At 43.0% G+C, this 144,179-nt stretch overlaps 3 protein-coding genes across 3 annotated transcripts; 2 read left to right on the plus strand and 1 right to left on the minus strand.

Annotated features, from left to right (window-relative positions):
• The first annotated feature begins 16,212 nt into the window (after nt 1–16,212).
• On the plus strand, nt 16,213–41,122 carry htr2cl1 (5-hydroxytryptamine (serotonin) receptor 2C, G protein-coupled-like 1). Its single transcript, XM_029667233.2, has 6 exons — nt 16,213–16,916; nt 17,125–17,320; nt 34,627–34,827; nt 37,314–37,477; nt 37,793–38,149; nt 38,389–41,122. The coding sequence occupies exons 1-6, from the start codon at nt 16,695–16,697 to the stop codon at nt 38,956–38,958; spliced, it is 1,710 nt and encodes a 569-aa protein (XP_029523093.2). The 5' UTR covers nt 16,213–16,694; the 3' UTR covers nt 38,959–41,122.
• A 5,871-nt stretch (nt 41,123–46,993) lies between these two features.
• On the plus strand, nt 46,994–113,299 carry zgc:109889 (uncharacterized protein LOC553542 homolog). Its single transcript, XM_029667235.2, is given in 12 exon segments — nt 46,994–47,202; nt 79,928–80,067; nt 81,043–81,177; nt 93,792–93,945; nt 94,560–94,677; nt 98,303–98,380; nt 98,910–99,088; nt 107,174–107,464; nt 107,727–107,835; nt 107,838–107,901; nt 107,904–108,113; nt 109,573–113,299. Coding segments are annotated over 11 exon segments (1,632 nt in total). The 5' UTR covers nt 46,994–47,202; nt 79,928–79,934; the 3' UTR covers nt 109,734–113,299.
• A 17,300-nt stretch (nt 113,300–130,599) lies between these two features.
• gpr185b (G protein-coupled receptor 185 b) lies at nt 130,600–132,029 on the minus strand. The gene is made up of 3 exons (XM_029667310.2): nt 131,832–132,029; nt 131,408–131,694; nt 130,600–131,185 (listed from the first exon to the last, which is right to left on the minus strand). The coding sequence occupies exons 1-3, from the start codon at nt 132,027–132,029 to the stop codon at nt 130,600–130,602; spliced, it is 1,071 nt and encodes a 356-aa protein (XP_029523170.1).
• Between the last annotated feature and the right edge of the window lie 12,150 nt (nt 132,030–144,179).

The raw sequence follows: 144,179 nt of genomic DNA on the forward strand, positions 1-144,179 counted from the left end.
GCCCTCACCTCCTCCCTGTAGGCCGTCTCGTCGTTGTTGGTAATCAAGCCTACCACTGTTGTGTCGTCCGCAAACTTGATGATTGAGTTGGAGGCGTGCGTGGCTACGCAGTCGTGGGTGAACAGGGAGTACAGGAGAGGGCTCAGAACGCACCCGTGTGGGGCCCCAGTGTTGAGGATCAGCGGGGTGGAGATGTTGTTGCCTACCCTCACCACCTGGGGGCGGCCCGTCAGGAAGTCCAGTACCCAGTTGCACAGGGCAGGGTCGAGAACCAGGGTCTCGAGCTTGATGACGAGCTTGGAGGGTACTATGGTGTTGAATGCCGAGCTGTAGTCGATGAACAGCATTCTCACATAGGTATTCCTCTTGTCCAGATGGGTTAGGGCAGTGTGCAGTGTGGTTGAGATTGCATCGTCTGTGGACCTATTTGGGCGGTAAGCAAATTGGAGTGGGTCTAGGGTGTCAGGTAGGGTGGAGGTGATATGGTCCTTGACTAGTCTCTCAAAGCACTTCATGATGACGGAAGTGAGTGCTACGGGGCGGTAGTCGTTTAGCTCAGTTACCTTAGCTTTCTTGGGAACAGGAACAATGGTGGCCCTCTTGAAGCATGTGGGAACAGCAGACTGGTATAGGGATTGATTGAATATGTTCGTAAACACACCGGCCAGCTGGTCTGCGCATGTTCTGAGGGCGCGGCTGGGGATGCCGTCTGGGCCTGCAGCCTTGCGAGGGTTAACACGTTTAAATGTCTTACTCACCTCGGCTGCAGTGAAGGAGAGTCCGCATGTTTTCGTTGCAGGCCGTGTCAGTGGCACTGTATTGTCCTCAAAGCGGACAAAAAAGTTATTTAGTCTGCCTGGGAGCAAGACATCCTGGTCCGTGACTGGGCTGGTTTTCTTCTTGTAGTCCGTGATTGACTGTAGACCCTGCCACATGCCTCTTGTGTCTGAGCCGTTGAATTGAGATTCTACTTTGTCTCTGTACTGACGCTTAGCTTGTTTGATAGCCTTGCGGAGGGAATAGCTGCACTGTTTGTATTCGGTCATGTTACCAGTCACCTTGCCCTGATTAAAAGCAGTGGTTCGCGCTTTCAGTTTCACGCGAATGCTGCTGTCAATCCACGGTTTCTGGTTAGGGAATGTTTTAATCGTTGCTATGGGAACGACATCTTCAACGCACGTTCTAATGAACTCGCACACCAAATCAGCGTATTCGTCAATATTGTTATCTGACGCAATACGAAACATATCCCAGTCCACGTGATGGAAGCAGTCTTGGAGTGTGGAGTCAGCTTGGTCGGACCAGCGTTGGACAGACCTCAGCGTGGGAGCTTCTTTTTTTAGTTTCTGTCTGTAGGCAGGGATCAACAAAATGGAGTCGTGGTCAGCTTTTCCGAAAGGGGGGCGGGGCGGGGCCTTATATGCGTCGCGGAAGTTAGAGTAACAATGATCCAAGGTTTTTCCACCCCTGGTTGCGCAATCGATATGCTGATAAAATTTAGGGAGTCTTGTTTTCAGATTAGCCTTGTTAAAATCCCCAGCTACAATGAATGCTGCCTCCGGATAAATGGATTCCAGTTTGCAAAGAGTCAAATAAAGTTCGTTCAGAGCCATCGATGTGTCTGCTTGGGGGGGGATATATACGGCTGTGATTATAATCGAAGAGAATTCTCTTGGTAGATAATGTGGTCGACATTTGATTGTGAGGAATTCTAAATCAGGTGAACAGAAGGATTTTAGTTCCTGTATGTTTCTTTCATCACACCATGTCTTGTTAGCCATAAGGCATACGCCCCCGCCCCTCTTCTTACCAGAAAGATGTTTGTTTCTGTCGGCGCGATGCGTGGAGAAACCCTCTGGCTGCACCGCCTCCGATAGCGTCTCTCCAGTGAGCCATGTTTCCGTGAAGCAAAGAACTTTACAGTCTCTGATGTCCCTCTGGAATGCTACCCTTGCTCGGATTTCATCAACCTTGTTGTCAAGAGACTGGACATTGGCGAGAAGAATGCTAGGGAGTGATGCACGATGTGTCCGTCTCCGGAGTCTGACCAGAAGACCGCCTCGTTTCCCTCTTTTTCGGAGTCGTTTTTTTGGGTCGGAGAGAGGGGAGAGGTCAAGCGTGTATCTCTTGGCTCCACAATGTCTGTGTGCCAGTTAGTGTGTCTCTGTGATCTTGTCAAGATAGGATGGATTTGATATATGCCTGTTGATATGGAGGATTGGTTTATGGTTCTGAGTATGAGAAAGGAGACAAAGCTGAACGATGAATTATGCCGATGCTGTCTTATCCTGTGTGTGTCTTTGCTATAAAGGACCTCAGTTGAAATGTGGAAGGGACTCTCAGAGAATTCATTGATAGACACTGAATTGATCTGAGAGTCACAGGGTTGTGATAGAGCTCATATAATTAAAGATGGACTTTGATAACTAACTCTGACTTGTGTGTGGTTTGATCTCATGATTTGGTAAATAGAGGACATTTCCACGACACCATCCACTTCCTTATGTCTGAAACACAGGCTTCCAGGGTAGGAAGTTTTGGGGCTTCACCATGTTTCATCAAAATGTACAGCTGTGTGTCGTCCGCATAGCATTGAAAGTTGACATTGTGTTTCCGAATCACATCACCAAGAAATATAATATTTAGTGAAAACCACAGTGGTCCTAAAACGGAACCTTGAGGAACACCAAAACTTACAATTGATTTGTCCGAGGACAAACCATACCCGTCGATCTAACAATGAAAGTCTATCTACTATCGTGTCCATGTGGCTTGCAATGTACTGGCATTACTCGCAGGCAACTACTGTTACGCATCAACGAGTACCGCAGTGCCATCCGAAGAAAGGACCTGAAATCACCAGTTGCTAGACATTTTCATGAGGCTAATCATGCTGTGACTGATCTTAAGTTCTGTTCCATTGACTGTTTTCTCAAGCCGCAAATGCCGCGATACGGATGATATCTTCTCCAGTGCGAAGCCCAATGGATCTTCCACTTCCTCTTTTCTAAATTTGTCTTGGCGGGTCTCAACCAACTGAAAGGTGCATCCATCACCTTTTTATTTGTATTTATTTATTTAACTAGGCAAGTCAGTTAAGAACAAATTCTTATTTACAATGACGGCCTGCCAAAAGGCAAAAGGCCTCCTGTGGGGATAAAGGCTGGGATTAAAAATACAAATAAATTAAAATATAGGACCAACCACACATCACAACAATAGAGAAAACACAACACTACACAGAAACCTAACACAACAAAATAGCATGGCAGCAATACATGACAACACAGCATGGTAGCAACACAACATGACAACACCGCATGGTAGCAACACAACATGCAGCAGCACAACATGGTAGCAGCACAAAACATGGTACACCCATAATTGGGCAGAGACAACAGCACAAAGGGCAAGAAGGTAGAGACAACAATAGGTCATGCAAAGCAGCCACAACTGTTGTCCACGATTGAGTCTTTGAATGAAGAGATTGAGATAAAAATGTCCAGTTTGAGTGTTTGTTGCAGCTCGTTCCGGTCACTAGCTACAGCGAACTTAAAAGACGAGTGACCCAAGGATGCTTGTGCTTTGGGGACCTTTAACAGAATGTGACTGGCAGAACGGGTGTTGTATGTGAATGGATGACGGCTGCAGTAGATATCTCAGATAGGGGGGAGTGAGGCCTAAGAGGGTTTTATAAATAAGCATCAACTAGTGGGTCTTCCGACGGTTATACAGAGATGACCAGTTTACAGAGGAGTATACAGTAGAGTGCAGTGATGTGTCCTATAAGGAGCATTGGTGGAAAATCTGATGGCCGAATGGTAAAGAATATCTAGTCGCTCGAGAGCACCCTTACCTGCCGATCTATAAATTATGTCTCCCTAATCTAGCATGGGTAGGATGGTCATCTGAATCAGGGTTAGTTTGGCAGCTGGGTGGAAGAGGAGCGATTACGATAGAGGAAACCAAATAATGGGTTATGCTTCCAAACACCTATTGAACTATTCATCTTTTTCTCTTATACAACCCCCTGTTCTGGAGTGTGAATTCATGACACTTTGTGGCACAAAAAGGGAAGGGGAAAGGATTGGGGAAAAGGAAGAAAAACCCTACACACAATACAACCTCCCCCCTATTCCACTACTTGGCCCTATCTGATCCTACACCAGGCTGACAGCCTGGGAGAATGGGACACTATTGTTCAACACAACTTCTAACTCTTCTGAAGTTCAATTTTGCCAACCTTACTGAAGCACATTAAATCCTATCACTCTCTATTGGCCTAGGTCTACTCACAGGGATCATTTTAGGATCCCTTGCCCTGTACCCATCTTCCTCTACTACTTTCTTCACTGCCTCAGCATATGACACCTTATGCCCTACCATGGAGTGCTGCTCTATTAACATACTGTATCATATGTGTCATAAAAATGTATAATTTCCTCACTACACACAAATACCAGCGTTTCTGCATCTCACCGGTAGAAACGGGCCAGCTACATTTCCTGGTTGTAAGCAAACCACAATGTCCAGAATTCATTAAGGTTTAAGGACGTGGAGGACCACCCCGTGGAGGTGTGCTCAATATCAAAATGTCTGTGTGCTAGCTGTGCCACCAGAGATTCTGGGTTCGAGCCCAGGATCTGTCACAGCCGGCCACGACCAGGAGGCCCATGGGGCGACGCACAATTGGCCCAGCGTCGTCCGGGTTAGGGAGGGTTTGGCCGGCAGGGATATCCTTGTCTCATCGCGGACTCGCGACTCCTGTGACGGGCCGGGCGCAGTGCACGCTGACCAGGTCGCCAGGTGTACGGTGTTTCCTCCGACACATTGGTGCGGCTGGCTTCCAAGTTGGAAGGGCATTGTGTCAAGAAACAGTGCGGCTAGGTTTAGTTGTGTTTCGGAGGACGCATGGCTCTCGACATTCGCCTCTCCCGAGTCCGTACGGGAGTTGCAGCGATGAGACAAGACTGTAACCACTACCAATTGGATACCACGAAATTGGAGTGAAAAAAGGGGGTAAAAAAAACGTCTGTGTTTGTAGCCAGCACTTTCAGACAGAGAGTCTCAATTGATGCGGTTTCCATGTTGTCGAACGTTGAAAATTATGTTATTCTATCGATTTTTTTTCAATTCAAAGAGGGAGCTAAACGATCAGCCAACATCAGCGCAGTGAAAAACAAGTCAAGCTGCGGTTATGTAGCTAATGCTAACTAGCTAACTAGCTAGCTAGCAAACTACATTTGTTTATCTAAACCAAAATCTAGTTAGCTAGCTTTCAGAATATGCTGGCTAGACATTCCGAAGCATATCGGTATAATTACACAGCTGCTATCTGGCGATGTGATTTGTAACTTTGCAAGCTAACGTCAGCTTTGTTAGGTTATGATAGTTAACCGTTTGCTAGCTAACTAACTATCACAGAGGCTGACTTGACAGTGTTCTATTTAGAGTCCAATCCCATTAACATCTGCAGAGGCATCAACATCAACCTCAGCACCAACTAATTTTTAAAAATTTTTTTTAAAAAAGGCAGACTAACTAAACGGAGCACAGAGATATATACACACAAAATCTTTCCCTCAGCCATTACATGCGAAAACGGTCAGAAAAGTTGGGGGACAGGGGCACAGTGAGTTGGGGGACAGGGGCACAGTAAGTCACCTTCTAAAATCGACTAAATCTTTCCATGATGAGCAAATACTGGAGCTAGGCATAAACATGATCTGTGTCTTGTTGTCATAGTTGGTGTGTTTACAAGTAGGCTACAACTTCTAGTGTAGTTTTCTCTGTATTATGGTGGCTTAGTTGATTAATCATACAAGGCTTAAAGTCTAAATTGGAGAAAAGGAGGTATTAGTAAGGAGGGGATAGTGTGAGTGACTGACTGGTGTCTGTTGGTGGTGGGTAGTGTGTGTGAAGGTTAGTATGCATGATCTATTGACATGAGGGTGGTGGGTGGGTGGATATAGTACGTAATTTGAGTGTGTATTGATGGGGACAAAGTAGTAAAATGTTGGCTAATCACTGACTACTGTGTGTCCTACAGTCTAATCCTGCTGCTGATGAAGATGACCTTGGCAGCAGCTTTAGTAGTACAGAGCCTGTAGACCCATTGGATGAAAGCTTTCAGCCTGGAATCTGCTCAATCTCAACATCATCTGACTTTGAAACAAGCCAGGACAACCAAAGGTATTTAGAAAAGCACAACACCCTCTTGAGAAAACAAAATCACAGAACACTAAACTGAACCGTCAACAAGACAAATGGCATGGGGGAGAGGGGCTGTTAGTATACTCTTCTAGCCTATTCACTCTATTGTTGGCAGTGCTTGTCTACTCAACAGCACAGCTGTAGGTGCTCATGTAGTGAAGTAATATGTTATATGTATGTGTAGCAGTATGATGTTGTTCCCCTAGATTGTGCACCAAGTTGCATACAAGAACCAGTTCGAATAGACCAGGTCAAGAGGGGATGTTAATAATAATAATAATTGAGTGTGTTTTTTTATTTAATTACAGCTAATGTTATTTTTTGGTGTATAAACACTTTTTCATATCTATATTGTACATACATGTGATTGTAAAAGTTTAGCATATTTTGGTTTGGTCCATCGCGGGCTATCTGTATTTCCGTACCCCCTTATTGTTCTCTTATGCCTGGCCTTCAACATGCTTCAGCATGTTCACTAGATTTGTATTTGTGTTTATTTCCATGTTTTGAAGGAATTTGTTTATTGCAATTTTTTTGTATTTGAATGCAGTAAATTACATTGTATTTTAGTGCTCTATTGAGCCATGGAAGACTCTCAAGTCCATAAGATGAGTTATGCTGGGGATTTTAGTTTGGGAAGAGGGAGGGGTGTCCTTGCATTTATACCAATTGTACAGTCAGCTCCTGGGAGTAGAGTATTTGCTAGTCCTGAGTTTACAAGCACTGGGAGGGGTAGGCTGTTTACTCCACCTGACCAGGGTATCCCACCTGTCTTTTGATGTACCATCATCCCCAGTCCTCAGTAATAATGGGACACCTCTGAGTCAGGTTAGTGACCTTATTAAGCAGATTGGTTCAGAGATAGGAGAATCTATCAGAGCGAGTTTACTGCAGCCTGGGGCTTCAAGTCTTTCGCCTGCCCATCCCCCTCACCAACCCCAGCAGTTTCCTCTGCCTGAGCAATTTGGGTCAACTTTTATTGCTGTGTCCGCGCTGAATCTGGTTGTGAAAGTCAGATGTTACTTCCAGCGCCGACAGAGATGGCCGCCTCGCTTCGCGTTCCTAGGAAACTATGCAGTATTTTGTTTTTTTTACGTGTTATTTCTTACAATGTTACCCCAGAAAATCTTAGGTTTTATTACATACAGTCGGGAGGAACTATTGGATATAAGAGCAATGTCAACTCACCAACATTACGACCAGGAATATGACTTTCCCGAAGCGGATCCTCTGTTTGGCCTACCACCCAGGACAATGGATCAGATCCCAGCCGGCGCCGTAGAAGGGGCAGATGGATCGGTCTTCCGGTCAGGCACCGTAGACGGGCACATCGCGCAACGCTCCCAAGCTTTAATTCGCCAATGTCCAGTCTCTTGACAACAAGGTAAGCGAAATCCGAGCAAGGGTAGCATTCCAGAGAGACATCAGAGACTGTAACGTTCTTTGTTTCACGGAAACATGGTTCACCCGAGGCACACTATCTAAGTCGGTACACCCACCTGGTTTCTTCACGCATCACGCCGACAGAAACAAGCATCTCTCTGGTAAGAAGAAGAGCGGGGGTGTATGCCTTATGATTAACAAGACGTGGTGTGATCATAACAACATACAGGAACTCAAGTCCTTCTGTTCACCTGACTTAGAATTCCTCACAATCAAATGCAGACTGCATTATCTACCAAGATAATTATCTTCAATCATAATCACATTAGTGTATATTCCCCCCCAAGCAGACACATTGACGGCACTGAAAGAACTTCATTCGACTCAAAGTAAACTGGAAACCACATATCCTGAGGCTGCATTTAATGTAGCTGGGGATTTTAATAAGGCTAATCTGAAAACAAGGCTCCCCAAATTCTATCAGCATATCGATTGTGCTACCAGGGCTGGCAAAACCCTAGATCACTGTTATTCTAACTTCCACAACACATATAAGGCCCTCCCCCTCCCTCCCTTCGGAAAAGCTGACCACGACTCCATTATGTTGCTCCCAGCCTATAGACAGAAACTAAAACAGGAAGCACCTGCGCTCAGGTCTGTTCAACGCTGGTCCGACCAATCAGATTCCACGCTTCGATCACGTGGACTGGGATATGTTCTGCATAACGTCGAACAACAACATTGACGAATACGCTGATTCGGTGAGCGAGTTTATTAGCAAGTGCATCAGTGATGTTGTACCCACAGCTACCTATGTAAGAATGCTGTTCATCGATTACAGCTCAGCATTTAACACCATAGTACCCTCCAAACTCGTCATTAACCTCGACCCCGCCCTGTGCAACTGGGTCGTGGACTTTCTGACGTGCCGCCCCCAGGTGGTGAGGGTAGGTAACAACATCTCCACTCCGCTGATCCTCAACACTGGGATCTCCACAAGGGTGTGTTCTCAGTCCTCTCCTGTACTCCCTGTTCACCCACTACTGCGTGGCCATGCATGCCTCCAACTCAATCATCAAGTTTGCAGACGACAGGCAGTGGCTCGGGTGGTTGTTGTCCTTGATGATCTTTGTGGTAGGCTTGATTACCAACAACGACGAGACGGCCTACAGGGAGGAGGTGAGGGCCCTCAGAGTGTGGTTTCAGGAAAATAACCTCACACTCAATGTCAACAAACGAAGGAGATGATCGTGGACTTCAGGAAACAGCAGAGGGAGAGCCCCCTATCTACATTGACGGGACAGTAGTGGAGAGGGGTTATTTATTATAAGTTCCTTGACAAACTGAAATGGTCCACCCACACAGACAACGTGGTGAAGAAGGAGCAGCAGGAGGCTGAAGAGATTCGGCTTGTCACCAAAAACACTCACAAACTTTTACACAATCGAGAGCATCCTTTCGGGCTGTATCACCGCCAGGTACGGCAGCTGCTCTGCCCATAACCGTAAGGCTCTCCAGAGGGTAGTGAGGTCTGCACAACACATCACTGGGGGCAAACTACCTGCCATTCAGGACAGCTACACCACCCGATGTCACAGGAAGGCCAAAAAGATAATCAAGGACAACACCCACCTGAGCCACTTTCTGTTCACCCCGCAATCATCCAGAAGGCGAGGTCAGTACAGGTGTATCAAAGCGGGGACCGAGAGACTGAAACACAGCTTCTATCTTAAGGCCATCAGACTGTTGAACAGCTATCACTAACATTGAGTGGCTGCTGCCAACATACTGACTCAACTCTAGCCACTTTAATAATGGAAAAATTGATGTAATCAATTTATCTCTAGCCACTTTATATAATGCTTACATACCCTACATTACTCATCTCATATGTATATACTGCACGATATACCATCTACTGCATCTTGCCATCTTGATGTAATTAAATGTATCACTAGCCACTTTAAACAATGCCACTTTATATAATGTTTTCATACCCTACATTACTCATCTCATATGTATATACTGTACTCTATACCATCTACCGCATCTTACCATCTTGATGTAATGTATCACTAGCCACTTTAAACAATGCCACTTTATATAATGTTTTCATACCCTACATTACTCATCTCATATGTATATACTGTACTCTATACATCTACTGCATCTTGCCTATGCCGTTCGGGCATCACTCATTCATATATTTGTATGTACATATTCGTATTCATTCCTTTACACTTGTGTGCATAAAGTTCTTGTTGTGAAATTGTTACGTTATATTACTTGTTAGATATTACTGCATGGTCGGCACTAGAAGCACAAGCATTTTGCTACACCTGCATTAACATATGCTAACCATGTGTATGTGACAAATACATTTGATAGTGCTCCACCTTCCTTTAGGGGTGATGGCTCAGATAAGTACTCTGTCCTGGAGTGGGAGGAGCTAATGGGAGTCTACCTAGAGAAAAGGGGTTACACTGGGTCTGTGCATGTTGGGGAGGGGATGTCTAGGCTCATGGGGAGGGCACGGGATGTGACCAAAGTCTGGATGCGTAACAACCCTGTTGACACAGATGTTAAGGCAGTGTTCAGTGTTCTCAAGCAACACTTTGGGGATACTGTCTGCTCAGGTATGCCATTAGCTGACTTCTACTCAATCAAACCATACGCTAATGAGGGTCCACTAGATTTCTGGATTAGGTTTAACAAAGCTTTAGAGGCAGCTGAACAGTACTTTGTAAGTGAGGGTAGAACCTTGCCCAATCAGTGCTCAGTGTTGGCAGTCATGTTTGTATGCAACTGTCCTGATAAAGAGTTGGCCCAAGTGTTCAAAAGCAAACCCCTTCGTGACTGGACAGCCAGTGAGGTACAGGATTGTTTGGATGAACTGTTAAGGGAGCATAAAGCATGTACAACACAACTTTCACAGCAGGTGGCTGCCGTCTTTGACTCCCCTCAGGAGGATGTGGATCCTGTGAGCAGACCTAATGTGTCATCTTTTTCCTCGATGTGGCCGTGAACCAGAACAGGCCCCACCTGTATCTGAGAGAACGTTTTGAGTATGTTAGAGAAGGCTCTTGTCAGCAATACTCAGTCTGTGAACAGAGGGCCCTGTAAACAGTTCCCCAAATGTCAGCGTGAGTGCGCTATCTCTGGATGCACTAATCACTGGACCAAAGCTCACTGTCAGATGCACCAGCTGTGTTTTAAGTGCTTCTCTCCTGGCCACATGAGCTTTGACTGTAGTGAGACTGGGCAGCGACAGAGCCCTGGATGTGGACAGACTGGCAGGTCTCAGGAAAACTACAAAGTCTCCATTCTGAGGAGAAGCAATGTGGGGCAGTCTAATTTTCCTCCACTGACGATGATATCCAATATCCGAGTCGGGAACCCAAGAACAACACAGTAATTTTTCAGAACACAGTGAGAATTATTCGGAATGACAGTTTGTTTTACACCACCGTGCTAGTACAAGATAAAGTTGAGCTGAAGGGGATGTTAGATAGTGGGTCCATGGCTACTACACTGCGCACAGATATTGTACCTCGGGTGAGGGAGGCAGGAGTGGTAGAGGGGAACTTTCTAGCTCCTTCAGACATCATCCTGGTGGGTTGTGGTGGGATCCAAACTAACCCAGTGGGCATATGTGACTTAAAAATACAGCTTTATGGCTTCAGTTATGTAGTCCCAGTGCTTATTGTAGATGGGCAGGTTGATGAACTCATTGTGGGTACTAACGTGTTGAAGTCTCTGATTAGACAGTTCAAATCGAATGACAGCTACAGGCGGGTGGTGGGTACGCCAGGTCCTTCTGGCCAGTGTGATGACAGCCACTTCCTGGAGAGATCTCTGATGACAGCCACTTCATGGAGAGATGGAGAGGAGACTCCATCCCAGATAAAGTGGGCACCATTAAGTTGAAGAGAGCAGTAACGCTCCAACCCACGAGTGAGCATCTGGTGTGGGGCCGCCTACCCCCAAAGACAAAACTCTCTGTTGGCAGTACTGTTGTTGTTGTGCCCAGCACGTCTCATTGTGTGAATCGACACATACTAGTAGGGAGAGTAGTTACGCCTCTGTGGGGGGATGGATGGGTCCCTGTGAAGATTGTGAATCCAACAACTTCGCCAGTTACCCTGAGACGAAATGCTAAAGTGGCGGATGTGTACCCTTGCATTGGAGGATTTTGATGATGTCAAGCAGCAAGCAGCTTACCAGAACGTGGCAAAAGTACAATGTGACAGCTCACATGGCAGTCTTACAGCTAAGAGTTCAGTTGGTGGCAGTGTAGTTAATGGCAACAGTACACTGAGCAATCTTGGACTTCAAGCCCTGTCTGTTGAAGAGTGTCCAGTTTCACAGTTCTGGAAAGGAAAACTTGTCAGTTTAATTGAGAAGTATGACACCGTGTTCTCTAGACATAGCCTGGATTGTGGAGAGGCAAAAGAGTTCTGCCGTCGCATACGGCTGACTGATGACCGCCCATTTCGATTACCTTATCGTAGACTTTCCCCAGCTCATTACCAAAAACTCAGGGAAACACTGGAAGGTATGGAGGAAAAGGAAATCGTCAGAAAATCCAGCAGTGAGTATGCCTCACCATTGGGGCTTGTATGGAAAAATAATGGGGACTTGTGTCTATGTATTGACTTTAGGTGGTTAAATGCCCGCACAGTCAAGGATGCTCATCCTCATTGCTGCACTGGGAGGTATAATGCCGTCTTCAGCACAATGGACTTGACGTCAGGGTACTACAATGTGTCACTGCATGAAGAGGATAAGAAGTACACTGCCCTTTCCTCTCCTTTAGGTCTGCACGAGTACAATCGTATGTCTACACAGGAAATGAAGCAGTTCTTGTTTTCTCAGTGACGTTAGAATATTGCCTACCTTTTCTTTTCTTTTTATATATGTAGTAATCTAAGCGTGTCTTGGAATGATTTGTGGGTTTGTCTCATATATTTGACAATTCATGTAACTTTGTGTGTAGTCCATCAACATAAAATGTATATGCCATTTGTTGTATACGGTTGAATTTTTCCTAATCCTTCACGGGATAGCTTTTCAACTGGTCGACCATTTGTGGGTCTAGAATTAAGGGACTACACTGGGTTACTCTGTCGCCCTGGGGGTGTGAAATGTTTTTTTCTTTCTTTGCTTTGTTACCTTCGAGATAATGTTTTTTGTTTTGTGCCTATAATCTAGTGTAAAACAGTGGGGGTGAATGTATGCACCAAGTTGCACACAAGGACCAGTTCGAATAGGCCAGGTCAAGAGGGGATGTTAATAATTTGATAATAATAATAATAATTCAGTGTGTAGCTAATATATATATATAAAAGTAAAAATATAAAAGTAGCCACCCTTTGCCCGATGACAGCTTTACACACTCTTGGCCCTATTCCACAAAGCTGTCATCAAGGCAAAGGGTGGCTTCTTTGAAGAATCTAAAATAGAAAATATATTTTGATTTGTTTAACACTGACTCCATACGTGTTATTTCATAGTTGTGATGTCTTCTCTATTATTCTACAATGTAGAACAGAGTAACAAATAAAGAAAAACCCTGGAATGAATGTGTGTCCAAACGTTTGACTGGTACTGTACATATAGATAACATCAGATTTATCCTCAGTGAACAAGTTTCAGATAGATACCAGACATGGATACTATAGTATTATTCTACTACACAGACAATAGTCAGTACTCTGAATACTGTAACAGAGAGATACATTTTGGCCCCTCAGAGGTGGAAGGGCTGACTAGTCCTTGGGCATTCTCCTTTGTTCTTTCCTTGTGTTCCTGGGCCTTTAGCCATGCAGATCTAGGTGACAGAGAGCACATACATTAAAGACAGAGCCTACACTCATACACAACAATACAAACACTCATACGCATCAATGCACGATGTATGTCTACAAGTAAAGCCTCCCTAAAACCTTTCACATCTTTGCTAACAGCCCAGCTCAATACCCCATTATTGACTCTGAATACACACCAGTCTATTGTAACCTTTTTTGTTGATAGATGAACACGGTTTAATGTATGGTTACACATCCTCATGATCAGTTTATGTCTTTCCGGGAGACTTGCAGTACCAACAAATCTTCTGCAAAGAGGTCAAAGCAGTGGGTGGTGAAGAAAGTGTTCTCTCAGATACCGCATGGCAAGCGGTACTGGAGCGCCAAGTCTAGGTCCAAGAGGCTTCTTAACTTCTTATGGTATAGGGGACGGTTGCGTCCCACTTGGGCAAAAAAACAGGGAAAACTTCATCACAATGCCAAAATAAAGTGTTGACTTCAACTTCCTGATCAATTCATTGTGATATTCATTCAATGTATTTTTCTCTGTCTCTTCACGCAAATGATGGGGATTTGGGCCTGTTCCCGGGAAAGCAGTATGTCTTTCACGTCGGGCTTGTCAGACTCGTAAAAGAAAAAAAGCTTCTGCCAGTTTGTGGTGAGTAAATGATGTTCTGAGGTCCAGAAGTTATTTTCAGTCATAAGAGATGGTTTCAGCAACATTATGTACAGAATAAGTAAAAATATAAGTTACAAACAATGCAAAAAACGAACCACAAAACACATTCGGTTAGGAGCATGTAAAACGTCAGCCATCTTCTCTTGCGCCATGATACATGAAGAAAGAGAGCTATGCACAAGCTTCGACCTACAGTACTCAAACCTCTAAATGCAAAAATGCCAGGAGAGTCAAGTCAAATGTCGTGAACTGTGAGCAAATTACAGAGCTTTCAATCCTGGAGAAAATGTGTTAGCTAGGAACTAACTCAACGGACCAAAGCGGGTTCCTGCCTTTGCTCAGACTGGTCCTGTGCCCTACACTGTTCAGACTGCAGAGGACGTCATCTGGAAAAGGCACACAGATCAGTCATTGTTGAGTAAAGCACCATTGACAACCACCAGTCGTCTGTAACTGGTCTGTAACTGTTACTGGGTGACACCCTGGTCCACTAGTCGTCACCTAGGGACTCACAGTCACCTTCTCATGACTGTTGTTCATAATGGGGAAATTTAAGTAGGTGGAGAGGAGATGTGGTGTATTAGGGTTGTGCCGCAGGGCATCATGAGTTGTATGTGTTGAGATTAGCATGTTCATATAAATGGATGAACTGAATTCCTGTCACCTTTCATTATTGAATTGTTATAAAGACATGGTTATGAAACCTACGAGACATAAGTGATCATCATTGAGTTACACCCCCAAGGTTGGCTCTGTCTGTCTCCCTGTCTATCTCCCTCTCTCTCCCCCTTTCTCTGTATCTTCCCCCCCTTTCCTTGTCTCTCCTGTTTAGTTTTGTTCTCTTCAAATCAAATAAAATTTAATTTGTCACACGAATACAACAAGTGTAGACCTTACAGTGAAAGGCTTACATACAAGCCCTTAACCAACAATGCAGTTAAGAAAATGTGTACTAAAGTAACACAAGATAATTACATAACAATGACGAGACTATTACAGGGGGTACCGGTACCGAGTCAATGTGCGGGGGTACAGGTTAGCCGAGGCAATTTGTAAAGTGACTATGCATAGATAATAAACAGTCAGTAGCAGTATTGTAAAAACAAAGGGGGGGGGGCTCAATGTAAGTAGTCCGGGTGGCCATTTGATTAATTGTTCAGCAGTCTCATGGCTTGGTGGTAGAAGCTATTAAGGAGCCTTTTAGTCCTAGACTTGGCGCTCCGGTACCGCTTGCCATGCGGTAGTAGTGAGAACAGTCTATGACTTGGGTGACTGGAGTCGTTGACACTTTTTTGGGCCTTCTTCTGACACCGCCTGTTATATAGATCCTGGATGTCAGGAAGCTTGGCCCAAGTGATGTACTGGGCCGTGCGCATTACCCTCTATAGTGCCTTACGGTCAAGCAATTGCCATACCAGGCGGTGATGCAACTGGTCAGGATGCTCTCTACGGTGCAGCTGTATAATTTTTTGAGGACCTGGGGACCCGTACCAAATCTTATCTATTTTATGTTTTATGTATTGCTGTTTTATAGCCCTGTTTAACTGCATTGCCTATAGCGCTCTCTTGGTCTGGGATGTATCATCTGAACCGTGTTATATAAACAAACTGTATCCCATTAATGTAGCCATTTCATTATTCTAAGCCTCACAAACTGCATTAGTTTTATATGTGGGATTACAGTGTTTGAGGCTGTAGGCTGTTTATCTTTTAAAAAATCTAATCAAATCAAAGTTTACTTGTACACAGATTAGTAGATGTTAAAGCAGGTGCAGTGAATTGCTTTTGTTTCTAGCTCCAGCAGTTCAGTAAATGTCTAACAGTACAATGGTAATACACAAATCATCCCACGAGAAAAAAAAGTAAAAAAGCAGAAACTAGAGATTACTACAATATCACAACATGCAATATCAGAAAGAGTAATGTCGGAATATAAATATGTGGTGTATATAGACAGTATGGACGATATACAAGTAGATACACACACACACATAAATACACAAACAGACATACACACACATACACTCAAATACACATAGATCTGTGCACACACTCATGTACACACAATGAGAGATTGAAAGAGAGAGAGTAAAACTTAATGTTTTTGTATTCCCTTTCTCTAGAGCTTTCTAAACATAGAAACATTGGGTCTTCTACTCTAAAGTTACCAAAAACATGAAACAATGGGCAACACTGACCAGCTCAGCTTGTCCTTCACATGGGACTTCTGAAGAAGAGCTTATCCTGGGGCGTTCTCCTTCTCCACTGTATAAGAGGAAACATAACCACCAATCAACTCTTCCTTTACTTTCAAGTGGACCTAAACCTGGAGTCGTAACTATCCATTTTGTGAACTTAACTAAACTGTAACTTGATTCCACTCTAACACTATTTTCACCCGGAACCCAGACTAAATCAATTCCAAGTCTCTAGACTTTCTAAGTGGACCTAAACTTGGACTACCCATTACAAGACAACACGTTTTTATCCCTAACCAAACCAATCCCAAGTCTGTTGATGTCGCATGGTCCTCTGGGTTGGTCCCTCTAGTGGTGACAGGGGAGTAGTGCAGGTCCAGCCAGGACCTCCAGGCCTCAGGAGACCCTCCCAGGATGGAAAGTCCAGGAGGGGTAGCCCTACTGAGCGGGTTCGGATCCTCCGCCAGGGACTCTCTGGAGGTAGGGGGCTGGATGGTCTTTCCAGGGGGGAACAACTCCACCTACCTTGGACTCAACCAGAGTCTACCCTGGGGGGTTGGGGCTGGAGGAGTAGACGGTAACCTGTCATTGGGGTCGTCGCAGGCGGAGGCGGTGATTCGAGCACCGACCATGAAGGTTAATGTGTTTTATTTATCTCTATTATTATTATTATTTATTTTTATGGATTTAATTGATGTTGCTACCAAATGTGCTATATATAGAGCAACAATCACTACAGTACCAGGTTAGCCATTTTGAGTGTACCCATGAGTTATATTCTATGGCTGTTCTAGTCATTCTCTATCTATGGTGCTATACAAATAAAGTTTGGTTGTATTTGAAGGAGAAGAACTGGCCGGCACTCCTCATCCTGGTCATCATCGTGCTGACGGTGTGTGGAAACATCCTGGTCATCCTAGCTGTCTCATTGGAGAAAAAGCTTCAGAATGCCACCAACTTCTTCCTGAGGTCTCTGGCCGTGGCCGACATTCTGGTGGGGATACTAGTGATGCCTGTATCCCTCATCAACATACTCTATGGTGAGTAGAACTACACTGTGCATAACTCCCCCTGGCCGTGGCTGGTGGGGATACTGGCCATACCATGTGGTATGTGTAAACAGTCTTGAGGTTGGCTCTGTGGTCTGTTTCTTAGACAGGGAGTGTATTTTTTTGTGGTTAGTGCTCTGTGTGGTCTGTTTAAACTTTATCTGTGTATCTAGGATTGTTGGTGCTATGTGGTCTGTGTAAACGCTCTCTGCATCTGTCTCTCTCTCTCTCTCTCTGTGTCTCTAGCTCTGTCTCTTTCTCTGTGAGACTATGAGTGCATTGAGAACCGTTAGTGGGCTGTGTTAGTGCTCTGTGTAAACTGAATCTCTGTCTTAGAGTACAATAGTATATCTTAGTTAGGAGTGGAGGCTGGTGACTTGAACATTTTAGGAGGATTAAAGACCCACAATATAGGCACGGAACACACGGAGATGACAAAGCGTGTTTCAAAACTCGTCAAAGGCAATTTTAACCTAAAGAATTTAATGAAGACATTTATATTACAATGTTATAGGGAATGGGAATGAAAGGGCTACTTACACAGTGTTGGGAATGGATCACAACAGTGATTGAATGGGGGTATGAGGCATGATTTGAGGTGTTCAGAGGCTTGACTTCAGTGCAGTACAGGTTCATCATGGATGGATGGTGTTGGGGAAGACCTCAACTCTTCCATTGAAGGAAAGACAGGATTTGACTGGGAAGACAAAAAATAACAACACAATACACAATATAGCTAGATAAAAGAGCTAAGAATGAGTCAGTCCAAGCAAGAAGTCAAATTATTTGTGTGCAATAATGTGGTTGTGTTTGTGTGTGTGTGATTGACTCTACATACAGTAATGAGAGAAAATTGATACGGCTTGGAGAGGAAACAGTGGATGAGTGGGCACATGAGACGTGGCTTCAGTGGAGTGGTTATCACCTCTAAATCAGGGAATAGGAAGGGACTTACAGTAGCTGTAAATATAAATAGCAGATGCATTCCTTAGCAGCTGCACTATCGTAGGTTAAACTCAGACATCTCAGAATTCACAAAGTCAAACAGTCTGAGCATCTCTCCCATTTGACACATCAAAGTAGCCAAAGAAACGTTCCTAAATAAAGCCCTGATCATCCACATAACTGACAATAACTGACAACTGCAAGGAGACTGGTGGAAACATAGGTCCCAGAGTGGTGGGCCAAGTTTTTCCTTATCTGTTAACCTGACCAGGAAAACTCTGGACCATATAAGGTATGACAGTGATTAATCCGTTGTAAAAAGATTTTACATGGGCTATGACTGGACCAGTTTTTCCTAATCAGGTTACATGGTTTTAAAAAGAAAACCCAACCGTACACTTGTTCATATGAATTATATTTAGACAAGATTAAGAGTGGGATTTCCTCTACCCGGACCCAGAGACAACAACTAATAGACAACAGAACAGGGCTGAGCTTGCTTTATGCATATTTGGGTCATGCAGGCCAATGCAACTGTAGGCCCAATAAAACATTAACTCACATCTATCATCACTATTATGTTGATTGATTAAATCCAGTTAAAAGTATAGGCAGCCTAGTCAGCCCAAGTTTGAATATAAACCCCATTTGATCACATTCACATTTTCTCCTGACACAAAAATATACTATAAATACATAACTTTACCAATTTGTTTACCCTGACCAGATGGACAGGGCGCATAGGCTGTATGCAACTGCTATTATTGGTAGCCTACAGTTCAGACTGAAAAATCGTCTCATTTTCATCCCATACAGCATGTCCGATCTCTAATGTTTAGGTGTAGGCTAGGATGCTGCGACATTCATGTAATCAGTTTTTGCTTGTGTCTGTCCGAAGTGATTATGTGTTATCTCCTTTGCTAAATTAATACAGACGGAAAGTGGAAAGCATACTTGAGCACGCTTGAAAAAATGTAGGTGCGTCAACCTCTCTCTTTAATCAAACTTTTAATGTATGATGCGATGGAAGCTATAAAATCATTCGGAATTAATTTCTACATTCCAGAAAAGCCAGTCGAAAGTTCCATATGTTCATCAAGTAAAGCACCGTAAAGTGCAATTACCTCTGCAAGCTCCTTATAGTTTCCCTTGTTAGCGGAACTTTCCTTCTCATCGTGTCCTCTAAAAGCCAAGTCTTGCACACTCAAAAATGCAGTGATGTCGATAAGCTGTTTGAGAACATCCCTGTTTCTTACTTTCTCTTTGTGTTGCGCGGTTTGAATACGCAGACATTCGGCCATTACATGATCGATGCGGCTTTTCCCAAGAAACTTGAATCTGATGTGGACATTTAAACAACAAAAAAAAAAATCCCTTTTCAGGACCCTGTCTTTCAAAGATAATTCGTGAAAATCCAAATAACTTCACAGATCTTCATTGTAAAGGGTTTAACCTCTCTGGGATAGGGGGACGCAAATGTCCCACTTGGCCAATTGCCAGATTCAAATAAAATACTATTGAATTCCAACTTTCATTAAATCACACATGCAAGATAGAAAATTAAAGCTACACTCGTTGTGAATCCAGCCAACATGTCAGATTTTAAAAAGGCTTTTCGGTCGAAAGCATAAGAAGCTATTTTCTGATGATAGCACAGCAGTAAACAAAGAGAGTAGCATATTTCAACCCTGCAGGTGCTACACAAAACAAAGAAACAAAATATAAAACATGCCTTACCTTTGATGAGCTTCTTTTGTTGGCACTCCAATATGTCCCATAAACATCACAAATGGTCCTTTTGTTCGATTAATTCTGTCAATATATATCCAAAATGTCCATTTATTTGGCGCGTTTGATCCAGAAAAAAACAGCTTCCAATTTGCGCAAAGTCACTACAAAATATCTCAAAAGTTGCCTGTAAACTTTGCCAAAACATTTCAAAATACTGTTGTAATACAACTTTAGGTATTTTTAAACGTTAATAATCGATCAAATTGTCTATCTGTTTTCAATAGAGGACGAGAGGAAACTAACGCTACTTTTCAAGTCTTGGCCAACTCTCAACAGCGTTACTGTCACACCCTGGTCGAAGTATTTTGTGTTTATCTTTATTTATTTGGTCAGGCCAGGGTGTGGCATGGGTTTGTGTATGTGGTGTGTATGTATTGGGATTGTAGCTAGTGGGGTGTTCTAATTAAGTCTATGCCTGTCTGAAGTGGTTCTCAATCAGAGGCAGGTGTTTAATGATTGTCTCTGATTGGGAACCATATTTAGGCAGCCATATTCTTTGAGTTTGTCGTGGGTGATTGTCAGTGTCTTGATGTCCTTGTTCTGTGTGTATGTGCACCAGTATTAGGGTGTTTCGGTTTTCGTTACTTTTATTGTTTTGTAGTGTTTAATATAGATTCGTGTTACGTTTCTTGAATAAACATGGATCGCAATCTACACGCTGCATTTTGGTCCGACTCTCCTTCACCACAAGAGAACCGTTACAGAATCACCCACCACAAACGGACCAAGCAGTGTGTCAACAGGCAGGAGCAGCCCAAAGAGGAGATGCGTAAGAAGGATTTCTGGACATGGGAGGAAATCCTCGACGGGAGAGGACCCTGGGCTAAACCAGGGGAGTGTAGCCGCCCAAAGGTGCAGCAGGAGAAGAGGCAACAGGAGCAGCCCAAAGAGGAGTACAGTATGGACTATACTTCTTGGGAGGAGATAGACAGGTGGGCGGTCGACCCAGGGAGAGTGCCGGAGCCCGCCTGGATTTCGATGGAGCAGTGCGCGGAAGGTTACAGGAGAATGAGGTTGGCGAAGCAAGCACGGCGGCGCGGATGGAAGCCCGAGAGTCAGCCCCAAAACATTTTTTTGGGGAGGCTCACAGGAAGTGGGGCTATGCCAGGTAGGAGACCTGCGCAAACTCCCTGTGCTTACCGGGGGGCTAGAGAGACCGGGCAGGCACCGTGTTATGCAGTGGTGCGCACGGTGTCCCCAGTGCGGGTGCATAGCCCGGTGCGGTATATTCCAGCTCCTCGTATCGGCCGGGCTAGAGTGGGCATCGAGCCAGGTAAGGTTGGGCAGGCTCGGTGCTCAAGAGCTCCAGTGCGCCTGCACGGTCCGGTCTATTCAGTACCACCTCCACACCCCAGCCCTCCGGTGGCAGCTCCCCGCACCAGGCTTCCTGTGCGTGTCCTCGGTCCAGTACCACCAGTACCAGCACCACACATCAGGCCTACAGTGCGCCTCGCCTCTCCAGCGCTGTCGGAGCCTTTCTCCTCTCCTGCGCTGCCGGAGTCTCCCGCCTGTTCAGCGCAGCCAGAGCCTTCCTCCTCTACAGCGCTGCCGGAGTCTCCCGCCTGTTCAGCGCAGCCAGAGCCTTCCTCCGCTACTGTGCTGCTGGAGTCTCCTGCCTGTTCAGCGCAGCCAGAGCTGCCAGCCTGCATGGAGCAGCCAGAGCTGCCAGTCTGCATGGAGCAGCCAGAGCTGTCAGTCTACATGGAGCAGCCAGAGCTGCCAGTCTGCATGAAGCAGCCAGAGCTGTCAGTCTGCATGAAGCAGCAAGAGCTGCCAGTCTGCATGAAGCAGCCAGAGCTGTCAGTCTGCATGAAGCAGCCAGAGCTGTCAGTCTGCATGGAGCAGCCAGAGCTGTCAGTCTGCAAGGAGCTGTCAGTCTGCAAGGAGCTGTGAGTCTACATGGAGCAGCCAGAGCTGCCAGTCTGCAAGGAGCTGCCAGTCTGCAAGGAGCTGCCAGTCTGCACGGAACTGTCAGTCTGCAAGGAGCTGTCAGTCTGCATGGAGCAGCCAGAGCTGTCAGTCTGCAAGGAGCTGCCAGTCTGCAAGGAGCTGTCAGTCTGCAAGGAGCTGTCAGTCTGTAAGGAGCTGCCAGTCTGCACGGAGCCGCCAGAGCTGCCAGTCTGTAAGAAGCCGCCAGAGCTGTCAGCCTACATGGAGCAGCCAGAGCCGCCAGTCAGCGTGGAGCAGCCAGAGCCGCCAGTCAGCATGGAGCAGCCAGATCTTTCAGTCTGCCACGATCCGCCAGTCAGCCAGACTCTTCCAGATCTGCCAGTCAGCCAGGATCCGCCAGTCAGTCAGACTCTTCCAGATCTGCCAGTCAACCAGACTCTTCCAGATCCGCCAGTCAACCAGACTCTTCTAGATCTGCCAGTCTGCCAGACTCTTCCAGATCCGCCAGTCAGCCAGACTCTTCCAGATCTGCCAGTCATCCAGACTCTTCCAGATCTGCCAGTCAACCAGACTCTTCCAGATCTGCTAGTCAACCAGACTCTTCCAGATCTGCCAGTCAACCAGACTCTTCCAGATCCGCCAGTCAACCAGACTCTTCCAGAGCCGCCAGTCAGCCGGGATCTGCCAGAACTGCCAGTCGGCCAGGATCTGCCAGTCGGCCAGGATCTGCCAGTCGGCCAGGATCCGCCAGTCAGCCAGGATCCGCCAGTCAGCCAGGATCCGCCAGTCAGCCGGGATCTGCCAGTCAGCCGGGATCTGCCAGTGAGCCGGGATCTGCCAGTCAGCCAGGATCTGCCGAAACCACCAGCCAGCCAGGATCTGGTAGATCCATCAACCTGCCTGAGCTTCCTCTCACTCCCGAGCTTCCTCTCACTCCCGAGCTTCCTCTCACTCCCGAGCTTCCTCTCACTCCCGAGCTTCCTCTCACTCCTGAGCTTCCTCTCACTCCCGAGCTTCCTCTCACTCCCGAGCTTCCCCTCAGTCCCGAGCTGCCCCTCAGTCCCGATCTGCTCCTCAGTCCAGTGGGGTTCTGGGTGAGGACTACTAGGCCATGGTCGGCGGCGAGGGTGGACTATCCAGGGACGCGAGGAGAGGGGACTAAGACATTGATTGAGTGGGGTCCACGTCCCGCGCCGGAGCCGCCACCATGGACAGACGCCCACCCGGACCCTCCCTATTGTTTTGAGGTGCGTTTGGGAGTCCGCACCTTAGGGGGGGGGGGGGTTCTGTCACGCCCTGGTCGAAGTATTTTGTGTTTATCTTTATTTATTTGGTCAGGCCAGGGTGTGGCATGGGTTTGTGTATGTGGTGTGTATGTATTGGGATTGTAGCTAGTGGGCTGTTCTAATTAAGTCTGTTTCGGTTTTCGTTACGTTTATTGTTTTGTAGTGTTTAATATAGATTCGTGTTACGTTTGTTGAATAAACATGGATCGCAATCTACACGCTGCATTTTGGTCCGACTCTCCTTCACCACAAGAGAACCGTTACAGTTACCCTTTTCCAGGATGGCCTTACTTCTTCGTTGCACAAAGGAATAACCTCAACCAAATTACAAAGACTGGTGACATCCAGTGGAAGCGGTAGGAACTTCAAACAAGTGCCTGGGAAATATCGTTTCCCCATGAGAACCCATTGAACTGGCTCAAAAATAAATAATTCTGAATGCTTAGTCCTCTGGGTTTTGCCTGCTACATAAGTTTTGTTATACCCACAGACATGATTCAAACAGTTTTAGAAACTTCAGAGTGTTGTCTATCCAAATCGACTAATAATATGCATATCTTATATTCCTGGCATGAGTAGCAGGAAGTTGAAAAACAAGAGTTTCTATTGGACCTATTCCAGGTATGTTTATTCCCATTTCATACTGTTTGCTTTGCTTCAGTTCAAGTTTTTCAACAGAATCGGCGCAATGAATACACCCCTGATCACAAGCAAACACAGTTTACTTTCATAGCAGCCACATACAAACAGCTCGTTGTATAGTGTATATAATTCCTTCTCGCATCTATCTATGTGCTCTCCTCCTCTCACCTTTTCCCTTTGCTTGTGGATTTCAGTTCACAACAAATCAGATGTCTGTCACCAGGCGAAAACCCCCCGCTACACACAGCCTACATCCTTGTCACATCATAGTCAACATAGCTACTAGAACTAACGTGTGTTTGAGTAGGCTAAACTAGCTAGCTACATTTGAAGCTAGCTAAGTAAATGAAAGTGAAGAAAGAAAATACTACTAAATATAGCTACAGTAGCTCTCTCTCTCTTGCTTCTCCTTAATTTTGTAAGAACTTATTTGTTCAAAACTGTTCAAATATTGCCTTTAACTACTTAGAACATTTCATGCTCTGCATTGCTAGCTAGCTGTAGCTTATGCTTTCAGTACTAGCTCTGATAGGTTGGAAGACGTCTTTTGGAAGTTGTCATAATTACTGTGTAACTCTATGGAAGTGGGTGAGAACCATTAACCTCCTAGGTTTTATATTGACATCAATGTACCCAGAGGAGGATGGAAGCTAGCTGTCCTCCAGGTACAACATGGTGCTACCCTACAAAGTGCCACTGAGGCCAGTGTATTCCTTTATTGCAAAACAGTGTGTCTTGATCAATTATTTGGTTACATGTGAATCTCTTTAGTATAGTTTTATCTAAAAATAACTTTCATGTTTCACTATAAAAAATCATGTTCTGAAATTCACTGAGGAGGATGGTCCTCCCCTTCCTCCCCTGAGGAGTCTCCACTGATATGCTCCCTGCTTTTGTTATGCCGTTTAGCAGAACGATTGATGTTCTTCATGTCACTGTACCTACCTTCCTTTCGCCCAAGGCTCAGACTTTCCAAAAAGCAGGCGAGGCCAGCAATACAGGTGGCTTGATGAATGGCTCCCTATAAACCAGCTATACTTTTTTATACCAATTGGTATTGAACGCCATCAATTTTTCATCCTTTATCATGAAACTGATTTCAGGCAGAAGTCGACCCTCTGCTTAAATTCACGTCTTTTCCAGGTACCCCAGAGAAAAGGTCCACAACATTTTTGGTAGCGTTGGCCATTCTGCACTTCTTGTGCTGAAAACTGCATGCTCGCACTGGTAGCTAGTTAGCTACTACTACTTGCTACTGAAGATAGCAAGGAAAATTGAAATAAATTGCACTTAACTGGACACAAAAATAAAGTTCTAAAACCAAGAAAACAAATTTTAATCTACCTCCTCCATCTCCTGTAATTTGAGGAAACATTTATGTTCAAATAGCTTCTTTTGTTAGCGGGTTGGGTAAACAAATCCAAACGCATGTTCAGGTCCAGCCGAACGTCGGACGAAAAGTTATATTACAGATGTAAAAACTTGGCAAACTAAGTATAGAATCCATCTTTAGGATGTTTTTATCATAAATATTCAATAATGTTCCAACCGGAGAATTCCTATGTCTGTAGAAAAGCAATGGAACGGGAGCTAACTCTCTCGTGACCGCGCCTCAGAGCCTGGCTCAATCAGCTCTCATTCGCCCCCACTTCACAGTAGAAGCCTCAAACAAAGTTCTAAAGACGGTTGACATCTAGTGGAAGCCTTAGGAAGTGCAATATGACCCCATTACACTGTACACTGAATGGCAAAGAGTTGAAAAAACTACAAACCTCAGATTTCCCACTTCCTGGTTGGATTTGTCTCAGGTTTTCGCCTGCCATATGAGTTCTGTTATACTCACAGACATCATTCAAACAGTTTTAGAAACTTCGGAGTGTTTTCTATCAAATACTAATAATTATATGCATATATTAGCATCTGGGACAGCAGGCAGTTTACCCCCTGTCACCAAGAAGTTAATGGCAACAATGGTAAAATACTATGACTTCATCCACTCCAAAATGCCATACCATTCCGCAGTACCTGGCAAAGCACTGCTGCAGGTATGACAACTTTTAAAGGAATAACCACTGTAGATACTCTTCTGCAGAGAGATCCTATTAAATTACAAGAAGGGTTATGTCATGAACCCTCAAAGTTCCAGAATGGTCTGAAAATGGCAGCCATTGTGTTCTGGGAGAAATCCAAACCATTCTACTCAACCTGGTCTCAGGGCAATTCGTATTATTCTGTAAGTTAGCCGAGTCACCTCATTTCGTAAGGTATGTATTATTTTGTGGATGTCTATCACCCATTTCATATGATATGTTACAAATTACAATTCGTATTATATGTTATGAAGTTGTAAAATGTACAATATGTTACAAATTCTAGCTAGGTGGCTAATGCTAGCATGCTTGTTAAGGTTAGGGTTAAGTATAGGAGTGGCACAGCAGTCTAAGGCACTGCATCTCAGTGCTAAAGGAGTTACTACAGACCCTGGTTCGATTCACAACCAGCTGTGATTGGGAGTTCCATAGGCGGCACCCAATTGGCCCAGCGTCGTACGGGGTAGGATGTCATTGTGAATAAGAATTTGTTCTTTACTGGCTTGTCTAGTTAAATAAAAAATAAAATAAAAGGGTTAGGGTTAGGGGAAGGATGAGGGGAAGGGTTAGCTAACATGCTAAGTAGTTAAAATATAGTAAGTAGTTGAAAAGTTGCTAATTAGCTAAAATGCTAAAGTTGTCTGTGATGAGATTCAAACTCGCAACCTTTGGTTTGCTAGAAGTTTGCTTTAAGCCTCCGACCAACCATCTTACTTTGGTTTTTGCCTTAATTAACCATCTGTTTTATGTAACCATCCTAAACATGACATATCATCCTATACTGAACAAAAATATAAACGCAACATGCAATAATTTCAACAATTTAACTGAGTTACAGTTCATATAAGGAAATGAGTCAATTGAAATAAATGAATTAGGCCCTAATCTATGGACTTCATATGACCGGGCAGGGGCGAAGCCATGGGTGGGCCTGGGAGGGCATAGGCCCATCCACTGGGAGCCAGTCCCAGCCAATCAGAATATGTTTTTCACCTCAAAAAAGGGCTTTATTATAGACAGAAATACTCCCCAGTTTCATCAGCTGTACATGTGGCTGATCTTAGTCAATCCCGCAGGTGAAGAAGCCAGATGTGAAGGTCCTGAGCTTCCGTAGTCTCCCTCAAAAGAGACATCTGTGACATTCTGTTGTGTGACAAACCTGCACAAGCTTGATGTAGTCATTGCATTTTAGAAAGACGGGACCAAATACTAAACTTGTGACTGCTTTATTAAATCTTTATGAATCTTTAGGCGTGTCAATAATTTTGACCTATACATTTTTTTGTATTACTTGTTCAACAAAATATTTCTCTGAGCAATTCTATTAGTATAAAATAAAAATAAAAACATTTTTTTTTTAGCATACAATATAGTTATGATTTATTTATTTTATACTGTCACTATTGCTCATCTTTATCGGGGATGTCAATCATTTTGTACCCCACTGTATATGCAATGTGCTTTATATGAAGAATCCAAGACGGCAACATCTATGCTATTGACCACGCCTGAGTCCATCAAAGCCAACTTAATGAGGCATGGTACTGGCAGTGAAACTCATTGCCATTTAGGAGCTCTCAATAGACCAGCTAAGGTCATTTTACCATTAAATTATTGTCTTCTAGGCCTATGTGGGAATACTAATTATGTGTAGCATGATCTAATGTAGCACTATGTCTATTTCTCATATGATGCACCGCTAAGTACATTCGATGAGGCAAAATGAGCTGTCATCTTGGTACATGGGAAATATGCAACCTATCTAATTAGCACAGCCAGGTGGCCTTGCTGACGCAGGAAGAGCTGTCATCTTGGAAAATGAGGATATTCTACCTATGCAACATAGCTACAGGACCACAGGGCTGACACAAACATGAAAAAAAAACGCATTTTTTATTTGTCACATGCGCCAAATACAACAGGTGTAGATCTTACAGTCAAATGCTTACTTACTAACAATGCAGTTTAAAAAAAATACATAAAATTAAACATACTTTAAAAAAATGAAAAATTAATAAAAGTAACAAATAAATAAGCAGCAGCAGTAAAATCACAATAGCGAGGATATATACAGGGGGTACCGGTACAGAGTCAATGTGGAGGATATATACAGGGGGTACCGGTACAGAGTCAATGTGGAGACTATATACAGGGGGTACCGGTACAGAGTCAATTTACGGGGACACCGGTTAGTCGAGGTAATTGAGGTAATAGTATGTACATGTAGGTATAGTTATTAAAGTGACTATGCATTGATAATAACAGAGAGTAGCAGTGCGTGTAAAATATGGGGGGAGGGGGGACAATGTGAATAGTCTGGGTAGCCATTTGATTAGATGTTCAGGAAGATTATGGTTTGGGGGTAAAAGCTGTTTAGAAACCTGTTGGACCTAGACTTGGTGGTCTTGTACAGCTTGCTGAACAGTCTATGACTAGGGTGGCTGGAGTCTTTGACAGTTTTTAGGGCCATCCTCTGACACCTCCAGGTATAGAGGTCCTGGATGGCAGGAAGCTTGGTCCCGGTGATGTAATGAGCCGTACACACTACCCTCTGTAGTGCCTTGCGGTCGGAGGCCGAGTATTTACCATACCAGGCAGTGATGAAACCAGTAAGGATGCTCTCAATGGTGCAGTTGTAGAAACTTTTCAGGATCTGAGGACCCATGCCAAATCTTTTCAGTCTCCTGAGGGGGAATAGGTTTTGTCGTGCCCTCTTCACAACTCAACTATCTTGGTGTGCTTGGACCATGAAAGTTTGTTGGTGATGTGAACACCAAGGAACCTGAAGCTCTCAACCTGCTCCACTACAGCCCCGTCGATGAGAATGGGGGCGTGCTCGGTCCTTCTTGTCCTGTAGTCCACAATAATCTCCTTTGTCTTGATGAAATTGAGGGAGAGGTTGTTGTCCTGGCATCACACGTTCAGGTCTCTGACCCCCTCCCTATAGGCAGCTTCATCATTGTCGGTGATCAGGCCTACCACTGTTGTGTCATCGGCAAACTGAATGATGGTGTTGGGGCCCCTTTGTTGAGGATCAGTGTGGCGGAAGTGTTGTTACCTACGCTTACCACCTGGGGAGGCCCGTCAGGAAGTCCAGACTCCTTAGCTTAGTGATGAGCGTTGAGGGCACTATGGTGTTGAACAATGAGCTGAAGTCAATGAATAGCATTCTCACATAGGTGTTCCTTTTGTCCAGGCGGGAAAGGGCATTGTGGAGTGCAATAGAGATTGCATCATCTGTGGATCTGTTGGGGTGGTATGCAAATTGGAGTGGGTCTAGAGTTTCTGGGATAATGGTGTTGATGTGAGCCATGACCAGCCTTTCGAAGCACTTCATGGCTACAGACTTGAGTGCTATAGGTCGGAAGTCATTTAGGCAGGTTACTTTAGTGTTCTTGGGCACATTGACTATGGTGGTCGGCTTGAAACATGTTGTTATTACAGACTCAGACAGGGAGAGGTTAAAAATGTCAGTGAAGACACTTTCCAGTTGGTCAGCTCTGATTTGGAGTACACGTCATGCTAATCCGTCTGGCCCTGTGGCCTTGTGAATGTTGACCTGTTTAAAACTCTGCGGAGAGCGTGAGCTAATGCTCTCATGCATGTTTCAGTGTTACTTGCCTCGAATCAAGCACCTGTCCACAACCTCAAACAGTCACACTCCAAACTCCACGATGGCCAAGACCAAAGAGCTGTAAAAGGACAACAGAATCACAATTGTAGACCTGCACCAGGCTGGGAAGACTGAATCTGCAATAGGTAAGCAGCTTCGTTTGAAAAAATCAACTGTGGGAGCCATTATTAGGAAATGGAGACATACAAGACCACTGATAATCTCCCTCAATCTGGGGCTCCACGCAAGATCTCACCCCGTGGGGTCAAAATGATCACAAGAACGGTGAGCAAAAATCCCAGAACCACACGGGGGGACCTAGTGAATGACCTGCAGAGAGCTGGGACCAAAGTAACAAAGCCTACCATCAGTAACACACTATGCCGCCAGGGACTCAAATCCTGCAGTGCCAGATGTGTCCCCCAGTACATGTCCAGGCCCGTCTGAAGTTTGCTAGAGAGTATTTGGATGATCCAGAAGAAGATTGGGAGAATGTCATATGGTCAGATGAAACCAAAATATAACTTTTTGGTAAAAACTCAACTCGTCGTGTTTGGAGGACAAAGAATGCTGAGTTGCATCCAAAGAACACCATACCTACTGTGAAGCATGGGGGTGGAAGCATCATGCTTTGGGGCTGTTTTTCTGCAAAGGGACCAGGACGACTGATCCGCGTAAAGAAAATAATGAATGGGGCCATGTATCGTGAGATTTTGAGTGAAAACCTCCTTCCATCAGCAAGGGCATTGAAGATGAAACTTGGCTGGGTCTTTCAGCATGACAATGATCCCAAACACACCACCCGGGCAATGAAGGAGTGGCTTCGTAAAAAGCATTTCAAGGTCCTGGAGTGGCCTAGCCAGTCTCCAGATCTCAACCCCCAAAGTATTGAGATAAACCTTTGTTATTGACCAAATACTTATTTTCCACCATAATTTGAAAATAAATTAATTAAAGATCCTCCAATGTGATTTTCTGGATTTTTTTTTCCTTCTCATTTTGTCTGTCATAGTTGAAGTGTACCTATGATGAAAATTACAGGCTTCTCTCATCTTTGTAGGTGGGAGAACTTGCACAATTGGTGGCTGACTAAATATTTTTTGCCCCACTGTATATATAAATATTATTTTTTTTCTCCCCAATTTCATGGTATCCAACTAGTAATTACAGTCTTGTCTCATCGCTGCAACTCCCGTACGGACTCGGGAGAGGTGAAGATCGAGAGGACGCCGTGCGTCCTCCGAAACACAACCCAGCCAAGCTGCACTGCTTCTTGACACAATGCCCACTTAACCCGGAAGCCAGCCGCACCAATGTGTCAGAGGAAATGCCGTGCACCTGGCGACTGTGTCAGTGTGCACTGCGCCCGGCCCAGCACAGGAGTCGCTGACCACTGCGCCACTCAGGAGGCCCACTTCTGACCCAGTAATGTTTAGCCGACGACAAATGCCATCCGAGTAGAAAAAGTTATCGGGCTGATCGACTGCTGGACAGCACATGAAGCGGCCAAGCACGATGGTGTTAGATGAGTCACGCTCAGATAAAATGACTAGCAGAGATGCTTTGCAAACACACAATGTACAAGCATACATTGTAACGCACATTAACTTGATTACTACTATCCAAATGCATAGAATGCTCTTAAAATATTGCCTAACCTTAATTAACTTATTGTGGCTAGTTCCACTAGCGGAACCCCTCGACAACATGCACAGAATTAGAGATATACTTCTCCTTAATGCAACCTCTGTGTCAGATTTCAAAAAACCTTTACGGAAAAAACAAACCATGCAATAATCTGAGTACAGTGCTCAGACAACAAAACAAGCCATACAGATTTCAGCCATGTTGTGTAGTCAACAGAAGTCAGAAATAGCATTATAAATATTCACTAACCTTTGATGATCTTCATCAGAATGCACTCCCAGGAATCCCAGTTCCACAAGAAATGTTTTGATTTGTTCGATAAAGTCCATCATTTATGTCCAAATACCTCTTTTTGTTTGCGCGTTCAGTTCACAAATCCAAACTCACGACGCGCGGGCAAGTCCAGGTAATAGTTCAGAAGAAAATTCATATTACAGTTCGTAGAAACATGTCAAACGAAGTATAGAATCAATCTTTAGGATGTTTTTATCATTAATCTTCAATAATGTTCCAACCGGAGAATTCCTTTGTCTTTAGAAATGCAATGGAACGCAAGCTAACTCTTACGTGAGTGCGCATGATCAGCTCATGCCACTCTGGCAGACCTCTGACTCATTCAGCTCCCATCCCCCCCTCCTTCACAGTAGAAGCATCAAACAAGGTTCTAAAGACCGTTGACATCTAGTGTAACCCGTAGGAAGTGCAATATGACCCCATAGACACTGTATATTGGATAGGCAGTGAGTTGAAAAACTAGAAACCTCAGATTTCCCACTTCCTGGTTGGATTTTTCTCAGGTTTTCGCCTGCCATGTGAGTTCTATTATACTCACAGACATCATTCAAGCAGTTTTAGAATCTTCAGAGTGTTTTCTATCCAAATCTACTAATAATATGGATATATTAGCGACTGGGCCTGAGTAGCAGGCAGTTTACTCTGGGCACGCTTTTCATCCAAAAGTGAAAATGCTGCCCCCTATCCCAAAAAGATTTTAACTTATGTTACAGCGAGAATGAAAGATGACAGAACTCATTCATAGATAACTGTAAGAATGCATGTTTTATCATGTAACGGGCAATCTGGGATGACCCAAGAACAGTAATCCTACCACTATTAAACTACTAGCTGGGGAGAAACTGCAGAAAGTGACCACTTAATGTAAAAGATAGCTATGGGATGACAGTAAAACCTGATAACCCATTTAGTAGGCTAAGATAAGATAGTACTTAGTAACTCCCCAAAAGGAAAATGCACCAGCCAATACATGCATCACAATAAATACACAACAAAACCACACAAGGACACACAGACACTAAAAGCAGCAGTCCTGTGAAATGCATTCGACACCTTGTAGAGTCCATGCCCTAACGAATTGATGCAAAAGAGGGGGGTGCAACTCAATATTAGGAAGGTGTTCCTGCTTTTTGTTCATTATCATGTAATCCCAATTATTCTTACCACCCCTGGTGTGTGTGTGACTCCCAGTTCTGCATAAAACGTAAATTATGTTGACAATATGACCCTCTGATTTTAAATATATTGGTTTAACATGCTGTAGTTTTTAATTCTGCACAGACTAATTAGCATATTATGATGTATTTAATTAACATAAAATAGTATACAACAATGTTTCACATTTTTACAAACTCTCAGTTTTACATAAAACTTGAAGATGTGTTAATAACATCACATTATGGGTTTACTATGTATTCATGACTCATTTGCATATGAAGTGCATACTTTGCATATATCATACTACTTTAATTTGAATAATATCTGTGTTCCACATCAGCGCTGAAAATGTCATATCTTCAGTGCCTTCGGAAAGTTTTCAGACCCCTTTTTCCACATTTTGATAGGTTACAGCCTTATTCTAAAATGGATTAAATATTTTTTTCCCTCATTAATCTACACACAATAACCTATAATGACAAAGCAAAAACAGGTTCAGAATATTGGGCTAATTAATATAAAGTATTCAGACCCTTTACTCAGTACTTTGTTGAAGCACATTTTGGCAGCGATTACAGCCTTGAGTCTTCTTGGGTATACAAGCTTGGCACACCTGTATTTGGGGAGTTTCTCTCATTCTTCTCTGCAGATCTTCTCAAGCTCGGTCAGGTTGGATTGGGAGTGTTGCTGCACAGCTATTTTCAGGTCTCTCCAGAGATGTTCGATCGGCTCTGGCTAGGCCACTCAAGGACATTCAGAGACTTGTCCAGAAGCCACTCCTATGTTGTCTTGGATGTGAGCTTAGGGTCATGGTCCTGTTGGAAGGTAAACCTCTGTGCCAGTCTGAGGTCCTGAGCGCTCTGGAGCAGGTTTTTACCAAGGATCTCTCTGTACTTTGCGTTGTTCATCTTTGCCTCGATCCTGACTAGTCTCCCAGTCCCTGCTGCTGAAAAACATCCCCACAGCATGATGCTACCACCACCTTGCTTCACCGTGCCACGTTTCCTCCAGACGTGATGCTTGGCATTCAGGCCAATGAGTTCAATCTTGGTTTCATCAGACGAGAGAATCTTGTTTCTCATGTTCTGAGAGTCTTTATGTGCCTTTTGGCAAACTCCAAGTGGGCTGTCATGTGCCTTTTACTGAGGAGTGCCTTCCATCTGGTCACTTTACTATAAAGGCCTGAATGGTGGTGCTACAGAGATGGTTATCCATCTGGAAGGTTCTCCCATCTCCACAGAGGAACTCTAGGTTATTGGGTTCCTCACTGGGTTCTTGGTCACCTCCCTGACCAAGGCTCTTCTCTCCGATTGCTCATTTTAGCTGGGCGGCCAGCTCTAGGAAGAGTCTTGTTGGTTCCAAACTTCTTCAATTTAAGAATGATGGAGTCCACTGTGTTCTTGGTGACCTTCAATGCTGCAGAAATGTTTTCGTACCATTCCCCAGATCTGTGCCTCAAACCAATCCTGTCTCTGAGCTCCAAGGACAATTTCTTCAACCTCATGGCTTGGTTTTTGCTCTGACATGTACTGTCAACTGTTGGTCCTTATATAGACAGGTGTATTTATTTCCAAATAATTTCCAATCAATTGAATTTACCACAGGTGAACTCCAATCAAGTTGTAGAAATTTCTCAAGTGTGATCAATGGAAACAGGATGCAACTGAGCTCAATTTCGAGTCTCATAGCAAAGTGTCTGAATACTTAAGTAAATAAGGTATTTCTGTTTTTAAATTTTTATACATTTGCAAACATTTCTAAAACCTGTTTTCACTTTATCATTATGGGGTATTGTGTTTAGGTTACTGAGAAATTTGTTTTTGTTTTAATCCATTTCAGAATAAAGCCATAAAGTAAAAACAAATGTGGAAAAAGTCAAAGGGTCTGAATATTTTCCAAAGGCACTGTATCTAACCTGACTTTCCCCATTTCCTCTTCCAGACTATGCTTGGCCCCTGCCCAGTGCATTGTGTCCTATCTGGATCTACCTGGATGTTCTCTTCTCTACAGCCAGTATAATGCACTTGTGTGCTATATCTCTGGATCGATACGTAGCCATAAGAAATCCTATAGAGCACAGCCGTTTCAACTCCAGAACTAAAGCTATGATGAAGATAGCAGCTGTATGGACTATATCAATAGGTAGGTGTGGGGATATATGGGTGCATGCGTCACACCCACACACACGCACACACACGCACAGAGTACTCCTTTAGGAAATGTTGATGAATAGAGGCAGAAGGAGACTTTGTTATTTCCTCTTTTTCTGCCTACTCATCTAGACCTCCTGGCTGTTTATCCCTCCATCTCTCTCTCCCTCCCTCTCGTTGTGAAGCATGGTGGTATACCAAAACTGTGTGAGACTGACACAGACATGATTCTCTCTCCATCTGTCTCTCTCTCTTTCGCTATTTAAGGATGGATAGATAAGTAACGTCAATGGGTCTGGTAGACAGCCAGATGACAGGGTGAAAGGTCAGGTTGTGTGTGTGCCTCAGTATCTCTGTCTCTGTGTGTGCTTGCGTGTGTGCGTGCATGTGTGTTAAACAGATGACATGGTCCGAGGAAGTCCAATCGCGAACTTCGAAGTATGATGGATGAACGTCTATTTTTTTATGCTATAATTCCGCGTGGTTACAGGGTTAATTCCGCGTGGTTACAGGCTTAAAACAGAAACAACTCAAAGGTTAACAGTTCAGGCATTAATTCTGAGTGGTTAAGGTTAGAGCTATGGTTTGGGCAAGGCTTAAAACAAAATAAATAAAAACAACACGCTTCTTCCATCATCCATCAAGTATTCTCAGGGCTTGCCAGGGAATTGTGGTTAGCAGCGATTACTGCCTCGAGTCTTCTTGGATATGATGCTATAAGCTTGGCACACCTGTATTTGGGGTAGTTTCTCCCATTCTTCTCTGCAGATCCTCTCAAGCTCTGTCAGGTTGGATGGGGAGCGTCGCTGCACAGCTATTTTCAGGTCTCTCCAGAGAAGTTCAATCAGGTTAAAGTCCGGGTTCTGGCTGGGTTACTCAAGGACTTTCAGAGACTTGTTCCGAAGACACTCCTACGTTGTCTTGGCTGTGTGCTTAGGGTCATTGTCCTGTTGGAAGGTGACCCTTCGCGGAAGTCTGAGGTTCTGAGTGCACTGGAGCAGGTTTTCATCAAGGATCTCGTCGTACTTTGCTCTGTTCATATTTCCCTTGATCCTGACTAGTTTCCCAGACCCTGCTGATGAAAAACATCCCCACAGCATAATGCTGCCACCACCTTGCTTCTCCGTAGGGATGGTGCCAGTTTTCTTCCAGACGTGTTGCTTGGCATTCAGGCCAAAGAGTTCAATCTTGGTTTCATCAGACCTGAGAATCTTGTTTCTCATGGTCTGAGAGTCCTTTTTTTCCTGCCTTTTGGCTAATTCCAAGCGGGCTGTAATGCGCCTTATGGCTTTCGTCTGGCCACTCTACCATAATGGCCTGATTGCTGGAGAGCTGCAGAGATGGTTGTCCTTCTGGAAGGTTCTCCCATGTCCACTGAGGAACTCATGGGCTCTGTCAGAGTGACCATCAGGCTCTTGGTCACCTCCCTGACCAAGGCCCGATTGCTCAGTTTGGCAGAGCGGCCATCTCTAGGAAGAGTCTTGGCCGTTCCAGACTTATTCCATTGAAAAATTAGGTTGTTGTGATCTTGGGGACCTTCAATGCTGCAGAACATGTTTGGTACACTTCCCCAGATCTGTGCCTCGACCCAATCCTGTCTCGGAGCTCTACAGACAATTCCTTCAACCTCATGGGTTGGTTTTTGTAACAGAACAAAATGCGGGAAAAGTCAAGGGGTCTGAGTACTTTCCAAATTCATGCAGTTTCTTGACTGTGTCAAAATCATTAATAATCACAGAAATGAAAGCTAAAATATACAATTTTTTGCATATATTGACGGACCTCATTGAAGACTAAATACAGCCCCAAGGGGAAAAATAAGTTTGACACCCCTGGATTAGAGGGATGCATGGAATTACTCTTTTATCTGTCTTTTATCTGTTAGTCTGTCTCTCCGTCTCTCTCTTTCTCGCTCTCTCTTTACCTTTTTGTCTCTCTCTCTATCCTTTTTCTATCTCTCTTTCTCTCACTTCTCTCTCAACCCTCTGTATTCTTCTTTCATCCTTCTCTCTACATTTCATTCAAGCTTATTAGGTCTGCACAACAAAAACAGTCTCGATCCCTCTCCTCCATCCCACTCCTCTTTATTTCCTTCTCTCATCCCTATTTCCTCTCTCTTTCTATTTTTTCATCCATACCTTTCCTAGTCATCGACCTCCACAACCAGGACCATTTCTTCATGTCTCTGCTCGCCACATCCTTCTATTTATCTCTCTCCTTCTCTAAGGAGTGTCCATGCCTATAACAGTAATCAGCATCCACAACAAGGACAACATCTTCATCTGTCTCTCCTTTTCTTTCTCTTATCCCTATCTTCTTTCTCTCCCCTCCCTCCTTCCCTACTTTGTCATCCCTCTCTTTCTTTCTCTCCCTATCCCGGTCATCAGCCTTTACAAGGACAATGTCTTTAACTGTCTCTCTCTAATCTCTCTCTTTTCTTCTCTAATTACTCTCTCTTTCTCTCTCTCCTTCTACTAGGAGTGTCAATGCCTATCCCGGTCATCGGCCTCCGTAACAAGGACAAGGTGTTTGTTGACGGAAGCTGTGTCCTCAACGAGGAGCACTTCATGCTGATTGGCTCGTTCGTGGCCTTCTTCATCCCATTGGTCATCATGGTGGTGTCCTACTACCTAACCGTACAGGTCTGTCAGAGAATGTTTTAATTGGCGTTATGACATTATGTCTTTTGATTGGCTAGCCATGTATTTTTCCCGCCTCTGATTTAATCTCATTGGTCTGTCAGAGAGGAAATATAACACAGGCCCAACTTTGTCGGCTACAAGCACTAAGATGGCGTTAGCATGTTTTGATTTGCTCCCTTTTTGATAGGAATGGAAATGTGTCTTTGGCTTAAAAGGCATGTGGCTCATACACATAGCAAACACAGACGTAAGACATAAGAACAGTAGGACAAAATAAGACCGCTGTAATATCACATCCTGTCTGTCTTTTTCCAGGTCCTCCAGCGCCAGGCAACCGTCTTCCTCTACGAGGGGAAGACTCCTTCCCATCAGCCACTACACCCGCCGCCCACGCCCTCATACCCCAGATCCCCGGCCCCAAACTTCCAAATCCCACCCATAAACATTGAGGCTCCTCCTCCTAGCAGACAAGGGAGTCTGAGCTGCCAGAAAGGAGCAGAGCATGTCCGGCAGGCCAGCCTCCTAAACACCTCCCCCTCAGAGGACATCAGCATAATTCCAAGTTCCGAGGTGGCATCCCAGCTGAGCTCGCCGGCGGGGCATGATCCACGGGACAGTATTGGGAGACGGGGGATGATGCAGGCCATCAAGAACGAGAGGCGAGCCTCCAAAGTGAGGACCAAATTTACACAACTATGATCTTCTTTTCTGTTCTCGTCTCCTTCGCTTCTCGTCTCTTCCATTTCATTATTTTCCATTCTGTTCTATTGCATTCCATAACCGTTTATACTCCACACTAATCTTGTTCTATGTTGTATATTCTACTCTGTTCTATGTTCTACGTTGTGAGGATTGTGTTCTCTAATCCAATCTGTTCTAATGTGTTCTATGTTCTCTGTCCTATTCTCTAGGTGCTGGGGATTGTGTTCTTCCTCTTCCTGATCATGTGGTGTCCTTTCTTCATCACCAATGTCACATACGTCCTCTGCCAGGGTTCATGCAATGAGCCGCTATTAGCCGAGCTCCTCAACGTCTTCGTATGGGTGGGATATATATCCTCTGGAGTTAACCCTTTAGTATATACCTTGTTTAATAAGACATATAGAAGGGCGTTTTCCAGCTATATACGTTGCCAGTATAACACAGGGCCAAACGCCGGAGTTAGTAATAAGTCGCTTGCAGTTACGATGATGCCGTGTCCGTCACATGCCATCGTGCCCATATTTGGACATAATGGTGGGAATGGGAAGATGGGAAGTGTGGACCGGAATAGTGACTGTCGGAATGGTGGTGGAGGGGACCGGGCAGATGGGAATGGGATGATCAGAGGGATGGAACCTGTCGACCCCACAGATGGCAGGATGGGGATGGAGATGGAATGTCCCGGGATAATGTCGGGATTAAAACCTGGAATGTCGGAGCTGAAGCTTTCCGTCGACAGCTTCTGCCACGCCCAGGTGGAGCGCACCAGCAGCGTCTGATTGGTTGATTGGTTAATTGAATTATGACAGCGCTGCGTCTCATTGGGTGACGATGGATGGACGGAATGGACATCTATTGTGATGCGTGCAAGAGAGGGGGACGATACTGGGTTTGTCTTATAGAGAGACAGTGGACACATCCACAGAGCACAGGGCCAAGGAAGGACCATAGAGATACTAGAAAGCCCATCTCTTATCTGTAGAATGGGAAGCCCTCAGTGACTGTCCATGTTAAAGGTGGCATTGTGGCACAAGAGCCTTCTATACAACTCTATGGGAAGGACTCATCTTGACCTGGATGTAATAGAAAAGTACTGCTTCAATCTAGAAACCCACAGAAGAAGAAGCCATGAACAAAGCTGAACAGAGAGAGACTCAAGACTTAAAATATACCCAAACTCAACTGTATTATGGATTTTAGTAACAGTTCAGCACCATGTTATAACTGGTTAGGACACTACATAAGAATATAACAGGTCTGAATTGAGCTCTTCAGGTGTGTATAAAAAGGCCAAAAATGGTTAATATAGGTAGACTAGTAATGTTGAATGGAGAGAGGAATGTAACTGAACACAATAGAGCCCCGGTGATAGTGTCATAGCTCCACCTTGTGGTGTCTGTATGAATGCATGAAATAAATCATTTCCAAGAGGGTCGGTGAATGAAGGGGTTGGAAACACTGTGTACAGTGGATCTCTCTCACACATCATAATGTATCACCTCACTCAGATTTACACAGCATTCTTTGAGAAGATCAGAAACAGTCAAGTTAAGGATGAACAGCAGTGCAGGTCCCGAAGGGCTGCAGTGTGCGCATGCTTTTGTCTCACACAGCCAACCTAACTTCACAAGAAGATAATCCCCCTTCTGTCATCTTTACAACCATAGCTATGACCATAACTCAACCATAACTATAGTCTATAACCCTATCATAGAACAAACCAAATGTACAGTATGTTAGTAATCCTTCAGGCCTATACAGTATATCCCACTCTGACCTACAACCCAAATTATTCCTACAACCGATAATCAAACGCTGCAACAACCACAACCAAAACACCAGAGCACCTGAATGAATGTATATATGACAACCTCTGACCCCTCTACACAGGTCAAAGTTCAAAGGTCAAAAACGTATCAATTCATTCACTATGATGTCAAGTTCTCTCTTACATAAGGAAGATTGAACAGAAGGTCTAAGCGATCGTCGCTAGTAATTTTGGAGCATTTATCAGACAAAAAATATAACGTCAATTTTGGGTTGAAAAGGTGGGTTGCTACAGGCCCATTGACGTGTTTGACATAAAGTCTGACAAAAACATTAAACTAAAAGAATGAAAAGTACTGCAGAGAGGACGGGCGCCTGATCCGAAATCAGTTTGCGTTCTGATTGAGGAGCGATGTCAAGAGGTATCCTAAACAATTAATTTGAAGCTGTATGTATATGTTAGCCATAACTGTGTGTGTGTAAAATATAGCTGTTTCTGGTCCAGGGCATTCGTTTTTCTTGCTAGCACTGAACTTTCCCTTGTCAGCGTTAGCAAGCCATGCTAGTGCTGGGTTTATGACATCTCTTAACTATGAGCATACAACTGGGAAAAATATAATTTAACCCCCCTCCAACTCGTAATTACTAGTGGGATACTCAATCTATCATCCCACATGCTGAGCTCTGTTGTCACCTACTAAGAAAATGACCTTGATAACAACATTTGTAGCAGTTAAATGCAAATAGAAAACATAATGTATTCTATTTATATGGTTTTTGAACACTGTCATTTGTTTACGAGCATGATAGCTGTACTTTTAGTTTATGGTTGACGCAGATTGTTTACCATTCACCAATCAGCATTCTCAATGAGTTCAAAGCATGTAAATGCACACAACTTGTTGCTCCCAGTTTACAGTACAAGTTGTATTTTCCAAGTTTTCCACTTGTCATAAACACAGCATAATGCCCTGGTCCATAGCTAAAGATATTTTGTGTTATTATTACATGACATTACAATCAATCAATCAATCAATCACCGGTTTTCATACCATTTACTTGTGAATGTTTGTCAATGACACTTCTCATGTTTTGACTATTTCAATCATCCACAAGACAGTGTTGTTTTTTTCTGTGTGATGCTGCTATTTATTTATTATTAAAACGTCATTCTAATCTGTGCACAAAGTCTCCCTTCTGCTTGATGGATGGGTGGATGATAGATGAAGGATGGATGGAGCCTACTGTTAAGCTTTCCTTATGTCAGCATCAAGGACAGCAACAGACAGATTTCAGATCAATCTAAGCTTAAACAACTGTTTGTGGCTTTGAACATTAGTTAAAGGATAATTATAGACCATGTGAATGCCATTATAAAATGTGTAGTGTCATTGAGTGAAGTCTCCCTTTTGAATTATTGTTTGTTTGATTGACGCCAGACTAAACTTGTTAGTGCCTTTGAAAGTTAGTTACAGTGTGTTTATTGTATGTGGGTCCCACAATATAGGCAGTGCGCGTTCTCATATAGGAGAAAAATGTTCATGCAAATGATTCATTATCGACGTGACAATGGGCTAGGAACAGAGGAGGCCTCTGCACTTCGCTTGAAGAGCCCGAAGAGAGCAGCATTGTTCCAATTCCAATCCTTTACAGTCCAGCCCTATGTTCCAAATATGAAGCATTAGCTCCACTCTGTGGCGATGTACAGGAACAACGGTATACTAAAGCAAGGGCAGGCATTTATGGGCGGGACTTAGGGGCCTGGCCCGCCCTCCGTTACCTCCTTGCCCCTCCAAATAAAATATTTAAATATTGATTTACTTGACATAGAAGCGCCCCGACAGAAAGAAGTGAGCGAAACACTATTTCTCAGTATGTTTAGACAATGTGTCTGATGCTGTCTGAAAAAATAGAGTATGGATTGTCATTACTGTCATTACTCATGTCTAAATAAAATTGTTCAAAATAATTCACCAGAGAGAATGTCTTAGCCACCGAGGATCATTCGCTTCTTTAAAAAAAATAGATGTTTCAAATCACAAGCACATAGTCCTATCCCTATTCGGGAAGCCCACAGTTTGGGGAGTGCATGTGGCAATAGCCCTAGTGATTATTGAGTTGCATCTGTCAGTAAATTTAACAAGATGAGACAAGAAGAAGGGAAGGGAGTGTGACTAATAGGGTTCAATGTTTTCCCAGTATTTTAGAACCCTCCATCCCCAGAATAAATCACTTTTCTCCCAGGTAACCCTGTAATTCCCGCCAAAATCAGATTGTCATTCTGAAGCAAATAAAGCATATAAATATGTCTGGATTTGATTAGAGCTTTGATCAGTGTGAAAATTCAAGCATGATGCTACATAAGCCTTACATTAAAGACATTTTATGATCCCAAACCCCCAAAATGCAAAATGATGGTGCTGTTATCCAACAGGCCTACATAGCCTTTTATATACAGTGCCTTCAGAAATTATTCAGACCCCTTGACTTTTTCCTCATTTTGTTACGTTACAGCCTTATTCTAAAATGGATTACATAATTTTGTTATCCTCAGCAATCTACCCCAAAATGACACAGCGAAAATAGGTTTTTAGAAATATTTTCAAATGTATTTTAAAAAATTCAAACAGAAATACCTTTACATATGTTTTCAGACCCTTTGCTATGAGAATCGAAATTGAGCTTAGGTGTATCCTGTTTCCATTGATCACCCTTGAGATGTATCTTGTAACTTGATTGGTGTCCACCTGTGGTAAGTTCAATTGATTGGACATGATTTGGAAAGGTACACACCTGTCTATATCAAATCAAATCAAATGTATTTATATAGCCCTTCGTACATCAGCTGATATCTCAAAGTGCTGTACAGAAACCCTAAAACCCCAAACAGCAAGCAATGGAAGTGTAGAAGCACGGTGGCTAGGAAAAACTCCCTAGAAAGGCCAAAACCTAGGAAGAAACCTAGAGGAACCAGGCTATGTGGGGTGGCCAGTCCTCTTCTGGCTGTGCCGGGTGGAGATTATAACAGAACATGGCCAAGATGTTAAAATGTTCATAAATGACCAGCATGGTCAAATAATAATAATCACAGGCAGAACAGTTGAAACTGGAGCAGCAGCACGGCCAGGTGGACTGGGGACAGCAAGGAGTCATCATGTCAGGTAGTTCTGAGGCATGGTCCGAGGGCTCAGGTCCTCCGAGAGAGAGAGAGAGAAAGAAAGAGAGAAAGAGAAAATTAGAGAGAGCATACTTAAATTCACACAGGACACCGGATAGGACAGGAGAAGTACTCCAGATATAACAAACTGACCATAGCCCCCCGACACATAAACTACTGCAGCATAAATACTGCAGCATAAATACCCACAGTTGATAGTGCATGTCAGAGCAAAAACAAAGCCATGAGGCCGAAGGACTTGTGTGTAGAGCTCTGAGAGAGAATTGTGTTGAGGCACAGATCTGGGGAAGGGCACCAAAAAAAATTGCAGCATTGAAGGTCCCCAAGAACACAGGGGCCTCCATCACTTTTAAATGGAAGAAGTTTGGAACCACCAAGACTCTTCCTAGAGCTGGCTGCCCGGCCAAACTGAGCAATCGGGGGAGAAGAGCCTTGGTCAGGGAGGTGACCAAAACCCGATGGTCACTGTGGCAGAGCTCCAGAGATCCTCTGGAGATGGGAGAACCTTCCAACAAAGGACAACCATCTCTGCAGCACTCCACCAATCAGGCCGTTATGGTAGAGTTGCCAGACGGAGGCCACTCCTCAGTAAAAGGCACATTACAGTCCATTTGGAGTTTTCCAAAAGGCACCTAAAGACTCTCAGACCATGAGAAACAAGATTCTTTGTTGTGATGAAACCAAGATTGAACTCTTTGGCCTGAATGCCAAGCATCACATCTGGAAGAAACCTGGCACCATCCCTACGGTGAAGCATGGTGGTGGCAGCCTCATGCCTTGGGGATGTTTTTCAGCGGCAGGAAAACTAGTCAGGATAGAGGCAAAGATGAACGGCGCAAAGTACAGAGAGATCCTTAATGAAAATCTGCTCCAGTGCGCTCAGGACCTCCGACTGGGGCGAAAGTTCACCTTCCAACAGGACAACCACCCTGAGCACACAGCCAAGACAACGCAGGAGTAGGCTCGGGACAAGTCTCTGAATGTCCTTGAATGGCCCAGCCAGAGCCCGGACTTGAACCCGATTGAACATCTCTGGTGAGATCTGAAAATACCTGTGCAGCAACTTTCCCCATCCAACCTGACAGAGCTTGAGAGGATCTGCAGAGAAGACTGGTAGAAACTCCCCAAATACAGGTGTGCCAAGTTTGTAGTGTCATACCCAAGAAGAATCAAGGCTGTTATCGCTGCCAAATGTGCATCAACAAAATACTGAGTAAAGGGTCTGAGTACTTAAGTAAATGTTATATTTTGTTTTGTTATGAGCAAAAATTCATTAAAAACCTTTTTTGCTTTGTCAATATGGGGTATTGTGTGTAGATTGATAAGGGAATTTAAAAAAAATCTGTTTTAGAATAAGGCTGTAACATAACAAAATGTGAAAAAAGTCAAGGTGCCTAAATACTTTAAATCTTGAACAGGAGTAGGCCAATCAATTTTGGACGCCATTTGAATGGAATTGATTTAGAGAGAAAGACCGTGAGAGAGCCCTCATGTGCAGGCTGATTTAAAGCAATTATATTCAAGTGATGTTTGCAGAGTTCACAACCTGCTACACCTGTGAGAAACCAGTTTTGTTATATTTCATAACCATAATTTATGAAATGTGTACATTTTTTCATGGTCTTTTGTTTGGAGTGCTCCCTGTGAGCAATGAGCATGTCTGGTTTCTCTATCCTGATAATGTTGAGGGTGCATGAACGCCTGAGCACGCATAGAAGTAAGCCTACCTACCTGGCCTGCTGCAAGCAAATGTAGGAAAGTGCCTATTTGGTCATGTCTGATTTCTGATTGTGTTGGCTCACCACATCCATCACTAATAAGCTGAACTTTTCAGTCATTTTTTCCTCACCTCACACAGTAAGTCAACAAAGTAATTTTTTTAAACATCCATTTGAAATTATAATAGTTCCTCACAATATTTGAAAAAGATCTTTCCAACACTCTCCCAGCCTCGATAATCACCACGCCTCGGTGTGAAAGAGCAAAATATCATGATCTGATTGTTCCATATGTCCGGTGGAGACGTTGTGAAATACATGACCATTTTTCCCCTTGCACAAAAACAGCTGTCTGTCCAGAGCTCACTGGCCTGGAAACTTAGGGCCTGGAATAGGCTAATTGACACAATGTTGCAAATTAGCTAGCAACAGCTTCAGGTCAGACCCAGTTGATTGATTTGATACAGTATTACACTTCATTAGTGATAGCTCAATTCATGACAGATACTGTAGAAAGGGAGGCAGACCAGCAGAGTAGAGAGATTCATGCCATTGAAAGAACCTACATTTTCATCAGGATATCTTCTAGGCCTTCTTTTTTTTATTTGCCTGTTTAGGCCTATGCATTTTACTTAGTTGACAACGGAAGTTATAGGCCTACTGCTGCAGTGGCCTATAGGCTATCACTGAATTCCACGCACTCATTTATTTAGCCGCCAATGGATCCCAGTGTATCAATGTGTCCATATGGCAGAGGCTGGTGCTCTTGCGTTAGCTGAATTTGTACTTTTAGATTTTATCATTTTAATTCAGATTTTCATGATTAACTATGACAATGATTTTGAGAAACAAAAACATTATTATTTAAATGAAACTGATAATGTGCAAGCAGATCGGTAGAAATGGTAGGATAATACTCAACAAATTGGATGCAGTCTATCACAGTGCCATCCGTTTTGTCACCAAAGCCCCATATACTACCCACCACTGCGACCTGTATGCTCTCGTTGGCTTGCCCTCGCTGCATACTCGTCGCCAAACCCACTGGCTCCAAGTCATCTACAAGTCTTTGCTAGGTTAAGCCCTGCCTTATCTCAGCTCACTGGTCACCATAGCAGCACCCACCCATAGCATGCGCTCCAGCAGGTATATCTCACTGGTCACCCCCAAAGCCAATTCTTCCTTTGGCCACCTCTCCTTCCAGTTCTCTGCTGCCAATGACTGGAACAAACTGCAAAAATCACTAAAGCTGGAGACTCTTACCTCCCTCACTAGCTTTAAGCACCAGTTGTCAGAGCAGCTCACAGATCACTGCACCTGTAAATAGCCCATCCAATCTACCTCATACTGTATTGATTTATTTATCTGCTCCTTTGCACCCCAGTATCTCTACTTGCACATTCATCTTCTGCACATTCTACCATTACAGTGTTTAATTGCTATATTGTAATTACTTCGCCACCATGGCCTATTTATTGCCTTTACCTCTCTTATCCTACTTCATTTGCACATGCTGTATATATATATTTTCTACTGTATTATTGATTGTATGTTTGCTTATTCCATGTGTAACTCTGTGTTGTTGTATGTGTCGAACTGCTTTGCTTTATCTTGGCCAGGTCGCAGTTGCAAATGAGAACTTGTTCTCAACTAGCCTACCTGGTGAAATAATTAAAAATAGTGCAGGGATTGGCAACCCTGGTCGTGGAGTGCTGCAAGCACTTCGTGTTTTTATTTATTTAACCGACCTGGAAGACCATGTGTGTTAAATTTAGGCAATCGTTGAACTGGTCAATTAGCTCAGTTGGTCAGGTGTGGTGCCTAGTTTGAACAAAATCCTGTACTCCAGGTACTCCAGGAACAGGGTTGCCTTCCCCTGCTATAGTTTGAGTATTCGGCTTGCTTTACATTCCTCGTAAATAGGCCTAAAGAGGAAGGGAGTAACACAAATATATGTATTGCACCTCGCGGTACAGTAAAACGTAACCGCGAGAGAAGCAGGGAGTGCTTGCTCATCTCTGTTAACTCGCTCGAGGCTATTAACAAGGGGTCGGTCGGTCCGTCAAGTCTCCGCTCATCTTGGTTTTCAATGACACGCATGCGCACTAAACAGGTCTCTGGAATCTGATGCAGCTCGCAGTACAGGCTGAGTCGCTGCCTTGGAAACGCCACACATGCGGAGCACGAACTGGGGACCCAGATTTCAGAGGCTTCTTCCTCCACTCTTCTCCATCCATTCCTCCCATCAGCAGTCAACTGGGCGGCTGTGCCACCACTGATATGGACCCGCGGAAATGCAGACAAGGCTGAAAAAGACAGAGTGAAAAAGAAGAAAATAACTTGAAGCGGCGCACAGGCAGGTAGGCTAAAACCTGGTGATTTAAAATCCGCTTTGCTTGTCGTAGCAGACGGTGTAGCAGTGGTCTAACAGTAAATGAGCAACAATAGGGAAATAGCACGTTTGTCGACATGCATTCGTAACATGGGTGTGTCATTCAGATTGCCTGCCTGCAAAAGTATTGCGCTGCAAGTATTTATCCGTGAGAAAATGTTAACATTTGTGGCCGATTCATCATACAATGAATTCAAAAAAGCAGATCGGAACCCGAAACCGACTATCATTTGATTGGCAGACATGTTCTGTTTCCCTATTGAATTGATTGTTATTTTACCGTTACAGTTCATAACACGGAACTGTTCAGATTCTTTCTTTCTGAATTGATGTATTATTGTGCGTGGTAACAAATATTGACGTTATACAGGCCGATATCCTAAGATATAGACTTTAGTTTAGGCTACTACAGTAGTACAGTGGATTTGACAGCCTGCCGCCCTGCCCGCACTCCTGTCCAAAACAACTGGCCATCGTTGAAGTCTTAGAACAGACTAGACTTGTATGCCCTGAATAAGTATTCAAGCACAGGTACTGGTTCGGTTAGAAGGTGCCAGTAGGGGCATAGGCTACACTAGTAGTGTATCACCAGCTTGGTTCAAGGGTTTAGTGTAACAGATTATTCTCGGTAGAGCCTGACTCCCTGTCAACAACCTTTACCAGACCGGCCACTGCTGTTGTTATCTCATATGCTGTCCAAATAAAGTTTCACAATGTGTCAAACGTTCTGTTGTAGAATGTTGTTTTTGTGGGTACCTTGTTGTTTTATTAATGTTTTTATTGTTGTGTAGACTAACTAGTGCTTTGTAACATTTAACCACTGTTTTGCTGGCGGCTTCTCATGAGCACAGCTTGAATGACCTTTTCAAGAGATTAGGGAGTTAAAGTTTATTTAGTGTAAACGGACGCCTGATTTGTGTAATTATAGGTTCATGATAATGACATTTGTGTGAGTGAAAGGGCTTCAAAACGGCTTGATATTATCTCATTAAATTGGTAGACATTTTGTAAACCTGCAGAGAGAACGCTTGAACATGAACTGGAACTCAAATATCTGAATTGTTAGAGGATATCCTTCACTATGAGCACAAGGTGTTGAAAATACACCTTTTTGTTTCAAAATATTTTGAAAAGGCTTATTTTCAACGTCTTGTGCTCACTAGGTTATCTTTGGTTACAGTATTAGCCTTGTAACAGTTGAAGACAGTTATTAAACAATTGACCCTTTGCTAAGCCCTACCCCAGAATTTTGGGAAACCAATCACAGCTCTCAAAGGGATAGCAACTATCGTCTAGTCCAACACCTCACCAGAGGTGGAACAACAGGTTCAACAATGGTGTGGCAAAGTTCATGTCTTTTAAGGAAAAACTCCAGGCCCCAGATCTCATGACCTGGTCAGGTAAAACTCTTGGTCCTATTCGTAGGCTATGACAAAAGTTTATTATTATAGATAGCTTCCCTATTCAGCTGTCCAATGACTAGGGTTTTTGTTGTTGGGTTGTGAATTGGAAACACTTCCTTTCACTCCCTCCTCTACTTTATCTTCCTCTGTATTCCCTGCTAAAGCCACTTTCTATCACTCTAAATTTCAAGCTTCTGCCTCTAACCCTAGGAATCTCTCTTCCACCTTCTTAATCCTCCAACCCCTCGTTGCCAGCGACTTTGTCAAACAAGTGTGACGACATCCACTCCTCATTCACACAGCCTATTGAGTCCACTGGTCCTACTCACCCAGAACTACCCTACGCCTTGACATATATCTCCCCTCTCTCTCCAGATGAAATTCTGCAACTAGTGAGGTCCAGCAGCCCGACAACTTTCCCGCTTGACCCCATCCCCTCCTCCCTTCTCCAGACCATCTCTGGAGAACTCACTTCCCTCATCAACTCATCCCCTCTGACTTTAGAATTGCCAGAGTCGTTCCCCTCCTCAAGAAACCAACGCACCCCTCTGATATAAAAAATGACTGACCGGTATCTCTTCTTTGTTTTCCAAAACGTGATGTCTCTGAACAACTCTAGCTATCTCTCTCAGGACAATCTTCTTGACCCTAACCAGTCAGGCTTCAAGACGGGTCACTCAACCGAGACTGCTCTCCTCTGTGTTACGGAGGCTCTCCCCACTGCCTAAGCTGACTCTCTCTCCTCTGTTCTTATCCTCCTAGCTCTATCAACTGCCTTCGACACCATGAACCATCAGATCCTCCTCTGCACCTTCTCAGGGCTGGGCTTCTCAGGCTCTGCACACTTTTTGATTGCATCCTACCTGGCAAACGAGTCCGACAAGGTGTTGTGGAGAGGATCTGTGTCTGTACCACGACTCTCACTACTGGTGTCCCCCAGATCTCGGTTCTAGTGAGGTCCTCTTTTTGTATAAACCAAGTCACTCGACTCTGTCATATCCTCACATGGTCTCTCCTATCATTGCTATGCGGATGACACTCGACTACATTTCTCCTCCCCCCCCTTCTGACACCCAGGTGGCGACACACATCTCTGCGTGCCTGGCAGATATCTCAGCTTGGATGTCGGCCCACCACCTCAAGCTTGACCTCAACAAGACGGCGCTGTTCTTCCTCCCGAGGAAGGCCTGCCCTCTCCAAGACCTCTCCATCACGGTTGACAACTCCACAGTGACAACTCCACAGTGTCCCCTTCCCTGAGTGCAAGGAACCTTGGCATGACACTCTGCAAAAATCAAAGCAGTCTCTCGCTCACATAGGAAGTGGCGCAGTTCCTAACCCAGGCACTTGTCATCACCCGTCTGGACTACTGCAACTCACTGTTGGCTGGGCTCCCTGCTTGTGCCATCAAACCCCTGCAACTTATCCAGAACACTGTAGCCTGGTGTTCAACCTTCCCAAGTTCTGCAATGTCACTGCGCTCCTCTGCACATTCTACTGGTTTCCAGTCGAAGCTCGCAACCACTACAAGACCATGGTACTTGCCTACGGAGCAGCAAGAGGAACTGCCCCTGTTTTTGCTGACTTTCCTGTAGTATTCGCTATGTTTTTGTGGACTGTAGTATTTACAGTTTACTATAGTACAAATACTGTAGTAAAAAAGACTGGTATATATTATATACATTACTGTAGCGATTTTTCAGAATGTAGTATTCTGTTGTGTTTTTTTTTGTGTGTTGTATTTGACAATAAAATTGGGGAAACCTAATAGAGAAATGCCAAAATAGCACATTTTCCATAACCTAAAGGTTATGGACTGGGTTATGAATGGAGAGTTTAGAGCAATTGCTTTTTTCTATAACCTGTATAGAACACAATATATGGTCTATACTTGGCATGTAGGTTTCTTACTTATGAGTGCCACAAATTGGTATATGGGGGAGGGGAATGGGCAGGGCATATGCAAATTAATACTGTAGTATTTACTATAAGTAACATTGTTTTTGTGAACTGTAGAGTTTTTTTCTGACATTTCTGTAGTATTTCGTTCAGTGTTCTACAGTATACTATAACATTCTATACTAAGTACTACATATGATTGAGGGATACTACAGTGTATAGTATACTTTAATTTACTACAGAATTCTATAGTAAGTACTGTAGTATTCTATAGTAAAATGTAGTATTATGTGGATCAGCTCAGGTATTGTACTCTGAAGTTCATAGTCAATGCAATTACAATGGGGGGGAGTCAATGCATTTTCAGTAGGGGGTACATGTTAGCACAGGGTGCACATATGGTCAAGAGGCCCATTTTCTGGGGACTGGGTTTCCCAGCTACAGTAAGTTGAAAACAACTTACTGTTTGGGTGTAGGGTTTCACGTTTTGGGGAATATTCAGTGGAAACTTTCCATGGGAATACATTGTAATTAATGTAAACATGTGCAAATTAATAATAATGCCATGTAGATGTTTTTTTGCGTTGAATATATTTACCATATCATATGAAGACAACCTTCTACATTATCATAAGTAAACATAATTGCAAATGATTCAATCCTTCCAATATAAATAAATAAATAATTTAGTTATGAATTGAACTTTAATTAAATGAGGTGACTCTTCACATGGGATGATTTCACTGAACAACAAAAGAAAGGGAACATGGAATGATCCCCAGTGATCCATCGCATCTCCCCAAAACGTTTTCAACATACATCTGTGAAATGATAGTCTAGAAACTAAAGCTTTGGTTGTATTCCTTTCAGGCTTCCTCAATGTCCACCTCTTGAACATCAGACTCTGAGGCCTCATCCCCACTCACTTTCTAACCTTGTTGAAAAAGCCTCAAATTTGCCCAGATGGTCACCAATTTTTCAACCCTTGTATTGGTCAGCCTGTTGCTTGCTTTGGTGTGTGTGTTCCCAAACAAGGACCAGTAGCGCACTGAGGCGGCTGATGTTGGTTGGATTTGGAGGATGATGGAGGCAACAGGGGAAAGAGCCTCATATCCACAAAGTCCCTTTTACCAGGTGGCTGATGAGATATGTTGACTGCCATATTGCATCTCCATCCCAACATCCTTGCTTGGAAGCATACTTCGCCAGACTGCCAAGAACCTTTCCCTCATCCAGGTCAAGGTGGTGAGACACTGTAGTGATGACACCATAGGCCTTGTTGATCTCTGCAGCGAACCGGATGCTCTTGCCAGCATATTTTGAGTCCAGCATGTACGCTGCGGTGTGTATGGGCTTCAGGCAGAGGTCTTCATGCTTTTTGATGTATTTCAGAACTGCAGTTTCCTCTGCTTTGGAGCAACAGTGAAGTGGGCAGGGCAGTACAGATTTATTCTCTTAAATCTGCAAGCAGAGTCTGAACATCAGACAGGATGGCATTGTCTCCCTCAATCCGTGCAATGGCTACTTCTATAGGTTTCAGGAAACTTACCACTCTCTACATCTAGGAGGATCCTCTTGATGGAGCTGTCCATATCGGCAGACTGTCATATGGCCATTTCTTGGAGAGACTCCTTCCCCTTCGGGAGACTGTCAAACATGATGACATCACCACCCCAACGGGTGCTGCTGGGCAGCTTCAATGTGGTGCTATTATTCTTCTCACTTTGCATGGTGAGGTAGATTGCTGCTATAACTTGATGACCCTTCACATACCTAACCATTTCCTTAGCTCTCTTGTAGGGTGTGTCCATTGTTTTCAGTGTCATGATGTATTTGATGAGCAGATTCAATGCATGAGCAGCGCAGCCAATGGGTGTGATGTGAGGGTAGGACTCCACTTTAGACCAAGCAGCCTTCATGTTCGCAGCATTCTCTGTCACCAGTGCAAATACCTTCAGTGGTCTAAGGTCATTGATGACTGCCTTCAGCTCATCTGCAATGTAGAGACAAGTGTGTCTGTTGTCCCTTGTGTCTGTGCTCTTGTAGAACACTGGTTGAGGGGTGGAGATGATGTAGTTAATTATTCCTTGCCCACGCACATTCAACCACCCATCAGAGATGATTGTAATACAGTCTGCTTTCTCTATAATTTGCTTGACCTTCACTTGAACTATGTTGAACTCTGCATCCAGCAAATGAGTAGAAAAGCATGTCTGGTTGGAGGGGTGTATGCTAGGGGAAGAACATTCAGAAATATCTTCCTATACACATTGCCTGTGAGCATCACAAGTGAATCAGTTGCATACACAGCTCTAGCAATACATTCATCAGCATTTCTCTGACTATGTTCCTCCATTGTGTCAAAAAACCATGAGCTGTTGCTACTGATAAGGTGTCCGATTCATACTTTTCACCTCAAATAGAAGTAGAGGGACTTTTGTCAGAGGCTCACAACAAGCAACCTGAGGGAAATGTATGCACTTGGCCAGAGGATTCTACATCTTTGTTGCATTCTTAACATATGATTTGGCACACTATTTAGAAATGTACACAGCTTTTCCTTCTGCATTAGCTGCAGTGAAATGTCTCCACACAGCAGATAGTGCCCGTGTCATTTTCCTGTAAAGATTAGGAAAACACTGAGTAAAAACAAATACAATTCCATGTACAGATAAATACTTAAGCAGTAAGATTAAACAACTCCTTTGTAAAATACATGTTTTAAAATTAAATATATTTGGGAATATGAATTAACGCTCCTCAGTTAGCAGGCTGAAGCCAGCTAAAACCCACGTGTTAATTTTTGCTAACTTGCAGAAATTGTTAAGTTAAATGATTTAAACACACTTTGCTGTAGGCTACTATTTATTAGTTAACAAAAAATATGTACAGTGGGGCAAAAAAGTATTTAGTCAGCCACCAATTGTGCAAGTTCTCCCACTTAAAAAGATGAGAGGCCTGTTATTTTCATCATAGGTACACTTCAACTATGACAGACAAAATGAGAAAAAAAAGTATCCAGAAAATCACATTGTAGGATTTAATTTATTTATTTGCAAATTATGGTGGAAAATAAGTATTTGGTCAATAACAAAAGTTTATCTCAATACTTTGTTATATACCCTTTGTTGGCAATGACAGAGGTCAAATGTTTTCTGTAAGTCTTTCACAAGGTTTTCACACACTGTTGCTGGTATTTTGGCCCATTCCTCCATGCAGATCTCCTCTAGAGCAGTGATGTTTTGGGGCTGTTGCTGGGCAACACGGACTTTCAACTCCCTCCAAAGATTTTCTATGGGGTTGAGATCTGGAGACTGGCTAGGCCACTCCAGGACCTTGAAATGCTTCTTACGAAGCCACTCCTTCGTTGCCCGGGTGGTGTGTTTGGGATCATTGTCATGCTGAAAGACTCAGCCACGTTTCATCTTCAATGCCCTTGCTGATGGAAGGAGGTTTTCACTCAAAATCTCACGATACATGGCCCCATTCATTCGTTCCTTTACACGGATCAGTCGTCCTGGTCCCTTTGCAGAAAAACAGCCCCAAAGCATGATGTTTCCACCCTCATGCTTCACAGTAGGTATGGTGTTCTTTGGATGCAACTCAGCATTCAAAGTTGAGTTTTTACCAAAAAGTTATATTTTGGTTTCATCTGACCATATGACATTCTCCCAATCTTCTTCTGGATCATCCAAATGCTCTCTAGCAAACTACAGACGGGCCTGGACATGTACTGGCTTAAGCAGGTGGACACGTCTGGCACTGCAGGATTTGAGTCCCTGGCGGCGTAGTGTGTTACTGATTTGTAGGCTTCGTTACTTTGGTCCCAGCTCTCTGCAGGTCATTCAATAGGTCCCCCTGTGTGGTTCTGGGATTTTTGCTCACCGTTCTTGTGATCATTTTGACCGCACTGGGGGAGATCTTGCGTGGAGCCCCACATCGAGGGAGATTCTCAGCGGTCTTGTATGTCTTCCATTTCCTAATAATTGCTCCCACAGTTGATTTCTTCAAACCAAGCTGCTTACCTGTTGCAGATTGTCTTCCCAGCCTGGTGCAGGTCTACAATTTTGTTTCTGGTGTCCTTTGACAGCTCTTTGGTCTTGGCCATAGTGGAGTTTGGAGTATGACTGTTTGAGGTTGTGGACAGGTGTCTTTTTTATACTAATAACTAGTTCAAACAGGTGCCATTAATACAGGTAACGAGTGGAGGACAGAGGAGCCTCTTAAAACCTCTTAGTATTTAGGGTGCATTTTTTAAAACTTTTTGATAAAAAGTGTGCAAAATTTCAACGTCCTGCTACTCATGCCAGGAATATAGTATATGCATATGATTAGTATGTGTGGATAGAAAACACTCTGAAGTTTATAAAACTAGTTAAATCATGTCTGCGACTATAACAGAACTTGTGTAGCAGGCAAAACCCCAAGGAAAAACTGTTCATAAAAAAATAAAAATATCCCTCCGCCAGTTCCCTGTATTGTCTATGTCAAGGGAAATTAGATAGTGCCCAGTTTACAGTTCCTATAGCTTCCACATGATGTCGCCAGTCTTGGGAATTGGGTTGAAGTTAATCTTTTGGTGAAATGAAGAATAGGCACTTCCTGTCAGAGGTTACACGGTGGAAAGTTATGAAAGTGAGAATCGTCCATGATTTGTTGACTTGCTGCTATTGAATACAGATCGCCCCGTCATCAATTTGATCGATTATTAACGTTTACAAATACCTAAAGTTGGATTACAAAAGTAGTTTGAAGTATTTTGGCAAAGTTTATTAGGCAACTTTTTAATTTTTTTGTAATGACGTTGCGTTTTGGAAAGCTGTTTTTTTTCTGGATCAGACGGGCTTTATAAATAATTTTGGGTATACATGGACGGAATGAATCGAAAACAAGAACCAATTGTGATGTTTATGGGACATATTGGAGTGCCAACAAAGAAGCTCGTCAAAGGTAATGCATGTTTTATATTTTATTTCTGCTGGCTACGCTAATTCTTTTGTTTACGTCTCGTTCAGGTATTTTGGGGGGGTGCATGCTATCGGATAATAGCTTCTCATGCTTTCGTCGAAAAGCATTTTTAAAATCTGACATGTTGGCTCGATTCACGAGTGTAGCTTTAATTGAGTACCCTGCATGTGTGATTTAATGAAAGTTTAGTTTAATCGAGTACTATATGAATTTGGCGCTACGCATTTCCCCAGGCTAGTGGCTAGGTGAGACGCTAGCGTCTCAGTGGCACTAAGAGGTTAAAGAAGAAGTTACAGGTCTGTGAGAGCCAGACATCTTGCTTGTTTGTAGGTGACCAAATACTTATTTTCCACCATAATTTGCAAATAAATTAATTAAAAATCCTACAATGTGATTTTCAGGATTTTTTTTTTCTTGTCATTTTGTCTGTCATAGTTGAAGTGTACCTATGATGAAATTACAGGTCTCTCTCATCTTTTTAAGTGGGAGAACTTGCACAATTGGTGGCTGACTAAATACTTTTTTGCCCCACTGTACGTCATATAAAATCACCCCACCCAGGGGTAATCAAAACTTACCAGAAAGCATGTAGTCCTTGGCTCAGACAGTGTAGTAGTGTGGGCTCAATATAATCACATTAGTGTGCATCATCTTGAAAATCAGCTGTACATGTGATGGAAGAATGCACTGTGCATGCAGAGGTTTGCAATTCCATTGAATTTGGGATAGTTTAACCAAAATATGCCACAAGACCTAGAATTGCCTTATGTGTATCCCACAAACAAGGTTCACTGTTATAAGCTAACTTTATTTGATGAGTTTTGAGCAAAAATCCCAGGCTTAACCTCCCATGGAAAATTTCCAGAAATGTACCAGAACCTTTCTAACCCTTTGCAACCCCAGTTGGGTGGCAGTCATTCTGTCTTTTTTTGTGGTATTTTATGCAAGTTCATTTTGCAGCAGAATAAAATACCAAGCCAGTACTAATGCAAACTCAATGCAGCCTGTGACTTAGGAAATATGGCAGTTCAGATATAGACAGCTAGTGTGTTTTTATAGTGTTAGGCCTACTACAGTTCTAAAGAGGCCAATCAACACACTGATACGGACAGAAAAAGAGGGAATTAGAGTGAGTGTGTGTGGTCTTGTTCTTCTATCCTTGTGGGGACATAAAATCCCCCAAAAGTCTCCAAAAATAGTAAAACATGGAAAATCCTCCCTTGTGGGGACATTTCCCACGCCCCCATGAGGACAAAGGCTATTTTAAAGTTGTAGGTTAGGTTAAGGGTTAGGAGTTAGGTTTGGGCTAGGTTTACTTGTTAGGGGATAGGGAAAATTTGGATTTTGAATGGAAATACATTTTAGGTCCCCACGAGGATAGGAAAAAACGTGTGTGTGTGTGTGATCCAATATTTCTGGGATGGAGATCAGGTGAGGTCAGAGTTGGACAGTCAGTTTTTTGTTCCTTTTCCCTCATCCGTCAGCAATGTTCCTATCAGACTGCCTACTAATGTTCTCTCGCTCTCCCTCTTGCTCTTTCTATCTGTAACACTTCTGCATACTCTAGTAATCCTGTATTAGGACACCACATCTTAGCATTTCACACACCCCTAATTTCTCTCAACAGTGAGTCAGGTAAATACACTGCATAATATCATAGGCTACATCATCTACTTGTATCTAACCAAACTTTGTGCATTGTTGAGTAGATTGGTTTGTGAACCGACCACTCTGTTGTACCCCTGCAGAATTTAGCAGCAGCAGAGAGAATGTTTAACCTGTGTGTTGTGGTCTTAGGCCCAGTCTGTTAGAATAAGAATGTCTGTGATGAGAATTCCAGAAGTGCTCTCTGTAGTATTGTGTTCCGTAACTGATCTGTTTCTTTAGTTGTACAAATTGTACCCTATTATTCCCTATTTAGTGCGCTACATTTTACCAGGGCTAATCCTGTGTAGTTTAGTACTTTTTGACTAGAACACCCTAGAACTCAACTCTGGCCCAGAAAGCTAACGTTTTTTCCAGACACACTGATAGGTGGGCTACTGTATCCTCACAGGCAATGGGAGTACTTTACCTTTGTTTAACCAGGAAGTATGTTGAGATTTGAAACTATTTTTCAAGAGTCCTGGCAATTGAAAAGAAACATGACCAGTTCTTTTGAGGAGTATTTTACTCTTCTCCTGTTGAATCCATTAGCTACTGTACGATATTATACGGTTTTGCTAGGCAGTAGTGTATTTGTGCATGTTAGGTAACAGTGTGCAAATTGAAATAATAACCTGTTTTATCTCACGACAGACTAGAGGTCGATCGATTATGATTTTTCAACGCCGATGCCGATTATTGGAGGACCAAAAAAAGCCGATACAGATTAATCTGCCTATTTATTTTAACTTAATATAATACATCAATAAAAATCTATTTAGCCTCAACTAAATAATGAAACATTTTCAATTTGGTTTAAATAATGCAAAAACAAAGTGTTGGAGAAGTAAAAGTACAATATTTGCCGTGTAAAAAAGCTAACGTTTGAATTCCAAGCTCAGAACATGAGAACATATGAAAGTTGGTGGTTCCTTTTAACATGCGACTTCAATATTCCAAGGTAAGAGGTTTTAGGTTGTAGTTAATATAGTATTTATAGGACTATTTCTCTCTATACCATTTGTATTTCATATACCGTTGACTATTGGATGTTTTTATAGGCACTATAGTATTGCCAGTGTAACAGTATAGCTTCCGTCCCTCTCCTCGCCCCTACCTGGGCTCGAACCAGGAACACATCGACAACAGCCACCCTCGAAGCAGCGTTACCCATCGCTCCACAAAAGCAGAGCAAGGGGAATAACTACTCCAAGTCTCAGAGCGAGTGATTTTTGAAACGCTATTAGCGTGCACCCTGCTAACTAGCTAGCCATTTCACATTGGTTACACCAGCCATTAGGCTGATAGGCTTGAAGTCATAAACAGCGCTGTGCTTGCGAAGAGCTGCTGGCAAAACGCACGAAAGTGCAGTTTGAATGAATGCTTACGAGCCTGCTGCTGCCTACCACCGCTCAGTCAGACTCCTCTATCAAATATCAAATCATAGACTTAATTATAACATAACACAGAGAAATACGAGCCTTTGGTCATTAATATGGTCAATCCGGACACTATCATTTCGAGAAAAAAAACATTTATTTCAGTGAAATATGGAACCGTTCGGTATTTTATCTAACGGGTGACGTCCGTAAATCTAAATATTCTTGTTACATTGAACAACCTTCAATGTTAAGTCATAATTACGTAAAATTCTGGCATATTATTTCACAATGAGCCAGGCTGCCCAAAATGGTGCATATACCCTGACTCTGCGTGCAATTTCACCTGGTTAATATTGCCTGCTAACCTGGATTTCTTTTAACTAAATATGCAGGTTTAAAAATATATACAGTGGGGGCAAAAAAGTATTTAGTCAGCCACCAATTGTGCAAGTTCTCCCACTTAGAAAGATGAGAGAGGCCTGTTATTTTAATCATAGGTACACTTCAACTATGACAGACAAAATGAGAGAAAAAAATCCAGAAAATCACATTGTAGGATTTTTAATTTAATTTATTTGCAAATTATGGTGGAAAATAAGTATTTGGTCAATAACAAAAGTTTCTCAATACTTTGTTATATACCCTTTGTTGGCAATGGCCGAGGTCAAACGTTTTCTGTAAGTCTTCACAAGGTTTTCACACACTGCTGGTATTTTGGACCATTCCTCCATGCAGATCTCCTCTAGAGCAGTGATGTTTTGGGGCTGTTGCTGGGCAACACGGACTTTCAACTCCCTCCAAAGATTTTCTATGGGGTTGAGATCTGGAGACTGGCTAGGCCACTCCCGGACCTTGAAATGCTTCTTACGAAGTCACTCCTTCATTGCCCGGGCGGTGTGTTTGGGATCATTGTGATGCTGAAAGACTCAGCCACGTTTCATGACATTCTCCCAATCTTCTTCTGGATCATCCAAATGCTCTCTAGCAAACTTCAGACGGGCCTGGACATGTACTGGCTTAAGCAGGGGGACAAGTCTGGTATTGCAGGATTTGAGTCCCTGGCGGCGTAGTGTGTTACTGATGGTAGGCTTTGTTACTTTGGTCCCAGCTCTCTGCAGGTCATTCACTAGGTCCCCCTGTGTGGTTCTGGGATTTTTGCTCACCGTTCTTGTGATCATTTTGACCCCACGGGGTGAAATCTTGCATGGAGCCCCAGATCGAGGGAGATTATCAGTGGCCTTGTATGTCTTCCATTTCCTAATAATTGCTCCCACAGTTGATTTCTTCAAACCAAGCTGCTTACCTATTGCAGATTCAGTCTTCCCAGCCTGGTGCAGGTATACAATTTTGTTTCTGGTGTCCTTTGACAGCTCTTTGGTCTTGGCCATAGTGGAGTTTGGAGTGTGACTGTTTGAGGTTGTGGACAGGTGTCTTTTATACTGATAACAAGTTCAAACAGGTGCCATTAATACAGGTAACGAGTGGAGGACAGAGGAGCCTCTTAAAGAAGTTACAGGTCTGTGAGAGCCAGAAATCTTGCTTGTTTGTAGGTGACCAAATACATATTTTCCACCATAATTTGCAAATAAATTCATTAAAAATCCCAGTGTGATTTTTCTGGATTTTTTTTTCTTCTCATTTTGTCTGTCATAGTTGAAGTGTACCTATGAAAATTACAGGCCTCTCATCTTTTTAAGTGGGGGAACTTGCACAATTGGTGACTGACTAAATACTGTTTTGGTTAGGTACACGTTGGAGCAACAATATGCACCGCATTGATTATATGCAACGCAGGACACGCTAGATAAACTAGTAATATCATCAACCATGTGTAGTTATAACTAGTGATTATGATTGATTGTTTTTTTATAAGATACGTTTAATGCTAGCTAGCAACGTACCTTGGCTTCTACTACATTCGCGTAACAGGCAGTCTCCTTGTGGAGCGCAACGAGAGGCAGGTGGTTATAGCGGTGGACTAGTTAGGTTAGGTTGCAAGATTGGCATTAACTCATTCATCCCAGATGCCACTGTACTCAGCAACTATACAACGAGACGGGCCAACTTAGTGATTGTATTAGTACCTCACTATGGCTGGTATGTAGCTAGCTGATTGCTGTGTTATTGTATCATGTATCAGCCACTGTACTAAAGCCACTATTCAATAGAGTGGCCTGGCTTGCACTTTGCATCCCCCCCCGACTGACAAAGAATGTCACAACAAAAGAGTCAGAGTTATACAGAGTTCAACACACAAAGGTCAGAAAGCCTTATATGGAGGGGAGGGGGAAAGCATTACTGGATCTGTAGTGAAATAAACAGGTTTTTGTTAACTTTATACACACATGCAGTCTGCTGTCATGCACACATGCACGCTCACACACACAGATGCTTGGGGCAGTCATGCTAACTCAGCGATATTCTCACTCGCGTCATCGATCAGGCTGTGCATTGCCCGGGTGATCATCGCTAAGGGCTGTGTTAGCATTCAAATGTGGAGTCAATGAAGTGATTATGGAATGAGCAATCAAGTTATTGATCTACTGCAGATCCATGTCATCTATCTCTATCCATATGTGCTTAGCATCTGTTAAGCTGATCCACAGGCAATCTTAACTTGTACAGTTATGGAGAAAAACTGGCCTTAGACAATGATCTAACAATGACTGCATCAGTCCACATTACTAATATGGCTGATCTAGGATCAGTTGACCCTTTTCCCGCCTTAACTTTAATCATTACGGTGAGAAACTCAATGTCCTATGGCTCTATCAGGTGCCAACATGGCAACCATTACAACATCTTAAATTCAGTTTGCCTCTCTGATATCGTTTAACTCTTTGCATCGCGTGCGTGTGTGTGTGTGTGTGTGTGTGGAGAGTTTCTGCCCTGGTCCCAGAGAGTGTCTGTTTTTAGGTGGATTGGCCAGAGTGTCACATGGGTATGGATGACTTGTTGCGATTGTGTTGAGGGCAACACATTTAATAGTCTCTGACGGCCGGGGTCAGAAAGGGAGGGGAACTACACACACACACACACACAACCATAGCATGTTACACACGCACACTCTCTCTGTTCATCTCTCTCTCACTAGGCCTATTGACTGTGATCACTATTCCCTTGTATACTGGTATTGAGAGATTTTGTGTGTATTCTAAAGCCCCCACAAGGATTGTAAAACAAGAAATTCATTTTCCATACAGTTGAAGTCGGAAGTTTACACACTTAGGTTGGGGTCATTAAAACTCGTTTTTCAACCACTCCACAAATTTCTTGTTAACAAACTATAGTTTTGGCAAGTCGGTTAGGACATCTACTTTGTGCACGACACAAGTAATCTTTCCAACAATAGTTTACAGACAGATTATTTAACTTATAATTCACTATATCACAATTCCAGGGGGTCAGAAGTTTACATACACTAAGTTAACTGTGCCTTTAAACATCTTGGAAAATTCCATGAAATGATGTCATGGCTTTATATGCTTCTGATAGGCTAATTGACATAATTTGAGTCCATTTGAGTTGTACCTGCGTATGTATTTCAAGGCCTACCTTCAAACTCAGTGCTTCTTTGCTTGACATCATGGGAAAATCTAAAGAAATCAGCCAAAACGTCAGAAAAAATGGTATACCTCCACAAATCTGGTACATCCGTGGGACAAATTTCCAAACGCCTGAATGTACCACGTTCATCTGTACCAACAATAGTACGCAAGTATAAACACCATCGAACCACGCAGCCATCATAACGCTCAGGAAGGAGACTCTGAAGATGCTGGGGGAAACGGGTACAGAAGTATCTATAATCCACAGTAAAACGTGTCCTATATCGACATAACCTGAAAGGCTGCTCAGCAAGGATGAAGCCACTGCTCCAAAACCGCCATTAACAAAGCCAGACTACGGTTTGCAACTGCACATGGGGACAAAGATTGTACTTTGTTGGAGAAATGTCCTCTGGTCTGATGAAACAAAAATATAACTGTTTGGCATTAATGACCATTTATGCTTGGAGGAAAAAGGGGGAGGCTTGCAAGCCAGAGAACACCATCCCAACCGTGAAGCACGTGGGTGGCAATATCATGTTGTGGGGGTGCTTTGCTGCAGGAGGGACTGGTGCACTTCACAAAATAGATGGCATCATGAGGCAGGAAATGATGTGGATATATTGAAGCAACATCTCAAGACATCAGTCAGGAAGTTAAAGCTTGGTCGCAAATGGGTCTTCCAAATGGACAATGACCCTAAGCATACTTTTTCAGAACTGAAAAAGAGTGTGCGAGCAAGGAGGCCTACAAACCTGACTCTGTTACACCAGCTCTTTTTATTTTTTATTTTATTGATTTATTTCACCTTTATTTAACCAGGTAGGCAAGTTGAGAACAAGTTCTCATTTACAATTGCGACCTGGCCAAGATAAAGCAAAGCAGTTCGACACACAACGACACAGAGTTACACATGAAGTAAAACAAACACAGTCAATAATACAGTATAAACAAGTCTATATACGATGTGAGCAAATGAGGTGAGATAAGGGAGGTAAAGGCAAAAAAAAGCCATGGTGGCAAAGTAAATACAATATAGCAAGTAAAACACTGGAATGGTAGATTTGCAATGGAAGAATGTGCAAAGTAGAAATCAAAATAATGGGATGCAAAGGAGAAAAATAAATAAATTAAATACAGTAGGGAAAGAGGTAGTTGTTTGGGCTAAATTATAGGTGGGCTATGTACAGGTGCAGTAATCTGTGAGCTGCTCTGACAGTTGGTGCTTAAAGCTAGTGAGGGAGAAGTGTTTCCAGTTTCAGAGATTTTTGTAGTTCGTTCCAGTCATTAGCAGCAGAGAACTGGAAGGAGAGGTGGCCAAAGAAAGAATTGGTTTTGGGGGTGACAAAAGAGATATACCTGCTGGAGCGTGTGCTTCAGGTGGGAGATGCAATGGTGACCAGCGAGCTAAGGGGGGACTTTACCTAGCAGGGTCTTGTAGATGACATGGAGCCAGTGGTTTGGCGACGAGTATGAAGCGAGGGCCAGCCAACGAGAGCGTACAGGTCGCAATGGTGGGTAGTATATGGGGCTTTGGTGACAAAATGGATTGCACTGTGATAGACTGCATCCAATTTGTTGAGTAGGGTATTGGAGGCTATTTTGTAAATGACATCGCCAAAGTCGAGGATTGGTAGGATGGTCAGTTTTACAAGGGTATGTTTGGCAGCATGAGTGAAGGATGCTTTGTTGCGAAATAGGAAGCCAATTCTAGATTTAACTTTGGATTGGAGATGATTGATATGGGTCTGGAAGGAGAGTTTACAGTCTAACCAGACACCTAAGTATTTGTAGTTGTCCACGTATTCTAAGTCAGAGCCGTCCAGAATAGTGATGTTGGACAGGCGGGTAGGTGCAGGTAGCGATCGGTTGAAGAGCATGCATTTAGTTTTACTTGTATTTAAGAGCAATTGGAGGCCACGGAAGGAGAGTTGTATGGCATTGAAGCTTGCCTGGATGATTGTAAACACAGTGTCCAAAGAAGGGCCAGAAGTATACAGAATGGTGTCGTCTGCGTAGAGGTGGATCAGAGACTCACCAGCAGCAAGAGCGACCTCATTGATGTATACAGAGAAGAGAGTCGGTCCAAGAATTGAACCCTGTAGCACCCCCATAGACTGCCAGAGGTCCGGACAGCAGACCCTCCTATTTGACACACTGAACTCTATCAGAGAAGTAGTTGGTGAACCAGGCGAGGCAATCATTTGAGAAACGGATGTGGTGATTGACAGAGTTGAAAGCCTTGGCCAGATCAATGAATACGGCTGCACAGTAATGTTTCTTATCGATGGCGGTTAAAGATATCGTTTAGGACCTTGAGCGTGGCTGAGGTGCACCCATGACCAGCTCTGAAACCAGATTGCATAGCGGAGAAGGTATGGTGAGATTCGAAATGGTCGGTAATCTGTTTTTTGACTTGGCTTTCGAAGACCTTAGAAAGGCAGGGTAGGATAGATATAGGTCTGTAGCAGTTTGGGTCAAGAGTGTTCCTCCCTTTGAAGAGGGGGATGACCGCAGCTGCTTTCCAATCTTTTGGGAATCTCAGACGACACGGAAGAGAGGTTGAACAGGCTAGTAATAGGGTTGGCAACAATTTCGGCAGATCATTTTAGAAAGAAAGGGTCCAGATTGTCTAGCCCGGCTGATTTGTAGGGGTCCAGATTTTGCAGCTCTTTCAGAACATCAGCTGAACGGATTTGGGAGAAGGAGAAATGGGGGAAGGCTTGGGCGAGTTGCTGTGGGGGGTACAGTGCTGTTGACCAGGGTAGGAGTAGCCAGGTGGAAAGCATGGCCAGCCGTAGAAAAATGCTTATTGAAATTCTCAATTATGGTGGATTTATCAGTGGTGACAGTGTTTCCTATCTTCAGTGCAGTGGGCAGCTGGGAGGAGGTGCTCTTATTCTCCATGGACTTTACAGTGTCCCAGAACTTTTTTGAGTTAGTGTTGCAGGAAGCAAATTTCTGCTTGATAAAGCTAGCCTTGGCTTTTCTAACTGCCTGTGTATAATGGTTTCTAGCTTCCCTGAACAGCTGCAAATCACGGGGGCTGTTCGATGCTAATGCAGAACACCATAGGATGTTTTTGTGTTGGTTAAGGGCAGTCAGGTCTGGGGAGAACCAAGGGCTATATATGTTCCTGGTTCTAAATTTCTTGAATGGGGCATGTTTATTTAAGATGGTTAGGAAGGCATTTAAAAAAAATATCCAGGCATCCTCTACTGACGGGATGAGATCAATATCCTTCCAGGATACCCCGGCCAGGTCGATTAGAAAGGCCTGCTCGCTGAAGTGTTTCAGGGAGCGTTTTACAGTGATGAGTGGAGGTCGTTTGACCGCTCACCCATTACGGATGCAGGCAATGAGGCAGTGATCACTGAGATCTTGGTTGAAGACAGCAGAGGTGTATTTAGAGGGCAAGTTGGTTAGGATGATATCTATGAGGGTACCCGTGTTTAAGGCTTTGGGGAGGTACCTGGTAGGTTCATTGATAATTTGTGTGAGATTGAGGGCATCAAGTTTAGATTGTAGGATGGCTGGGGTGTTAAGCATGTTCCAGTTTAGGTCGCCTAGCAGCATGAGCTCTGAAGATAGATGGGGGGCAATCAGTTTACATATGGTGTCCAGAGCACAGCTGGGGGCAGAGGGTGGTCTATAGCAGGCGACAACGGTGAGAGACTTGTTTTTAGAGAGGTGGATTTTTAAAAGTAGAAGTTCAAATTGTTTGGGTACAGACCTGGATAGTAGGACAGAACTCTGCAGGCTATATTTGCAGTAGATTGCAACACCGCCCCCTTTGGCAGTTCTATCTTGTCTGAAAAGGTTGTAGTTTGGAATTAAAATTTCTGAATTTTTGGTGGTCTTCCTAAGCCAGGATTCAGACACAGCTAGAACATCCGGGTTGGCAGAGTGTGCTAAAGCAGTGAATAGAACACACTTAGGGAGGAGGCTTCTAATGTTAACATGCATGAAACCAAGGCTATTACGGTTACAGAAGTCGTCAAAAGAGAGCGCCTGGGGAATAGGAGTGGAGCTAGGCACTGCAGGGCCTGGATTCACCTCTACATCGCCAGAGGAACAGAGGAGGAGTAGAATAAGGGTGCGGCTAGAAGCAATAAGAATTGGTCGTCTAGAACGTCTGGAACAGAGAGTAAAAGGAGGTTTCTGGGGGCAATAAAATAGCATCAAGGTATAATGTACAGACAAAGGTATGGTAAGATGTGAATACAGTGGAGGTAAACCTAGGTATTGAGTGATGATGAGAGAGATATTGTCTCTAGAAACATCATTGAAACCAGGAGATGTCATTGCATGTGTGGGTGGTGGAACTAATAGGTTGGATAAGGTATAATGAGCAGGACTAGAGTGAAATAAGCCAATAAACACTAACCAGAACAGCAATGGACAAGGCATATTGACATTAAGGAGAGGCATGCTTAATCGAGTGATCAAAAGGGTCCGGTGAATGGAGAGGTTGGTTGGGGGTCACGGCGATTTAGACAGCTAGCCAGGCCATCGGTAGCAAGCTAGCATAGGATGGAGGTCTGTTATTAGCCACCTCTTGCGTTGAGTCAGTGGATTAGTGGGGTTCCGTGTGGTAGAGGGGATTAATCCAAATCACACAACAAAAATAAAAACAATAGTTATAGAGGCCCAAGAAGAAAAATAATAATAAAAATAAATAAATTGTCCGATTGTCTATTCAGATAGCAGCCGATAAGACAGCTAACGGTTAGCAGGCCGCAGATGGGCGTTCAGGTAACGTCGCGATGGAGGAGCCAGCCGGATAACTCCTTCGGGTAGATAACGTCGGCAGTCCAGTTGTGAAGGCCCGGTGGGGCTCCGCGTAGGCAATAAAATGGGTCCGGATAGGTGACTGCAGCCCAGGAGTGATTGATGGAACTCTTCAGCTGGCTAGCTCCGGAATAATTGATGTTTGCTCCGGAATCGACGAAAGCCGATAGTCACACGGATAGCAGCTAGCTAGCTGTGAGATCCAGGTATGAATGTCCAGAGTTAGCGGTTGAAATCCAGGGACATGGAGAGAAAAATTGGTCCGGTATGTTCCGTTCCGAGCCGCGCTGCGCCGTACAAAACTGGCGATAGATTTTCGAGCTAATGGATAGCTGATGACCACAAACCGTGGTTAGCTGAATACTAACGATTTGCCAGTAAAGAAGCTAACTAGCTTCTGATTCGCTTCTGGATTAGCTTCTGGCTAGCTTCTGGCTAGTTTCTGGCTAGCTTCTTGGAGGATTACAGATTTGAGGTAAATAATACTTTTTTATAAATATAAATTGGTGAGGAGGGTTGCAGGAGAGTGTTGTGTGTATGTGAAAAAAGTTGTGTGTGTGTGTATGTATATATATATATATATGGGACACGACCAGACGAGGACAAAAGACGTCTGAACTGCTATGCCATCTTGGACGTATCTGTCAGGAGGAATGGGCAAAAATTCACCCAACTTATTGTGGGGAGCTTGTGGAAGGCTGCCCGGAACGTTTGACCCAAGTGAAACAATTTAAAGGCAATGCTACCAAATACTAATTGAGTGTATGTAAACTTCTGACCCACTGGGAATGTGATGAAAGAAATAAAAAGCTGAAATAAATCATCCTCTGCTATTATTCTGACATTTCACATTCTTAAAATAAAGTGGTGATCCTAACTGACCTAAGACAGGGAATTTTTACTCTGATTAATTGTCTTAAAAACTTGTGAAAAACTGAGTTTAAAACAGTCGTTCTTAACCTGGGTTCGATCGAACCACAGGGGTTCGGTGAGTCAGTCTCAGGGGTTCGGCGGAGGTCAAGACACACATCCGACTCATATGATTCGTGATAACATGCCCCGCTTGGCCATCATTGGCTGCAGGTGATCACGCTATATCGCTTGGCCTATCTGTGCTGCAGGGAATTTGGTGCGCTCAGTAGTCTACTTGTGACTGCCGTGATGATACGTCTTGTGATTTCTTTATTAATATTTTAATCACTTCATACTTACTATGTCGAGCAAAAAAAGAAAGTGGTCGGACGAATATGTACAATATGGATTCACATGTATAACGGAATGTGATGGGAGTCAGCGTCCTAACTGCATGATTTGCAATGCCAAGTTGAGGAATTCTAGTCTAGCACCGGCAAAACTAAGAGAACACTTCCTTAAGCTGCATGGAGATGGAAAATACAAGAACACAACGCTCGCTGAATTCAAGGTGAAGAGAGACAGATTTGATGAAAAGGCTACTCTGCCTGTTCTCGGCTTTGTACCCATCAACAAACCGATCCTCACAGCATCGTACGAAGTTGCTTACCTGATCGCAAAGCAGGGCAAGCCACACACCATTGGTGAAACACTCATAAAACCAGGTGTGTTGAAGATGGCGAATATCATGCTGGGAAAAGAGGCTGAAGTTAAGTTATCCCAAATTCCTCTTTCAAATGACACCATCAGTGACAGAATAGAGGACATGAACAAAGACATCTTGGCTCAAGTAGTTGCAGATCTGATTTCAAGCCCGGCAATATTCAGCCTTCAACTCGACGAGACCACAGACGTTTCCAATCTAAGCCAGCTTGCTGTATTCGTGCGCTATGTGAAAGACGACGTGATAAAGGGAGATTTTAATTTTATTTTGTAAGCCTCTTACAACAACAACTAAGGCAGCCGATGTGAATAAACTTGTGGATGACTTCTTCAAAGACAACAATCTTTAGTGGGATATGGTTTCTGCAGTTTGTTCGGACGGAGCTCCAGTCATGCTGGGAAGAAAGTCTGGTTTTGGTGCGCTAGTGAAAGCCAATGCACCACACATCATTGTTACGCATTGTATTCTGCACAGGCATGCGTTGGCAACCAAAACCTTGCCTCAAAACTGGCAGAAGTATTAAAAATTGTAGTGGAATGCGTGAACTATGTGCAAACTAGTGCTCTGAGGCACCGCATCTTCAGTGAGCTGTGTAAAGAAATGGGCTCTGAATTCGAGGTACTTCTGTACCATTCTAACATTCTGTGGTTATCCCGGGGACAGGTGCTGAATCGTGTTTTTGCCATGTGTGTGGAATTAGCCCTGTTTTTGCAAGAGCACCAACATTGTCATGCAGATTGCTTCAAAAATTCTGAGTTCATTCTCATTTTAGTGTACATGGCTGATATCTTCGCAGCTCTCAATCATCTCAATCAAAAGATGCAGGGCGGTGGAGTCAACATCATCGAAGCGGAGAAAACCTGAAGGCTTTTCAAAAAAAGCTACCGTTAAGGAAACGATGAACAGAGAACGATAACTTCGCAAACTTTCTCCTGCTGGACGACTGTGTAAGTAAGATCGAAGATGTATCTGCAATCGGAGACATTTCTGTACCCGCGGAACTGAAGCAAGCAATTGCCACGCACTTAGATGAGCTTGCAAAGTCTCTCGACGGATACTTCCCTACAAGAGAGTCATATCCAGCATGGGTGAGACAGCCGTTCACGTTTAGTGTTGAGACAACAGATGTCAATGATGAATACCTCGATGAAATCATTGAAATTCAGCAGAGCCAGGTTCAACAGCAACTCTTCAGAACAACAACGCTTACAACGTTTTGGTGTCAACAAATGGTAACGTATCCTGTTATTGCTAAGAAAGCTCTGGAGATTATCATACCGTTTGTTACAACATATCTTTGCGAGCAATCCTTTTCGAGGATGCTGGACATAAAAACGAAGAAAAGGAACAGACTTTGTTGCGAAAATGACAGTTGCCAAGGTGACCGTTTGCCAAGGTGAAGCCGCGCATTTCTGAATTTGTCTCTGAAAGGCAACAGCAGAAGTCACACTGATTTGCAGTAAATATTCATTATTATGTTTTTGTGTGAAAATCATGTTTTGATGATTTTGTTCTTTGAACACAGTGATGTTGACGCACGGTTCATTTTGTGCACCAGTAAAATATATACCTATGTTTTGAATTTGAAAAAATCATATTTTATTTTTCCAATTAAGAAGGGTTCGGTGAATGCGCATATGAAACTGGTGGGGTTCAGTACCTTCTACAAGGTTAAGAACCACTGGTTTAAAAGTATTTGTCTAAGGTGTATGTAACCTTCCAACTTCAACTGTATATATGCCCATGAGGACAAAAGCTATTTTGTATGTGTGTGCCTTCCAGGGCAGCCCTCTGCATCTCCTCTCCATGTTATGAACCTACAGTATGACATCAGATGCTGTAGTGTGTTCCTATGGCCATGTTTTATTCACAGTACTTTTACAGTGACTGTTTGGTAATCCCTCACCTGACCTGTGTCTCCCTCTGTGTCGTAACACAACGACAGGAAACGGCCTTGTTCTCCTTGCCTTGTGCAAGCTCTCTCATGCTCTCTCTTTCTCTACCTACCTCTCTCTCTTGTTCTGTACTTTATCTCATTCTACCCCCTCTTTCTCCCACCCTCCTCTCCCTTTCTCTCGCTCTCTGCTGCCCCTCACTTTTTATTTGAAGCCAAAGTTGGAGGACTTCAAAGGAAACCATGGCAACGCCTCCACCAAACCCATCTTCCGAAAAAGGGGGAGGGAGGGTGGTAGTGTGCATACAGTAATTTGGGTTTAGGATTAGCGGCTTGAAGTGCAGTCGTAATTTCATTTCTGTGTAATGACTCGTACCATGGAACTTGCACGAGTCAATGGGGGGAGGGATAGTATTTTGCATAATTTTGGTTTAGTATTAGTGGCTTGAAGTGCAGTCGTAATTCCATCTCAGGATAATGACCCATACAATGGAACTCTCCTGTGAGCGTCAACAAACACACGCATCAAAGAGTTGAGACGGGGGGGGGGTAGAAGGGGGAGGGGGGTAGAAGGGGGAGGGGACTACTTGAAACTGTGGAATCGGGGCAGTTCAAAGGCAGTCAACTCTCTCTCTCTCCCTCTCCTTGTGGTAGCAATTGAAATGATAGAAATACATTTTCAATATGAATGTAATTTTATGTAGTGACACAATCTTTGGATTTATTTCATTCAATGTTTTAACCCTGCCTATCTAAATATTTCTGTTACGCTGTCTGACTAATCAACCCCTGTGTTCTCAGAAACACAGGTTCTCAGAAAGTGTGGAGTGGATAGCTAACAGACCCATTCCCTGTCTCTCTCTCTCCCTCTCTCTCTCTCTCCCTCTCTCTCTCTCTCCCTCTCTCTCTCTCTCTCTCTCTCTCTCTCTCTCTCTCCCTCTCTCTCTGTGTTCATAGCTATATTTGCAGAGGCTAGCTAATTAACCTGTAACGTTTGACTAACAACTAGACTGTAGCAGACTGGTGTATTAGTGGGTGGTTAGCATATAGTTAGCAGACTTTTGCCCTGTCTTTCTCTGTATTAGCATCTAGCTGGATACATATAGGGTAGCTAGCTATTTAGCATGAAGCTAAGCTTGTGTTAGCCCAGCAACCTCTAAGACTGTAGCAGACTGCTAGCCAATGTCTCTCACAATCAGAGGTCTGGGTATAACAGACTTACTTCCTATTTTATATAACTGTCTTTCCTAGTTAAAATAAATGTTAAGAACAAATTCTTATTTACGTTGACGGCCTACCCCGTCCAAACCCTATGGAACTTCCAATCACGGCCGGTTGTGATTCAGCCTGGAATCGAACCAGGGTCTGTAGTGATACCTCTAGCACTGAGCTGCAGTGCCTTAGACCACTGCACCACTCGGGAGCCCATGTATATCCATAAGACCTAGCTATAGCAGACTGGTGTCACAGCTAACTAATTAGCCATAATGTTAGCCTAGCGACCTCTAGACTGTAGCAGACTGGTGTCCCAGTGGGTGGTTAAAGGATGATTATGTTGATAGCATTAGCTCTGGGACTTTAACACGCATTCCTACAGGGAGGCCAGGCAGGGACAGAGATACCACTTAGTCAGCCTTCTGTTCATCCCTCCCCCTCCCTGCTTTCCCTCATGGCCTCCCTCTCCTCACTCAACTTCATCCCTGTTGACCCTGCTCTCGTCTCACCCTCCCCCTTCCACCTTTTTCCATCTGGAGAGTGGCGGTGTCTGTAGGTCAAGTGAGATAAGGATAATTGTGCTTAGTTAGGCCAGCGAGCCATCCAGGGCAGCCATGGAATTTAGTTAAGGACTGCCTTCCAGGGCAGTTACTGTATTATGACCAGATGACAATCACACTCACCTGTCTGAAAGTAATCCAGGTTAGAATCATCACACGGCTGACTCCAGGAAGAGTGTTAAGTTTGTTAATTACGCACTGGGTCACACAAAACCTAGCCAAGGCACACGGCATAGGCATTATGTACTGTATTAGATCTAGATTAGCTTAGACAATCTTTCGGTCTTTCCCTTTTCTCTCGCTCCATCACTATTGCAATGTCGCATTGGGTTCCACTGCTGCACACGTCTAGAGCAGGTTTCTCATCTTAGCAACAGCCCCCTTGGCACCGCTCTCCTCCCTTTTACTAGCCTCTACTGACCTGCTGCTTTATCCTACTATGTAGCTTTAAACAAAAACCACTACTGTAGCAACACAAGCTATGCATCCCACTGCTGGCTTGCCTCTGAAGCTAAGCAGGATTGGTCCTTATTGGTCCCTGGATGGGAGACCAGATGCTGCTGGAAGTCTAAAATATGGTCTAAAATGTGCCAATTCCCCAGGACAGTGGTTGGGGAAATTGCCCTGTGTAGGGTGCTGTCTTTCAGATGGAACATTAAATGGGTGACCTGACTCTCTGTGGTCACTAAAGGTCACTTATCGTAAGAGTAGGGGTATTAAGCCACAATCTGGCCTCATACCATCATGGCCACCTAATCATCCCCAGCTTCCAATTGGCTCATTCATCCCCCTTTCTCTCCCCTGTAACTATTCCCCAGGTTGTTGCTGTAAATGAGAATGGGTTCTCAGTCAACTTCGAGGCAGCGGCAGCGTAGCCTAGTGGTTAGAGCGTTGGACTAGGTTGCAAGTACAACATCCCTGAGCTGACAAATCCCCGAGCTGTCGTTCTGCCCCTGAACAAGGCAGTTAACCTACTGTTCCTAGGCCGTCATTGAAAATAAGAACAAATTCTTAATTATAATGTTCGGCCTACCGGGAAACAGTGATTTAAAAAAAAAAGTGGATTTAACAGGTGACATTGACAAGGGATCATAGCTTTCACCTGGTCAGTCTATATAATAGAAAGTGCAAGAGTCCTTAATGCTTTGTATACTTGGTGTATAATGCTGCATAGAATGGCTAATTTGTTCATATTTACAAAGGCCTACTTGTGATTTCGCTGGATCAGTGTGGAGGAATGAATATATAGTACATGCATAATGATCTGCATGTCATTGTGACAGTAAGGGGAAAACACTGGATGAAACCTTCTACTCTTCAGTTAACACACACTCTCTCTGTAAAAATGTGCTTAACATGTTACATAAGTTGCATGGACTCACTCTGTGTGCAATAAGTGTTTAACCAGATTTTTGAATAACTTCCTCATCGCTGTACCCCAAACACAATTATCTGTGAGGTTCTTCAGCTGAGCAGTGCATTTCAAACACCAATTCAACCACAAAGACCTGGGAGGTTTTCCAATGCCTCACAAAGAAGGGCACCTATTGGTATATTGAATATCCTTTTGAGCATGGTAAAGTTATTATTTACACTTTGGATGGTGTATCAATACACCCAGTCACTAGAAGGTGTCCTTCCTAACAGGTGTCCTTCCTAACAGGTGTCCTTCCTAACTCAGTGGCTGGAGAGGAAGAAAACCACTCATGGATTTCACCATGAGGCCAATGGTGACTTTAAAATAGTTAGTATTCTATCACAGCCATTAAACTGAGGATGGATCAACAACATTGTAGTTACTCCACAATACTAACCCTAATTGACAGAGTGAAAAGAAGGAAGTCTGTACAGAATACAAATGTTCCTAAACATGCATCCTGTTTGCAACAAAGCATCAAATGATAACTGCAAAAAATGTGGAAAAGCAATTTAACTTCTTGTCCTGAATACAAAGTGTTTGGGGCAAATCCAATACAACCCATTTCTGAGTATAACTCCATATGTTCAAGCATAGTGGTGGCTACATCATGTTATTTGTATGCCTGTAATCGTTAGGGATGGGAGTTTTTCAGGATAAAAAATATATGGAATAGGAGCTAAGAGACGTCAAACCTGGTACAGTCTGCTTTCCCCCAAACACCAGGAGATGAATTCACCTTGAGACATCTCAAGACAAAGGTGATGGCTGTCTCTTCCCTTATGGGGTAAGGGAAGAGGGAAGAAGACAGGGAAAGAGGCAGGGGAATAAAGGGAGAGAGAAAGAGAATCCTTGCGATCCTTTTCTCAGAATAAGGAGAGATTTTGTCAGATGGATACAGAGAGGTAGAGAGAGAGAAAGTGAGAAAGGGTAATGGATGGACTGATGGGTGGATCCTAAAGTGGACGGACAGCCAGACAGGCTTCAAGGTTAAAGGGATGACTAGACTAGACTAGACTAGTGTGTGTGTGTGTGTGTGTGTGTGTGATCTACTCTTCTGAGTGACCTCGATACTGCCTCTACACATTACTCACACTCGGGGCACACACACCTGCGGCATTACTCACGTCGAGTAAAGATATCCCTCCATCTTATACACACAGACAGGCTCCAACCCTCTAGGTAATGGGGATATACCCACTCAAGGGCAATATGGGGTGGGGGTGGTAGTGGGGTGTTAGGTTATTCAGTTGTAATGTTTTTTTTTTTAGAGAGAATTTTGTTTACAGGGAAAGCCTAATGCTTACAAACATACATACATGCATGCATGCAGTTGAAGTCATAAGTTTACATACACTTAGGTTGGAGTCATTAAAACTCGTTTTTCAACCACTCCACAAATTTCTTGTTAACAAACTATAGTTTTGGCAAGTCAGTTAGGACATCTACATCTACTAAGTATTTTTCCATCAATTGTTTACAGACAGATTATTTCACTTGTAATTCACTGTATCACAATTCCAGGGGGTCAGAAGTTTACATACACTAAGTTGACTGTGCCTTTTAAACCGCTTGAAAAATTCCCCAAAATTAGGTCATGGCTTCAGAAGCTTCTGATAGGCTAATTGACATAATTTGAGTCAATTGGAAGTGTACCTGTGTATATATTTCAAGGCCTACCTTCAAACTCAGTGCCACTTTGCTTGACATCATGGGAAATCAAAAGAACTCAGCCAAGACCTCAGAAAAATAATTGTAGACACCATTCCAACCATGAAGCACGGGGATGGCAGCATCATGTTGTGGGGGTGCTTTGCTGCTGGAGGGACTGGTGCACCTCGCAAAAGAGTTGTCATCATGAGGCTGGAAAATTATGTGGATATATTGAAGCAACATCTCAAGACATCAGTCAGGAAGTTAAAGCTTGGTCGCAAATGGGTCTTCAAATGGACAATGACCCCAAGCATACTTCCAAAGTTGTGACAAAATGGCTTAAGGACAGGAAAGTCAAGGTATTGGAGTGGCCATCACAAAGCCCTGACCTCAATCCTATAGAACATTTGTAGGCAGAACTGAAAAAGCGTGTGCGAGCAAGGAGGCAGACAAACCTCAAACTGACTCTTAATTTAGATTTTGACCCCCCCATTATTTAATTTCTGTTAGTCACATGTCTGTGGAACTTGTTCAGTTTGTCTCTCATTTGTTGAACCTTGTTATGTACATACAAATATTTACAGATGTTAAGTTTGCTGACAATAAATGCAGTTGACAGTGAGAGGATGTTTCTTTTTTTGCTGAATTTATATTTTTTGTTTTTACTTTGTTTGCAAACTGACGTATTACACGTATTAATGTACTGAAATAGGTAGGAATTTACCATTCTCTCCCAAAATACATCATCCAGGAGGAACCTCTTGATGGGGCTGCCCATATCGGCAGACGGTGATATGGCCAATTTCTTGGAGAGTCTCCTTCCCCTTCAGGAGACTGTCAAACATGATGACATCACCACCCCAACGGGTGCTGCTGGGCAGCTTCAATGTGGTGCTATTATTCTTCTCACTTTGCTTGGTGAGGTAGATTGCTGCTATAACTTGATGACCCTTCACATACCTAACCATTTCCTTGTTTCTCTTGTAGAGTGTACCCATTGTTTTCAGTGCCATGATGTCCTTGCGGAGCAGATTCAATGCATGAGCAGCACAGCCAATGGGTGTGATGTGAGGGTAGGACTCCACTTTAGACAATGCTGCGAACATGACGGCTGCTTGGTCTGTCACCAGTGAAAATACCTTCTGTGGTCCAAGGTCATTGATGACTGCCTTCAGCTCATCTGCAATGTAGAGACAAGTGTGTATGTTGTCCCTTGTGGCTGTGCTCTTGTTGAATACTGGTTGAGGGGTGGAGATGATGTAGTTAATTATTCCTTGCCCACGAACAATCGACCACCCATCAGAGATGATTGCAATACAGTCTGCTTTCTCTATGATTTGCTTGACCTTCACTTGAACTATGTTGAACTCTGCATTCAGAAAATTAGTCGATAAAGCATGTCTGTTTGGAGGAGTGTATGCTGGGGGAAGAACATTCAGAAATATCTTCCTATACACTGCCTGTGACCATCAGAGGTGAACCAGTTACATTACACAGCTCGAGCAAGACATTCACCAGCATTTCTCTGACTACGTTCCTTCATTGAGTAAAAAAAAATCTTCTGATTCAGGTAGGACCATGAGCTGTTGCTATCGATAAGGTGTCTGCTTCATCATTTTCACCTCGAATAGAAATAGTGGGTCCTTTGTCAGAGGTTGCTTGTTGTGAGTCTGAGGGAACTTTATGCACTTGGCCAGATGTTCTGCATCTTTGTTGCATTCTTCACATATGATTTGGCACAGTATTTGCGAATGTACACATCTTTTCCTTCTACATTAGCTGCAGTGAAATATCTTCACACATCAGATAGTGCCATGGAATGTTCCTGTAAAGATTAGGGAAACAGAGTTAACCTCTTAAGTCGACCCTCTACTTTTTTGAACATTCTGTTAAAAATCGCGCAACATTTCAGCGCCCTGCTACTCATGCCAGGAATATAGTATATGCATTTGCTTAGTCTGTGTGGATAGAAAACACTCAGACGTTTAAAAAACTGGTTAAATCACTGCTGTGGCTTTACCAGAACGGCATTTACATCGAAAAGCACAGGAAAAACTGATCACTGAAAATGGGGAAAATATATCCATGCGCTACTTGAACCCATTGATAAACGTGAACCACAATTAATTGACTGAGGTTGCAGTACCCACAGCTTCCACACGGTGTCTAGAGTCTTGTCATTTCCCTTCGAGTTTTTTCTTGGTCAAACACATGCAGGGCACCGTATCTCCTCTGGTCTAGGACCGGATATTTTCGTTGAGTTTCTAGCCGGACATTTTTCCAGACTGACAGCTAATGATCTTTACATCGCCTCCTGATGAATTTTATCGCTTATTAACGTTTACTAATACCTAAAGTTGCATTACAAACGTATTTCGAAGTGTTTTGCGAAAGTTTATCGTCGACTTTTTGAATTTTAAAAAATGACGTTACGTTTTGAAACTATGTTTTTTTCGTTTATCACACAGTCTACATATAACGATATCTAGGCTTTATATGGACCGATTTAATCAAAATAAAGACCCAAATAGTGTTTATGGGACATCTAGGAGTGCCAACAAAGAAGATGGTGAAAGGTAATGAATGTTTTCTATTTTATTGTGCGGTTTGTGTAACGCCGAAATGCTAATTATTTTGTTTACGTCCCCTGTGGGTCTTTTGGGGTGTTGCATGCTATCAGATAATAGCTTCTCATGCTTTCGCCGAAAAGCATTTTAAAAATCTGACTTGTTGCCTGGATTCACAACGAGTGTAGCTTTAATTCGATACCCTGCATGTGTATTTTAATGAACTTTTGAGTTTTAACTAATACTATTAGCATTTAGCGTAGCGCATTTGCATTTCCAGAGCTCTAGTTGGGACGCAAGCGTCCCGAGTAGAAGCAACAGGTTAAAAAATACAATTCCATGTACAGATAAATAGTTAAGCAGTTAAATGATTAAACAACTCCTTTTTGTAAGATAAATGTTTTAAAATGAAACATGTATGGAAACAGGTGAATTAACACTCCTCAGTTAGCAGGCTCAAGCAAGCTAAAACCCACATGGTAGCAAAAACTAACTAGCAGAAATTGTTAACAAGTTAGAAATTATTTAAACACACTTTGCTGTAGGCTACTATTTACTAGTTAACAAACACATATATTCACTCTACCCTGTATTGTAATCAAAACTTTACCAGAAAGCATGTAGTCCTTGGCTCAGACAGTGTAGTAGTATTGGCTCAATAGTGTGCAAGATCTTGAGAATCAGCTGTACATATGATGGAAGAATGCACTGTGCATGTAGAGGGTTGCAATTCCATTGAATTGGGGACAGTTTAACCAAAATGTTCCACAAGACCTAGAATTGCCTAATGTGTATCCCACAAAAGAAGTTTACTGTTTATAGGCTAACTTTTTTTGATAAATGTAAGCAAAATTCCCTGGCTTAACTTCCCATGGAACAATTCCGGAAATTTACCGGAAAGTTTCCAACCCTTTGCAACCCTATGTGAGATGGAGAGAGGACAGACACTATCTGTTAGGATGACAGGCAGAGCTCAATTGGGACAAACCAAACAACCAACACACACATAAATAGCGCTCAACATCACTTTTCATTTGTGCCCTGGTTCCCTTTTTCCATCTCAGTTGGAAGGCGGTGTGTGTGTCTGTGTGTTTTCCCCGGTCAGTGCTGTGGAAGTCAGCCATTCCACACACACACTTCCAAGATAATCACCGTCACAATTACTATCACATAGAGAACTGACATAAATACTTCACACATGCATACATGCTCTCTCTCTGTCTGTCTGTCTGTGTGTGTGTGTGTGTGTGTGTGTGTGTGTGTGTGTGTGTGTGTGTGTGTTCAGAAGAGAGAGCGAGAGGAGCTACAGTTCCATCTCACGTGTAGCTTCTTTGGAAAGGGAGAGAGCGTTCTTCACAGCAGAGTTTTTCCGTCTTTTTCTACAAAGACATTGTGCTCCCCTATCCTGATAGGATTGCATCCCAAATGGCATACTCTTCCCTTTTAATAGGGCACTACCTTTGACCAGGGTCCATATGGATTTGGTCAAAAGTAGTGCACTATATAGGGAACAGGATGCCATTTGTTACGTGTTCAGAGGCTCTCCTTATTCTGTCCTCTCACCAGTGGTAAGACAGCCCAGCAGGAGCAGCACAAGCTGTGGCAGTTAACAGTTAACACTGAACCAACCATTCCGCCTCATTGGACCCTGCACAGATCCCAGTCGCACTGACACAAAGCAGCTTAGCAGGCAACTGGTCCCCGGGGGCCTGACACCAGCCCAATATTAACAGAGCCAGTCACCCAGATCAGGTCACTGTCTCTAAGTCAGTGGAGATAGTTATCTCTGTGGCCTACAGGCTGATCAGAAGGCAGTTTGTATTTAGTTCATCGCTGTGGATATCTGATCTGACTGTCTGAGTTGATTAGTGTAATATCATGTCTTCTGTGATGTTCACTTTTGATTTATCCTTTTCCTGTGCTTCTTTTCTCCCTCCCTACTTCTTTCTTCCCTTTGTCTAACTCTCCTTCTACTCTTCCTCTTTTGTCACCCTGTCTTTCCTACTGCCTCTCTCTCTACCACTACTTACAGCTCGCTCTCCATCTCTTCCCCCAGGTGAATCACCATGCCATTGGTAAAGCGCAGTATAGAGCCCAGACACCTCTCTCTCCCTCCCTCACGTTTTTGTCCATTTCTCACTCTTTCTTGCACTTTCTTCCATCTCTCTCCCCATAGGTAAACCATGCCCTTGGTAAAACGCAGTATAGAGCCTAGACATCTGTGTCGAGGTGCAGTACCTGATGGAGTCACCAGTGAACTGGAGTGTGTTACCAATAGCACCCTCGCTGCCATCATCAAACAGCTTGGTAGCCTCAGTAAGTGTGTGTGTGTGTGTGCATGCGCGCAGGGGGCGGGGATGTTATTTGTGTGAAACAAACACATCAGTGAATGGCAGGAGAGAGAGATAGGAGCATGGTTTAAACATGTGAGGCCATCTCCTATAGATCTCCTATAGACTTATCCTGTATGCTAATCAGGTCTGCTGTAGAGGTTGAGATGGGAATAGATTAACTTGACTTTCTGACCCAGACACCTGCAGATGATAATAATGGACACTTACCAGTAGGCTGACTCTTGAAGCTAATACAAATTGCCATTATTTGTGGCTCTACATTCACCCAGCTTTGCCCTATGGCTTCTATGGGATAGCATAAATATCTAAGGACTTTGTGTCTAAGGGGGTATTATTTATTTAATAAATTGGAATAATAGTCTGTTAGTCATGCCAGTAGCCTCTACACCAGTGGTTGCTAATGTGTCCACTTTGGGGTAGAATCCCTTGCGTAGTAAAGTAAGTACACCTTGTTATTGTGGTCTAATGGTATTCCTTTGACAGGGAAGCTTCATTAGACTAAAAGACAACTCCGACTTCCACCTCTCCACCCTAGAGACAATGACTGAAGTGCACTTGAGTGTGCTTTGAAACCACCTTCACTCAGTGTTAGACTACATTATTGATGTGTGGTACAATATGTATCAGTGCTGTAACAATGATAAGTCCTTATATCTAGTCAATAACCTGACATAGCACCCAGCGATGTTACAGTAGGTGCTCTTTTAATTTATATTGTTATATATCTATATTGAGATATATATATATATAGATAGATAGATAGATATGCAGGGTCCCTTGATAAGGTGTGTGTACACACTGTAATGCATAGTTCTCTGCTGGATGTCAGACAGCAGCTCTGCAGGGGGCACAGCACAGTGAGACTATAGAGAATTCCTGCCCATTTATTAAGGTGTGTGTGTTATCCTGTGTACTAATGTGTCTCTTCCTCCTGCAGGTCGTCATGCGGAGGACATCTTTGGAGAGCTGTTCAATGAAGCCAATAGCTTCTACATGAGAATGAACAACCTACAGGAGAGAGTAGACATACTGGCTGTCAAAGTCACACAGCTAGACTCCACCGTGGAAGAAGGTGTGTTTTCATCTTAGTTTGTCACCTGACAAAGTGTGTTGGTACATGGTATAAAGCATAGCAGCAGCAACATTTCACCTACAGCCGCTTCACTGAGTGAATGCAGCTCTCTATCTGTTTTGCAGCAGTCAGTTTTTCCCCAGTGCTGGTGTGATTGAATGCAGCCACTCTGTCTTTGGTGGAATTTGGAATGTGCATATCATTGGTAAATGCTAAGTGGGATGCTTGTGACAACTCAACTCTGACGTCACCCCATTGAAGTTAAAATGTTAAAGTAAGGGTTATGGTTAAGGTTAGGGTTTAGGGCAGGGTCGTCCCAAGGATCCCACAGGATCCCACTGAGCATATGATCTATACACTCTTGATTAAGTGTGTATTGTGCAGTCCCACATAAAAAAGGAACGGGAGTATCCGGAAACCCTCTATCTGTCGCAAAATGTAGGTGCTAACATTTTGCGACAGCATGCCTTTTCCTTTTGGACAAAAATTTTAAGAATATTCAGTTATGAAAACTGGTTGTTTTGTAAATGTTGAACTTATAATATGGCTGCTAATACTGGAAAAGCCAAGTCCAAGTATACAGATTTGACAATATTCTTGCAGAAAAATCTAATATGAATGCAAATGTCTCCTTCACGATTTGCCCAAATGTACCTGGCTGACTTCACACTAAATGTCATGTAGTTCACTCATACTTCAAGTTATCCGTCTGAAACGTTGCACATACACTGCTGCCATCTTGTGGACATCTGAATTACAACCAGAGTGATGGCTGGAACTGGGACCTTTCTCTTGCATTTCAAAGATGGTGGTAGAATTTTTTTCTCTTGCATTTCAAAGATGGTGGTAGAATTTTCTTATTTTTTCTTTGCATTTTCTTCTACCAGATCTATTGTGTTATTCTCCTACATTCAATTCACATTTCCACGAACTTCAACGTGTTTCTTTTCAAATGGTACCAAGAATATGCATATCCTTGAATTGATATAGATTTGGTATGTCGTTTAAGGCAAAATTGGGGAAAAAAGGGGGCTATCCAGCACAGCTTGCGCGCTGCCCCAGAATTCTACAGCAAGTTAAGTGTCAGCCATTGTTGCCATTAATGCTAGTTAGTGCTAGTTTGACCACCAGAGGGCATCTTTGAGAAGCATTTGACTGTTTTTAATATTGGCTGTACTAGAGCAGTGGTTCCCAAACCTTTTTATAGTCCCGTACCCCTTCAAACATTCAACCTCCAACTGCACCAGGGTCAGTGCACTCTTAAATGTTGTTTTTGCCATCATTGTAAGCCAGCCCCACACACTATACGATATATTTCTTAAACATAAGAATGAGTGAGTTTTTTTGTCACAATCTGGCTCGTGGGAAATGACAGAGCTCTTATAGGACCAGGGCACAAATAATAAATCAGTCATTTTGCTCTTTTTTTTGCCATCTTTCATATAAAACCTTATTTGTTAATCGAAAATTGTGAATAACTCACCACAGGTTAATGAGAATGGTGTGCTTGAAAGGATGCACATAACTCTGCAATGTTGCAATTGTATTGGTGAGTCTGTCTTACATCGTTTTCCACACGCAGTCTTTGCCTGTATTTAGTTTTCATGCTAGTGAAGGTGAGAATCCACTCTCACATAGGTATGTGGTTGCAAAGGGCATCAGTGTCTTAATGGCGCGATTTGCCAAGGCAAGAAACTCTAAGCAAAATGCAAATTAATTACTTAAAAATCATACAATGTGATTTTCTGGATTTTTGTTTTAGATTACGTCTCTCACAGTTGAAGTGTACCTTTGATAAAAATTACAGACGTCTACATGCTTTGTAAGTAGGAAACACTGCAGATTTTGCAGGTTATCAAATACTTGTTCTCCCCACTGTATATACTGCTGTTCAAAAGTTTTGGGTCACTTTTGTCAAGAAATGTTTCTTGACAATTTGTGTAATCTTTGTCACCCACACACACTTTTTAAACATTTGGATAATAAAGCATTTAAAGGCTGACGTTGGTTGATTTTAAAACTTGTGACAGCCAAAATTCTAACTCCACCCATAATTTTGACTTTTTTAAACATTCCCTGAAAGCATGGATTTTAGGACCTACTGCAGTCCTAAAACATAGGTGCAAACAACCTTTCCATGATGGGCTATTAGCAGGACAATAGACTCTTCAACCTTTACAAAAGGATAGCTCGGGCTACTCTAAGTGTGAAACAAAAATCCCACAACTTGCAATGTATGTGACATACTGGTAAAAATAAGGTAAAACCAATTTAAGTTTTCCTGTAATAACAAGAAATGTGTGGAGTGGTTGAAAAACGAGTTTGTGACTCCAACATAAGTGTATGTAAACTTCCAACTTCAACTGTATATGTACTTGACTATTTATATTTTTGACAATGTTAACTTTTACGCCACTACATTCCTAAAGAAAATATACACGTTTTACTCCCATACATTTTCCCAGACACCTGAAAGTACTCGTTACATTTTATTGTCCAATTCATGCACTTCAGAAAGAAGTGTTACATTTTGTGTTAAACTGAATTTTAAACTGATTAATTAAATTAAAATGTTGGGTCACTGGCCTACACACACACACAAAGTCAAACTGAAATTATGTTTATAACATTTTACAAATTTAAACAAATGTAAAGCTGAATTGTCTGGAGTCAATACATATTGAACCCCTTTTGTTATGGCAAACCTCAATAAGTAAAAATGTGCTGTTCAAGTCACATCAGACAAATGGACAATAATAGTGTTTAACATGATTTTTGAATGACTTCCTCATCTCTGTACCCCACATATACAATTCTCTATAAGGTCCCTCAGTCAAGCAGTGAATTTCAAACACAGATTCAAACACAGATTCAACCACAAAGACAAGGCAGGTTTTCCAATGCATCACAATGAAAGACACCTATTGGTAGACGGGTATAAACAAATGCAGACATTGACTATCCCTTAGAGCAGGGGTGTCAAAGTCAAATGGACGGAGGGCCAAATAAAAAAATCAGCTACAAGACGAGGGCCGGACTGTTCGAATGTTCATTGAAAAATTTTTAAATGACGCATATAGTCTAGTGAACCTAATTGAACCTACTGAAAACCTAACAAATATATTACAATATGATCAGATAAATAAAGCAATATTTTCTTATGGCTCTGTCAGTAATCTTTAATTTTCAACAGACACAAAAGACAAATTTCCTTTATATAAATATCCCCATAACATGAACATTAAATGAAAGAAACCGGTATTCAAGGCACCATCAGTAGACTATATTTTCTATTTTAGCAAAAGTGGGCTAAATTTACTTCAAAGAAAAAACAATAATAGCAATTTTCTATCATCCACTCAACTGAAATATTTTTAAAATATAATTGGATTGAAATACAAAAAAATAAAGTGCAAAAATCTATTAATCAAAAACAACACTTTGTTTAAGGAGAAGTAACATGCAGTGAAAACAAATATTAAATTTTAACTTTTAAACTTGAACTGAGTAAAAACTCTAAATATGTGATTGCACAGTAATGTTCACTTGTTTGAGGTTGAGGGTGATACTTGGTGGTGTCCCATCTTTTCCACAAGTTCATCAATGTTCGGGGTAAGGCTCTGAGCTGAAGAAATCCTCAGAATTGAGTGGAGGTGTTCAGCAGTAAGTCGACTTCTGTGTGATGTTTTGTTCAGGTTCATCAAAGAAAACAGTTGTTCACACAGGTATTGTGCTGCCAAACATAGACAACGTTTGAGCAGCCTGGATGCGCAGCTGGGGCATTGTGCCGGGAGGAAACGGGCGAACTCCGCAGCACCCACTGCCGCATATTTTGCCCTCAGTGCATCATTGCATTGGAGGTCAATCAACTCCATTTGGAGGTTTGGTGGTGAGCTTTCCACGTCAACAGCAAATGGGTTACCGAGCAGTTCCAACCTGCTTTTTTGTGCTTCAAAGTCAGCAAATCGGCGTCGAAAGTCAGCGGCAAGCATACCTATTTTATCAGCCAACTGTGTGCTCGGGAACGCACTGGTAGAGAGCTTCTCTTTCATGGTCTGGCAGCTGGGAAAGTGGCTCAAATTTTCTTTCCGCATCTGCGTCTCCCACAGAGTCAGTTTGGTTTTAAATGCCTTCACTGTACTGTACATATCAGAGATGACACGATCCCGACCCTGCAGCTGCAAGTTTATTGCATTCAGATGACTCGTAATGTCACACAGAAAAGCCATTTCACACAGAAACATTTCGTCTCGGAGTTGTGTTGTGTCTTTCCCTTTGCTGTCCAAGAACAGACAAATCTCCTCACGAAGCTCGAAACATCTTTGAAGCACCTTTCCCTGGCTTAGCCATCGCACCTCTGTGTGATAAGGCAAATCACCATGCTCCGTTTCTAACTCCGTCAGAAATGCCTTGAACTGGCGGTGATTCAAACCTTTGGCTCTGATAAAGTTAACTGTGCGCGTGATGATGCTCATTACATGCTCCATTTTCAAGGCTTTACCGCACAACGCTTCCTGGTGTATGATACAATGATAAGCTGTCAGCTCACCTGTCGCGTTTTCCTCTTGCATCTTTTCCCGTATCTTCGCCACCAGTCCGCTCCTGTGTCCACACATCGCAGGTGCTCCGTCGGTTGTCAAACCCACGAGTTTTTCCCAAGGCAGCTCCATCTCATTTACACATCTTGACACCTCTTCATACAAATCATGCCCCGTAGTTGTGCCATGCATAGGACGTAAAGCCAAAACTCCTCTGTCACGCTTAGGTTGGAGTCCACTCCGCGGATGAAAATTGACAACTGGGCAATGTCAGAAATGTCGGTGCTCTCATCCACAGCCAAGGAATATGCAATAAAATCTTTTCCCTTTTTCACAAGCTGCTCTTTTAGATTGATGGACAACTGGTCTACTCTCTCGGCAATGGTGTTTCTGCTCAGACTCACATTTAAAAAGAGTTGCCTTTTTCTGGGCAAACTTCGTCACAAACTTTAATCATGCAGTTTTTGATGAAATCCCCCTCCGTAAATGGCCGGGCTGATTTAGCGATCTCTTCTGCCAAAATAAAACTGGCCTTGACAGCAGCCTGGCCTTGTGATTTGGCTTTTTTGAACAGAGCCTGTCGAGATTTGAGGCCTCGTTTTAATTCCTCTGCCTTTTGTAGCCTTTGTTCCATGTCCATATTCTTGTTTTTGTCCGCGTGTTTCGTTTCATAATGTCGTCTCAGATTATACTCTTTCAGTACCGCCACACTTTCTCCACACAGAAGACACACAGGTTTTCCAGCTACCTTCGTGAACATATACTCCGACTCCCACCTTGTTTGAAACCCCCGGTTCTCAGTATCCACCTTCCGTTTTGCCATTTTTGATGGGTATCTGAAAGTTAATTTTACTGTGATGCTGACGACTGCTGTGCCAATAAATATTGAAATGAAGCAGCCTACTGCTCGGTGCGTCACCTTTGCATTGTGGGAAATGTAGTATTGGTGCGTGTAAAAGATCTGCGGGCTGCCGGCTTGCTGCGGGCCGGTTCTAATAATAAATCAAGATCATCCCAGGGGCCGTAAAAAACCTTCTTGCGGGCCGGATGTGGCCCGCGGGCCTTGACTCTGACATATGTGCCTTAGAGCAAGGTTAAGTTTTTAATTACACTTTTGATGGTGTATCAATACACCCAGTCACTACAAAGATGTATAATGGCGCCAGCGGGGATGGCTGATGTTTTACGTGCTCCTAACAAACTGTGCCATTTGTTTGTTTTTTCACGTTGTTCGTAACTTCTTTATTTACTTATTTTGTACATAATGTTGCTGCTACCATCTCTTATGACTGAAAATAACTTCTGTTCATCAGAATAGCGATTACTCACCTTGAACTAGAAGAATAATTTTTTTCTATCTTAATTATTTTGATGGAAAGGATATACTGCTTTCCCGGTAACAGGCCCAATCCCCGTCATTTGCTTGAAGAAAAGATGGAGAAAAAGGGGGTGGAGGTCGGGCTACCTTCTGAAAATTTGTAGGCAAGTGAGTAAACTCCCACTGCCAGCCGTTCTATTGGCCAACGTGCAGTCATTCGAAATAAAATCGATGGCGTACGATCAAGATTATCCTACCAATGGGACATTAAAAACTGTAATATCTCATGTTTCACTGAGTCGTGGCTGAACGATGACACGGATAATATAGAGCTGGCAGGATTTTCCATGCACCGGCAGAACAGAGAAGCTACGTCTGGTAAGACAAGGGGTGGGGGTGTGTGTCTATTTGTCAATAACAGCTGGTGCGCGATGTCTAATATTAACTTCTTAGGGCTAGGGGGCAGTATTCAAAAGTTTGGATGAATGAGGCGCCCATAGTAAACTGCCCGTTACTCAGGCACAGAAGCTTTGATGTGCATATAATTGGTAGCAAAACACTCTAACGTTTCCAAAACGTTATGTCTGTGTGTATAACAGAACTGACATGGCAGGCAAAAACCCAAGGACAATCCATCCAGAATTTTTATTTCAGCTCACCACTGATTCCAATGGCTGGGAATGGGAATAAAAAATGAAGACCTCCCATATTGCAGTTCCTAGGGATTCCACTAGATGTCACCAGTCTTTAGAAATAGTTTCAGGCTTGTTTTTGGAAAAATTAGCTAGAATTTGTAGTTTTTCTAAGTGGCTCCCATTTTGGCTATAGTGTTTGTTGCGCGTTCCGGTAAGGGCATGCACTTCGTTATTGGTAATGGTCTCCGGTATTCTCCGTCTTAAATTTGATCATTTATTTACATATTAGGGTACCTGAGGATTGATTAGGAACGTTGTTTGATATGTTTGGAGGAAGTTTATTGGTAACTTAACCAGTTGAAGCTAGGGGGGCGCTATTTCATTATTGGATAAAAAAACGTGCCCGTTTTAAGCTCAATATTTTGTCACAAAAAGATGCTCGACTATGCATATAATTGCCAGCTTTGGAAGGAAAACATTCTGACGTTTTCAAAGCTGCAAAGATATTATCTTTGAGTGCCCCAGAACTGATCTTACAGGAGAAAAATGTAGAAAAAAATGTAAATTAAATTAAATTAAATGTAGAAACCAAGATGCAACTTCAACCAGGAAATGAGCAGGATTTTTGAGGGTCTGTTTTCCATTGTCTCCTTATATGGCTGTGAATATGCTGTGAACGAGCTTATGCGCTCTGCCGTTCCTCCAAGGTGTCTGCAGCATTGTGACGTATTTGTAGGCATATCATTGGAAGATTGGCCATAAGAGACTACATTTGCCAGGGGCCCGTCCAGTGTCCTTTGTCTACGTTGGTGCGTAACTCTCAGCGGGCAATTTTTACAGCGAAGTATCGTTCCTGGAAGTGTGCATCATTGAAGAGATATGTGAAAAACACCTTGAGGATTGGTTCTAAACAACGTTTGCCATGTTTCAGTCGATATTATGGAGTTAATTTGGAAAAAAGTTTGGCGTTTGGATAACTGAATTTTATTTTTTTTTGGTAGCCAAACGTGACGCACCAAACGGACCGATTTCTCCTGCACAAAAAATCTTTGAGGAAAAACTGAACATTGCTATCTAACTGAGAGTCTCCTCATTGAAAACATCAGAAGTTCTTCAAAGGTAAAAGATTTATTTGAATGTTTTTGCAGGTTTTTGTGAAAATGTTTCCTGCTGATGCTAATGCTAAATGCTACGCTAGTTATCAGTACTGTTACACAAATGCTAGTTTGCTATGCTTGAGAAGCATATTTTTTAAAACCTGAGATGACAGTGTTGTTAACAAAAGGCTAAGCTTGAGAGTTAGCATATTTATTTCATTTCATTTGCGATTTTCATGAATAGTTAACGTTGCGTTATAGTATTGAGCTTGAGGCTATGATTACGCTACCGGATCCGGCATGGCTCCATGCAAGAAGTTAAGGGATTCATTTGAATGCATTTTCAACGAGCGAAACCGGTGAATTACTGAGTCAAGCGCGCCAACGAAACTTACTTTTTTGGGATATAAAGAAGGACTTTATCAAACAAAAAAGGCCATTTGTTATGTAGCTGGGACCCTTGTGTTTGCAATCAGATGAAGAGCTTCAAAAGTAAGTGATTTATTTTATCGCTATTTCTGCCTCTGCTTGGTTGGAAAATGTATGTAAATCTTGTGTGTGCGGGTCGCTGTTCTCAGATAATCACATGGAGTGCTTTCGCCGTAAAGCCTTTTTGAAATCTGACAAAGCGGCTGGATTAACAAGAAGTTATGTTTTCAAAATGATGTATAACAATTGTATTTTCATGAATGTTTATTACGATTTCTGTCATTTGAATTTGGCGCTCTGCAATTTCACCGGATGTTGTCGAGGTGGGATGCTAGCATCCCAATGATCCGTAAGAAGTTAACAAACTATAGTTTTTGAAAGTCAGTTAGGACATCTACTTTATGCATGACACAAGTAATTTTTCCATCGATTGTTTACAGATGATTTAATCTGTAAATTATCACAATTCCAGTGGGTCAGAAGTTTACGTACACGAAGTTGACTGTGCCTTTCAACAGCTTGGAAAATTCCAGAAAATGTCATGGCTTTAGAAGCTTCTGATAGGCTAATTGACATAATTTGAGTCAATTGGAGGTGTACCTGTGGATGTATTTCAAGGCCTACCTTCAAACTCAGTGCCTCTTTGCTTGACATCATGGGAAAAACTAAAGAAATCAGCCAAGACCTCAGAAAAAAATTGTAGACCTCCACAAGTCTGGTTCATCCTTTTGGAGCAATTTCCAAACACCTGAGGGTACCTCGTTCATCTGTACAAACAATACTACGCAAGTATAAACTCCATGGTACCACGCAGCCTTCATACCGCTCAGGAAGGAGACGTGTTCTGTCTCCTAGAGATTAACATACTTTGGTGCGAAAAGTGCAAATCAATCCCAGAACAACAGCAAAGGACCTTGTGAAGATGCTGGAGGAAACAGGTACAGAAATATTGATATCCACAGTAAAACGAGTCATATATCGACATAACCTGAAAGGTCGCTCAGCAAGGAAGAAGCCACTGCTCCAAAACCTCCATAAAAAAAGCCAGACTACGGTTTGCAACTGCACAGTACAGATCGTACTTTTTGGAGAAATGTCCTCTGGTCTGATGAAACAAAAATATAACTGTTTGGCCATAATGGCCATCGTTATGTTTGGAGGAAAAAGGGGGAGGCTTGCAAGCTGAAGAATGCCATCCCAACCGTGAAGCACGGGGGTGGCAGCATCATGTTGTGGGGGTGTTTTGCTGCAGGAGGGACTGGTGCACGTCACAAAATAATGTCTCCATGAGAAGGAAAATTACGTGGATATATTGAAGCAACATCTCAAGACATCAGTCAGGAAGTTAAAGCTTGGTCGCAAATGGGTTTTCCAAATGGACAATGACCACAAGCATACTTCTGAAGTTATGGCAAAATGGCTTAAGGACAGCAAAGTCAAGGTATTGGAGTGGCTATCACAAAGCCCTGACCTCAATCCTATAGAAAATGTGTGGGCAGAAGTGAAAAGGTGTGTGCGAGCAATGAGGCCTACAAACCTGACTCAGGAGGAATGGGCCAAAATTCACCCAACTTATTGTGGGAAGCTTGTGGAAGGCGTTTTATGTAAACTTCTGACCCACTGGGGAATGTGATGAAAGAAATAAAAGCTGAAATAAATCACTCTACTATTATTCTGACATTTTTACATTCTTAACATTTACATTTAACATTTACATTTAAGTCATTTAGCAGACGCTCTTATCCAGAGCGACTTACAAATTGGTGCATTCACCTTATGACATCCAGTGGAGCAGGCACTTTACAATAGTGCATCTAAATCTTTTAAGGGGGGGGTGAGAAGGATTACTTTATCCTATCCTATCCTTTATCCTATCCTTTATCCTATCCTTAAAATGAAGTGGTCATCCTAACTGACCTAAGACGGAATTTTTACCTTGATTAAATGTCAGAAATTGTGAAAGACTGAGTATAAAAGTATTTGGCTAAGGTGTATTTCAAACTTCCGACTTCAACTGTGTGTGTGTTTTGTTAATCCCTTAAACCCTGTGGGGATTTCACACCACTGTGCAGGGATCCAGGATCTCTCAGATGGTGCTGTAACACACACGCACACACCCTGGCAGACTATTGTACCAGTTCTACAGATAAAGCCGTGTCAATATAATATCTGCTACTAACACATCTTTACCTTTTGGAGATATGAGGAACATATGGATTATGTTAGGACATGCTATATGTAACCCTTAATGTGCTGTGATCTTAATGCTGATCCTTCTATTGTTCCCCATTATCCGTTCTGCCATGGCATGGGGTGTCACTGGCCACACTGTAGTCTAGGGAGAGCACTGCTCCCTGGGCATGATTAGATGGATGGATTTAGGGGTGGTTCCATGGCTTGGGTCTTTTGTTATTGTCATAATCCCTTCTTTCAGAGCTGGGAGGCCACCACACACTGTAGCCCATTTAGAGCATTCCTCCCTGAGCATGACTTTGTTGGTTTAAAGGTGTAGGGTCATGCCAGGGGTGATTTAAGCCACACTAAGCTGACAATAAAGGTTCCTGTGGCTTGTTACTGTATATGTTGTAATGTATTGTTCACTGCCCTGAACTTGACGACTGGAGAAATTGTACTGTATATGTATTGTATCCCTCTTTTCCGTTATGTTAGTTACCAGTATGTTTATTTTGCTGATACGACAAAGATTAAGCCTGGTGCTGGATTTAAGAGCATGCTCCATTGATGTAGCTTTTTAGTCCAGGACTAGGCTTAACCTCTGTCCAGGACACCGCTCCTCAATATATGCAGTACCAGTCAAAAGTTTGGACACCTACTCATTCAAGGGTGTTTCTTTATTTGTACTATTTTCTACATTGTACAATTGTTACGGATACAGGTATCCTGTGTCTGTGTGTGTGTGTATCCTGTGTTCTTTTCTCTCCTTCTCCCCTCACAGGTGAAAATCATCACTCCCCAATCAGTCACCAATCCAATCAGAAGACACACCTCCTCCTGTTTCCTACCCAATCACAGTTCCTTTCCCTTGGTTTAAAAACCCCATCAGTTGTTTGCTCTAGAGCTCAATCTCTCTGTAAATGTCATGTCTGTAGGTCTCTGTGTTTCACTCTCTCGTTGTGTATTAACCTCTCTTTTGTTTGAGCACCTCCATAGCACTTTGTCACCTGTGAGTATTGTTATGGTGTTTGTGTTTGATTGCTGGTGGGAAAAAGGGAAACCAAGACAAGTCGCCCATGGGCATACACTACCCGTAGGTAGACTTTGTTAAATACACTAGTTAGAACTGGGCGGACCACCCACTGTATTTTTGGTTAGTTAGTTAGCTATTGTTAAAGTAGGCTAGTCTAGCTTAGGGGTGTTTTTGAATACTTATTGTTTCTTTCCTTGGCTCCAGCTCAGCCCCTTTTCCTGCTCCCCCCCATTACCGTGTGTTTACAAATAAACCTTGAGTTTGACGGTAGATTTCAGTTGTCGTAGTTATTTTGTTCTCACTTTTACTTTGTCACTATTAGAATTTGCATGAGTTATGTTACGGGTCTCATTACCATCCCCCCTAGACTGTCGGGCATTAGACCAGTGGAAATTTGTCCTGTGGTCTGATTAGTCCAAATTTGAGTTTTGTTCCAACTGCCGTGTCTTTGAGACTCCGAGTAGGTGAACGGATGATCTCCGCATGTGTGGTTCACACCGTGAAGCATGAAGGTGATGGTGTGATGCTGTGGGTGTGCTTTGCTGGTGACACTGTCCTTGATTTTTTTTCATAATTCAAGACATACTTATTCAGCATGGCTGCCACATCATTCTGCAGAGATATGCCATCCCATCTGGTTTGTGCTTAGTGGGACTATCATTTGCTTTTCAACAGGACAATGACCCAACACACCTCCAGGCGGTCTAAGGGCTATTTGGCCAAGAAGGAGAGTGATGGAGTGCTGCATCAGATGACCTGGTCTCAACAATCACCCGACCTCAACCCAATTGAGATGGTTTGGGTTGAGTTGGAGCGCAGTGTGAAGGAAAAGCATCCAACAAGTGCTTAGCATATGTGGGAACTCATTCAAGATTGTTGGAGTAGCATTCCAGGTGAAGCTGGTTAAGAGAATGCCAAGAGGTGTGCAAAGCTGCCATCAAGGCAAAGGGTGGCTACTTTGAATAATCTGTTTATCACTTTCCTTTGCTTACTACATGATTCCATATGTGTTATTTTATAGTTTTGATGTCTTCACTATTATTCTACAATGTAGAAAATAGTCAAAATAAAGAAAAACCCTTGAATGAGTAGGCGTGTCCAAACTTTTGACTGGTACTGTATGTATAAAATTTTACTGCTCTAGGGATGTAATTTACTATTATGTATTGATTTTTAACCCTTCCTTTTTTCACTCTATGCGGTGCACAATGCAGAGAACACAGGAGAGGAGAATTATCATTTAATTACCATAGTGAATTATTCTGTTTGTTTGTGTCAATTAATCCCATAAGGGATGGGATGCCAATTGACACGAAAATAAAATGTAATTCATTCATATACACCATAAACATGCTGATGGTTTTGTGTGTGTCTGTCTGTCTTCTCCAGTCTCTCTGCAGGACATCAACATGCGTAAAGCGTTTAAGAGCAGCACCATCCAAGACCAACAGGTGGTCTCACGGACCTCAGTCCCCAACCCTGTGGTAGAGATGTACCATCGCTGTGACAAACCTCCACCGCTAAACATACTCAGTACCTATAGGTCGGTACCTTTTTTAGTATACTCATCTTCTAGCCTGACTACCCATCCACACTGATCTGGCCAAACACCACACCCACCAGCATTTCTTCTCCACAATGAGTCTGGATTTGCTTTCCTCCCTGACGTCTTGTAGAATGCAAACACATTCCGACCGTTTGAATTGGTCCCAGAAACCGATGGGATGGGCCAGAGCCGGCCTGGCCTAACATCATTGGCTTTGATACTCTGATTGGTTAGAGATTATCCAATGGCTGATTCATTTGTTTTGTACACAGCCCCTCATTTTGACTTAAGGCAACTTATCTCCTATTGGTTAGTTAGACCTCTGTCCCCAACCCTGTGGTGATGTACCATCGCTGTGACAAACCTCCACCTATCAACATACTCAGCCTCTATAGGTCAGTACCTCGGTATACTCAGCCCCAATAGTCAGCCTGTAGGTCAGTTAAACCACCACCTCGCTGAAAGCATACAGGTAAGATCATCCTCACCATTGCTGTGAATCCCAGTCTGATGCTGAGAAAGGCACGTCACTGACCCAACACTGAATGACTAATGCAAAAGGTGCAATGCACCTGACCCATTTCGATCTCTCTCTCCATCCCTCTCTCCAGGGATGATAAGAAGGATGCGTTGAAGTTCTACACAGACCCCTCCTACTTCTTCATGCTGTGGAAAGAAAAGATGCTGCAGGCCACGGAGGACAAGAGGAAGGAGAAGAGACGACAGAAGGTGGGTGTGTGTATATGTGCGTGTGTGCTCAGTCTCTTCATTCTCTCTGTCACTGCCTCTTTCTCTCTCTTTCGCTCTGTGCCTCTGGTAGTTGTCTCCTTGCTGACAGTGATTGTGTTCAAACATGTCAAGTCAACTTCTGTCACTAGAGTCACTCCAGTGTGTGTGAGGGTGTGCTGAACTTTATGATACTGTATGCTTGGATGGGGAAAGAGAATGTCATCCATTACTGCTTCACTGCTATGTTCTTTGCATCTCCACATGCTTCTGTTTATCATTCTGTATTTATCTCACATTCAATTTGCTTTGCTGCGTTATAATCCGGACTGTGTGTGTTGAGCTCAACCACACCCTCACGCCCATTCTACTTCCCATTTCCTGAGAAACACAACCCCTCTTGCTGTCTAAAGACAACTTCAGTTATAACCCCTCTCTCGGACATCTAAAGTACATTTGGAAAGTACTCAGACCGCTTGACCTTTTCCACATTTTGTTATGTTACAGCCTTATTGTAAAATGCATTAACAACAACAAAAAATCCTCATCAATCAGTTTTGAAAAAGGTGGCCATTAATAAGCTGGTCAAACATCTCTAAAACTAAGAGCATTGTATTTGGTACAAATCATTTCCCTAAGCTCTTGTCCTCAGCTGAATCTGGTGATGAATGGTGTTGCTGTTGAACAAGTTTAGGAGACTAAGTTACTTGGTGTGACCTTAGATTGTAAACTGTCATAATATATATATATATGAGTTCGACCGATTTATGATTTTTTTTCAATGCCGATACCGATTAATCGGAAGATTTATATATTTTTATATATATTTGTAATAATGACAATTAAAACAATACTCAATGAACATGTTTATTTTAACTTAATATAATACATCAATGAAATCAATTTAGTCTCAAATAAATGAGACGTTCAATTTGGTTTAAATAATGCAAAAACAAAGTGTTGGAGTCTTCAATATTCCCAGGTAAGAAGTTTTAGGTAGTAGTTATTATAGGACTATTTCTCTCTATACCATTTGTATTTCATATACCTTTTGACTATTGGATGTTCTACTAGGTACTTTAGTATTGCCAGCCTAATCTCGGGAGTTGATAGGCTTGAAGTCATTGCGAAGAGCTGCTGGCAAACGCAGGAAAGTGCTTTTAGAATGAATGCTTACGAGCCTGCTGCTGCCTTCCACCGCTCAGTCAGACTGCTCTATCAAATCATAGACTTAATTATAATATAATAACACACAGAAATACGAGCCTTAGAGGTCATTAATATGGTAAAATCCGTAAACTATAATTTAAAAAACAAAATGTTTATTCTTTCAGTGAAATACGTAATCGCTCCGTATTTGATCTAACGGGTGCCATCCATACGTCTAAATATTCCTGTTACAATTGCACAACCTTTAATGTTACATCATAATTATGTAAAATTCTGCCAAATTAGTTCGCAACGAGCCAGGTGGCCCAAACTGTTGCAAATACCCTGACTCTGCGTGCAATGAACGCAAGAGAAGTGACACAAGGTGTCCAAAAATGCCGATTACCGATTGTTATGAAAACTAGAAATCGGCACTAATTAATTGGCCATTCTGATTAATCGGCCGACCTCTAATAAATGTATATGTACAGTATATCACAAAAGTGAGTACACCCCTCACATTTTTGTAAATATTTGAGTATATCTTTTCATGTGACAACACTGAAGAAATGTAAAGTAGTGAGTGTACAGCTTGTATAACAGTGTAAATTTGCTGTCCCCTCAAAATAACTCAACACACAGCCATTAATGTCTAAACCGCTGGCAACGAAAGTGAGTACACCCCTAAGTGAAAATGTCCAAATTGGGCCCAAAGTGTCAAAATGTTGTGTGGCCACCATCATTTTCCAGCACTGCCTTAACCCTCTTGGGCATGGAGTTCACCAGAGCTTCATAGGTTGCCACTGGAGTCCTCTTCCACTCCTCCATGACGACATCACGGAGCTGGTGGATGTTAGAGACCTTGCACTCCTCCACCTTCCATTTGAGGATGCCCCACAGATGCTCAATAGGGTTTAGGTCTGGAGACATGCTTGGCCAGTCCATCACCTTTACCCTCAGCTTCGTCTTGGACGACCACTATGCTATGAGACTTGAAATTGAGCTCAGGTGCATCCTTTTTCCACTGATCATCCTTGAGAAGTTTCTACAACGTGATTTGAGTCCACCTGTGGTAAATTAAATTGATTGGACATGATTTTGAAAGGCAAGCGCCTGTCTATATAAGGTTCCACAGTTGACAGTACATGTCAGAGCTAAAACCAAGTCGTGAGGTTTTCAAGGAATTGTTCGTAGAGCTCTGACACAGGGGAAGGGTACCCCAAAAATTATCCAGCATTTTAAGGTCCCCAAGAACACATTGGCCTCCATCATTCTTAAATAGAAGAAGTTTGGAACCACCAAGACTATTCCTAAGAGCTGACTGGAGGTGCCCAAGAACCCGATGGTCAATCTGGTCAATGGTCAACCTTCCAGAAGGACAACCATCTCTGCAGCACTCCACAATCAGGCTGTTATGGTAGAGTGGCCAGACGGAAGCCACTCCTCAGTAAAAGGCACATGACAGCACGCTTGGAGTTTTACCAAAAGGCAACATGAGAAACAAGTTTCTTTGGTCTGATGAAACCAAGTTTGAACTTGTTGGCCTGAATGCCAAGTCTGGAGGAAACCTGGCACCATCCCTACAGTGAAGCATGGTGGTGGCAGCATCATGCTGTGGGAATGTTTTTCAGCGGTAGGGACTGGGAGACTAGTCAGGATTGAGGGAAAGATGAATGGAGCAGAGTATTGCAAGATCCTTGATGAAAATCTGCCCCAGAGTGCTCAGGACCCCTTACTGGGGGCGAAGGTTCACCTTCCAAAGGGACAACAACCCTAAGCACACAGCCAAGACAACGTAGGAGTTGCTTCGGGATAAGTCTCTGAATGTCTTTAAGTGGCCCAGCCAGAGCCCTGACTTGAACCCGATCAAACATCTCTGGGGAGACCTGAAAATAACTGTGCAAAGACGCTCCCCATCCAACCTGACAGAGCTTAAGAGGATCTGCAGAGAAGAGTGGGAGATGCTCCCCAAATACAGGTGTGCCAAGCTTGTAGCGTCATACCCAAGAGACTCTAGGCTGTAATCGCTGCCAAAGTACTGAGTGAAGGGTCTGAAAACTTATGTAAATGTGATATTTCAGTTTTGTATTTTAAATAAATGTGCTAAAATGTCTGAACCTATTTTTGTGATGTCTTTATGAGGTATTGTATGTCGATTGATGAGGGGAAAAATCAATTTAATACATTTTAGAATAAGAATGTAACATAACAAAATGTGGAAAAAGTCAAGTGGTCTGAACAATTTCCAAATGCACTGTATATCCCGCCTTTCTGTCCCCCTCCTGTCTTCTGTCCCATCTTCTCCGTCACTCTGCTTCAACTCCCCTGTGCCACTATCGCCCCTGTAAACCTCCAGACTTTCACCAGTAGACTCTCCTCCTCTCCCCCTCTCTTTTCCCCTACTCTGTCTCTCCCATTTTGTATAACCATAGTATATCTAATGTGTTAGAGCTCTCTATCTCCACGTCTCCCCATCCAGACCAGCTGTCCGACCCACTCTGACCAGGGTAGACCTCACAGCAGACAGGCTCCACCTCGCAGCCCACTACCCAGCTCCGTAAGACCGCCACATCCACAACTATGTTCCCTTGTCCCCAGTCCTTGTTTCCCCCTGGGTCCTCTGGGTTTCCCCCTGTCCACTGCTATGTCTCTTGTCCCTTGTCCCTTGTGTGTTCCATGTCTTCTACATCCCTGTTCCCTATGTCCCCTGTCCATGTCTCCGCCCTGCTCCGTAAGACGCCACCTCTACGTTCCGTCCTCCTCCCAGCTCCCAGACCCCTCCATCTGCGTGTCCCCCCTCCCGTCTCTGTCCCTCCACCAAGCTGGTCCCTTATACCCATCCGTCTATGTTTGGGAATGTTTTATGTTGTGTTGATTATGTTTTATATTGCTTAACATTGCTTAAAAGTTTGGCTTATAGTGGGACTGGGTGAATTCTGCTGGTCGACGGTGTGTGAAAATGGTGGAATGGCTCTTGCTCTCTCTGTTTGTCCCTGTGTGAAGAGAATACTATCCATAATAAATGTAGCCCTTTGTATTTGTTTGTTTGTCTCTCCTTCCTCCACTCCCCTCCGTCACTCTATCAGGAGCAGCACAAACAGGTAGAGGACCCGGGAAGGGAGGTGAAGAAGGTTCGTAAAGCCCGTAATCGCAGACAGGAGTGGAATATGATGGCTTATGACAAGGAGTTCCGCCCCGATACCAGACTAACCCCCTCACCCTATCACGGAATGTCCTCCGAGGGGTCGCTATCACCCGATAACAGGTGAGCCCAGAATCAAATGATTTGTGTTTTTCCACATTTTGTTACGTTACAGCTTTATTGTAAAATGGATAGCATAATGTGTTTTTCTTGCCCATCTACAGACAATACCCCATTATGACAATTCAAGCCCAGGTTTTTGGAAATGTTTGCACATATATATATATATATAACAAAACATTTAATTTATATATATATATATATATATATATATAGTGGGACTGGGTGATATAAAAAAAATATATATAATTCGCTGTATCACAATTCCAGTGGGTTAGAAGTTTACAAACACTAAGTTGACTGTGCCTTTAAACAGCTTGGAAAATTCCAGAAAATGTTGTCATGGCTTAAGAAGCTTATGAAAGGCTAATTGACATAATTTGAGTCAATTGGAGGTGTACCTGTGGATGTATTTCCAGGCCTACCTTCAAACTCAGTGCCTCTTTGTTTGACATTATGGGAAAATCAAAAGAAATCAGCCAAGACCTCAGAAAACTTTTGTAGACTTCCACAACTGCCACGTTCATTTGTACAAACAATAGTACAGGAAGGAGACGCGTTCTGTCTCGTAGAGATGAACGTACTTTGGTGAGAGAAGTGCAAATCAATCCCAGAACAACAGCAAAGGAACTTGTGAAGATGCTGGAGGAAACGGGTACAAAAATATTTCTGTCCACAGTAAAAACGAGTCCTATATCGACGAGAACTTGCACAATTGGTGGCTGACTAAATACTTTTTTGCCCCACTGTATATTTACATAACCTGAAAGGCCGCTCAGCAAGGAAGAAGACACGCTCCAAAACTGCCATAAAAAAGCCAGACTACGGTTTGCAACTGCACATGGGGACAAAGATCGTACCTTTTTGAGAAATGTCCTCTGGTCTGATGAAACAAAAATAGAACTGTTTGGCCATAATGACCATCATTCTGTTTGGAGGAAAAAGGGGGAGGCTTGCAAGCTGAAGAACACCATCCCAATCCTGAAGCACATGGAAGCGTCATGTTGTGGGGGTGCTTTGCTGCAGGAGGGTCTGGTGCACTTCACAAAATATATTGCATCATGAGGATAGAAAATTAAGTGGATATATTCAAACAACATCTCAAGACATCAGTCAGGAAGTTAAAGCTTGGTCGCAAATGGGTCTTCCAAATGGACAATGGCCCCAAGCATACTTCCAAAGTCATGGCAAAATGGCTTCAGGACAACAAAGTCAAGGTATTGGAGTGGCCATCACAAAGCCCTGACCTCAATCCCATAGAAAATTTGTGGGCAGAACTGAAAAAGCGTGTGCGAGCAGGGAGGCCGACAAACCTGACTCTGTCAGGAGGAATGGGCCAAAATTCACCCAACTTATTGTGGGAAGCTTGTGAAAGGCTACCAAAAACGTTTGACCCAAGCTAAACATTTTAAAGGCAATGCTACCAAACTTCTGACCCAATGGGAATATGATGAAAGAAATAAAAGCTTAAATAAATAATTCTCAACTTATTATTCTGACATTTCACATTCTTGAAATTAAGTGGTGATTCTAACTGACCTAAAAAAGGGAATTTTTACTAGGATTAAATGTCAGGAATTGTGATCTACTGAGTAACTTCTTGACGCTACCCATCCCTTTAGCGGGATAATTGTCATCAACAACCGTTGAATTGCATAGCGCCACATTCAAATAATATTACTAAAAATATTTATATTCATGAAATCACAAGTGCAGTAAAGCAAAACACAGCTTAGCCTTTTGTTAATCCACCTGTCGTGTCAGATTTTGAAAATATGCTTTACAGCGAAAGCAATCCAAGCGTTTGTAAGTTTATCGATCACGCGACAAAACATTATGTACACCTAGCATCAAGTAGCTTGGTCACGAAACTCAGAAAAGCAATTAAATTAATCGTTTACCTTTGATCTTCGGATGTTTTCACTCACAAGACTCCAAGTTACACAATAAATGTTCCTTTTGTTCCATAAAGATTATTTTTATATCCAAAATACCTCCGTTTGTTTGGCACGTTATGTTCAGAAATCCACAGGACAGAGCGGTCACGACAACGCAGACAAATTCCAAATAGTATCCGTAATGTCCACAGAAACATGTCAAATGTTTTTCATAATCAATCCTCAGGTTGTTTTTAAAATATATAATCGATAATATATCAACCGCAACTGTCTTTTGCAGTAGGAGAGGGAAAGGCAATGGCTGCCCAAACTCTGTTGCACCAAGCAAAACGCTGCTGGCACCCGGCCATACAATGACGCGATGTTGTCTTTCTCGCTCATTTTTCAAAGTAAAAGCCTGAAACTATGTCTAAAGACGGACACCTTGATGAAGCGATAGGAAACGGAATCTGGTTGATGTCCCTTTAAAAGGCAGGCTATGGAACATGGAGTTTTCAAAATAGAAGCCACTTCCTGGTTTGATTTTCCTCAGGGTTTCGCCTGCAATATCAGTTCTGTTATACTCACAGACAATGTTTTGACAGTTTTGGAAACTTTAAAGTGTTTTCTATCCTAATCTGTCAATTATATGCATATTCTAGCATCTGGTCCTGAGAAATAGGCCGTTTACTTTGGGAACGGTATTTTTCCAAACGTAAAAATAGTGCCCCCTAGCTTCAAGAGGTTAAATGTATTTGGCTGAGGTGTATGTAAACTTTCGATTTCAACTGTATAGTACCATTCAAAAGTTTGGACACACCTACTCATTCAAGGGTTTTCTTTATTTATACTATTTTCTACATTGTAGAATAGTGGTGAAAACATAAACTATTATATAACACACATGGAATCATGTTGTAACCAAAAAAGTGAGATTCTTCAAATAGCCACCCTCTACCTTGATGACAGCTTTGCATACTCTTGGCATTCTCTCAACCAGCCTCATAAGGAATGCTTGTCCAACAGTCTTTAAGGAGTTCCTAATTATGCTGAGCACTTGTTGGCTGCTTTTCCTTCACTCTGCGGTCCAACTCATCCCAAACCATCTCAATTGGTTTGAAGGTTGGTGATTGTGGAGGCCAGGTCAACTTATGCAGCACTCCATCACTCTACTTCTTAGGCAAATTGCCCTTACACAGCCTGGAGGTGTGTTGGATCATTGTCCTGTTGAAAAACAAATGATAGTCCCGCTAAGCGCAAACCAGATGGGATGGCGTATTTCTGCAGAATACTGTGGTAACCATGCTGGTTAAGTGTGCCTTAAATTCCAAATAAATTACTGACAATGTCACCATCAAAGCACCCTCACACCATCACACCTCCTCCTCCATGCTTCACGGTAGTAACCACACATGCGGAGATCATCCAGTCACTCACAAAGACATGGCAATTGGAACCAAAAGTCTCAAATTTGGTCTCATCAGACCGAAGGACAGATTGCCATTGGTCTAATGTCCATTGCTTGTGCTTCTTGGCCCAAGAAAGTATCTTCTTATTATTGGTTTCCTTTAGTCGTGGTTTCTTTGCAGCAATTCTACCATGAAGGCCTGATTCATGCAGTCTTTTCTGAACAGGTGATGTTGAGATGTGTCCGTTACTTGAACTCTGAAGCATTTGTTTGGGCTGCAATTTCTGAGGCTAGTAACTCTAATGAACTTATCCTCTGCAGCAGAGGTAACTCTGGGTCTTCCTTTCCTGTGGCGGTCCTCATGAGAGCAAGTTTCATCATAGTGCTTGATGGTTTTTGCGACTGCACTTGAAAAACTTTCAAAAGTGCTTGAATTTTTCCAAGTTTCTATTTTGCTTTTTTGAGCTGTTCTTGACATAATATGGACTTGGTTTTTTAAACAAATAGGGCTATCTTCTGTATACCAACCCTAATCATCCAAACTTTTGACTGGTACTGTATATACTGTGGGCTTCAAAATTACTGGCACCCCTGACTGGCAATGCACAAACAATACTTTAAATAATATAAACAATATAATTATAGAGAAACTCAAATACAACATGTGAGAAATAATGTACAAAATGCATTTCACCAAAATCAAGGTTTTCATAATTATTGGCACTCATCATTTAGTACTTAGTGCAACCACCTCTGGCAAGGTTAACGGCAAGGTTTTCCTGTCATGTTTGACAAGGTTAATAAGGAACACATTTGGAGGGATTTTGGACCATTCCTCTATGCAGATCCTTTCAAGATTTTTCATATTCTCCGGTTTGCGCTTATCAACTGCCCTCTTCAACTCAGCCTACAGGTTTTCTATTGGATTGAGTTCCGGTGACTGAGATGGCCATGGCAGAATATTAATTTTGTTGTCACTGAACCAGTGTATGGATTTTCAGTTATGTTTGGGTTCATTGTCTTGTTGGAAAGTCCACCTACTGTCAAGTCCCAGCCTTCTGGGAGAGGCAACCAGATTGTCAGCCAAAATTGCCTGATAGTTGTTGCCTGATAATTCGTTATGCCATCAATCTTAACCAGTGCCCCTGGACCTCTGGAATTAAAACAGCCCCAAAACATCACTGACCCACCACCATATTTCAATATTTCACCGTGTGTATGAGGTGCCTCTCCTTGTATGCATCTCTGTTTCGACCCCAAACATGCCGATGCTGTATCTGACCAAAACGTTCGATTTTGGTCTCATCTGACCAGAGCGCCTTCTTCCAGTCATAATTTAAATTACATTTGGCAAACTCCAAGCGCTTGCTTCTGTGTCTGGAGGTCAGAAAGGGCTTTCTTCTGGCAACCCTTCCAAAGAGCCTGTGGTTGTGGAGGTGGCGTCTGATGGTGCTTTTTGAAACCTGGTGACCCCAAGACGCCACCAAGGCCTGCAATTCTTTCACGGTGATTCTTGGGGATTTTGTTGCTTGTCAACAGTGAAGAGGCGACTCCGTGCTGGCCTTTTAGGCAGAGTTCCTCTGTCCAGTGTCTGTTCTTTTGCCCATCTTAATATTTTATGTTTATTGGACAGTCAACATGGCTTTTTCTTTGCAACTCTGTCTAGAAGGCCAGCATCCCGGAGTCGCCTCTTCACTGTTGACGTTGAGAATGGTGTTTTGCAGGTCCTATTTAACTTCTTGCGTCGAGCCATCCGGGATCGTGAATACAGCCTCAAGCTCATTACCATAACGCAACGTTAACTATTCATGAAAATCGCAAATGAAATTAAATCTATATGCTAGCTCTCAAGCTTAGCCTTTTGTTAACAACACTGTCATCTCAGATTTTCAAAAATATGCTTCTCAACCATAGCAAAACTAGCATTTGTGTAACAGTATTGATAGCTATTGATAGCTAGCATTAGCATTTAGCGTTAGCATCAGCAGGCAACATTTTCACAAAAACCAGAAAAACATTCAAATAAATTTACCTTTGAAGAACTTCGGATGTTTTCAATGAGGAGACTCTCAGTTAGATAGCAAATGTTCAGTTTTTCCTGAAAGATTATTTGTTTAGGAGAAATCGGTCCGTTTTGTTTGGCTACCAAAAAAAACGAAAACTCAGTTATAAAAACGCCAAACTTTTTCCAAAATAACTCCATAATATCGACAAATATGGCAAACGTTGTTTAGACTCAAGCCTCAAGGTGTTTTTCTACATATCTCTTCGATGATATATCGTTCGTGGAAGTGTGCTTTCCCCTCTGAATCCCATGGGAAAATGCCTGCAGCTGAAGATTACGCACCAATTTAGACAAAGGACACCGGGCGGACCCCTGGCAAATGTAGTCTCTTATGGCCAATCTTCCAATGATATGCCTACAAATACGTCACAATGCTGCAGACACCTTGGACGAACGGCAGAGAGCTTAGGCTCGTTCATGGCACATTCACAGCCATATAAAGAGACTATGGAAAACAGAGCCTCAAAAATTCTGCTCATTTCCTGTTTGAGGTTTCATCTTGGTTTCGCCTGTAGCATCAGTTCTGTGGCACTCACAGATAATATCTTTGCAGTTTTGGAAACGTCAGTGTTTTCTTTCCAAAGCTGCCAATTATATGCATAGTCGAGCATCTTTTCGTGACAAAATATTGCGCTTAAAACGGGAATGTTTTTTTTATCCAATAATGAAATAGCGCCCCCATAGCTTCAAGAGGTTAATGAAGCCGCCAGTTGAGGACTGTTTCTCAAGTAGACACACTAATGTACTTGGCGTCTTGCTCAGTTGTGCACCGGGGCTTCCCACTCCTCTTTCTATTCTGGTTAGAGACAGTTTGGGCTGTTCTGTGAAGGGAGTAGTACACAATGTTGTACCAGATCTATGCTGATGCTCCAGATACTCAACTAGTCTAAATAAGGGAGATACAGACAGTTTGGGGCCTCTTAGAAATGTCCTTGTTTTTGAGAGAAAAGCTAATTGTACTTATAAATAACATCAAATTGATCAGAAATACAGTGTAGACATTGTTAATGTTGTAAATGACTATTGTAGCTGCAACCGGCAGTTTTTTTTATGGACTAGCTACATAGGTGTACAGAGTCCCATTATCAGCAACCATCACTCCTGTGTTCCAGTGGCACGTTGTGTTAGCTAATCCAAGTTTATCATTTTAAAAACGCTCATTGATCATTAGGAAACCCTTTTGGATTTATGTTAGCACAGCTGAAAACTGTTCTGATTAAAGAAGCAATAAAACTGGCCTTCTTTAGATAAGTATTCAGACCTGACGTTGTGTTCAGGTGCATCCTGTTTCCATTGATCATCCTTGAGACGTTTCTACAACTTGGAGTCCACCAGTGGTAAATTAATTTGATTGGACATTATTTGGAAAGGCACAAACCTGCCTATATAAGGTCCCACAGTTGACAGTGCATGTCAGAGCAAAAACCAAGCCATGAGGTCGAAGGAATTGTCCATAGAACTCCGAGACAGGATTGTGTCGAGGCACAGATCTGGGGAAGGATATCAAAAATGTCTGCAGCATTCAAGGTCCTCAAGAACACAGTAGCCTCCATAAGTGGAAACCACCAAGACTCTTGCTAGAGCTAGCTGCCCGGCCAAACTGAGCAATTGGGTGAGAAGGGCCTTGGTCAGGGAGGTGACCAAGAACCCGATGGTCACTGGCAGAGCTCCAGAATTCCTCTGTAGAGATGGGAGAACCTTCCAGAAGGACAACCATCTCTTCAGCACATCACCAAATCAGGCCTTTATGGTAGAGTGGCCAGACGGAAGCCACTCCTCAGTAAAAGGCACGACAGCCCGCTTAGTTTGCCAAAAGGCACCTAAATGATTATCAGACCATGAGAAACTAGATTTTCTGGTCTGATGAAACCAACATTGAACTCTTTGGCCTGAATGCCAAGCATCACGTCTGGAGGAAACCTGGCACCATCCCTACAGTAAAGGAAGGTCGAGGCAGCATCGTGATGTGGGGATGTTTTTCAGCAGCAGGGACTGGGAGGCTAGTCAGGATTGAGGCAAAGATGTACGGACAAAAGTACAGAGACATTCTTGATGAAAACCTGCTCCACAGCACTCAGGACCTCTGACTGGGGGGCGAAGGCTCATCTTCGAACAGGACAACGACCCTAAGCACACAGCCAATACACCGCAGGAGTGGCTTCGGGACAAATCTCTGAATGTCCTTTAGAGGCCCAGCCAGGGCCCAGAATTGAACCCGGATGAACATCTCTGGAGAGACTTGAAAATAGCTGTGCAGCGACGCTCCCCATCCAACCTGATTGAGCTGGAGAGGATCTGCAGAGAAGAATGGGAGAAGCTCCCAAAATACAGTTGTGCCATGCTTGTATCGTCATCCCCAAGAAGACTGAAGTCTGTAATCGCTGCCAAAGGTGCTACAACAAATTACTTAGTAAAGGGTCTGAGTACTTATGTAAATGTGATATTTCACTTAATTATTTTTAATAAATTAGAAAAAATGTCCGAACCTGTTTTTACTTTGTCATTATGGGGTATTATGGTAGATTTGATGGGGGGTGGGACAATTTAATACATTTTTGAATAAGGCTGTAACGTAACAAGATGTGGAAAATGTCATGGGTCTGAATATTTCAGAATGCAATGTACATGTGTCATGAATTGTTCAGTGACTGGCCAGTCTTCAGTGTGCTTAAGCACAGCCTAGCTCTCTTCTGCCCTCTGCTGGGTAAAATAAATGACCCCTCCCTCTCCTCTCCTAGGTCTGTGGCATCAGACATGGGCGAGCTCTCCTACCCGTCCAGCCCTAACCACCCCTCCCAGCCCCCCTCCGCCCCCCATCCCATCGACGGTGTCCCCCACCTCACCCAGACACCACAGACCCAGTCCTTAGACAGGGGTGGGTACCCCCGACCTAATCTCCCCTCTGGTGTAGTCGCTGGGGGAAGACATATCGCCTCTCTGGGGCGCACTCAGCTCCCCCACGCACCCTCTGAGGGGGGAGCACTCAATGGGCCACGGCAGCAGTCTGTCAAGGACTACAGGGCATATGGGTAAGAACACCACATAGAAATAGAATCACCAAACACTAAATTGACTGTGAATGTCGTTTCTAGGAATTCTAATTCTCGAAGCCTTTGTAATTCTAGAATAATATATTTGACATTGACATTTGACATAACATTTAATTTGATTTTAGTTTTAAGAGGTTTGTTCGAGCCAACAGATTTGCCCACTTGCCAATTCGTGTCTGATTGATTGTGTTATTTTTATCTCTCTCTCTCTCTTTCTGTCTTTCTCTTCTTCCTACCTTAGCGGCCAGCCATCAGCCATCCCCGAGTACCTCACCCCCCCTGCCCCTCCCCCTCCCCCACCCCTCATCCCGTCCACCCAGACTGCCTTCGACTCCACCTCCTCCTCCTCCCCCATTCTCCCCCCGGGGCCGTGGCGGTCATGTCCCGCCCTTACAATCCCTCCCCTACTCCCCCTGCCCCCCTGTCAACTATGTCCCCTCCCCCTCTCACACCCCTCCGGTGCCCCTCCCGCTGCCCCCCCCCTCCTCCCCCACCTGGTCTACCCCCTCCCATATCCTGCCTCTGGCTCACGCCATTGGTGGAGAAGCTCCTGCCACTAGGAAGGGCCAGATGCCGATGATTCCGATAAGCGACGCTCGCAGCGACCTGTTGGCTGCCATACGTAGAGGTGAGAGTTTTGGGGGGTGTGTGGGGGTGTGTTTATGAATGTGTTTTGTTTTGTTTTTTGTTTAAGTTTGTTTTCGTGTGTGTGTGTGTGTGTGTGTGTGTGTGTGCTTAGGTGTGCTTCCAATCAGCAATGCTCGCAGTGAACTGCTGGCAGCCATACGCAGAGGTGAGACCGATAGAGGGTATGTGTGTGCGTGTGTGCATGGATACATGTGTATCCACCTGTGAATGAGTACATTTAGCGTATTTGAAATGGCTAGCTAGTTTTCGGTAGTGTTGCACGATATACTGAAACTTCGGTACTTTGTTGATACTAGAACATGAAAACCGGTTCAGTATTAGATTTCCTGGTACTTTCGGTACTTATGTCAAATGTGTCACGTTGTATACTTACTTAGAGAACAAAACAATGTCTATAAAGGAAAGAACACTTGCAAGAAGATACCGGTAGCTTCCAGCGTTGTAGGCTAACTTTCCTTACTAGCTCTGTTTGTCATAATATGCTAACTATAATGTAAATTATACTGATTTCAAAGCCGATTGTCGCCAAAAACTTGATTCATTCACATCGCCTCCCTCGCATCATTTCTCTCCCTCCAACTGACTTGAGTGCATGTGCCTCCTAATTAACCTCAACACTGGGTCTTAAAGAGACACCGCACACTTATGAAATAAGAAAATGCTTCATCTATGAAAACGTTGTTGATCAATAAAATAAGTCCCAAATGAATGGGAAACAGATTGTCATCTGCAGCCCCTTGATTTACCCACTTTATCAATAGAGATTTACCGTTCAAATAAATAAATTACCGTTATGTAGTAAGATTGCAGAATTGTATAATTGGTGCATTAATGTGTACATGCCTGTCTGAAATATTGACATTAAAAAATGTATAATGTAATGATATTGAACTCAAAAGATGACCAACGATTGAACAGAGCAGTAGCTGAGTTTCTGTTTATCTGTATCGAGTATCATGATGGTATTGAGTATCGTGATACTTAACCTGGTATCAGTATCGAAGTCAAAATTCTGGTATCGTGACAACACTAGTTAGCTGTGTGTTTGTATCTTCCCTTTTGTGATGAGACCTAGAATGAGATCATTCCCCTTAGAAGCATTGCTTTGGTGGACTGTAGGGTTGCAAAATTCCCAGGTTTTCCAGAAATTCTGGTTGAAAGATTCACAGAATTGTGAGGGGGGGGGGGGAAACCTGGCAACTTTCAGAAAGTTACAGGAATTTTGCAACAGGTAAGGCTGCTTCTGTGGGTGACACGCTGTCGACGTGTTCAGAGGATCTCTGGTTCAAGCCCAGTGAGGGACAGGGACGGGAGTAATGCTGTTCCACACACACCACACACACCACACACACACACAGACACAGAGCTTCATATGTATGTATCTAACCCCTCACTCCCTCCATCCCTCCTTCAAACCTTCCCTCCTTCCATCTTTCCAGGTATCCAGTTGAGGAAGGTCCAGGAACAGAGAGAGCAGGAAGCAAAGAGAGAGCCAGTTGGAAACGACGTGGCCACCATCCTATCACGTCGCATCGCCGTTGAGTACAGTGAATCAGATTCCGACTCCGGCGGGGAGGACAACGGGGAGTGGTCCGACTGAAATGGGTCAGGGGTCAATAGGTTAAAGGGGACAAGTGGAGGTGCTTGTGAGGAAAGGGTGTTCAAAACTTTATTCAAAATTATTGAATTCAATTTCTGTTGCCCACCACACACATATAGACTTTAAAGGGATAGACCAACCACCAACCTACCTAACTCCCCCACTCTAGCACATTGTTGTGTGCTTGAGTAGTATTGCTAAACACACTACATGACTTCTACTCAAGCACTATAACACAATCAATGAAGCAATGCTATAGTAGAGGACTACAGTACATACCCGTGTGCAGTTGTGGCCAAAAGTTTGGGAATGACACATATTAACTTTCACAAAGTCTGCTGCCTCAGTTTGTATGATGGCAATTTGCATATACTCCAGAATGTTATGAAGCGTGATCAGATGATTTGCAATTAATTGCAAAGTCCCTCTTTGCCATGCAAATGAACTGAAAAAAACATTTCCACTGCATTTCAGCCCTGCCACAAAAGGACCAGCTGACATGTCAGTGACTCTCTCGTTAACACAGGTGTGAGTGTTGATGAGGACAAGGCTGGAGATCACTCTGTCATGCTGATTGAGTTTGAATAACTGACTGGAAGCTTCAAAAGGAGGGTGGTGCTTGGATTCATTGTTCTTCCTCTGTCAACCATGGTTACCTGCAAGGAAACACGTGCCGTCATCATTGCTTTGCTCAAAAAGGGCTTCACAGGCAAGGATGCTGCTGCCAGTAAGATTGCACCTAAATAAACCATTTATCGGAACTTCAAGGAGAGCGGGTCAATTGTTGTGAAGAAGGCTTCAGAGCGCCCAAGAAAGTCCAGCAAGCACCAGGACCGTCTCCTAAAGTTGATTCAGCTGTGGGATCGGGGCACCACCAGTACAGAGCTTGCTCAGGAATGGCAGCAGGCAGGTGTGAGTCCATCTGCACGCACAGTGAGGCAAGGACTTTTGGAGGATGGCCTGGTGTCAAGAAGGGCAGCAAAGAAGCCACTTCTCTCCTAGAAAAACATCAGGGACAGACTGATATTCTGCAAAAGGTACAGGGATTGGACTGCTGAGGCCTGGGGTAAAGTCATTTTCTCTGATGAATCCCCTTTCCGATTGTTTGGGGCATCCGGAAAAAAAGCTTGTCCGGGGAAGGCAAGATCAGCGCTACCATCAGTCCTGTGTCATTCCAACAGTAAAGCATCCTGAGACCATTCATGTGTGAGGTTGCTTCTCAGCCAAGGGAGTGGTCTCACTCACAATTTTGCCTAAGAACACAGCCATGAATAAAGAATGGTATCAACACATCCTCCGAGAGCAACTTCTCCCAACCATCCAGGAACAGTTTGGTGACGAACAATGCCTTTTCCAGCATGATGGAGCACCTTACCACAAGGGAAAAGCGAAAATGAAGTGGCTCAGGGAACAAAACATCGATATTTTGGGTCCATGGCCAGGAAAATCCCCAGACCTTAATCTCCTTGAGAACTTGTGGTCAATCCTCAAGAGGTGGGTGGACAAACAAAAACCCACAAATTCTGACAAACTCCAAGCATTGATTTATGCAAGAATGGGCTGCCATCATTCAGGATGTGGCCCGGAAGTTAATTGACAGCATGCCAGGATGAATTGCAGAGGTCTTGAAAAAGGAGGGTCAACACTGCAAATATTGACTCTTTGCATCAACTTCATGTAATTGTCAATAAAAGCCTTTGACACTTATGAAATGCTTGTAATTATACTTCAGTATTCAATAGTAACATCTGACAAAAATATCTAAAGACACTGAAGCAGCAGACTTTGTGAAAATTTATATTTGTCATTCTCAAAACTTGTGGCCATAACTGTACAGTACAACACTACAAAAAGCTAGAACTCAACTTCCCTTTGCTTAAGTCAACTAAATGAAATGGTCCGAAATGGAGGGAAGGGATTCATTGTAAATACATAGAGGAGCACAAGTGAGATAAAAGGTGAGTGACACATTCACGTTTTATTTAGTTATTCATTCAAGTTATTTATTTTATATGGCACATAAATATGCAATTATGTACCCACAGCAACTAACACTAAGCATCAGAAAGTTCAGATAGTTGCACTTGATAACGCTAATTCTAGAAGACAGACAGACAATGTTCTGGTGAATTGTCACTGCAACACATGGGGGGGGTGACGCACCCTGGAATACCATAGTGTGTGAAACTGCATAGGATCCCTCTTAACAACTCAACACCACCCACCTCTTCTCCACGTGTAAACAACAACAAACTCATAAAATAAAACCCTGCTCATAAAAGAAAATACCAGTGTGCAGTGCTTTTAAATATGGCTTTACACTTTAACACAAGTTTTAAAATGAATGTTTTAAGATAATAATAACACTATATAGGTTTGTATCAGCAACAATTACTCTGTATTGGAGTGAACGGACATACTAGTTCAGTATGATGCAGTGAGTTAATGTATTTTCAAGAGCACATTTTTTCAGGGCATGTGGAATTGTGGGTAATGAATTGTGTGTAATAATCAGTCTCAATATTAGACAAGGTTCATTATATCTATACTCAAGTCTCCGCTTTGTGTTTGCTGTATGAAGTAGCATTGTACAGCTGCCTAGCTAACTCATATAACGTTACTCACGTCGGCTCAACAACGTTTAAACAACCATTCAAACCTTTGCAGACTTTATTTGTCTGTTAATTCTGTATTTGCTCAGTGGTTTTAGTGCAGGGGTATCAAACTCCTGGCCCACGAGACAAATGTGCCCCCCGAAATGATTTAATGTGGCCCCTAGGGCAAAATGAGTTTGTAACCAAAGGGATGATCCCTGATCATAAGGCTTTTAATAAGTACAGGTTTTAAAATGACGAAAGAAAGACATTGAGAAAAGACACGCATTGAAAATACTTTATTTTGTGTTGTTTCAACGTGATACAGGATAAGAAGCTAATTAAAAGGGACATTGCACCTTTAAAATATATCCCAACTGAACATAAATACAGTATGAGTAAGTTGAATCATAAACACTGATCTAATGTCAGTTTTGTGGTTTACTCCTAATGGTAAGGGTTGGGGAGGCTATGCTGATCCTAGATCTTTAACTATTGACAACTTCTATCCTCAATATACAGTACATAAGAACAGCTGGAATGTGATAACAAAACAAATAGCAGCAAACATTGTAGTTTCATGACAACAAAGTTATAATTTGCATTCTAAACTAGAATGTCTTGGAACTATTAGTGCCAACATGGTAAATATACAACTTCTAAGGCTCAGCCTCAAATTATACCATATTCTCCATGGAGTGCACTACTTTTGATGAAATACTACTTTGTACTAAAAGTATTGCACTAGCATATATGGAGAATAGGGTGTCATTAGTAGCCGAAGTCAATTTAACTTAGTGTCTCTCAAGCTGTATATAACTAACATTCTGTGTTTTAAATGAAATTGTATAGAATTTTGGTAAGAAACTGCTTGTAAAGAATTTGGGTATCTAGATAGAGAATTTCTGTATTACACGAAACAAACTGTAGGCAAAGTATGCATGTATTAATAGCTAATAATAAATGTGAAGAATATTCTGACTGTGTAGCCTACTTATTGAGTTATTTGAGGGATTTGGTGGGGGAAGAAGTCTTCCTGCATTCTGACAAAGAAGAAATTAATAAATATATATATGAATGTATGTACACACACACAGTGTAAGTCGGAAGTTTACATTTACATTTAAGTCATTTAGCAGACGCTCTTATCCAGAGCGACTTACAAATTGGTGCGTTCACCTTAAGACATCCAGTGGAACAGCCACTTTACAATAGTGCATCTAAATCTTTTAAGGGGGGGGGGGTGAGAAGGATTACTTTATCCTATCCTAGGTATTCCTGAAAGAGGTGGGGTTTCAGGTTTCAGTTTACATACACTAATGTTTTTCAACCACTCTACAAATTTCTTGTTAACAAACTAGTTTTGGCAAGTCGGTTAGGACATCTACTTTGTGCATGACACAAGGAATTTTTCCAACAATTGTTTACAGACAGATTATTTCACTTAAAATTCACTGTATCACAATTCCAATGAGTCAGAAGTTTACATACACTAAGTTGAATGTGACTTTAAACAGCTTGGAAATTTCAGAAAATTATGTCATGGCTTTAGAAGCTTCTGATAGGCGAATTGACATCATTTGAGTCAATTGGAGGTGAACCTGTGGATGGATTTCAAGGCCTACCTTCAAACTCGGTGCCTCTTTGTTTGACATCATGGGAAAATCAGAACAAATCAGCCAAGACCTCAGAATGGTAGACCTCCACAAGTCTGGTTCATCCTTGGGAGCAATTTCAAAATGCCTGAAGGTACCACGTTGATCTGTACAAACAATAGTACGCAAGTATGAACACCGTAGGATCACGCAGCCGTCATACCGCTCAGGAAGGAGACTCTTTCCGTCGCCTAGAGATGAACGTACATTGGTGCGAAAAGTGCAAATCAATCCCAGAACAACAGCAAAGGACCTTGTGAAGATCCTGGAGGAAATAGGTACAAAAGTATCTATATCCACAGTTAAACAAGTCCGATGTCGACATAACCTGAAAGGCCGCTCAGCAAGGAAGAAGCCACACTCCAAACCGCCATAAAAAAGCCAGACTGTTTGTTTTTGTACTTTTTGGAGAAATGTCCTCTGGTCTGATGAAACAAAAATAGAACTGTTTGGCCATAATGATCATCGTTATGTTTGGAGGAAAAATGTATTTGGCTAAGGTGTATGTAAACTAACCGACTTCAACTGTAGTCGGAAGTTTACATACACCTTAGCCAAATACATTTAAACTGAGTTTTTCCACAATTCCTGACATTTAATCCTTGTAAGAATTCCCTGTTTTAGGTTAGTTAGGATCACCACTTTATTTAAAGAATGTGAAATGTCAGAAGTATAGTAGAGTGATTTATTTAAGCTTTTATTTCTTTCATCACATTCCCAGTGGGTCAGAAGTTTACATACACTCAATTAGTATTTGGTAGCATTGCCTTTAAATTGTTTAACTTGGGTCGAACGTTTTGGGTAGCCTTCCACAAGCTCCCCACAATAAGTTGGGTGAATTTTTGTCCATTCCTCCTGACAGAACTGGTGTAAAGGAGTCAGGTTTGTAGGCCTCCTTGCTCGCACACGCTTTTTCAATTCTGCCCACAAATGTTCTATGGGATTGAGGTCAGTGCTTTGTGATGGCCACTACAATATGTTGACTTTGTTGTCCTTAAGCCATTTTGCCACAACTTTGGAAGTATGCTTGGGGTTGGGTCATTGTCCATTTGGAAGACCCATTTGCGACCAAGCTTTAACTTCCTAACTTATGTCTTGAGATGATGCTTCAATATATCCACATACTTTTCCTACCTCATGATGCCATCTATTTTGTGAAGTGCACCAGACCCTCCTGCAGCAAAGCACCCTGATGCTGCCACCCCCGTGCTTCACGGTTGGGACGGTGTTCTTCAGCTTGCAAGCCTCACCCCTTTTCCTCCAAACACAACGATGGTCATTATGGCCAAACAGTTCTATTTTTGTTTCATCAGACCAGAGGACATTTCTCAAAAAGGTACGATCTTCATCCCCATGTGCAGTTGCAAACCATGGTGTGGCTTTCTTATGGCAGTTTTGGAGCAGTGGCTTCTTCCTTGATACCACTGTATGCCCTCCCACCTGTTTCATGTCTCAGGTAGCCCGCAAAAGCCAGCATGGATAGAATGCAAGAACAGACTGATGGGCCTATTTGCCATACTTTAATAATTATCATGTGCCAAAGTAGGCTATCCACACGGTCCTGGTCGTAACTAGCTACCACAGCCACAAAGTCATAAACCCGCCTATTTCTACCATTTATCTTCTTAAAATCAGATTTTAAACCTAACCTTAACCACACTACTAACTTTTATTAACCTTAAATTAAGACCAAAAAGCACATTTTTTGTTTTCGTGAATTTTTATGATATAGCCAATTTTCGATGTCATAGTGAGACTTTTTGCACTCCTGCAAAACTGAAATAATTAGATGGGGAAAGTTGCATTCAGAAAAGCAAGGCAAAGCAATGCAGGCATTCTGGTCAGGACCATATTCTTGATGACTTAGTCAGCAGCGGTAGGCGTTTAGAATGGAATGTGGAGTGGAGATTTATAGTTACGTGATGACATCACATGCTCCGCTTACCTTCAAAATTGTGAAATCGTCATTAAAAAAAAATCTTAACACTGTTTCCATAATTTGTCACGATAATAAATTCACCTCTGTCGAACAGATACCATTTTTGTTGCTCTTTTAGGGTATTTCTCTTATAGCTGACATGGTCTTTACACATGTAGCAATGTTTTTTTTTCGACATTGCTTTTGTCTGGTTCAAATGGAAACCTGCCTATTTCCAGATGTTTTTTGGCAGGCATGTCTTTCCAACATTACGACAGGATTCAGTGGCTTCATCATCAAACACGGCCACATCTTCATCATCACAAAGAGTGAGAAATATGACTGTCGTGAAAACAATAACCCACCTTTTTTGTGCTTTCAAGCAACAGACAGCAAGATTTTCATTGCGCCAGGTTTCTGTCTCTAGGTCATTTACTGCTTGTTTAGACAGGGTTATCTTCTCAATTCCGCACTCCTTAACACACAGATACTAATGCAACATGGGACACTGGGTCCTCATCACAATTTCTGAAGTCCAGTGTTCATCTGCATGTGGGAGAGAAACTGGAGGGAGGGTTCACCTGGCCCTGGCAGACATTGGCCAGCATTTCACAGACACAAATCATTCAATGGAATGCAGGCTGTTGGTTTTATCACCAAGCCATCACAAATCAATTGCCAGCGCCAAGCCCCAGAGGCCCAACTCAGTCCCACAGACGAGAGAGTATATATAAATGTTTTATTTGATGCATATACAGTGTTAAAACATCATCTTGCAGTTTTCCACCATACCCTCCCTCATTCAAACAGGGTTCAGTGGCTTCCTCATCCAAAATGTCCACATCGTCTTTAACAGCGAGTCACTATATTTTATAGTCCTTATGTTGGTCATGAAAAGGGAGAAATATGTCACTGCATGTGTCCGAAATGGCACCCTATTCCCTACATAGTGCACTACTTTTGACCAGACTCAGGCGTCACTGTATTAACTCTAGTGTCATGTCACAATAGTCTCTTGCATCATTGTATTAACCCCATCTGTGTCGCGGTGGTTCTTTCCGGTTAAATTCCTGGAAGTACCCAGGTCCATTCTAAGATTAGGGGTTAGGAGGGGGGGTCACTTATTATTCATTTCCAGGGTTATTGAGTTGATCGCAAAAGGATCACAAGGTGTGTGTGTGTGTTTGGCCCGTGACTCAGTGGTACAAAGGTAGTGATATAATCACCTCCTGTGCTATCTAGCATATAGAGGCGCTCCACACACATGCACACATACTCAAACACACACAGCACCCTGCTACAGATGGAGGAGTTAGTTCTCTGACTCACTTGAGAAAGTGGAGTGAGAGAAAGGGGAACAGGGAGGGAAAGAGAACGGGGTATCTGCTGTGAAAGTGTGAGAAGAAAGAAAGATTGTTGGTCGTGTGGGCGACGACTGCAAGAGATACCAATGTATGTGTTGTGGGTTTGTCAGAGAGCAAGAGAGAGAGAGAGAGAGAGAGAGAGAGAGAGAGAGAGAGAGAGAGAGAAAAAGAGGGAGGGACATAGAAAGATTGACAAAGGTAGAGCTAGTGTGTGGAGGTGAATGGATTTGCGGATTCTGTGGGCAGTGGATGTGCGTATTTCCCAGCCAGTATTTCCCAGCTCTGGCTCCTCCCTGCCTGTACCTGCACTTCCCTTATATGACCACAGGGGGGTAGTGAGAAAGATCGGGAGGGAGAGGTAGATGCATGTAAATAGAAGAGGGAGAAAGAGAGGTAGGTGGAGAATAATCTCGGTTAACCCAGAACTAAAGTCTTGCGTAAATATTGGTTTAGAACCACAGAGTTACCCGAAAACAGAAACTGCCTCCGCTATTCCAGCACTATTCCAACGTCAACATTACGTCATCATCAAATCACCTCTGCTTCGTCTAATACAGTGACAACTAAAAGATACCAAAAACAATGTAGTCCAATCAACGTCAGCTAAATAGGATGTGGCTGTCCATGGTTCTGATTTCTGTGTGTGCGTGTGTGCAAGCGCATTTGTGCAAGTAAAAAAAACATGTCTCAACCTACTTGTAGAGAAACGCCAATGCCATCCTCCGCTCTTTCATGTTGATGAAACAGTCTATCACTCTGTCATACAGTACACGCTTTTATTTTTTGTTGTCCTAGGCTTCCTGGCTAAAATGGTTGCTCGCTAGCCTAACTTTCATTCATGGGCAACGTTAGCTAGTTAACATTGGTCTTCTACATATAGCTACATATTGTACGTCCATCCTCTCAAGCCAGCAGCCCAACAATGTATGAATTAATGGTTGGATCAGAATCGCTGTCATAAACATTGGAAAGTACGGAGAATTAAGTAAAACCACAAGTCCAAGTCCAAATCCGTATCATATATTTCCTAGCCACCGTCCTTCTACACCTGCATTGCTTGCCGTTTGTGGTTTTAGGCTGGGTTTCTGTACAGCACTTTGAGATATCAGCTGATGTAAGAAGGGCTTTATAAATACATGACTTGATTTGATGTCTCTATCCATGGCTAATTTAGGAAAGGGACAATTTTTGCTAGCTAGCGATCCACCCGAGGACAACCCAACGAGATGCAACAATTCTAGTTTTTCTATCAATGATGTGTGCTCTCAATGGGATTTGATAGGAGTGACGCCAAATCCAAGCTGGCTTCCTTGACACTTTTTTTTTTTGAATGGTCCTGGGGGGGGGGGCACCAGGACCATTCACAGTTGAGCTCACTCAGTTAGCTCAACGCTGATTGGGTAATGTTTTATACTTTTTTTGTCAAGAGAGGCCAGATGCTCGCTGTTTTCCCTTGCCTTGAGTGCTACGGGCGGCAACGATGTCAAACTCGTTTGGACCAGACAGCTTCAGATGGCCTACACCTAAAGAGACAAGGTGGCACTGTTGCGCTTGCTCAGATGCTTTCTCCTGTGAGATACATTCAGCCTCTTGTGAATTGAAGGACAATTATGAAACATAGAGAGACGAAAGATCAATTATTAGTTGTTTTTGTAAAAAAATACTACAACTTTGGGGGAAGCCTGGCTTCCCTTGGCATCCATGAATACACGCCACTGGAAATTCTAGGTTTGGCACAACTTCTAAATGTTATGTTTGGAGAACATGGATTAATCGTCTTATTCTGCAGTGAGACAGTGAGAGCTTGTTGCTAATTGGCCCCTACACCCTCGATCATTTTCACTCCTTCAGTTTTGGGCCACTTGTGAATATGGCGGAGGCGCAAGTAAAAGTGCAAATGGAGGGCTGAGGGGCGTGGGGCGAGGGGAAGGGGGTGATTTGGGATTTAGCCTATGCCTTGTGGGTGGATGGACCTGCCTGCTTGAGGATTTCCCAGCTCTGTCGTGTCTTCCTGCCTGAACCTGCATTTCCTTCATCTGGCCACAGGGGGGTACTGTTTCTCTCAGTAGGAGACCTCTGCAAATGTAAGTGAAGGAGTCTGGCTAGCATAGGAATTCTCTCCCCATGTCCTCGCTCCTAGCCTAGGTAGAGGTGTGTGTGTGTGTGTGTGTGTGTGTGCATGTGTGCGTATATGTGTGTTGGTTTAGGTGTTCTCGCAGACAGTACTCTCTCGGTCCTCTCCCCCAACCTTCTGTGTCATAATTTGTGGTGAGACAGAGCTGCACCACTCTGCTATCACACATTAGTGTGTGTGTGTTTTTATTTGGTTTTACTATCTTTGTGGGGACCACAAGTCATTTCGCCAGTCCCCACAAGGAAAAGGGCTATTTTTAGGCATAGGGGTTAGGCTTTGTGTTAGCGTTACAGTTTGGGTTAGTGTTAGGGGTTATGATTAGGGTTAAGGGTTAGGTAAAACAGGTTTTTGAATGGGAATAGGGTTAGGTTTAGGGTTAACTGTATGGTCCCCAAAAGGATAGTAAACAAAACATGTGTGTGTGCTTATTTTACTTTTCCTGTGGCGTGGGTACCGGAAATCCCCAAATTCCCCACAAGGATAGTAAAACAAGGAACATTTTCCCTCTTCGGGACATTTCCCAAGTCCCCTATATACTAGGGAATAGTATGCCATTTGGGATGTAACCAGTGAGAGTTTTATTTAATCACCGTACCTTTTAATACTCAATACACACACACACACACACATACACGCACAGGATTTTGTTGTCCTTAGCTCTATTCCGTTTCTTTTCATCCCAAAAAACCTCCCTAGTCCTTGCCGATGACAAGGATACCCATAAGATGATGCACCATGCTTGAAAATATGAAGAACGGTCCTCAGTGATGTGTAGTGTTGGATTTGCCCCAAACATAACTCTTTGTATTCAGGACTAGGGCTGTTATGGTGACCATATTCCCGCCACACCGGTGGTCACGAGTCATGATGGCAGTCAAATTCCATGTGACCATTAAGTCATGGTAATTAGGCTTCTCCAAGCTCTGATGCTGCTTATGGTCATTAGTAGTCTGCCAAACGTGCTGACTTCCTGGTACTCCGCACTCTATTGTCCATCTAATCACTGACTTTCCCTCAAATCAATTGGAGAAAATATCCTTTCTATTTTATTCATCTATGTTCAATTGCATTCTTCACACTATAAAATATATATTTTTTAAAGTGCCACTGAATTTTAAGCAAATCTTGTCTGCTTAAGTGAGTAAGTGTAGCCCGCAGCCATATGGCATAGCCAGGTCAGGGCCTAACATAAGGACAACCCCGAGTATTCTGTTCTTCCTAAATAGACACATTTTTCTTAATTTCATGTTTATAAATGATGGGTTCATTGTGATGGTGTAGGCAATGCGTGCAAGCCAGGAAATGCTAAATGTGTTTATGTTAATAAACGGTCAATTACCGTGAGACCGACAGTTATTTGCTTGACAATCACCCGCTGACAAAATGGCATGACCGCCACAGCCCTACTAAGTACAGAGAGTTCCTTTCTTTGACACATTTTTTCAAAGTTTTACTCTAGTGCCTTATTGCAAACAGGATGCATGTCTTGGGATATTTTGTACAGGCTTCCTTTTCACTCTGTCATTTAGGTTATTATTGTGGAGTAACTACAATGTTGTTGATCCGTCCTCAGTTTTCTCCTGTCACAGCCATTAAACTCTGTAACTGCTTTAAAGTCACCATTGGCCTTATGATGAAATCCTTCAGCGGTTTCCTTCCTCTCCGGCAACTGAGTTAGGAAGGACGCCTGTATGTTTGTAGTGACTGGGTGTATTGATACACTATCCAAAGTGTAATTAATAACTTCACCATGCTCAAAGGTATATTTAGTGTCTGCTTTTTTTCAACCAATCGGTGCCCTTTGCGAGGAATTGGAAAACTCCCTGGTCTTCGTGGTTGAATCTGTGCTTGAAATTCACTGCCCGACTGAGGGACCTAACAGATAATTAATTGTATGTGTGGGGTATAGAGATGAGGTAGTCATTCAAAAATCATGTTAAACACTATCATTGCACACAGAGTGAGTCCATGCAACCTATTATGTGACTTGTTAAGCACATGTTTTACTCTTGAATGTATTTAGGCTTGCCATAACAAAGGAGTTGAATACTTATTTACTGAAGACATTTCAGCTTTTCATTTGTAATTCATTTCTAAACATTTCTAAACATTATTCCACTTTGACATTATGGGTTATTGTGTGTAGGCCAGTAACATTTTACATTTTACATTTAAGTCATTTAGCAGACGCTCTTATCCAGAGCGACTTACAAATTGGTGCGTTCACCTTAAGACATCCAGTGGAACAGCCACTTTACAATAGTGCATCTAAATCTTTTAAGGGGGGGTGAGAAGGATTACTTTATCCTATCCTAGGTATTCCTGAAAGAGGTGGGGTTTCAGGTGTCTCCGGAAGGTGGTGATTGACAGTAACACAAAATCTAAATTTAATCCATTTTAAATTCAGGCTGTAACACAACAAAATGTGGAAAAACTCAAGGGGTGTGTGAACTTTCTGAAGGCACATGTATATCATCATCACTCGTAGGACATGCTCAGAGACAACGGAGGCACATATCACACACATACTCTCTCCCACACGTACACAAACAAGATATTCTACACTATCTGCACACACACGCACTCGACCCAACAGACAGTGAAATGTGCAAGAGAGCGACGCAACAAGCATAAAAAAATAATTTTGCTTCTTTCATCTTTATCAGTTTATTTGGCAAATTACTGTCACTTGTTTTTTTTCTGTTTGATTTCTTGAATTTATTTGCAATAGGAAAAATAAATAATTTGTCGGCAATATTAGTATTATTATACATTCAACACTTATAGTGCAATGTGTAACTTGTCTCGCTCATAAAGTGCATCCCAAATGGCACCCTATTACCTATGTAGTGCACTACTTTTGACCAGGGCCCATAAAGGCTCTGGTAATTAGTAGTGCAGTATATAGCGAATAGGGTGCCATTTGGAAGACAACCATGAAGTGCATTGTACTTTGTCATCATCACATTGATATTTCACAATACAAAGAAGAAAATAAAAACATGATTTGGGCTGTGTCACAAATCACACCCTATTCCCCACATAGTCTAATGCTTCAAAATTCACAAAAAGTGACGTTAGCTGATGAAAATGATTATCTCATAGAACAAAAGGTATAAGATCTAAGCCTGTGTTTACCACAGACCACATTTTCAGCATTTATCCAAAACTCCATTAATTTACCTTTGTCCCTCGCGGAGTTAGTGCCTACAAAAAGACGCCATTTTACTATTGCTCTCTATTGGAGATAGCGAGTCATTTGGGACATAGCCAGTAAGAACAACAAGATATTAGCTCTGTTACATCACAGTATCATCAACCAATCACATCCTTCGCTCAGGGCCTGACTTCCTTAGTCTATGAGGGACAAATCCTAACTTCCACTTACATAAATTGCATTTTCACTTAGTCCCCGGTTGACAGCAATGCATGACTAAGTGAAAACTTGTGGAAGTTAGGATTCACCCCAAGAAACAACGATAATGCACCATAAACACTGTTTAATCTGTGAAGGCCATACATGGTCCCAGTGAAGTTTAGCTCTCAGGTACTGCTATATACATTATCTTAGTGACAGGGAGAGAAAATAGCCCAACATTACGTTTTTAAATGTTCTAACGTTGTCATGAATGGGATTTATAATGCTTCTCCAAGTGCTGAAAGCACTTCACACACACACATTTTCTCATGAGTGCAGGTGGCTTAGGTTTAGTGGGGTTCTTTTGTAAAGCAGCAAAAGCATTCGAAATAGAATCCAGCTTTACATTATTCTCAGATCTGTCAGAGAGAAAGAAAGAAGGAGAGAGAGGAGGAGGAGAAAGGCAGGTAGGCTGGGCATGAAGGGGGGGGGGAGGGTGGGGGGAGAGAGAGCGACAGAGAGAGAGACGCTTCTTATCTAATGGAGCAATGAGAGGATTTTCAAGTTGCTCAGGGGGTAAACATCACTTTCAACTTGCTATTTATAGTTTGGAGACAGATTTATTTCTGGGTAGGATTTGTGAAATGTTACAGAGAGAGGAGCACAGTCTGACATGGCACCTTATTCCCTATGTATTGCACTACTTTTGCACCCTATTCCCTATATAGTGCACTACGTTGGCACCCTATTTCCTATGTAGTGCACTACTTTTGACTAGAGCCCTATGTGGGTCCTGATCAAATGTAGTGCACTATATAGGGGTTAGGGTTAAATTTGGGAAGCAGGCAGAACGTGTCTTTGAAATGACCTTTTCCTCTTCTCTTTTCAGCAATGACGTCACCTGTAACCAGATAGACAGTGTGACGTTCATTCCTGCTTCCCCCCCTTTTTTTCTTCTTCTTTTTATGTAAGTCCATCTTGCTTTTTCTGTTCTCTGTATGATGGCTCAATAAAGATTGTTTTGTATCTTAATTAGGCCTATTGATGTGTCTTTTTTGGCAATGTGCTCTCAGAATGGCAAGTTAATGTGTTTGCTCTACTCTGGTGAATATTGCCAATGAGTTTAGGTACTTCCTGTATTCCACATTGTTGTTCATAGAGCACCGATAAATATACTCTTGGCAATTTTTGCTGCCACAAAGGTCCTCGATTGCTTTTTTTCTTAACTCATATTTAGCTCATATTTTCAAGGAAATGTTTCAGTGCTCTCTTCTCCTATGGTTAGGTAGGGATTGGGGCGGGGTGGGGTAAGATCCTAGATCAGGTTTTGTGTCTTCCCTCCTATGGTTTCTGTTTCTGTTGGGGGGAGACAGGGAGGGTAGCTGATCCTAGATCAGTTTGGTTTTAGTGCTCTTGTCTTTTCTATATCATCTGTACACAAGATCAAACGTGATAGGCTGTAACGTTTTTCATGGCTGGTGATAGGCTATCATGTTATTTCATAGCTCGTGATAGGCTGTCGTGTTTTTTTCATAGATCGTGAATGCATTTACCTTGAAATACATGAGACAAACACACACAAGATCAATACAGGTAATACATCAACCCAAATAAGACACCAGTAATAGGGTAAGAAGTATGGCACTTTTTAGCATAATTCAACACACATTGTTTCAAGAAAATGATTTTGACCATTGATAATACAAACACACGCACACACACACACACACACGTCGCACACACTGTAACAACCATGTTTGTTAAAACTCATGCCCTGACGACGAATAAAAAAATATACGTTTCTGTACAGCATTGCATAAGAAAAATAACCACACTCCTTTTCCCTCCTGAAGAGATTGTGTTGAGCCTATAGAAAGATAATTCATATAATCTATTTCACTCATGTCTGCACGGCCAGGCACAACTCCAACACCATCCATTAAGTTTGCCGATGACACAACAATGGTAGGCCTGATCACCGACGACGACGAGACAGTCTATAGGGAGGAGGTCAGAGACCTGGCTGTGTGGTGCCAGGACAACAACCTGTCCTTCAACGTGATCAAGAAAAAGGAGATGATTGTGGACTACAGGAAAAAGAGGACCGAGCACACTCCCATTCTCATCGACGGGACTGCAGTGGAGCAGGTTGAGAGCTTCAAGTTCCTTGGTGTCCACATCAACAACAAACTTACATGGTCCAATAACACCAAGACAGTCGTGAAGAGGGCACGACAAAACCTATTCCCCCTCGGGAGACCGAAAAGATTTGGCATGGGTCCTCAGATCCTCAACAGGTTCTACAGCTGCACCATCGAGAGTATCCTGAATGGTTGCATCACTGCCTGGTATGGCAACTGCTCGGCCTCCGACCGCAAGGCACTACAGAGGGTAGTGCGAATGGCCCAGTACATCCATGGGGCCAAACTTCTTGCCATCCAGGACCTCTATACCAGGCGGTGTCAGAGGAAGGCCCTAAAATTGTCAAAGACTCCAGCCACCTTAGTCATAGACTGTTCTCTCTGCTACCGCACGGCAAGCGGTACCAGATCGCCAAATCTAGGTCCAAGAGGCTACTAAACAGCTTCTACCCCAAAGACTCCTGAACATCTAATCAAATGGCTACCCAGACTATTTGCATTGCCCCCCCCCCCTTTTACACTGTTGCTGTTCTCTGTTATTGTCAATGCATAGTCATTTTAATAACTCTACCTATATTAACTACCGGTGCCCCAGCTCATTGACTCTGTACCGATACCCCCCTGTATATAGTCTCGCTATTGTAATTTTACTGCTGCTCTTTAATTACTTGTTACTTTTACTTATTTTAATTTTTTTTAACTGCATTGTTAGGGACTCATAAAGAAGAATTTCACAGTAAGGTCTACACCTGTTGTATTCGGGCGCATGTGACTAATACAATTTGATTTGATTATAAAGGTATGCCTACAGCAATATGTGTGGCCCATCTTGATGTGTTTATGAATAAGAAAGGGAAGCTTTTATCCTGGAGAGCCACAGTGTCTGCTGTAGTTTTCATTCCTCAGTTAATTGACCAATTAACAAATTAACGTCAATGATTGGCTATAAAGTGCTCACACATGGTTTCCCATGTGTAAATAATGACACTAATTTAAAGTCAAGGATGAGGATCAGCTGGGTCGTGATCATTAGGCACCAAATGGAAGAAAATGGACTGAAACTAGAAGGAACTACCTGGACTTTTGCAAGGGGTTTTATAATGTCTTCCGTTGTGTGCCCAAATCCCAAATGAACAGGCCACAGGTGTGCTGCAGCCCTCCAGGAAAGGAGCCTGACCATCTCCTGTTTACAGTGTCTGTTTTTTGTTACATCACATTACAATACAGTATTGGCAATATGAACCAGGGGGTGACAGACAGACACACACACACACACACACACACACACGGTGCTAGGTAGTCCCACACCCGTTCTACAGGGATAACAGAGTGGTATATTCACAAATGGGATTCAATGACATCGGAGGACGGACCTCACATAACAACACAGAGTTTTGAGTGTTCACCACAGTGGTTATGCACGTTTCCACCAGAGAGTGACCAGGGGTGTATTCATTAAGTCAGAAATGATAGCAAAATGCTTTGTAACTGAAATGTTTCACTTCAAACGTAAAAAGTCTTGCAACAAAAACAAATTCAAGTTGGTCCATCGCCGTTTGCTTCTGCTTCCGTTTGGTTCTGTTTAATGGTTTTAGTTAATACACCCCAAGAGAGAGGAGTACACAGCAGACCCCAATATACATCTGTTGTTTTGTGCATTTAAAGGCTGACACAAGCAGGTAATACATATCTCGATTTATAATCAGTCATATGGTGGTCAAAAATAGTTTTTTGTTGATATATGCTAACCAATATTTATGTCTATTTTTGATTATTGAAAGTTTAAGGTAGTGAGAGTTTGATTTGAATATATTCTCTCTGCATTTAGGTCCAGTTAACACTCTCTCTCTCGATTGTAGCTAGCAGTGCACTACTTTGCAGGGCCCATACAGCTCTGGTCAAAAGTGCACTATATAAGGAATCGGGTGCGATTTGGGACACAGGCTAACCGCGAAAGCATGTGATTGTTTTTGGTCGTCAATCCCGCAGAATAGAAAACCTTTTTTTTTTAAAACACCACTTTACAATGTAGAAAAATGCCATTATCATTTTCTAAAGAAGTTCTCCAGTCCTGTATGTGTGCCATTTTGAGAGTTGTTTGTTTTATTTTTTTGTTATTTGTTTTGATATGTTTTCTCTTCAGTAAAAGCGTGGAATCGTGTAATACACTTAAAGTGACGATGACTCATTGACAATATCCAAATCTTTCTGTACAATTTGCCTTAATTTAGTCATTTTTAAACACCATGCTCTATAGGCAAAACTCTTACCCTCATAAGACAGCCAGCTCTCCATTGACCGATAGATAGACCCAATGGCTGGCACATCTCACAGGCCTCAGTAGTCTTTTACAATTGTTGTTGTTTTTCAGTACAGTGGATACAGTTGCAAAATCATAGTTGTGAGATGACAAACAAACATGTTTGCTTAATCAGAAAGATTTTTTAAGAAAGTGTCATCTCAATTTCTGTTTAATTTGGAGTTAGGGGCTACATCCTAATAGTATTGATTTGCTTCCTCTCCTCGTCTCTTCACCTTAATGTAAGCAAGTCTTTTCACATAAGCTCCAGTATCAGAAGTCATGGAGGGAAAAGGACATCTGTTTTCTTTACAGTTTGGGCTACATCTTAATAGTCTTAATTCGCTTCCTCTCCTCGTCTCCTCTCCTTACTAACCACCTATCCATTGACTTTCACCTATCCGAGCTTGTGTAAGAAAGGAGACAATGAAAGGAAGCCATTTCAAGGTATTATGACACAGTATTACTATCCTACAATCTTACCACACCGCTATCACCATCACTAAGGGCCTATGTATATCAGCGGGTTAGCCTACAACTACAAGCTACCCTTTCATGAGAAACTAACCTCAGTATAATCTGTGTGTGTGTGTGTGAAACTATCGATGTGTGAACACGGGTCACATTACCCTACCGCGTCGCACCTGGCGGCTCACCTATCAAAACTTTATGACCTGGATACGCTAGAGACAGCACCGTGCGGTGTAACAATGGCTTCCCATTCCTTTTCAATGCAAGGAGAGTGAAGAGAAGAAGAGTGAACGGGGGACCGTTGAGCACAGGGCGGGACTAAAGATGGGCAAAGCTAAACTTCATACGCCACACTGCAGCGTGAGTGACCCCGCTTCCAGCTCATTGTAACTTCCAGCCCCTGCTGGATTGGGTGACAATGGCTGTTGATACCTAGCACTAATGAGCATGCTTGCTAGTTTGTTAGCACCCACATCAGGGTGAAGCTAGGCGAGTTACAGCTTGTGTAGTGTATCTTGGTCGTTATTAACACGCTGCGCCATTGAGACTTCCCGTGGCTGGCTATGACACGTCAGCTTCCCTCTATTGCAGACATCCAGAGATGCAGAGCCGAGAGGGAGCATGTGGTTTGAAACTTGTGTAGAGACCTAGATATGAAGAGGGGAAATGAGGCCAATAACATAATGAATGTGGAACCTAGAGCCTATGTAACGGAATGTTGGTTTTGTGTTTCAGGAAACGTTCTGGTGTTCTGTTGTCTAGTGCTGTGTCGTCCATGCATCGCCATCTTATTGATAGATCGGATTTGGATCGATGTCTGTTCATCTGACATGATGGATAATCCATATACTGCTTACATTGTCGGTTGACAGATGGATGTTGATCAATCATTATTGTTTAACTTGTCTGGCTGAATCAAGGCTTTAAAACCTACATATACTAAGTAGGCCTAGTTTAAATTCAAATTTAACTCCATTAATGATATCAAATAATACATTTAATTCAGATGTGTATTAATTGTTATGATTGCATGTCACACTATTCTAATAAGTTAACTGATAGATATGACAGATACCTCCAACGGTCATCTACATCTGCTATCATTTAGAACCCTTCGCAACATTTAGAAAGGTAGAACCCATCACATCATTACGGAGCCCGACCAAAGCTTCTGCAAACACGAGTCGTCGGCTGTGACACACACATATTGTCATCTCTCTCTCTGTCTGCCTGGGAAGATCCTGTTAATCTAAAAATCATGGGCCTGTGCTCCCTCTTTCTCTCAACGCCACGGCTGTTTTATAATACATTATTAAACCCTACAACATACGAACTGTGTGAAAACAACGGTCTGAATAGCTGGCTCCAAGGGTAGAATTTCCCTTAGCTTAGACAGGGATTGAGGATCAGATTACACTTCCTGAATTCTAACTTTAACCAATAAATGGGAAAACACAAAACTGACCTTACATCAGTGGCTAGTAGGGACTATGAGCATTGGCTCCCCGGTCGCTATCCATGGTGCTGAAATGAGCTCTCGTTGCTTGGTGATAGTGGCTAGATTTGCTAGGCGAAGTCCATGGTGCTGAAACAGGTTTAGAATGTTTTAGATGCATTTCTCGCCATGATAATAACCATAGAAAATGTAGATTTCTAGGAATTCTAGTACTTTTATTCTATTTTTATACCTCCTGAATGTAGGTTTGTTTAATGGTTTGTTTTGTGTTGATAGCAATGGGAATGTTTTAAATTTTTGGGATTTTCTAAAAATGTATGTTTTTTCTTTAAGGTTAAACATGAATCAGACTTCATATTGGTTTTGTTTGTTTGTTTGTTTGTGTAGCCTTGTGACTTGGATCTAACAATTGTTATTGGTGTTCTAATGCCGGTTATAGTCATCATTTGCAACACGATCCTTGGGGCATGACAGCTTAAGCAGGATAGTTTAAAGCTAGAATCATTAAATTAAAACAATGACAATGTATGACAGTTGATACATGTTGATGAAGCATTTAGAAGTTATATTCTTCAATAACCAATGGGTATATATCAGTCCAAAAATGGATGTAGCAACTAAGGAGTCTAGCTTTAAAGAATCTCTCAAATGACACCTCACTGAAAACCTCAAGGTTCTAGTACCCTTGAGGTTTTCTCTAGTACCCCTAACACACATTACCATGGTCGGCTAGTTTGCTCATCATACGTGAGTTAGCTCATCTTGTGTTTATGAAGACTCCTTATCTTCCAACAAACTCCTACTAGGCTCTCTACTACTCATGCTCACCTTATGAGCTAGAAGCATTGTAGAGGCCTATAAGTGTTTCACCTTAGCCCCACACACAGTCACAGTCCACTACTACCATCTCTATCCAGTGAGCTTGGGTAGGGCTAGACCCAGGGTAATGCATCCCAGACCTTCTCAGTCCAGTCCATGCATCCTCGACGTATGACTAGGGGGAGCCACACCCGCCACCCAACACTGGTCTCAGCCCTAAGCAGGTGAGGTGTGGACTGGGCCACATTTCTCCTTGCCACCCTGTTCTGACGTCACCGTACCCCAAACCTAGACATTGTTGGAGACTGGAGGTCCTAAGAGGGGGTCGACCTTGCCTTGTTAGTCACCTTTGAACCTTGACCTCACCTCACCACACCCCACACCCTATACATCGTCAGAGGTTCGAGGAGGGGTGCCATCTTGCCTTGACGTCAACACACCCCTAGAGAAAGGGGGGAGGAGGGGGGATCCCCTTCCTCTGACGACCCAAACACCCCTACCTCTACATCACTGGATGTATGGTGGGAGGGAGAGATTGGAGGGGTCGCAGCCAGAAGCCCTTCTCCGGGGCTCGACATTCCCATCTCCCCGTTGGCCTGCCAACGTCCTCCACACGCTCTGGGCCAGTTAATCAAACTTTCTGTATGTTCAGGTTCCCTATACATCACTGGAGGTCCTCGCCCTCGGTCTGAGACTCAAATTTGATGGGACACACCCACAGCACGCCAACCACAACCCCTTCTGTATATCCGGGTTCCTGAAAGCGTATATAATTGGATTTATAACTGAATTACACGCCGCCGGCAGCACAGTGGCGTATGTATATATTATAGGATAACTCGAGTCCGCCACTATAGAATACATTGCGAACGGCAACCAACACATAGCGAAAGCGCAGAGAATCACAGAGAGTGTCTGGACTCCTTTGGTCGTGGAAATAGCGATGAATTGATGTTGGACTGCGATTTGCTGAGCATGGCGGAACGCAATCCTACAGATCTGCAGGTAGAGTTGCATCATGACTGCGAAGACCAATAGGAAGAAGATGGCGAGTGCAACGGCGTTGGATTTCGTGACTGGTCGGCATACGCTACAAGTCGTTTCGTCGTCTAGACAGTTCCACCCGAGGGCAGGGAGGACTCCAAGGATCAGACCCACCAACCAGATTAGCCCTATTACCAGGTACGTGAAGAGAACAGTCCGTTCGGTGTGATAGGTCAACGCGTTGTACAGCGACAGGTACCTGTAATGGAGTGAACATTACTGTCAGTCCAGTCCATGTTTTCACTGGCACACTCACTATTCCTAAACATGTTTAACTCATACTGATAACTGATTACTTTAGTCCAGTCCATGTTTTCATCTTAGTGAGAACTGATACACTCAGAATTCCAATACATAGTTGCATCGCTGCAATTATAGTAATCAGAAATACAACATAAAGAGAAATACAATGTCACCATACCTGTCCACAGTGATCGCCAGGATATTCAAAATGGACGCAGAGAACGCCACGATAAGTATCCCCGTGGAAACCAAGGTCACGACCTCTCCCTTGACCAGATAGATGAAGACAAAGTTTAGGATGAGTCCGAGACCCGCCAGGAGGTCGGCGAACGCCAGCGAACCAATCAGGATGAACATAGGAGCTCGAAGGGTCGGCGTGTAGAACAGGACAGCAATGACCAGAGCATTCTCACAGGAGATGAGGGTTCCTGTGACACATAATGCCACGTCCCATGGGCTGACATCCTGTTTATGACAACAATAATAGTAATACGTTTTCAAAATACCCAAAGTCACTTAACATAGTCAGCAAAAAAAAATGTAAAGCTATAAAGTCAACCAGTACATTTATGTTCACAGAACTTGATGACATCATGACTAACCTGGGGTGAGGTCAGAGGTCGTAGATCAAGGTCAGATGTGGAGGTGCGGACGGGGACTGCGGAGGAGGAGTTGACCCCAGGGAAGTCAGGGTAAGGGTCAAGCCAGGGGTCCAGGGATGAGGGATCAAAGGTTGCAGAGGAAGTAGTGTTCTGGGGAAGGCCACCACTGCTCATGGCTGCAGCTAGGGAGAGGATCATAACTGGATGAAGGGAAGAAGGGGGGTGAAGAAGAAGAAGGGAGAGAGTAGGCTGTATTAATAAGGAGACGGGACACCATAGTGTAAGATTCAGGAACGTCTTTAATAAGATAAAAACCAGATAGAGAATACAGAACATAATGGTTACTGTAGTACATTATTCTACAGAGGGAGAGGAGAGGGAGAGAGGAGTCCAGGTGGGAGAGAGGGGGGATGGGTGAGTGTTGGGTCAGAGAGGAAGGATGGATGAGGGAAGAGGATTAAGTGATTCAGGTTGAGGAGGAGAGGGAGAGAGTGAGTGAGTCAGAGGTATCCATTACTATAGAGGAATAAAGTCACTTCTCAAAAAAAAACAGAGATCATCCATCCAATCAACATTGGAAACAAAAGCGCCTGATTCAAATAATATATATACCGAGTAAAACAAATATTCGGAACCCCCCCCACAAACAGTGTTCCTACTACCATACCCCTTTCAAAGGCACTTCAATCTTTTTGTCTTGCCACACAGACACAATCCATGTCTCAATTGTCTCAAGTATTCTTTAATGAACCTGTCTCCTCCCCTTCATCTACACTGATTTGAAGTGGATTTTAAAGGTGTTTAAAAAGGGATCAAAGCTTTCACCTGGTCAGTCTATGTCATGGAAAGAGCAGATGTTGTGTGCTTAAGGTTGTTGTCCTGTTGGAAGGTGAACAGATTGCTCAGTTTGGCTGGGCGGCCAGCTCTAGGAAGAGTCTTGGTGGTTCCAAACTTCTTCCATTTAAGAATGGTCGAAGCCACTGTGTTCTTAGGGACCTTCAATGCTGCAGAGATCTTTTGGTACCCTTCGCCAGAACTGTGCCTCGGCACAATCCTCGGCTCTTCAGACAATTCCTTCGACCTCATGGCTTGGTTTTTGCTCTGATATGCACTTTCAACTGTGGGACCTTATAGAGACAGGTGTGTGCCTTTCCAAATCATGTCCAATCAAATGAATTTACCACAAGTAGACACCAATCGAGTTGTAGAAACATCTTAATGGAAACAGGATGCATCTGCGCTCAATTTCGAGTCTCATACCAAAAGGTCTGAAAACGTATGTAAATGTAACATTTCTGTTTTTTATTTTTAATAAATGTGCAAACATTTCTAAAAAAACTGTTTTGGCTTTGTCATTATGGGGTATTGTGTGTAGATTGACAATAAATAAAAATAAACCATTTAATCAATTTTAGAATAAGGCTTTAACCTTGCAAAATGTGGAAAAGTGAAGGTGTCTGAATACTTTCTGAATGCACAATATTTGTTTTGACCATGACTGTTTACTATCTAAGATAACACCAAGTAATTTAGTCTCCTCAACTTGTTCAACAACCACACCATTCATCACCAGATTCAGCTGAGGTCAAGAGCTTGGGGAATAATTTGTACCAAATACAATGCTCTTGCTTTTAGAACTGACTACAACTCCTTGTTAAGGGTTTCAGTGAATTCATTAGCTGTGGTTGCTGACATGTATTTGGTTGAATCATCAGCATACAGTACATCATACATTTTTTAATTTAGTCACATAATTGCTCAATTTGCTATCAGCAGCCAGAATTATTAGCCACGAATTTTGCCCCATCTCTTTTAACCATTCAGCTTTTCAATTCCATCAATCGGTGGAGCTTTAAGAGTTCTAACAGCCAGTTTCTTAATTAACAGATGCATGTTTATCTATAATAGGAAGAAGCAATTTCATGACATTATTAAGTGCAGTGGTTGGATGCTCCTTATTAATCACATCAAACCAGCAAAAATGTTTTGTATCACCCACATAAGATTCACAGCAAAAACATTTGTATGATCTCTTATACACTATTTTAGGCCCAGCTTCTGGAACCTTCGTTCTCCTAGATATAGAGTAGCCTCTATATTGTGATCACTGCATCCAATGCATATTGATACAGCTTTAGAACAAAGCTCTACCGTATTAGTCAAAATGTGATCAATACATGTGGATGATCTTGTTCCTGTTGTGTTTGTAAAAACCCTGGTAGGTTGATTAATAACCTGAACCAGATTACAGGTGCTGATTACACTGAGAAGTGTTCTCTTGAGCGGACAGCTCCGACCAATCTCCGACCAAAGCTGGTCCGACCAATCTGATTCCACGCTTCAAGACTGCTTCGATCACGTGGACTGGGATATGTTCCGCATTGCTTCCAACAACAACATTGACTAATACGCTGATTCGGTGAGCGAGTTCATTAGAAAGTGCATTGACGATGTCGTTCCCATAGCAATTATTAAAACATTCCCAAACCAGATACTGTGGATTGATGGCAGCATTCGCGTGAAACTGAAAGCGCGAACCACTGCTTTTAACCAGGGAAAGGTGACCGGAAACATGACAGAATACAAACAGTGTAGCTATTCCCTCCGCAAGGCAATCAAACAAGCTAAGCCTCAGCATAGAGACAAAGTAGAGTCACAATTCAACGGCTCAGACACAAGAGGTATGTGGCAGGGTCTACAGTCAATCACGGATTACAAAAAGAAAACGAGCCCCGTCACAGACCAGGATATCTTGCTCCCAGGCAGACTAAATCACTTTTTTGCCCGCTTTGAGGACAATACGGTGCCACTGACACGGCCTGCAACCAAAACCTGCAGACTCTCCTTCACTGCAGCCGACGTGAGTAAAACATTTAAACGTGTTAACCCTCGCAAGGCTGCAGGCCCAGACGGCATCCCCAGCCGCGTCCTCAGAGCATGCGCAGACCAGCTGGCTGGTGTGTTTACGGACATATTCAATCAATCCTTATCCCAGTCTGCTGTTCCCACATGCTTCAAGAGGGCCACCATTGTCCCTGTTCCCAAGAAAGCTTCCGTCATCATGAAGTGCTTTGAGAGACTAGTCAAGGACCATATCACCTCCACGTTACCTGACACCCTAGACCCACTCCAATTTGCTTACCGCCCAAATAGGTCCACAGACGATGCAATCTCAACCACACTGCACACTGCCCTAACCCATCTGGACAAGAGGAATACCTATGTGAGAATGCTGTTCATCGACTACAGCTCAGCATTTAACACCATAGTACCCTCCAAACTCGTCATCAAGCTCGAGACCCTGGGTCTCGACCCCGCCCTGTGCAACTGGGTACTGGACTTCCTGACGGGCCGCCCCCAGGTGGTGAGGGTAGGTAACAACATCTCCACCCCGCTGATCCTCAACACTGGGGCCCCACAAGGGTGCGTTCTGAGCCCTCTCCTGGAGTCCCTGTTCACCCACAACTGCTGGCCATGCACGCCTCCAACTCAATCATCAAGTTTGCGGACGACACTACAGTGGTAGGCTTGATTACCAACAACGACGAGACGGCCTACAGGGAGGAGGTGAGGGCCCTTGGAGTGTGGTGTGGTGAAAATAACCTCACACTCAACGTCAACAAAACTAAGGAGATGATTGTGGACTTCAGGAAACAGCAGAGGGAGCACCCCCCTATCCACATCGATGGGATAGTAGTGGAGAGGGTAGTAAGTTTTAAGTTCCTCGGCGTACACATCACGGACAAACTGAATTGGTCCACCCACACAGACAGCGTCGTGAAGAAGGCGCAGCAGCGCCTCTTCAACCTCAGGAGGCTGAAGAAATTCGGCTTGTCACCAAAAGCACTCACAAACTTCTACAGATGCACAATCGAGAGCATCCTGTCTGGCTATATCAACGCCTGGTACGGAAACTGCTCCGCCCACAACCGTAAGGCTCTCCAGAGGGTAGTGAGGTCTGCACAACGCATCACCGAGGGCAAACTACCTGTCCTCCAGGACACCTATACCACCCGATGTCACAGGAATGCCATAAAGATTATCAAGGACAACAACCACCCGAGCCACTGCCTGTTCCCCCGCTATCATCCAGAAGGCGAGGTCAGTACAGGTGCATCAAAGCAGGGACCGAGAGACTGAAAAACAGCTTCTATCTCAAGGCCATCAGACTGTTAAACAGCCACCACTAACATTGAGTGGCTGCTGCCAACACACTGACTCAACTCCAGCCACTTTAATAATGGTAATTGATGGAAAATACATCACTAGCCACTTTAAACTATGCCACTTTGTTTACATACCCTACATTACTCATCTCATATGTATATACTGTACTCGATACCATCTCCTGCATCTTGCCTATGCCGTTCTGTACCATCACTCATTCATATATCTTTATGTACATATTCTTTATGCCTTTACACTTGTATAAGTGTACGGTAGTAGTTTTGGAATTGTTAGGTTAGATTACTCGTTGGTTATTACTGCATTGTCGGAACTAGAAACACAAGCATTTCGCTACACTCGCATTAACATCTGCTAACCATGTGTATGTGACAAATAAATTTGATTTGATTTGAAAACCAGTCAATATTCAGATCCCCAAGAAAATAGACCTCTCTGTTTACATTACATACACTATCTAGCATTTCACACACATTATTTACAGTTGAAGTCAGAAGTTTACATACACTTAGGTTGGAGTCATTAAAACTCGTTTTTCAACCACTCCACAAATTTCTTGTTAACAAACTATAGTTTTGGCAAGTCGGTTAGGACATCTACTTTGTGCATGACACAAGTCATTTTTCCAACAATTGTTTACAGGCAGATTATTTCACATATAACTCACTGTATCACAATTCCAGTGGGTCAGAAGTTTACATACACTAAGTTGACTGTGCCTTTCAACAGCTTGGGAAATTTCACAAAAGTATGTCATGGCTTTAGAAGCTTCTGATAGGCTGATTGACATAATGTGAGTCAATTGGAGATGTACCTGTGGATGTGTTTCAAGGACTACCTTCAAACTCAGTGCCTCTTTGCTTGACATCATGGGAAATTCTAAAGAAATCAGCCAAGACCTCATAAAATAAATTGTAGACCTCCACAAGTCTGATTCATCCTTGGGAGCAATTTCGAAATGCCTGAAGGTACCACGTTCATTTGTACGTACAATAGTACGCAAGTATAAACACCATGGGACCACGCAGCCGTCATACCGATCAGGAAGGAGAAGATTTCTGTCTCGTAGAGATGAATGTACTTTGATGCGAAAAGTGCAAATCAATCCCAGAAAAACAGCAAAGGACCTTGTGAAGATGCTGGAGGAAACAGGTACAAAAGTATCTATATCCACAGTAAAGCGAGTCCTATATTGACATAACCTGAATGGCTGCTCAGCAAGGAAGAAGCCACTGCTCCAAAACCACCATAAAAAAGCCAGACTACGGTTTGCAACAGCACATGGGGACGAATATCGTACTTTTTGGAGAAATGTCTTGTGGTCTAATGAAACAAAAATAGAACTGTTTGTCCATAATGACCATCGTTATGTTTGGAGGAAAATGGGGGATGCTTGCAAGCCGAAGAACACCTTCCCAACCATGAAGCATGGGGGTGGCAGCATCATGTTATGGGGGTGCTTTGCTGCAAGAGGGACTGGTGCACTTCACAAAATAGATGACATCATGAGGTAGGAAAATTATGTGGATTTATTGATGCAACATATATTGAAGCAACATCTCAAGACATCAGTCAGGAATTTAAAGCTTGATCACAAATGGGTCTTCCAAATGGTCAATGACCCCAATCATACTTCCAAAGTTGTGGCAAAAATGGCTTAAGGAGAACAAAGTCAAGTTATTGTAGTGGCCATCACAAAGACCTGACCTTAATCCTATAGAAAATTTGTTGGCAGAATTGAAAAAGTGTATGCGAGCAAAATTCATCCAACTTATTCACCCAAAATATTTCAAAACACACATCCTGTTTGCAACAAGGCACCAAAGTAATACTGCAAAAAAATGTGGCAAAGCAAACAACTTTTTGTCCTCAATACAAAGTGTTATGTTTGGGACAAATCCAATACAACATATTACTGAGTACCAATCTCCATATTTTCAAGCATAGTGGTAGCTGAATCATGTTATGGATATGCTTGTAATCGTTAAGGACTGGGGAGTTTTTCAAGATAAACAAATTAATTGAATGGAGCTAAGCACATGCAAAATACTAGAGGAAAACCTGGTTCAGTCTGCTTTCCACCAGACACTGTGAGATGATTTCAGCTTTTAGCAGGTCAATAACCTAAAACACAAGGCCAAAATGTACACTGGAGTTGCTTACCAAGAAGACAGTGAATGTTCCTGGGTAGCCGAGTTACATTTTTTACTTACATTTACTTGACAATGTATGGCAATACCTGAAAATGGTTGACTAGCAATGATCAACAACAAATTTGACAGAACTTGAAGAAATTTGAAAATAATAATAGGCAAATGTTGCCCAATCCAGGTGTGGAAAGCTCTTAGAAACGTACCTAGAAAGACTCACAGCAGTAATCATCTTTTTTTCCCAAGATGGCGTAGCAGTCAGATGTCTTTGTCTTCGTCTTGTCGTGTCCTGTGTATATATATTTTTATATATTGTTCTTTGCATATATTATTCCTATATCCTTCCAGTATTTATGCTGCAGTAGTTTGTGTCGGGGGGCTGGGGTCAGTTTGTTATATCTGGAGTACTTCTCCTGTCCTATCCGATGTCCTGTGTGAATTTAAGTATGCTCTCTAATTCTCTCTTTCTCTCTTTCTTTCTCTCTCTCGGAGGACCTGAGCCCTAGGACTATGCCTCAGGACTACAGGGCATGATGACTCCTTGCTGTCCCCAGTCCACCTGGCCGTGCTGCTGCTCCAGTTTCAACTGTTCTGCCTGTGATTATTATTATTTGACCATGCTGGTCATTGATGAACATTTGAACATCTTGGCCATGTTCTGTTATAATCTCCAACCGGCACAGCCAGAAGAGGACTGGCCACCCCTCATAGCCTGGTTCCTTTCTAGGTTTCTTCCTAGGTTTTGGCCTTTCTAGGGAGTTTTTCCTAGCCACCGTTCTTCTACGCCTGCATTGCTTGCTGTTTGGGGTTTTAGGCTGGCTTTCTGTACAGCCCTTTAGATATCAGCTGATGTACGAAGGGCTATATAAATAAATGTGATTTGATTTGATTATCAATGAACCTACCAGGTACAACCCCAATTCCGTAAACACGGGCACCCTCATAGATATCATCCTAACCAACCTGCCCTCCAAATACACCTCGGCTGTCTTCAACCAGGATCTCAGCGATCACTGTCTCATTGCCTGCGTCCGTAATGGGTCTGCAGTCAAACGACCACCCTTCATCACTGTCAAACGCTCCCTAAAACACTTCAGCGAACAGGCCTTCCTATTCGACCTGGTATCCTGGAAGGAAATTGACCTCATTCCGTCAGTAGAGGATACCTGGTTATTCTTTGAAAGTGCTTTCCTCGCCATCTTAAATAAGTATGCCCATTAAAAAAATGTAGAACCATGAACAGATATAGCCTTTGCTTCACTCCAGACCTGAATGCCCTTGACCAGCACAAAAACATCTTGTGGCATACTGCGTTAGCATCAAATAGCCCTCACGATATTCAACTTTTCAGGGAAGTTAGGACCGATATACACAGGCAGTTAGGAAAGCAAAGGCTAGCTTTTTCAAACAGAAATTTGCATCCTGTAACACAAACTCCAAAAAGTTCTGGGACATTGTAAAGTCCATGGAGAATAAGAGCACCTCCTCCCAGCTGCCCACTGCACTGAGGCTAGGAAACACTGTCACCACCGATAAATCCACGATAATGAAGAATTTCAATAAGCATTTCTCTACGGCTGGCCATGCTTTCCACATCGCTACCCCTACCCCGGTCAACAGCCCGACAGCAACTTGCCCAAGCCTCCCCCACTTCTCCTGCACCCAAATCCAGATAGCTGATGTTCTGAATGAGCTGCAACATCTGGACCCCTACACATCAGCCGGGCTAGACAATCTGGACCCTCTCTTTCTAAAATGATCCACTGAAATTGTTGCAACCCCTTTTACTAGCCTTTTCAACCTCTCGTATCGTCTGAGATCCCCAAAGATTGGAAAGCTGCCGTGGTCATCCCCCTCTTCAAAGGGGGAGACACTCTAGACCCAAACTGCTACAGACCTATATCTATCCCACCCTGCCTTCCTAAGGTATTCGAAAGCCAAGTTAACAAACAGATCACCGACCACTTCAAATCCCACCGTACCTTCACCGCTATGCAATCTGGTTTCCGAGCTGGTCATGGGTGCACCTCAGCTACACTCAAGGTCCTAAACGATATCATAACCGCCGTCGATAAGAGACAATACTGTGCAGCTGTATTCATCAACCTGGCCAAGGCTTTCGGCTGTGTCAATCACCACATTCTTATCGGCAGACTCAACAGCCTTGGTTTCTCAAATGGCTGCCTCGCCTGGTTCACCAACTACTTCTCAGACAGAGTTCAGTGTGTCAAATCGGAGGGCCTGTTGTCCGGACCTCTGGCAATCTCTATGGGGGTGCCACAGGGTTCAAATCTCGGGCCGACTCTCTTCTCTGAATACATCAATGATGTTGCTCTTGCTGCTGGTGATTCTCTGATCCACCTCTACGCAGACGACACCATTCTGTATACTTCTGGCCCTTTAAACAGGTTAACATACACAAGGCTGCGGGGCCAGGCGGATTACCAGGACCTGTACTCCGGGCATGTACTGACCAACTGGCAGGTGTCTTCACTGACATTTTCAACATGTCCCTGATTGACTCTGTAATACCAACATGCTTCAAGCAGACCAGCATAGTCCCTGTGCCCAAGAACACAAAGGCAACCTGCCTAAATGACTACAGACCCGTAGCACTCACTTCCGTAGCCATGAAATGCTTTGAAAGGCTGGTAATGGCTCACATCAACAAAATTATCCCAGAAACCCTAGACCCACCCCAATTTGCATACCACATGGCAAGCGGTACCGGAGTGCCAAGTCTAAGTCAAAAAGGTTTCTCAACCGTTTTTACCCCCAAGCTCCTGAACAGGTAACCAAATGGTTACCCGGACTATTTGCATTGTGTGCACCCCCCCCCCCCCCCCAACCCCTCTTTTGCGCTGCTGCTACTCTCTGTTTATCTTATATGCTCCCGCACATTGGCTAACCGGGCTATCTGCATTGTGTCCCACCTGCATTGTGTCCCACCACGCTTCTGCTACTCTCTGTTCATCATATATGGACAGTCACTTTAACGATACCTACATGTACATACTACCTCTATAAGCCTGACTAACAGTTGTCTGTATATAGCCTTGTTACTCTTTTTTTCAAATGTCTTTCTACTGTTGTTTTATTTCTTTACTTACCTACACACACACATGCCTTTTTTTGGCACCATTGGTTAGAGCCTGTAAAGTAAGCATTTCAGAGTAAGGTTTACACCTGTTGTATTCGGCGCACGTGACAAATATAACGTCAAGTAGGTACACCAACCTGTTCACGAAAATGGATCGCTCCTGCAGACAGTGAGTAAAGTGGCCATGGCTTGTTAAATAAAGCAGGCAGACAGGCATCGAGGCATTCAGTTACTGTTCGATTGAAAGTTAGAATGGGCAAAACAAGTGACGTATGCAACTTTAAGTATGGTATGATCGTCAGAGAATAGTGCAACAAACAAAAAAAGTCCTATGGGCTGATGACAGAGGTCGAATGAGAATGGCAAGAATCTTGCACGCTAACAGGCAGACCACAAACAGACAAATAATGGAACAGTACAACAGTGAAGTGCAGAACGGCAACTCGTCGAACCTTGTCACGGATGGGCTATTGCAGCAGACGACCACACCGGGTTCCACTCCTATCGGTCAAAAACAAGAAGAAGCCGCTCCAGTGGGCACGCGATCACCAACACTGGACAATTGAGGAGTGGCTCGCGCATCCCCCAGACCTCAACCTAATAGAGCATCTTTTGGATGAGCTGGAATGGGCTGTTTGCAGCATGAATGTACCGGTGTCCAATCTGAATCAACTGCGTGATGCCATCGCGTCAGCATGGACCAACATTCCAACACATTGTAGAATGCCCCAAGAATACAGGCTGTTCTGGAGGCAAAGGGGGGTCCGACCCGGTACTAGATGGGTATACCTAATAAACTGGCTAGTGAGTGTATATAGCCTACTGTAACACATTTAACACACATTACAACACAACACTAAATGCTAAATGTTTCCTTGTAATACCACCCTCATGTTGCAAACATACAGATCATATGCTTGATACATAGATATACGTTATTCAGTACATAGATGCTGGAGACACTTACACATACATTGCACAACACAAGATGTTGCCTGGCAGTTTAAACATGCATCCTTGTATGGCTTTTCTACATACCACATTGATTTACCATGAAATTGTTTTCCTTTTGTCCCTCCTTGAATGGAACAGAAATAACCAAAAAAAAACAGTATTAACCTAAAGAAACAGTATTGGCTAAATATAATCCCCATTGCAGCTGCAGCAACATCTAAAACATGTCCAAATGGAATAGAAAAAAACACATCCATATTTGATATTCTTACCAGAAATATGGGACAGAAAGAGAGCCTTCGGATTAGGCTTGGAGCTATCACTTTGCAGTGATTTATTCTATTTTTAGAAAAAAAAACGTTTAAAATCTGCGAGATCGTTTTGATGCTAGTCTGATTGACACGCTGCGCAGACAAAAAAAAACACAGAGCTAATTTTAACTCTGCCAGCGCACGCACAGCCAGCAAGCTCCATTCACAAATGTATCCTCTCCTCTCTAACCCTCCCTCCTTTCCCTCATTCCCTCTGTCTACTAAGCACACGCACGCGCATATAAGGATACACACGCACATGCACACACATACAGTACACTCCGACACACTGCAAAGGACTGAGAAGGTCACTAAACCCGCAAAGCAATTTCCATTTGGTCGTTTCTATTTATAAATATTTTGTTTTCTGTTATTGTTTTTCATTGTCAACAAACTATTTATTAATAAACAACATATGCATCTGTACGCTAAAGACAGCATCATTCCATATGCGCACCGCCCACCACGAACAATACCCCAGTTTCATTCAACTGCAATGCCTTTCCCCCCAGCGCAGTCCGTGACTGTTGAGCAAGGGAGGGAGGGAGGGAGGGAGAGAGAGAGATGGGGAAGGAGAGAGGAGAGACAACGCCACAAAGACAGAGAAGAAGAAAAAAAGAAATACAATTACTAGTTCTTTATGTCCTTTTTCCTCTTTAACGCCGCTGGATATAAGAAATACTAATCTAGATTTTCCTTTCTGTAGAGTAGTACTTGAGGAGCACGGTGCAGTCATCTGACGCTATCCTTTCGTTAGCATTGCTTCAACGCTGTAAACAGTGTAACCACCTCTGCCACTTGCCGCTCTCCTCTAGCCGTGCATAGCCTACTATGCGCACCACTCTCTGCATGGACACGTTGACGACGATTCTCCCTTGGTGACGTCAGAAGCTCACTAAGGTCATGCTGTGTCGATGGGTTCTGTGAATCAGGGACTGAATATTGATAATGAAATCCGGTTTCTCCAGTTTCCATAAACAACAGGACTCCATGCATAGATAGGTAGAAGAGAATCTCTGTTTTCGGTACCCACTTACGGTGAACGCCCGCCCGCGCGCACACACTCACACACAAACACAAGGTCGAAGCTGTGAGTTCGCATGTGCAGACAGACGGCTAAGTAGGCCTGCATCTGTTTTCCTTAACCCAATTGAGATCATTCAGATCAAGTGTGGAACTTCAGTTTAAGAAGATTTAAGTTAATTGCCCTTGTGAATATTAAATGTGAGTAATAACATGAGTTACTTGTCAAGGTGTGAGGGTAGGCTATAACTACAGTATATGCACTCATATTTCTCTCTTGCTCTCTCTCTCATGGAACACAATTACACTATCACACCCTTTGTGCAGGAAATTCCCCGGCCCACACGCTCTCTGTCATCCCCCTATCCTCCACTCCCCTCCTCCGCTCCATTTCCATGTTGAGTTCTCTTTCTCTCATTCGCTCTCTCCCTCTCTACCTGAATCACGCCTTTGGCGTTTGTGCAGTGCCTCTGCAGTGGCTATTGTGTATGAAATAGTGCAATAATCTTGATTGTAGTAACTTACAACCTACAGGGAATGCACAAACACACAGACACACATGTTTTTATGAATGTGTGAATCACAGCGCACGATAGGAATACAGATGAGGGTGTGTGTGTGTGTG

Source organism: Oncorhynchus nerka, linkage group LG8 (assembly GCF_034236695.1).
Source record: "Oncorhynchus nerka isolate Pitt River linkage group LG8, Oner_Uvic_2.0, whole genome shotgun sequence".
NCBI lineage: Eukaryota > Metazoa > Chordata > Actinopteri > Salmoniformes > Salmonidae > Oncorhynchus > Oncorhynchus nerka.

Excerpts from the sequence above, each read along its gene's own strand:
- htr2cl1 (XM_029667233.2), top strand. The coding sequence starts at position 16,695 with ATGGAAAGTCCAGGAGGGGTAGCCCTACTGAGCGGGTTCGGATCCTCC. Across the intron at positions 34,828-37,313 it reads TGTATGGACTATATCAATAG|GAGTGTCAATGCCTATCCCG; the intron begins GTAGGTGTGGGG and ends TCCTTCTACTAG. Across the intron at positions 37,478-37,792 it reads CCTACTACCTAACCGTACAG|GTCCTCCAGCGCCAGGCAAC; the intron begins GTCTGTCAGAGA and ends GTCTTTTTCCAG.
- gpr185b (XM_029667310.2), bottom strand. The coding sequence starts at position 132,029 with ATGATCCTCTCCCTAGCTGCAGCCATGAGCAGTGGTGGCCTTCCCCAG. Across the intron at positions 131,695-131,831 it reads GACCTCTGACCTCACCCCAG|GATGTCAGCCCATGGGACGT; the intron begins GTTAGTCATGAT and ends TGTCATAAACAG. Across the intron at positions 131,186-131,407 it reads CTGGCGATCACTGTGGACAG|GTACCTGTCGCTGTACAACG; the intron begins GTATGGTGACAT and ends ACTCCATTACAG.